The sequence below is a fragment of the Mesoplodon densirostris genome, chromosome 19 (genome assembly GCF_025265405.1).
Source record: "Mesoplodon densirostris isolate mMesDen1 chromosome 19, mMesDen1 primary haplotype, whole genome shotgun sequence".
NCBI classification, from domain to species: domain Eukaryota; kingdom Metazoa; phylum Chordata; class Mammalia; order Artiodactyla; family Ziphiidae; genus Mesoplodon; species Mesoplodon densirostris.
Window position 1 is genome coordinate 38,859,341 of NC_082679.1, and position 125,625 is coordinate 38,984,965.

The 125,625-nt window shown below is 51.4% G+C and overlaps 4 protein-coding genes and 1 pseudogene across 8 annotated transcripts; 3 read left to right on the forward strand and 2 right to left on the reverse strand.

Moving 5' to 3' along the window:
* Positions 1–3,889: 3,889 nt before the first annotated feature.
* CNGB1 (cyclic nucleotide gated channel subunit beta 1) lies at positions 3,890–70,963 on the reverse strand (the record flags this gene model as incomplete). Its single annotated transcript, XM_060083160.1, is given in 35 exon segments — positions 3,890–4,186; positions 4,188–4,313; positions 6,938–7,154; positions 13,649–13,795; positions 14,077–14,195; positions 17,125–17,208; positions 17,305–17,402; positions 19,213–19,372; positions 20,163–20,304; positions 26,033–26,155; positions 27,042–27,106; positions 29,047–29,133; positions 29,391–29,441; positions 30,472–30,680; positions 31,812–31,967; positions 33,439–33,596; positions 36,001–36,108; positions 39,191–39,353; positions 45,318–45,560; positions 47,456–47,492; positions 48,159–48,252; positions 52,320–52,352; positions 54,691–54,759; positions 55,733–55,895; positions 61,568–61,604; positions 62,876–62,951; positions 64,055–64,214; positions 64,590–64,629; positions 64,829–64,904; positions 66,519–66,555; positions 66,751–66,796; positions 66,898–67,018; positions 67,805–67,877; positions 68,186–68,243; positions 70,802–70,963. Coding segments are annotated over 35 exon segments (4,032 nt in total), but the record flags the coding sequence as incomplete, so codon positions are not given.
* Positions 70,964–77,369: 6,406 nt separating this feature from the next.
* On the forward strand, positions 77,370–84,577 carry SPMIP8 (sperm microtubule inner protein 8). The gene is made up of 8 exons (XM_060085064.1): positions 77,370–77,511; positions 78,278–78,521; positions 81,828–81,889; positions 82,111–82,285; positions 82,704–82,765; positions 82,978–83,042; positions 83,395–83,427; positions 84,547–84,577. Exons 2-8 carry the CDS (start codon positions 78,299–78,301, stop codon positions 84,575–84,577), a joined length of 651 nt encoding a protein of 216 aa, XP_059941047.1. The 5' UTR covers positions 77,370–77,511; positions 78,278–78,298.
* A 6,801-nt stretch (positions 84,578–91,378) lies between these two features.
* On the reverse strand, positions 91,379–97,911 carry ZNF319 (zinc finger protein 319). 3 transcript variants are annotated; one of them, XM_060083057.1, is made up of 2 exons: positions 97,827–97,911; positions 91,379–95,189 (listed from the first exon to the last, which is right to left on the reverse strand). In XM_060083057.1, the coding sequence occupies exon 2, from the start codon at positions 94,937–94,939 to the stop codon at positions 93,197–93,199; it is 1,743 nt and encodes a 580-aa protein (XP_059939040.1). In that variant the 5' UTR covers positions 94,940–95,189; positions 97,827–97,911; the 3' UTR covers positions 91,379–93,196. The 3 variants fall into 3 exon arrangements, with proteins under 3 accessions (XP_059939040.1, XP_059939038.1, XP_059939039.1); XM_060083055.1 differs by lacking the exon at positions 97,827–97,911 and adding an exon at positions 97,229–97,519; XM_060083056.1 differs by lacking the exon at positions 97,827–97,911 and adding an exon at positions 96,926–97,220.
* A 311-nt stretch (positions 97,912–98,222) lies between these two features.
* Positions 98,223–118,808, forward strand: USB1 (U6 snRNA biogenesis phosphodiesterase 1). Of its 3 annotated transcripts, none has more exons than XM_060083058.1 (7): positions 98,223–98,418; positions 99,287–99,453; positions 101,218–101,401; positions 112,220–112,273; positions 114,648–114,753; positions 116,552–116,635; positions 117,124–117,679. In XM_060083058.1, the coding sequence occupies exons 1-7, from the start codon at positions 98,321–98,323 to the stop codon at positions 117,286–117,288; spliced, it is 858 nt and encodes a 285-aa protein (XP_059939041.1). In that variant the 5' UTR covers positions 98,223–98,320; the 3' UTR covers positions 117,289–117,679. The 3 variants fall into 3 exon arrangements, with proteins under 3 accessions (XP_059939041.1, XP_059939042.1, XP_059939044.1); XM_060083061.1 differs by lacking the exon at positions 117,124–117,679 and adding an exon at positions 117,691–118,808 and having other exon boundaries at positions 98,225–98,418; XM_060083059.1 differs by lacking the exons at positions 116,552–116,635; positions 117,124–117,679 and adding an exon at positions 115,285–115,723.
* LOC132480525 (tigger transposable element-derived protein 1-like) lies at positions 101,494–108,187 on the forward strand (annotated as a pseudogene).
* Positions 118,809–125,625: the final 6,817 nt, after the last annotated feature.

Consider the following 125,625-nt stretch of genomic DNA (forward strand, 5'->3'; position numbering starts at 1 on the left):
TGCTCTAGAGCCCGTGAGCCACAACTACTGAGCCCACGTGCCACAACTACTGAAGCCCGGGTGCCTAGAGCCTGCGTTCCGCAACAAGAGAAGCCATTGCAACCAGAAGTCTGCGCACTGTAACGAAGAGTAGCCCCCACTCGCCACAACTAGAGAAAGCCCGTGCACAGCAGTGAAGACCCAACACAGCCAAAAATAAATCAATAAAAATAAACAAATAAATTCATTTTAAGATAAATAAATAAATAAAGATGGTGACTAGCATGGGGCCATGTGTGACTGCATGGGTCACACACCCATGAAGGCCCTGGGCCTGGCTCAGAACGGAGTGACCATTTCAGGAGAGTCAGCCTTGGGTGGGTGTTTCAGGGTCTGTTTTTGTATGAAATTGGATTAAAGACATTCATGAATGGTGCGGAAAGTTGTGATTTATATTGTTATAATTCACATATGTCCAGGCTTTTATACAAACTATTAGTTAAAGAGCAGCGAAAGAGGTGATCACACCCCATCTTTGTGTATAACCCCAGGCAGAGGCAGAATTCAGAGAAGACAGAGTTCTGAGGGGGCTTCTACTCTATCCCAGGCAGACTAAGCGGGATGGCACATCGGCTTTATTTCTTGTGCCCATTCAGAGTTGGCCGTGCCAGTCTATTATTTAATCATCTCAGTGGCCCTGTACGGTGCAATGTATTATCTCCATGAGGTCACTGAGGCTCAGAGAGGTCATGGTTATCCGCGGTACATGGTCAAGCTGGGATTGGAAGCTAGGCAGTCTGAATCCAGAGCTCATGTATGTCAGCACTCTGAACTGGCAGCATTAGAACAAGTCTAATGAGATTGAGGAAACTGTAAGCTGTGGGCTTGGTAAGACCAGACATTAAAGGGCTGTTTTTGAGGGACTTAGACTCCTAGGGATGGTTTGATAAGGGATATCACTCTAGCAACAGAAATGCAGGATGGATTATAGCCCCAAGGATGTCAATAGGAGATCAGTTAGGGAGGCTGAGCCAGAAAATAAACTTAATTTTTCTCACAAAAGTGTCTGTCATACTTGGTCAGTTTCTGAAATTAATCCACTAGCCAGGAACATTTGTCTAAATACTTTTAATTAAAATGCATTATAATAGGATGAAAGCCAGAGTACAAATACAGTATTCATGTTTACTAAGAAAACGGCTGAAAATATTCCAGATCGCTGAATACATTTGGATAATGAAATTGTAAACAGCTTCTTGGTTTTAATTTTATTCAAAATATTTATATAGTTAAAAAAATAACTTGCTGTTCACTTTCTACCAAAATGCAGGAAATGTTCAGACATTTTAAATTAGTAGAGATTCAACACACATAAATAAAAGTCCTGTTTCAACTGCAGAATGATAATATTCCTGACCTGTACCACCCATATCTTGGTGATCAACCAGTCCCATTCCATTTGGAGAATAATGTCAGCCTCAAATTCAATTTATCTAATGTCCAAAGTTTGTGAAAGTGTCAAGTTTTATGAGATTTCTCAGTGAAATTAAGACACTGTTAAGCTCATTTCAAAATCAATTTTCTTTCCAGGACAATTCTTAGGAACCTCAAGAATCTCTCACTTTATATAATAAGCAGTATACATTCAAGGGTTGATATCTAAAAGAATAAGTACCTTTACATAAAAAAGTTTCCTTATTAAGTAGGAGCTCACAGTGAAGGTATCTTTGAAATATTTTGCCATCTACTAAAGGACAATAAGTTTACTTTATTGATATATCTGAACTACTTGCTAAAGATGGAAGCATTCTCTATGCTTGGGTCATAGAACACATAGTACAAATATGAAAATGAGGAATGGGGATGGTAAAGAAAAAAACTAGCCAAAACCTCCATACTTCTCTTATCTAAAAAGTGTTTACCAGTGAAATTATGTCTGTACAATATTTTTTAATTACAGCATTATTTTTAACAGCATAAGATTGGAAACAATGCCAATGGCCATCGATGGGACAGTGGTTATATGTTACGGTACATCCATACAATGGACTAGATTGCAGTCCTGAAAAAATAAGCACACCCTTTATGTTCTGATAGGGAACAATCTCCAATATAAATCAAGTGAAAAATAACAGCAGCTCTAGTATGTTACCATTTGTGGGGGGAAAAAAAGGAAGGAAACAAGAATGAAATTACATATTTCCTTGTGCAAGCTTAAAAATATCTGAAACAATAAACAAGAAACTGATAATAGTGGTTGCTTCCAGGAAGGGGACCAGGGAGGTTGGGCGTCTGGAGTAGGAGGGAGAATTTTTACTGGACATCCTTTTGTACACATGTAAATATGTTATTACATGTAAAAATAAATACAAGCTTTTTAAAAGGTCAACTAATAACATTGCTCATCACTATATTCAATACAATGATTACTCCCATCACATGATATGTCATGGACTAGATGAATCTGCTTGTTACCCTGGGATTTGAAAATGCTTAGACCAGTCTGGGAATTCCCATATTGTTTACTTCTTTTCACAGAGGAAATGAAAGTTCTGCTTTAGTTGAATGGATAAAAACACAACTTTGCCAGCCTTCAAAGGCCCCTTCAGTAGTTCACAAGGTTCCTGAGATTTTATATGAAATGGGCAGGACTGGAATGCCAGGTCTTTTGTATTCATTGTTGCTGATGGAAACAAATGGCCTAATACTAGTTTTTGTTTTTAATCACTGAAGAGCCATTCAGTATGCAAATATAGTCCTCTCAATAAATATTCATTTGACTGAATGACTCTTTTTCCTTTTTTTTTTTTTTAATTATAAAAGCAACACGACTTGATCTGAAGAAACCTCAGAAACTTCAGTGATGTCGGCCATGAGACTCCACCTTCTAGACTTAAAGGAAGTTACTACCATCCTCTCTAGAGCAAGGGTGTAAAAAGCAAGTAATAGATTAATCCCCGCTGAGGAGGCTTGGGTAACTGGAAGAGCAGATGCTCAGAAGCACTCAGACCCCTTACCAGTAAGCCATTTCCGTTGTATCTGTTCTAACATAACAGCATCACTGAGAAGGGAATATAGTCTGGGGAAGGTTAAGTACTAACTGTCCTAAGGAGCATCGCGTTCCTTATGTGACCGCCCAGCAAACAAAAACAGCATCGGACCATGGGTCACATGTGCCAGAATTCCCACTTAGTCAATAAAATAGCCTAGCTGCCCTCCCTTCTGCCGGAAAGGTTTTCTATTCTTGAAATGTGGGAGACAAATTCCTTAGGGGAAAACCCAAACATTCAACAACCGTTTGCTTCTCCAACAAGGCTTCCCATATGTTGAAGCCCCACAGAAAAGTATTTTGTTCTTAAAAATAGTGACAGGCCGGGGGGAGGTAGGGTTCTCTAGTGAGGGTGGGAACTTCGGGGCACAAACACTGTGAAGTTTGTTAATTTCAAGACCAGCCCTGGGAGACAGAGAAGCTGACATCAGGGCAGGATCGCTGGCCGAGCCGCTAACTGAGAGCAACTGAGGCCACTACTGCAGACCAGCGTCTTGGCCTTCTTGCGGTGCAGGGACTCAGGGCTCATGGGGAGCAGGGGAGCAGCGGAGCGGGGGAGCGGGCCGGGGGGGGGCGCACCTGCCAGGTTGTGGCGCACTAGCTGCCGCCTCCCTATTCCTCCTCCTTCTCCCCCTTCCCCTCTCCCTCCTCCCCCTTCTCCCCCTTCTCCTCCTCCCCCTCCCCCTCCTTCTCTCCCTCCTCCCCCTTCTCCTCCTCCTCCTCCCCCTCCTCCTCCCCCTCCTCCTCCTCTTCCTCCTCCTCCTCCTCCTCCTCCTTCTCCTCTCCCTCCCCCTCCTCCTCCTCCTCCCCCTCCCCCTCCTCCTTCTCCTCCCCCTCCTCCTCCTCCCCCTCCTCCTCTTCCTCCTTCTCCCCCTCCTCCTGCCCCTCCTCTTCCTCCTCCTCTCCCTCCCCCTCCTCCTCCCCATCCCCCTCATCCTTCTCCTCCCCCTCCTCCTTCTCCTCCCCCTCCTCCTTCTCCTCCCCCTCCCCCTCCTCCTCCCCCTCCTCCTCTTCCTCCTCCTCCTCCTTCTCCTTCTCCTTCTCCTCCTCCTTCTCCTCCTTCTCGGGGATCTCCACCAACAGGGTCTGTTCGCCGGGATCCGGGCCTGGGCTCATGTGGATCCGCACCGAGTGCTCCTCGGGCCAGGCCGCACCCCCCCTCTTCTCCCTCAGACCTCCCCTGGGATGCAGGTAGCAGAGAGCCTGGGGCCGGGGTCTCCGGGGCCACGGGCTGTTTTGGGGTAGCTGATCCCATCTCTCCCACTGCGTCTTCCGAGCTCTTGCCCTGGAATCCAGAAAAAGTGACTCGTGAGGCAGAGGGGTCTTGGACACTTCCCAGTTCCCTCCTTCTCGGACCCCTGGGACCCCTGAGGAGGAAGACAGTGCTCCAAAATCTAATAGCTGGAAGGTTGGGCGGAGCTGCATCGGGGTTATGTGGTAGAATCAATATATTATGGGGAAGTTTAAGGACTAAAAGTCCCGGTAGGATGTGGTGAAGCTCTTTGGGATATTTTAGGTCTCTGTGGAGTTGCAGGGCTGGAAGCCGGAGTGAACTTGTGAGTTCAAGGGCAGAGCCCCATCAACAGTCACTGAGCTATTGAGGGAAGAGAGGCTGTGACCAGGAGGGAGCGCCACCAAAGCCTCTGCAGAGCTCAGCCGGCCTGCCCTGCCCGGTCAGCCGGGATGTGTACTCCCTGGTGAATGAGAAAAGCTCTAAGCAAATCCTAAGGTAAAGGCTGATGAAGGCAGGAGCAGCTGTGGCCTGGCCCCGGAAGGTCTCAAAGGTTGAGACACCGCCCCCCTCCCCACCGGCAGAAGAATGGGCTGGGTACCACTGGCATAAGGCTGGGCTGAGCCCCTGTGTCTGGAGACTTGGTGGGTACCTCCAACCTCCAGCCTGCGGGTTTCCCATGGATGGGGTTCCTGTGGGTAGAATTAGGGAATTGGGTGAAAACCCAAGCCTTTGTGGATACCCATGGCCCCTCCTGCTCTGACGCCATCTCTGCATGGGAGGAAACTGGGGAGGGAGCAGCCCCCAGAGCAGGAGGCCCAGTGGTCTGTAGGGAGTTTAAAGTGAGAGCAGTCAGCGTGCTTATGAGGAATAGAGAAGTCAGAGGGCGCTGGAGGAGGGGAATTGGGCGGGGTGGGGGGAGCCAAGACACTCCTAGATCCCGCGGCAGCTCTGGGGACCTGCCGCTCCCTCTGTCTCCAGGCGCTTCTGCATGTTTCGGTGCACCTGTTCCCCCCACCCCCGCCCCGCCCATCCACTGTCAACTCTGACAACACACTTCCAGGGCAGGATGCCCAGATGGTGCCCATTATGGGATCTTCTTGAAGCATCCTGCTGTGAATGGAGCCAGAAGGATCATGGGAAGTTTGATCAAGTGCTTCACCGTGTTTAACATGCTTTTATAAAAGTATCCAAGGTAACCTGCTTCAGCTCTGCTACCCCATGTGACAGCCAGGAGTAATCTGGGTCCCAGAAGGTCCTGGAGGAGATTCCCCAGGACACAGGGCTGGCAGTGACAGAGTCAGGATTTGGACCTGTGTCTATAGGCTGCTATTTAAGAGCTCCACGCACTCTGCCTTTCTGCCCTGGTTGTTCTAAAATTGCCTTTTATGAGAACACACATGCAAATTTAATTCACATCTCCAAGCTGCCTGGGTGAAGAGCTAACACTTAGAAGCAACAAATCCCATTTCAGATAAAACCTTTCACGGTACTGAAAACATTCTCGGAGGTCATGTTCACTCAGCCCCACACACCAGCCAGCACGAAAGACCCCAACTTTCCAGCTCGACCCTGCCCTTGACAGTTTGTGAACCAGACAATCACATCTGTCCTCAACTTGGGGCCATCGGTGGATGTATCTGGAGAATGTATTGGAACCCTGGGTGACTTTGGTGTCATTCCCCAACTCCTGCTGTCAAATGACCTCTGGATGGGTCTCCTGGACCAGCCTGGATTGAGACTGAGTTCACCAGGCTCCTTTGATTTCTGTCATGTAGACTGCTGTCCCCTCCCTGCCACTGAGCTTCTGCCTAACCCTGCCCCCACTTTCCCAGCAGCCTCCCTAAAAGACAGTCATGAACAACCATAATTAGTGCAATCATTCTAATTGGCATTCTTGGCATTAGTCACAGAAAAAAGTCCCATACTTAAGTTAAAAATTCCCTTTAGATTTAGGGGGTGGGGACAGTTGGCACCATGCCTGTCACCTTGGATTTTCCTTTCAGATCTTTTAAATTGTCACAGACACAACATTAAATAGGAGAACATCACTGTGGTCTGGGGAGGGACATTCCCTGCCCAAACCCACTGCTCCTACCTCTGCAGCAGCAGCCGGACGTCCATCTGGGGGAATGCGCCCACCCCAATCCCCACTCTCAGTCCAGGGATGGGCATATGAGCCAGTCCTCCCCAGAGCACCACACTGAATGGGTCAGGAACTGACATGTGACCCAATTCTGTCCAGTGACTATGAGCCCTGGGACTTTTTGCTGGAGCTACTGAGAAAGAGGTACTTTCTTTCTGTAAGAGTCCCTTAACCAGGAGGATGTGATCTTGGGGGATGTCCTCTTAAGCTCTTGGGGGACTGCCTGGAAATGGAGCCATCCCCAAGGGAAGCAAAGGTGATAGAATGGCAGAACTCATCCTACTGGCATCATTTGAACTTTTAGATCCAGCCTTGCCTGAACTTTTCAATGACTTGCTCCTATAAATTCCCTGATTTTTCAAGCTAATTTGAGCTTGCACTGTCACTTACATTTCTGTCACTTGCAACCAAATGAATCCTGACTGATAGGAAGAAGGGAAAATAGTCCCTAAAATGGAATGCGTGGGTCCCTAGGCCTTCTCCTGGCACGTGGTTGAAATGGACCGGGTGGCTGTGTCTCCAACTGCATTACCTGTTCCAGCACCTGCTGCTGTCTTGCAGCCGCCTCCAGCGCAGCCAGCTCCTTGAGTCGCGCCCTGAGGTGGGCACGCTTGCCATCTTTGTCCCCCTTGGCACCCATCTTTCCTGCTGCAGCCAGGGTGGCACTGAAGAGCTTGGGGGTGCCTGCCCGTGGAGGAAGGATGAGTACACTCTGCTCCTTGGGCTTGTTGTTATTTCTCAGCATCCTCCTGAAAGAGAGCAGCGTCCGCTAACATCACCAGCAAGCTCTGGGAGAGAATGAAGCCTCGTTGGTTCGGGCAGAGCCCTTTAGTGGAGTTGTGTGATGGCGTTTGTTTTGCCTAACAGTTTTTGAGCTCCTTTTCTGAGCCCAGCACAGTGCTGTCTGAGGCATCACATCTCACTGAACGATCAGAACAACCATAACGATGTGGGTCTTATTGCCTGTACGTTATAGGTGAGGCTCAGAGGGGTTGAGTGGCTTTTCTGAGGTCACACAGGAAATGATGCAGGATACTTTAGTATATGGAATCAGAAATAGGATGCCCAGATGAAAAAGAGCCCGAGCTTTCTGCTTCTCTTTCTTTTGCTTCATTGTCATTTCACTATCATCACCATCACCAACGTGGACACAAGTATCTGTATGTGTCAGGCTCTGTGCTCAGACCTTTACAGGCAGGCATTCTTTGGTGACCCCTGCGATGCCCCTTCCTGGTGTTCACACCTCTGTGTGACCCCCTCACCTTGAGGGTAGTGGGACATGTGACTTGCTTTCAACCAGTGGAATACAGCAAGGGAGATCAAATGTCATTTTTGTGAATGTGTCACATAGGATTGTGGTCTCTGTCTTACAAGGAGACTCTCCCTTGCTGGCTGTGATGAAGCAAGTGGCCATGTTGGGAGAGGCCTACATGGCGAGAGCCTGAGGGCAGCCACTGGCCAATGACTAGCTAGGAACCGAAGCCCCCAGTCCCACAACCACAAGGAACTGAATTCAGTCAACAACTATGGGACCTTGGAAGCAAATCCTTCCCCAGTCGAGACTTGAGATGAGACCCAGCTCTGGTCCACATCCTGATTACTGCCTTGTAGTGGATGCATCTAAGCTGTCCCCAGACTTCTGACATGTAGTAACTTAGAGATAATAAAATATGTGTGGTTTTAAGCCACTCACTGTGTGGTAACATTGTTACGCAGCAATAGATACCTGATACGCACTTTAAGTCTCACAGTAATCCTTACAGGTAGGTCCTATTATTCTCCCTCATTTCAAATGAGGAGGTGGATGTCCAGAGGGGCTGAGTAACTTTTCCAAGGCCACACAGCTAGGAAGTGGCAGAGCTGGAATTCAAACCCAGGCCTTTGACCCCAGCACCCCAGGTCTTAAGGATTACTAAGCAGTATCATGGTCATTATCTTCTTGGACGCTGACAATACTCCATGACCTGGAAAGGGCTGGGATTACTGTACCTAGAAGGGTTGGGGAAACTGAGGCTCAGAATGGGAGGAGTGACACGCCCAAGGTTACAGGAAGTGGCAGAGACAGAATTACAACCCGGATCCAATGCAATATACCACCCTGCTTCTCTAAATAAGGAGAGAATTTTCCATCAAAGAGAGCCCCAGCCTTTAATAAGGAATTCTTCGCACTACAAATACATGATGAGTGGTTTGGCTCAGGAACAAATGAGTTTCGCCTGCAGTCTAGCAGGTCTAGACGACTAATTGGCAAATTCATTCATCAGGGTTCCGGCCAAACTTGTTTGTTTAAAAATGAGGCCATTACTGGCTGCTTATCTAATCCGAGGCAATGGATTTAAATTGTGCATATTGATATTAATTGCCCAAGACTTACATTTTCGAGCTGGAGCTCCCCCAGGAGACCACAAACATGATAATTATCAGAGGCCTCTTCCAAGCCCAGCACTGTCACCTGTGTTATTTGAGTCCATAATTCACAGCACGGCAGTCCGTGGGAAGGCTCAGCGTGGTACTCAAATGACATGAAAGAACCATCTACAGGGCCTTTGCCGATCGCTAATGGCTATCTCTGTTTTGAAACACTGAGCTGACTTCTGGGACATTTCCAGATTAAGGAAATGTATCCTCATTTTCAGATGACATGAGTTTCACTCTAATTACTGTATAATTCACCCCCGGAGACAGTGGCATGCATGCGATCTTTTTGCCCCATTTCTTGGAGTGGCCAAGTCAGAGAGTGAAGTGTCTCACTTCTTTGGGGCCGCAGGTCCCCCATCTGTAAAGTGGGGAGATTGGACAGAATCTCAGCAACGCAGACATCCTCAGGTCCTGTGGTTCTCAGACCTGTATCTCCTTGGATGGGCAGAGCTCACCTGTGATGCCCTGCCCCTCTCCTCAAGCTTGCCTGTCCAGAGAAGCAGCCTCTGATGAACCATGCCACGGCCCACTGTGTGCAACCCGGCCCGCCAGCCCCTCCTCCTTCCTCTGGCTGCCTCACCCCAGCACACCGCAGGCAGGGCCAGGAGCAAGGCTTCTGCAGGATCCCGGCTGACTTGCTAAACCCACACCTAACCCAGCTGGAGGAATAGGATGACAGCGATGAGCATGGCTTTTCTGAGCCATGTTCCTCTTGCAGGGGGCAGGAAGGCAGGGGGAGGGGAACCCAGTGCCTATTCTCAGACATAAGCAGTCAGTTCTCATTATCCGCGGTAGTTAAGTTCTGTAAAGTGTCTGCAGACATGGAATTAGTGACTACTGAGCCATGGCTTCTGGGGGAAATACAGGATTCGTTTACGGTGGGCCCCTCCACACAACGTTTTCATCAACTGTTCATTACATAATCTTGTCTTGAGTGTGTTTCTGTTTAAAGACATCTTATTTAATATACATCATTGATTTGTTTACAATGAATGCACGGCTCTCTAACTCAGGCCTGCGTGGGGCGACACGAGATGGTACTTCAGCACTACACCTGGGGCCATTTCAACAGCAAAATCACCAACAAAAATCACAAAAATGTGAAAAAAAATGCTACATAATTGAGCACACAAAGACACTTGTTTACAATATGAGCCGAAACAAGAAGGCAGACCGTCACCTTCTTCAACTTTAGCTGGGAATGTGCACTTTAGGTGACTCAAATTTTCACCTCTGGGCACACGTCTGCGAGTGTCTGCGTAAGCCTTCGAGTATTGATTTGGGGATTACAAATAAATTTAGTGAGTAGGCGAATTGCAAGTATGGAATCTGTGAATAATGAGGATTGACCGTGCATCCTTGTCCCTCGGGACAGTAGGGGGAAGTGGACAGACTTGGGGGAAAGATCAGGTAGACCAGCCATTGGAAGGGCCCCACGGCTTCTCTGAGAACAGCCAGGTGAGATGAATTACAGGGCTGCTTGCTTCCCTGGGAGACCCCAACGCCTTGTCTATATTATGCTCTAAGGTCAACACTGCATCCACTCACCTGGGAGCTGCTAAAGGGATTCTGTAAAAACTTAAGTAACAGTAAGTCACTCCTCAGTGTAAAACACTGCATACCTCCCATCTCCCTCAGAGTAAAAGCTAAAGCCATTGTGAGGCTTCCCTTACAAGGCCCTACCCAATCTCACGCCCTACACTGCTCCCATCCCATATCTAGCTACATTCATTTTCTTGTGGTCTCCATGTAACACTGAGTCTGTGCCTCCTTGGGACCTTTGCACATGCTGTTCCTTCTGCCTGGAATGCTTTTCCCTGCAGGCAGTTCCCCAGCTCACTCCTTCACTCTGGCAGGTCTCAGTTGAAGTGCCACATCCTGAGAATAACTTTTCCTGACCAACTTATCTCACATGGCTCCCTCCATCACCTCTATCTCTTCATGTGGCTTTATGTTTCCTTATGGCCTTTATCCCCAGCTGACACATCACATAGTCATTCCTTTCTCCATTGTTGGCTTCCCCGACTAGAATGTAAGCTTTGTTTGCTCCTTCCTGTGTCCCCAGGGCCTCGAACTATCAGCTCAATAAATTATTGTGCTGTATGAATGGACATGGTGAGTTTGTTCCCTTTATCATGACCACTCTCTGTACAGCTTATTTATGGTGACTCAAGTGGAAAATATGAATATGTGATAAAAGGCAAGGGAGGAAATACCAGATAGGTGGATTAAAAAGGCTTTATCCCATGGGAAAATTATAGAGAGAATTTAATGGATAAAGAGGAACAATTATTATTATTAACAGGTATTGAGCTCTGCTGTGTGCCAGGCCCCCTGCTAGAGACATTCACATACACTATTTTATTTAATCGTCTCCACAACAAAGTGATTACCCTTATTCTACAGTGGAGAAACTGAGACCAGAAAAGTAAAGTAACTTTTCCAAGGTCACACAGCCAGTACTGCACATGGACAGGACTTGAGCCCTAACAGCCTCCCAAGCCTATTGTGCATTTTCTACCACATTGTGCTGCTTCCATCACTCAATTTAAAACCTGATCTTAAGTGTTTGAAAGCAAAAAACTGCTTTTCTTAAAAATTACCTATTCCAGGGAATTCCCTAGTGGTCCAGTGGTTAGGATTCCAGGCTTTCACTGCTGGGGACCCAAGTTCAATCCTTGGTTGGGGAACTAAGATCCCACAAACTGCGTGGCATGGCCAAAAAAAGAAAAAAATTTACCTATTCCCCAACAATACAAAATACAGATGCACAAGGTTATTCGTTGCAGTACTATTTATAATTGCAAAATATTGGAAATAGCCTAAATGTCCATTCATAGGAATGCTTTGCAGTTGTCAAAAGGAATGAGGAAGCTGTCTGTGGACTCAGTGAATGTGTTCTGGGATTTCTCGTCACATGAAAAAAAGTCAAGTGCAAAAGAGAATCTGCAGTGTGCTACCCTTTGTGTAAGACAGAAAGGGAAATAAGCAAATATTCACATATCTGCCTATTTTTGCAAAAGGAAACACAAGAAGAAAAAAGCAGAAACTAAGGAGATTAGATTCCTGTGAGGGGTGGGTGGCAACAGGTGCAGGGAGTTGGGACTCTGAATGCACTGTTTTGTACCCTTCCTTCCATGTTCATGTTCTACATATTCAAAACACAAAAAATCAACAAGGGTCAGTGTGGGGGAACCCTGAAATGGAATGCAAACTGAAACACGTGAGCCTAGCTGTATTTCAAATGAACGGAACAATCACAGTAAAGGGAGGAAGACAGAGAACCGATCCAGATAACCTTGAACACAACACCTACATCATGGGTCCTCAGGCTAAAGACAGAAAGAACTGCTCTCTGCTTAGAAGGTTTTCGTCTTTCCAGTAGTATGAAATAGGAATTCTGGTGCTACTTTCTCTACATTGTGGGACTGAACAAATGAATCAATGTAATGAGGATAAAGGGAGTCAAATTTCCCAGTGTTGGAGAAGGAATTTACAAATATGGAAAAGGAGATTAGAATGAACTCTGTGATGATGGATCGAAATTGTTAGATAGGTGGAAATAGAGACAGAGATATACAGAGATATAGATAGACACAGACAAAAAAATAGATGTTGATATATATGTATATGTATGTGCATATATGTATGTGTGTATATATATATATATATATATTTGCATTTATACATACAGGTGTATATGTGGATGTATTTCCCAGCTCTGTCCACTGTGGAGGCCTAGTAACACCCCAGTAGCAATGAGAGCACTTAGTACTTATATCTTGGTTTCTAAAAACCATTCCCCTCTAAAAGGAATCAAGCCTCCTTGGGGAAATGGCCATTTCCAGGGATGCAGCAGGGAAAGTATAAGATGAGTCTACGGCATCTTATTGTGCCTATAAGCAAAAGAGTGCTAAAATATAACAGGAATGTAACAAAAGTTCACTATATCCAGCCTAAAGAGGTGCCCAGTGGCCAATGTGGAACAATTTCAGCATGAAAATGATGATTGTAACAGGATATTCATGGAATACAGCAAATCCATACCATTATAAATAGATAAATGAAAAATCAAATAAATGGGAAAGAAAAGAAAGTTCTTCCTTACAGTACATTGCTAGCTAATAAATGTAAAAAGCATGACAGGGTTAGAAGATCACCATTTTGCAACCATCATGGCAATCATTGCAAGGAACCTTCAGTGGAGGCTGAAAGTAGTGAGGTAAAGTGAGATAAGGAACAGGAAATCTACATCATCTCAAGGTGACTCGCCACTCATTACTTATTAATTTCAAAGGGAAAAATAGGAACTTGAGAGTGTGGAAACTTTAACCAAGTGATCAGAGTAAAAACTCATCAGAATAGGGAGAAAGCAGCCTCTCAATACACTGTACTGAGAAGGACACAACATCACTTCTGAGTAATTCCTGCCCAAAATGCAGAACCTGAAGGTAATGATGAGAAAACATATAAACTTAAATGGAGGAACATTCTATAGAATAACTGGCCTGTCCTCTTCAGAGAAATCAAAATCATTGAAGATAGGAAAAGGTGAGGAACTTTGATCCCAGATCAAAAGACTAAAATAGCAACATCATGCAGTGGGGGATCCAGGAATGGAAAAGAAGAAAAGAAAAGCTATAAAAGACACTATTGGGACGATTAACAAAATTTGACTATGGATTAGGGATGAGATAAGTATCGCTTCAATATTGAATTTCGTGATTTTGAGAAAGGTACTACAGTTATGTAAGAGAAAGTCTGAGTCCTTAAGAAATACACACTAAAGTATATATGGATTTCTTTTATTAAAAATAAAATGTACCTGGCCTTCTTCCGGAGCAACTTCTGAGACTCAGGATAATGCACCAAAATTTCATTCAGGTCCTTCTTATCCAGAATGAAGAGGTTGGCAAACCCGTGGGCTATCACGTTAGCCGTGCGCCGGTTCCCGCCTCCAACAGCCAGCAAGCTGGGGCAGAGAAGGGAGGGAGGTGAGACCCTTAGGAGGCTGCAGTTTTGATCACACTAGCATCTTCATTTTCACCCCTGCCTGGAGCATCACGATGGCCTCACACGGGTGAGAGCCGGGCCCACCTTGCATATGTCAGCAGGTGCCAGTGCTGCATGCATAGCGGTTTCCTCAGACCCACCGAAGGGCCCTTGAGGACATGGTCCCACCCACTGGCCATCCCTCCCTTCCCCAGCCTTTGCCGAGGTCCCCTTCTGACCTTATTTTCACCCCATTCTGACCTTATTTCTCCAAACACAGATCCAGTTTTCAGCGTCACCAGTACGGACTTCCCATCCGGGCCACCCAAAACCTGCACCTGCCCTGCTTGGATGATGTACATCTCCCGGCCTATCTCCCCCTGAAACAGAGAAGGGGGCGAGTCCCTCTGTCATCACCAAAAGCAACCACAGAAGCAGCAGGGCTGGGCCCAGGTGCCGGTGGCACAGTGCAGAGGAACCTGGGCTGGGATCGAGCCCTCCTACCGACTTGGTATGTGGTGTAGAGATAGTCACTTCCCCTCCGGGGTCTCAGTCTCCCCACGTGTAGATCGCAGGATTACGGTGGGGAGTTAGTGGTGTGATGGAAAATGCTAGATAACGAGGCCCAGGTGTAGTGGTACGTACCCATGGAGGGCCCAGAGGCATGGAAAAGCTCACAGAGGTTCATACAATCAGCTGATACCTGCGCCTCCCCCATATCCTATCAGGAGCTTGGGTGGCATTTGCTTACTGAATAGGAATGATAACAGCGTTAATAGGAATGTCCAGCATTACCGAACGCTTTTCTGGGCCAGGCGCTGCTCTAAGTGCTTTATGTGACTGAGCCTGCTTAGTCCTCAACAGCCCCTTGCCCCTTGCGGTAGGAACTCTGCCCAAGGTCACACAGTTAAGCAAAGCCGAGCTGGGATTTGAAAACAGGCAGTCTGGTTCCATGAACCCAGAGTTCATGGTTGTTATGAACCCTCATTCATATGTTGAAATCCTAACCCCCGGCTCCTCAGAATGTAACCTTATTTGGAAATAGGGTCATTACAGATGTAATTAGTTAAAAGAAGATGAGGTCATACCGCAGTTGGGTGAGCCCCTAATCCAATAGGATTGGTGTCCTTATAAAGGGACATTTGGGCACAGAGACAGGCGTAGAGGGAAGACAATGTGAAGAGGCACAGGGAGAAGGCAGTCATCTACAAGCCAGGAGAGAAGCCTGGAGCAGATCCTTTGCTCACTGTCCTCAGAAGGAACCTACCCCACTGACACCTGGATCTCGGACTTCTAGCCTCCAGAATTGTGAGACAATACAGTTCTGTCATTTAAGCCATTCCATTTGTGGTACTTTGCTATGGCAGCCCTAGCAGACTGATACAATGGTCTTAGTCACAAATTAAACCAAATGAACGAATGAATGAATAGCTTTGCTTCAGACTAGAATCAGAAATACCCAGTCTGCCAGCACCTTCCAATCCTCATGCCTTCACAGACCGGTGCCCTGGCTTGATACCTATCAGCCACACCTGGTGTGTGTAAAGGGAGAGAGACCAAAGACTGGTAAGTGGCTTATGCTTTTGATTTGGCTTACGCTTTTGATTCATTTGACAAATATTCCCTGGGCATCTCACACATGCATGGCCTTCTTAACAAAAAGGAAGAAAGTCTCGTTCCCCTGTTTCAGTGTCCAACTTGACATGGGGCTGAAGTGTGAGGGGCTGCAGAGCTCACCCTCATCTCACTGACCCGCCCAGGGGTGGTCCTGGGGTGGCCTCGGGTTGTCTCAGCGAGATTGTCACAGCGCCAAACCTGTCAGCAGAGGGCGCCATTTACACATGTTCACCAAGTGTTCACTACGGCTTCCACGGCAAACTTCCCAACAATCTGATTCATTTTTCCTCATCAGAGGTAAAGACTACATCACCCACAAGGATATTAGCAGCAGCAATGGCACCGACTCTGTGCCAGCCATGGTGCCAAACTCCCTATGCGTATCTTCTTCAATTCTCACAATCACCCCATGAGGGAGATACTATCAATATCCCTACTTACCCATGAAAAGAGTCAGGCTCGGAGAGGGCAAGCCACTTCCCCAAGGCTGCACAGCTAGGAAGTGGCTCCAATGTCAGACAAATCATTCTATTGTTCCCAAACTTCTCTTGGCCGCTAAGGCTGCAGCTTTAAATTCTCAGCCATACCCTTGTCCCCATTCCCCCAGCTCTTTGCTTCCAGAAACTTCACTGTTATGCAGCATATAACTTGGAGATGGGGCCCTTCTGGGGCTAGGGGTTCCTGAGTCTCACAGGGGGTTCTTGGGAAATATTTTCACCCCTGTATATACATTAAGCTCCTCCACCCTGACCACTCGCTCACCAAGTGACCTCGGTCTCACCTCGAATCCCAAAAAATGGGAGCACAAGGGGCCTTAGACACTGTCTAGCCCTGGCATTCAAACCCAAATGAGTCCCAGGATCAGGTGGGTGATGTAAAGGAGAGAAGGGAGCCTGTGGGGCAGTGGAGAGTGGTGGGACCTGTGACATCAGGAGAGGACGACATCCCCTTCTCCACTCCACATGACTCTGGCTATTTGGGAAAGTGGGGCTCAATGCTAGCCATTTTCTGTTTTCAGCTGGAAATCTGGATTTTTATGTAAAACCTTCCAGGTTTTTTTGGCAATGCTGCGCAGTTTGCAGGATCCTGGTTCCCTAACCAAGGACTGAACCCAGGTCACGGCAGTGAAAGCACCAAGTCCTAACCACTGGACCTCCAAGGAATTCTCGAAACCTTCCAACTTTTAAAGGTTGGAGACTAATTCAAACTTTTATTTTTAGATTAGGGCCAAGAAAAAGAAGGAAAAAAAACCCCCATGAAACATCTGTGAGCTGGCTCCTATGCAAGGACCATTAGTTTGCAACCTCTGACCTATCCTACCCCTCCTCCAGCCCCATTTTCCTGACAGGAAGACCAAGACCCTGGAAGCAGGTCCGTCTACACAGTCAAGACCCTGCCCCTCCTTATGCTCCTCACTTTCCTCTTCTATAAAGTGGGGCTCCTCATCCTGGCCCCCATGGTCCCAGGAAGAGGGAGCAAGGCCTGAGGCACATCTGAGTTCAGTGCCCAGAGCTGGACAGAGCCTGCTCGTGCCAAACAAGCCAGGAGCCCTAGGGTCAGCTCACCACCCTCCTCCGCTCCTGGCAATTCCGCTCCCCCCGCTGTGCCTTCATAGGCCCCCACTCCAGCCCAGCTGCGACAGGCGATGGCTGTGAATCCCAGACCGCCTTGAGGTTGCCCTGGGCCACTCACCTTCTTGCACACGTAGTCGTTGGGCAGGTAGACAACAGAGCGAAGCTTCTTCAGCATGTCAAAGATCATCTGCCGGTCACAGCCCTGGCCCCGAGAGGAGGGGAAAGGAGCCGTTTAGAGGAAGGTGTGGGCTCTGGACCTTCCAGAGTCCTGAGGGTGGGGACACTGGGTGGGCCATACCTGGAAGAGCGCCACTTTGCTGACGATGTCATAGTTCACATCGATGGCGAGGTCCAGCTGCATCTTATCTGGAAGCTGCACCATCAGCTCTGACTCGTCTGCAAATGAGACCCTGCAAGGTTCAGAGGCACAGCCGGGCCCCTCCTTCACACACACAGGGCCCGTCCACACCACAGTGGCGGGGACCCCAGGCACACCATTCCTCTACCACCTGGAACCACTCTAGATTGGGAGGTTACCCTCTCTGCCTCTAGGCCTTTGCCAATGCTGTTCCCTCTACTGGGAACAACCCCCTTCACCTTCCTGGCTAACCCTACTCATTCTGCAGAACCCAGCACTCATGTCACCTCCTCCAGGAAGCCTTCCCTTGACGTCCTCCCACCTAGCTATTATGTTATCAGTCCCTGTGCCATAGCACATATCACACCCTTTACTGCAATTGTTTGCCAATGATCTGTCTTCTCCACTCACATTATAAGAACAACATTAGCAAGAAATAAAGTATATGGAGCACTTACTATGTGCCAGGCAGTTTTACAGAGTGCTTTACCAAGATGATTTCATTAAATCCTCCCAGCATCTCAAGAAGTGCCCACTATAACCCACTTTACAGACAAGGACAGGGAGACTCCGGAGGGCAGTGACTTGTCCATGTCCATGCAGCCCAGGGGAATGGAATCAGGACCACACCCAGGTCCTGTGACTTCAGAACCTATCCTGGGAGAGCAGTATGTCTGCCCACCATGGGGTCTATGGTGCGCAGCTGAGAGCCTGGAACAGAGTGAAGGTCGGTAACTGGAGACAGAAATGTACCACGGGGCCCCAGCCCCATGCTCTGTCCACTGCACCACAATTAGCTTAGGGCTAAAGTGCTGGGTCTGTGCAACCCTGGGCAGGTCAGAGCCCTCTCTGGTCCTTAACATGTGCCCCTGTGAAAAGTCACAAGGCTGTCACTAGAACAGAATGAGGCAGTGGAAATGAACATGGCTTGGAAACTGTAGTCATGTGCTTTGTCCACAGACTTGCCAACACCCCCCAACTCAGGAGACCGTGGGCCTCAAGTGTGGCTTCTTTGAGACCAGAGTGAACCCCACAGAAGCCTTGGGGGGCCCTTTCATTTTTCTGAGGGCCTTGGGAGACTCTAGGCACAGTGCCAGTGGTCCATAAGCTTTTCAGAGCCCTCCAAAACGATGTCTAGGCTCTGAAAACAAAATTACTAGCTCCCCCAAATAAAAAGGAAACAGGAAAAAAATAAAGTCAATTAACATGTAATTAACCTATTCAAATTTCACTAAGGATTCCATTTAGAATCTGTGAAAACTTCACTGTATTTGGAAACAGTTTACAGTTAAGATTCTCCCACTTTGCAAGAATAACGGAGCACACCTCATCATTGACAAGAAAGCAGAAACAGCAGTGAATGAAAATGCATTGTTTTAGCCAATTTCAGAAGTATAACATCAAAAAATTAAAAAATATATATTATAATAAACTCTAATGGAAAATAATCTGAAAAAGAATTTTTTTAAATTTACAAAATATGTATTATATGTATGGATGTATATGAAGAGAAAGAAAGGAGAGAGAAACAGAGACAGAGTCTTCCTTCCCTCCTGGTTCCAACTGTACTTCCATCTTCGAATGGAGATGCATTTCAAGGTGGGGGGTGGCATTCGGAAGACAAGCCCTTCAAGTCTTCAGGGGTCTCCTGATGGCTTAACTTGGGCACCGCCCAAGGCCTCCCCAGGCCGCTCTCACTTAAATGTTGGGGCCAAGAGAGGCCCCCATGCTTGGGGCCTCAGGGACACGGGATGAGGCCAGGGCCCAGGAAGGCAGGGGTCGGGCTGGGGGAGCTGGTGACAGCTGGGTTGGGGCGGAGAGGGGAGTGGGGAGGGGGCGTGGTCTTACCCAGCATGCCTTGGGAGTGCCAGGTGTACTCATACCAGGTCTTGACCCGGTTCTGCACGGACCTGGGGATCTTGTATAAGTTCATGTACTTCACTGTGCTGTCCATACAGCTGCGGTAGTAGGTCTCTCCCGCAGTAGCGGCCCCCACCACGTCTCTCATCTGGGGGTAAGGAGGGTGGTCAGGGGAGCCGCTGGGTCAGAGCGGGGCCGGGCTCTGGGGACGTGTGTTGTGGGCACATTTACTTAACACAGGCCAGGGGTATGTGCCTGCGGGGCTGGGGGGTGATCAGGAGAGAGGGAATCCCATGTCCACACACAGGTTTTCCGACGATGCTGCACGTGGAGGAGCGAGGCTGCTGGCCCCCTCCCGTGGCCTCAGGTCTCTGGGGCCACACAAGGAGGGAAGGCCCTCCTGGGCTGGGCTGATTCTGGTACAACGTGGCCCCTTGGTGCCAGAGGTCACTTTGACACCACGCGCCACCCTCCCGCCCCGCCCCGCCCCGCCCCGAGGAAATATGAACCAGGAGTGCTGCTCCTTAGAGCAGAGCCCCTCAAAGGTAACTCTGAGGACCCCTGGTGGTTGCCTCAGGCACTGACTACAGTATGAGCCTCACCCCCAGTACATTAGAATCCACCGGGGGCTTCTCTCCAAGGGAACAGCCCAAATCCTCAGCCCCTGCAGAAAGCCATTCAGCCCAACTCTCCAGCTGTCCCAAAGGACTGACATTTCAAATGGGAAGCAACCTCAGAGAGGAAATGGGACCTACACCTCCATCACCACCCCTTCACTCAGCGGGTCCCAGAGCTCCAGGCTCCTAACTCTCGGCCCACTGCTGTTTCCTGGGCCTAGTCTGAAAGGAACGGGCACAGATGGTGATGCTTCTGGCAGCAGCAAGAGGGCAAAGGGCCGTTCAGGCAGGTGGTTTGGAACAGACTAGTGACCCAGCTACCTGTCCGATCATCACGGAGAAAGCGAAGACACCTGTGAAATAGTTCAGACCCTGGAAGACAATTTCAAAGAGCGTCTTGGGGTCGGGCAGGCCGCCGATGGTGATGAGGGTCTTCACAGCCCAGTAGTAACAGCGAATGTAACTAGGGAGAGAAGAGGAAGGGGACCTCAGTCATCACAGGCCCCACCCTGTCGATCCTGGGCAGCCTGGCTTGGATATGTGTACACTGTACAAAAGAGAAAAAGCTTTACAGCTCATAAGTGCAAACAAACAAAAAAAACCGAAAAAAAAAAAAAGGAAAAAGAAAAAACCCTCTCCCAGCTTCAGAGCCCTGTGCCGCTTGTAGAGCATATGCTCAGGTACTGTGTGGTTTTGGTGTGGCTCTGCCCCAACCCTGCAGAGACATGTTGTCATCCCCATTTATGGATGTGGAAACTGAGGCTTCCGGAGATTGCTTAGAAGACTTGGCAGGAGGATAAACCAGGGTTTTCTGGCTCCTGATGCCTGGGATCCCTCAGTTTCCCTCAATATGTTTTCAATGTCCAGAGTCTTTCCTTTGCTATCCCATCATGAGGTTTAAGAACAAGCTCAAAAGTGGAAGATATCTGGAGGATCACCTTTTCTGACCCTCCCCCTTGCCTGTCCAGTAACCAGATAGTGAAATTGAGGGCTGCAGAGGGAAAGGGAACACCCATGGTCACCAGCTGGCAAGTTCCAGAGCTCAGACTGGAAACCAGATGTCACCTGCTTCTCTGAGCTAGCGCCCACCATCAGTAAGCCTTTGACACAAGCTCATGAATCATCGGAAAGGGAGGTATGGGTGATGGGGCCCTACTGTGTGGTAAAAGGCATAGGAAATGCCTGCGCTTGTGTAATTATCACAAAGCAGTGAGAGTCCCTCCCTTTTTTTTGTTTTGTTTTAAAGTTTTGCATGTTTATTTATAATTACAAGTGTACATTACTCCAACAGAGCAGCCCCATTGCTATGTTCTAATTTTTAGCCATTAAGTCCTACAAAAATAAACTTAAGCTTTTACAATATCTTAAACAACACAGAACTAAAATCTTTATAGCTATTTAAAGGGATTTAGTTACCAAGGTGCTTATGTTCATACCTTCAGACCGTGCCCTCCCGTCAGCAAGGTTGAGGTCAGCAGGGCCTAAAGCCAGGGCAGTCTCAGCAGGCTTTCCTGTGCTTCCTGTCCTCCCACCAGGGCACAGGAATTGCCCAGAGCCTGCCCTGGCTCCAGTGTCCTGATACACCCATGTTTCCAGGGTCCCTGCTCTACTGGGAAATGGAGAACATCATCCAGCTGGCCAATCATCTGGTCCAAGAATGACCCCACGTTTGTCCTCCCCTGGGCTCTGTTCACCAGCTATTTATACAGCACCATGCTTTGAGCATGGGCTCTGGAGCTGGACCGCCTGGGCTCAAACCCAGCTCTGCTACTTTCTAGCTGCATAACCTGGACAAGTTACTCATCTAGCCAAGCCTCACTGTCCTTCCCCTGAAAGGGACATGGCAATAGAGCATCCTTCACAGGGCGATCAAGAGGTGCAAAAGAGCGCCTGGCACACAGTGGGCTCTCAGTAAATGTCAGCTATCAGAGCCTTCACTGTTACTGGTGCCAGCAGTGGGGAACAATAGACTCACCTATGTCCTCAAGAAGTTCACTGTCTAGTGGGGACAGGCAAGTCAACGTGCAATCAGCACTGGGGGGTGGGGAAGCAGAGGTCGCTGGGGAGTTGGGGCAGTGGGGGGGCTCTACCTCTGAATAGCTGCGAGGCCTGGGGCAGGGCTCTGGGCCTCCTGTCCCCTCATTACCACCTGGTGCAAGAAAAATCTCAGAATCATGAGACAGGCCTGCCCTGTCAATCCCCATCATACCAGTCCTGGCCACCAGAGGGCGTGCTGAACAGCCTTTAGGAGGACTGAGCTGGGCGCTGCCTGGGTGCTTCCTGGGCACTGCCTGGGCTCTGGGTGCCACTGGGCCACCAGTAGAAGATGAGTGATATCCACACAGCTCCTGCTTTCCCCTAAACCCTTACTGGCTGCAGAAGTCAGCCACTGGCATGGATGGCACATCTTAAGGGCCTCCCAAGTCTTCCATGCCACTGGGTCTGTAGGGACCCCTGCATGCTGCCCCAGACCAGGCCAAAGCAGAGCAGGATGAAGAAACCAAATATTAATATATAGGAACTTAGGTCCTTAAGCTCCCTGGCCTATAGCAGGTACTCAAGAAATGGTCACTATTTTGAAAGTTATTATTATGGATGATGTTCGATTTCTACAGGAATTCTCCTTCACTACTTGTACTTTTGCATATCCTGGGGTTCCCTACAGGATTCCATTTCGAAAAGGGTAATGCTGCCAGAAAAGTGTGCCTCTCCACTACGGAGCAGTGAGAACTCCCCAGGGCCATGCAGAGGGAAGTCCCGGATGGTTGGCCCTGTCCTCCCCTGCCCTGCCTGCCATTCCTCCCAGGCCTACCTGTGATGGATGCCAGGCCCAGCTCCAGGACGTGGGTTTTTAGCCTGTTGGGACACAAACCCCTTTGAAAAGCTAACAAAAGTTATTAGGAAGCTTCTCCTTAGAAAAGCCAGCATGTTCCCAAAATTTAGTTCCAATTTCAGGGGGTGGTTGTGACCCCCTTAAGTCTCTGGACCCCTGGTTAGGAACCCTTTCCTGGTGTGCCGGCTTCCCCATAAGAATGGCCATAGCTAGGAAGTGAGGTCACTGACTCCTGTCCAGGCACAGGCTGGACATGTTATATACTTGTTTATTTATTCCTCACGAGAAATCTGAGTGTAATCCTACCCCCATTTTATAGATGAGAAAATTGAGTCTCAGAAAGGGTAAGGGCCTTACCCAAGGCCACAGAGCAAGATTTAATGAATAGCTTCTGTTCCTCCCTTTGCATAGAATGTCTTCGAGTCCTCCCTATGCCCCCTTGTGAGGGGATGAATGAATGAATAAATGAGTGAATGAATGGTCTAGTCATGGGCTCAGGAGCAGGGCTATGGGTGGGTTCAGCCACGGGGAAGAGGGAGCGGGGCCAGTGGTGATGTAGGCATGCTGGGCCCCGACCCCATCCCCGACACACTCCACCCCACAGCAGATGTCAGGTTTCCCCCCACCTGCCTGGTTGCCCTGGACCCTGTGAGTCCCTAGGTGAGCTCCCCTCAGGCCACAGGCCCATCGCAGAGGGCGACAGCTGTGGCCACTGGGGCCAAGGTTGGGGCATCTGTACTGAGAAGGGACTTTCTGGACCAACAATCACTCTAGAGAGAAGCCACCTTGGACACAAGTGGCCTGTTCTAGCGCCAACTGGAAACAAGCACGTGGAGGAGGTGAAAGTGTTGACAGCTGGACTGAGCATTTTGTGTCACTAGTGGGCACAGCCCACGGCGAGGCAGGGCCTGCCTGAGGGGACTCACTGACCCCCTGGGCCTGAACCCTTCCTCCGCCTCTTTGTCACCACAGCTGACCGAGTGCCGGCTGTGACCTGGCACGGGATCGGTGACTGAGAGGCACCCAGTACTCACAGTTACCTCTTCAAGGTGTGGGGCTCCTATTATCAGACCCATTGGGCAGATCAGGAAACAGGCTCAGAGAAACGAAGTGACCTGCCCACTGCTAGCAGGTGGCAGCACCAGGAGGGACCTCCGGATTCCTGTTTCTAAATCTCCAGGCTCATCCCTGACCTTGACCCTAAGTGCTTCTGTCTCCTTCCCACACTGCCCTCCATCCTCGTTATCACACAAACCCTCTCTTGACCTTTTCTTTTTTTTTCTTTTTTTTTTTTTTTTTGCCCTCAAGGACAGGGCCCTAACCCCTAACCAGTTCATCTGTCTGCTTCCTGCCTGTCCTCCCCATCCATCCTCCCATCAGCCATCATTGGGAAAATCATCTTTCTGGGATTCCCCTGGGTCCTGTCATTCTCCTGCTTAAAAGGCTTTGAAAGGCAAGTGGTGAGAGTGTAAATGGGCAGCTTTCGATAACCAACCAAGCCTCAGAAATGAGGTGGCATACGGGAACTCTCTGTACTCTCCCATCCACTTTTCTGTAAACCTAAAACTGCTCTAAAAAAATAGTCTATTAATAAAAATAATAATTTTTTTAAACACTTCATAAAATGTTCATACCCTTGGTCCTGCCATCCCTCTGTAGGAATTTATTATGAGGAAACTGTCAGACCAGAAGACAAAGATTCCTAAACACAGACACTCCCTGCAGCATCACGTGTCATTATGAAAAAACTGGAGACAACTTAAGTAGCCAATGACAAGGAAATGGCTAAATAAATGGTGGTATCTCGGTGTGGGGGGGCATTAGTATCATGGTTTTTAAAAATTTACTGATGGAAAAATATGTACAATATTATCTTATTCTATTTCCTTGTTGGTGACAATTCTTCTCACATTTTCACATTTCTAATATAAGGATTATCTTATAATCCATATATACGTTTAGTGTAATATTTCCTTTTTCCCCAAAAAGCTATATTGACTCAATAATGTATCATAATTAACTGCATCTTAGACTCAAAGAAATAGAGTATGTTCCTGATCTTTCTTTTATAATCAGAATATATATATGTATATGAACAGCAAAAAAGAGACTTTTGCTGGTTTTGCCTAGGGCAGCTCTATCCAATAAAAATATGATGTGATCCACATATGTAATTTAAAATTTTGAGCAACCACATTTTTGAAAAGTAAAAAGAGGTGAAATTAATTTCAATAATGTATTTCAGTTAACCCAAAATATCAAAATTAAATATCATATCCACATGTAACCAATATTTTAAAAATTAGTAATAAGACACTAATCCAAAACCTGTGTGTTCTCTACAGCTGCAGGGTATCTCAGTGGCCCTTGCACTTCAAGTACTGTACTCGGCAGCCCGGGGCAGCCAGTGGCTTCTGTATTGGCTCAGGTGGGAGGCTGCTTGGCAACCCGGCCCCGCCTCCCTCTCTGGATCCTTCCACACACCCTGCCCCCTCCAGCGACAGAGGACCGCTGGCTCCTTGACTCCACTATTTCGCAAGTCCACACCTTTCTTCCTGCTGTTCCCTCCCCCCGGGATTCTCTGCCCCTTCCCTCCACCTACCCAGGCCAAGCTCAAACTTAACTTTTCATCCTATGCCTCCCTCCCCCAACCCAGGGCACTGGACAGATGGTACCACAGGTAAGACTCTGTAGCCGTGCTGTCTGGATTCAAATCCCAGCTCTCTGTGTGATCTGGGGAAGTCACTTCACGTCTGTTACCTCATCTGTAAAATGGGGATGCTGATGGTTCCTGTCTTGTGATTGTTGGGAGAATTAAGTGAGATACTATGTGAAGTGCTTAGAACAGGGCTGGTCTGTATAAGCCTTCTCCAATGCCTGATATTATTTGTATTACTATCATTGTCACCATCATCAACATTTGAGCATGGACCTCTATGTGTGGCAGCTCTCTGGACCAGCAAGTAGATTCCTCCTTGTTTGCCAGCTCCTCCACGGCTAGCAATGCCCAGGGAGCATGTTGAGCAGTATTTCCTGGCCTTCTTCCTGCACAGCCGTGCCCACAGGGTGGAGGAGTGGACACTCACGTGCTGTGAATTGGCCAACTCAGTAGACTTTGGGATGCTGAAAGGATCTTTCTAGCAGGTCTTGTTCATGTCTGCCCCCTTTTGCCTGGCACATGGCAGGCGCTCAGAAAATGTTAGATTAGTGAAGACGTGGAGACTTGGCCCTTGAACCTTATCATGACAATGATTCTTTGGGAGCAAGGTGGCCTCGGCAACATGGCGGCAGTGGGACTCCTTTCTGGGAGTCTCGGTACCGTGAATTATTAAGACCCAGGAGGAAGACTGCGGCTCACCTGTTTCCCATGCCATCGTAAACCCAGTGAGTGGAGCCAAGGCCCTCATAGGCTGAAGCCCAGTAATACAGACATGAGTTCACATGTAAAGTGTAGAGCAGGTAGGCTGTGGTCCTGATAACCCTGCAAAAGAAGGAAAGGCATGAACACGGTAGCAGAAAGGGTGGCAATGACATATCACCCCGGGGGTCAGAACTGCAGGGAACAAGCTAGTCTTCACCCTTCCCAAAGCCCACCTCAGAGCCCTCCCTGTCGGAGCTGCACGGCCCTGCCCAGCTGTCTGGTGCGACGGACATTTGACCGATGGGAACCAGTGGCTGGACTGGGCCAACTGGCTGCTCTGTTGAGACTGTGCTGGTTAGGAATGGTGATACTTGAACAGAAAGTTGTCAAGACTGGGGGCTGGAATAGGCACAGAGCTACATGTGCGGACAATTCCAGGAAAAGCTGAGTAGGGGATGCATCGGGGTGGGGGGCAAAGAAGGGACACATGCATACAGAGGAGATGGACACCCTCCATGAGAGGTGGGGAGAGGAGCCCCGTCCCCAAGCGTGGCCTGGCTGGGCCTGGGTCCCAAGCTTGGACATCTGCAAGATGGCCCACTGTATCCATACAGCCACTACCCCTGTGTTTGAGCAGTTAGGGGGGTCAGTTTCCTGAGCTGAGACTAAACTGAGGCCCAGCTCCCTGGAAATGCAGGGGAGCCGTGCATGTCAACCTACGTGAGCCCTCCTCACAATTGGGGGAAACGGGACATTACTGGTTCTCTAAAAAACAAACATCCCTTCACAGAAGGTCCAGGAAGAGGCCTGGCTTCCGGTGAGAGTACAGTGGCGAGGGGACCTGGGGGCCAGGGGAGCCGAAAGGGGAAGTGATGGGGGTAGAGAATGCCTTGCTCCATTCTTGCTGCAAATGTCCTGGGGCATGTATGTACGTGCATGTGTGTGCACGTGTGCCCTTGTGTGTGTGTGTGTGTGTGTGTGTGTGTGTGTGTGTAGGGGGTCTCACCTGTAAATGTAGGCTTTGCTGAGGATGGATTCCAGGCGGTCGTTAAACTCGAAGAAGGCCATGTACTGGGAGAAAGAGCAAGGCATCAGGGGCGGCCCGCTGCCCTCACCTCCTGGACCATTCCCCACAGCTGCCAAGACTGAGGGTTCTTTCTGCAGACCCCCGGTGGGAGGGGGTTGGAGAGTGAACATTCAAAATCAGAGGTCCTTAGCCCTTTGAGGAATGGGGGGCCAGAAACTCCATTTCTGAATCTGATGGAAACCCTGGGCCCTCTTCCTTGGAAATTACATATAATCCTGTTGTCACAGTTTGTGTATAACTTCAGGGGACTCCTAGACCTTCCAAATCGTATCATGAAACTTTTAAGGTACATGCATCCCAGGTTAAGGACCCTGTTTTCAAGGTTTACTTATAAAGACAACAATTAAATAAAGAAACAGCTGCTCGCTGATCTCCTCGAAAGGCTTATTTATAATAATAAAAGTGTAAGATAACTGCCCATTACTGAGACCCTTGTATGACTGCACTTTATACTTTACCTTAGCACTTATTTACATGTATTATCCTTCTCCTTTCACAGAGAGGAAACCGGCATGCAGGGGAGTTCAGGAATTTGCCCAAAACACACAGCTGGTAAGTGACAGAGCCAGGGTTCGAAGCCAGATCACACTCAGAACTGCAAGCTCTTTCCACAATGTTACACTTGCCTCTAGATCTCTGCACACATGTTGTTTGACCTTTGAAAATAACACTGATGAAGATTCCCTGTGGGCCATGCTAGCTATCATCCAGGTGTTCATTCTAATTTCCACCTGGAGTTTGCATTGGATGAAGAAGGACCATGGACTTGGATCCTCACCTTGGACCCAAAGAGTTGCATCCTCTGAGTCCTGCTAGATGTTAGGTGCTTGAGTTACGTTCACTACAACCACGTGGACCAAGATATGGAGCCAGCCTCTGTATTTGGGGTAAAACTTGGGCTGTGGATCTAACCCTCCTCACTCTGACGTATGGCTCTAAAGCAACCTCTGCCGCCCCTGGAAGGCTGGCATGTGTCAAATAAGACTGGTGCCACTTCCAGTTTCCCTCTTCCTCTGGGCAGCCAGGAAGCTCGGAAGCAGCTTTCATGCTCAATTCCAGATATGCTTTCTTTTCATCGAGGTACTTGCATTCTTCCAGCTTTTCTCTGCCCTATTTCTCCAAGTTATTAAGGTTACTGTGTTTGCCTCTTTTGTCAATTCCCTCATTACCATTTTGGGGAAGAAGCATCAGGTATTATGTAAGGAGAAAGATGAATTTACTTGGTCTGCCAGAAAAATCCATTTGGGGGATCCTGAGTGCTCTGACTAGCTGTCCACTCTGGTCACATTAAAGGACGTTGCCAGGTCTCCACTCTACACTGTGTCACGCTCACTGAGACACTGGCTCTGCCCCGGTGACAGGAGGAATGGTTGTAGCGACACTATAATGACAACAACTAATGATGAAACAGGTGTCGGGCTGCATGTTCAAATCCATCCTGGGCACTTCCTGGCTCCTGTGACCTTGGGCAAGTCACCCAAGCTTTCCAAGCCTCTGTTCCTCCATCTTTTAGGTGAAGACCATCATAAAGCAGAAGTCTCTCTGTTGAATCTCTATAGTAACTGAAAGCAGAGACAGTGGAAACAGGCTGCCTGGGTTCAAATCCAGACGCTACTCCTTCCTACCTGTGTGACCTTGGGCAAGTTACGTAACCTCTCTGTGCCTCAGGCATCTCATTTGTGAAATTCTGGTACTAACAACACTCATCTCATGCTGTTGAGGAGTAGGCACTTGTAAAGCCTCCAGAACAATATCTAACACACAGCACAACTAAGAAGTGCTAACAATTGTAAGGAATTTCCCATCTCCCCTTGGGGCCACCCTTCCCAGATGCCTCCTGCTCCCCAGTGCTGCTCAGGCCAGACATTAAGATGCCACTGCAGGTGCAGAGCACGGAGGAGCTGAAGGCCTTGGATGGTCTTACCTTCAAACAGCGGGGCAAGCGCAGCAGGGGCTTCACACCGAATTTCAAGTAGAGAAAGTCCAAGGGCAAGAGGCAGAGCATATCCATCTGAAACCCCAGCAGGACACCACAGTACAGAAAGCAGCATGTAACTCCCAGGGGTGTGGGAGGGGGTGAGCGGCAGGGGTCTCCGCCTTCAATGGAAAGGTGAGGTCAGAATGCCCCTGGAGGGGCTAAACTTAGGGCAGGAGGCATCCTACCAACGAGCTCCAGCCCGTGCTGGTCCTGGCAGGAACCACGCCACATCGGCCCCAAAGCACCCAGGGACCCCAGAGGCACCACCTCCCAAGATCCCTGGCACACACCTTAAAGCGCTGAGATTTCAGATAATTGTTGCGCATCTCCTTTTTGTCTGTCTGGAATAAAATGGAATACTGACTGTGAAATGGCCTGAGAGCTTAACCCCTGACCCCACAGGAGCAGCGATGGAAATCCCCGCACAACCTCCACCTTCCTATTGAAGTAACAGCCCCATGGATGTGTAGCAGAATGGACCAGCAGAGCTTCAATGAAAGCCTCACAGTCTACAGATAGGGAGGGTCAAGCTCCTGGGGGTGGCATGGTGGGGGAGGGGGGAGGTTGTCCAAGGTCACTCAGCTCAATTCCGACCTCTTGGATGGAAAGCAGGGACATTGAGCTTATTCTCTCTTACCTGGACCATTTGCAACCTTATTCACTGAGGAGCTGGCCACTGCTCTGATCAGACCAGGGAAGACGTTGCTTAGGGAATTCTTTTTCCTCTAAATTGTTTTAGAGGCTCAAACTCAACTTGTCTGCACACAGTGGAGCAGGCTCTGCCAGCATTGGATTTTGAAAAGTGACATGCACAGGGAGATGGGAACTCTGCCAAGTCACAATCAGGACTTAGGTTTTCTCCCTAATAAGTGCACTAGAACACAGGGTCCCAAACTGGTCTGGGTAGTGTTTCAGGAAATGTTGTCAGCAGATACCTGTGCTGAGCATTCTGCATACATCACCTCCATAGATCCTCACAGCAATGGTATGAGGTGGGAGTGATTACTATCCCCATTTTACAGATGAGGAAACTGAGGCTCCAAGAGGTGACACAGTTGTCCTGGTTGAGCCGAGATTTGAACCAGGTCTGCCTGTTCTAAAGGCCATTCTCTAGGCCACTTCTTCATCTCTCATTCCATCAGGTGGTCCAGGAACCATTTCACCCATGAGCAAGACTTGATGTGTGTAATTTGAATGTATCAAAGATGTGTGAAACAAGCAATGATGCTGTTGAATAAGCATGGGTGGACGCCCTGAGACTTCCTTGTTCATTTAGCTTCTGGTCCGTCCCAGCATCAGGGGTCAGCCCCATGAATGCTCTGGCTGCAGGGTCTGCTCCCAGCCACCCCCCGCAACCTGTCTGTGACTCACAATGATGTCCCCGCCTCTGACAAACTGCAGACGAAGCTGGAACAGGGTGATGTCCAGGAGGTAGATGAGGTCACACAGGTAATCCATCAGCAGCCAGAGATGGATGTTGTCCGGCATCTGGTAGGGGAAAGCCCAGCGCACGGGAATCAGCCAACAGTTCCAGTTCCAGGCCAGCACCACGAAGAACAGCCACAGGATGTACGTCAGGTCTGCAGGGGTGGGAGGGGGCAGGAATATGCTAGAACGTCAGCCAGAGAAGGGCTCCTCGCCATGGGATGAGGGTGGGGCTTTCTTCTTCCCACTTGTCTGTCTGCACTTTCCTACAAGCACTATATGCAGCCTTTCTGTAATTGGGGGGGGGGGCATGTAAAACTATCTTTGATATAAAAATAAATCACGGCTAGGCCCTAACAAATTGAGTACTCTGAGTAGGGGATATGGGATATGGGGTCATTACTAGTTAATAGACAGCTAACCAGAAAACACTTGTGCTCTCATTCTTGTTGAAATTTTTCCAAAAATGTATTTCCTGCCTTTGTAAATACACAATAGTAAATAATGCATAGAAGATGGACAGATACACAGATGGACAAGTGCATGGATGGATGGATACTGTAGGTCACCTGGGCATTTTACCACTTTTTTTTTTTTTTTTAATTTTTTTGACCGCACTGGGCAGCTTGTGGGATCTTAGTTCCCCGACCGGCGATCAAACCCATGCCCCCTGTAGTAGAAGCGCAGAGTCGTAACCACTGGACCTCCAGTCCTAACCACCCCCACCTGGGCATTTTAAAGGACCAATGGACACCAGGGTTGAAGTCCTGCCCCACAAATGACTTGTTGTGTGTCCTTAGGAAAGTCCCTCTCTGGCACCTGTCCTGTCCTCCTCAGAGAAGTCATAAGGAGAAGTCAGATAAAAAAGGCAGGGAGATCCTTTGTAAACTGTGAAGTGTGGTGCACATATGAAACGTTGTTATTCCTGAAGAATACAAAATGGGCTAAAAGGCAAGTGAGAGGGACTTCACTTTAGATGTTGGAAGAACTTTCCCCCTTTTCTGCTCAGAGCAGCAGCTCTGGGAAGGAGCCAGGAAGAGCAGAGTAGAAAAAAGACTTGGCCAAGAGTCAGGAGTCCCGAGTCTGCCACTGACTAGTTGTGTCTTTAGGCCAGTTAACTTCTCCGTACCTTAGTTTGCTTGTCTGTTAAGATGGGTATGATCTTATGTTCCTAGTTCAGGGACTTTGTTTGTTTGGGGCCCGCCCTTGCAGTGCCCCCACCCCCTCCCATTCTCCTGCCCTCTCATGTGACATGTGGCAATGCCCACCGCCTTCCCAGGACTCACTGGTCAGCGGGTCGATGCTCTGAGGAAACTGGTACTTCTTCCAGGGGCGGCGTTTGAACTTGCAGCAGAGCATTTCACAATAGTGTTCCTCCTCCACCTGCCCCGCTTCAGCTGGCTTCACATCCAGGGCCGGTTCTGGGGCTTTCTTGGCTGGGGCTATGGGATGACACTGTGACCCTCTCACCCAGCCCTGAGGCTTGGGTAGAGGATGCAAAGAGAAGGCTCGCAGGACTCCCCTGGTGGTGCAGTGGTTAAGAATCCACCTGCTAGTGCAGGGGACACGGGTTCGAGCCCCAGTCCGGAAAGATCCCACAGACTGCAGAGCAACTAAGCCTGTGCGCCACAACTACTGAGCCTGCACTCTAGAGCCTGCGAACCACAACTACTGAAGCCCGTGCGCCACAACTACTGAAACCCATACACCTGGAGCCCGTGCTCTGCAACAAGAGAAGTCACCGTAATGAGAAGCCCACGCACTGCAACGGAGGGTAGCCCCTGCTCGCCACAACTAGAGAAAGCCCGCACGCAGCAACAAAGACCCAATGCAGCCAAAAATTAATTAATTAATTAATTAATTAAAACAAAAAAAAGGGAAGGCTCCCAACTGCAGACTCTGGAACTGAAGCTGAGGGGACCCTGGCACCACCCCATAACCTGCTACAAGCTCTGTATGCTCTCCTGCAGCAAACCACAGACATCCTCCTTAACAGCGACCTGGGCACCTGCCCAGAACTCTTACAGCTACCAGTCTGGGACTGCTTCTCAGGAACTCCCTAAAATGAGGTGTTTCTGGGCAAGTTGGATGTTTCCGTTGAGTGTGTGCTTGTGTGTCTGTGCCTGGACCCCTTGGTTTCTCTGGAGGGTTAGGGGCATTGGTACCCAGAACTTCCACCACCCAGGGCCAGAAGTCAGGAAAACATTGTTCTAGGTTTTTCAGAGCAGAAATCTCAGCCATCTCATCTCTAAAACAAGACACCAAATGGGATCACAGTTTTCCTGTGCATCTATGGTGATGTTGTTGGTGACCTAGAAATTGGCTGTTACAGGTTTAATATGGCTATGTTTCCAGCTTTAGGAGTGTGAAGTCAGGCTCTGCTAGGTCCACTGTTGGCACCATGAGTTCTAAGGCACAACCCTCCTTTGAAAAGACCTAGAAAACCTCCCTGGCGAGAGAGCATGGTTCTTATTTCCTCCTGGCACTTTGAAAGCAGGAAACTTTCAGGTAACCCCATAAGAATATTGCAATGGAGGCCTTTGAAAAATAAGACTGTGTAGTTCCAGAGTGGGTTATGGACACCATCTAAGTGCAAGGCCATGAGCTACATCCCAGGGTGGACCACCTGCCCGCCAGTGGGAAAGGGGCAGAAGGTCAACAGGGAACTTGCCCCGTGGGAGGGAGAGCCAAGTACAACTGGGCCACTGGTCAGAACCTTGACATTCTTTCCTCCCCTGGACACGTAGCTAAACTTGTACATAAAGGACCTCAAATTCCAGAGAATGGAGATCTGGGCTTCTCTCAAGCTCCCCAACCGTTTCCTTGGGGCCACCCTCCCCAAGAATTGACAGGGGCCTTAAGGGGCCCCACCCCACCCCTGGTCAGGTGGCCCAGCCCCAGCTCTGGACTCACAGGGCGTGGGGCTCTCTTCATCAGAGCTGACATCAGGGTCGATGAGCTTCTCCTTCACCTTCTCCGTCCGCTCCCTGAAAAGCTTCACCAGCTCCTGGAGCCGGTCGTTGATGAGGGCACCGGTTGGGCTGGCTGTGGAGGCTGTGCGGTCCTGGTCACTGAGGGAACACCACCCAGAGCTGAATGGGCTGCGTGGGGAGGGACCCCTGCCCCCCCGGGCAGGAGCTGAATCTGTATCCCACCTGGCCTCAGGGGGTAAATCCTGCCCCAGTCTTCTTCTGACATCAAAACATCAAACCCACCTTAATATCTCCTGGGAGGAAACTCAGTCTGGGATTAACACCCGGGTGCCCAGCTTTCAGAAAATGTACCACGAATGCTCTGATTCAGATGGGCAATTCCAAAAAAACTGGATTCCACTTGTGATTCAGGGGGAAACTCTGGAACTCAGTTCAGGGCTGTTAGTCTCAGTTTAGGGTTCACATGAGATACAGGACAGATCAGAGAGGGGACAGGGGCTACTTTTTTAGGCTTAGGAAATAACTGATGGAAAAAACAGTGCAGGGAATTCCCTGGCGGTCTGGTGGTTAGGACTCTGCACTCTCACTGCCGAGGTCCCAGGTTCGATCCCTGGTCGGGGAACTAAGATCCTAGAAGCTGCACAGTGCAGCATGCATGCATGCATAAATAAATAGATAGATAGATAGATAGATAGATAGATAAATAGATAGATAGATAAACAAATAGATAAGTAGATAAATAAATAGATAGATAGATAGATAGATAAATAAATAAAACAGTGCAGATACATTACATATCCTTTTAATTTATAGGAATTTAAACTGCATGTACTTGCAGCAAGGGAGAGACAGACACAGGCAGAGAGAATGAATGAGAGTCTTCCGCTCAGTGTGGGTCAAGAGCCCTGGGTGAGTTGAGATGGGCGGCCGTGTGAACCAGCCTATGTTCTATGTTCTCCTCTGAGTAGCCTGTGATCTTCTTGCTGAGCTGAGGATAACACTAATGTTTACAGATCTACTGTTTTTCTTCATACACTGAGGCACTGAAACTGAAGCCAGCTACTCTTTTTTTTTTTTTTTTTTTTTTTTGCGGTGTGCGGGTCTCTCACTGTTGTGGCCTCTCCCGTTGCGGAGCACAGGCTCCGGACGCGCAGGCTCAGTGGCCATGGCTCACGGGCCCAGCCACTCCACGGCATGTGGGATCTTCCCGGACCGGGGCACGAACCCGTGTCCCCTGCATCAGCAGACGGACTCTCAACCACTGCGCCACCAGGGAAGCCCAAGCCAGCTACTCTTCTTGTGCTCAGTTGAGGGAGCTAGCTGGAGAAAAGCAGTGGGGGGGTCATAATGAGCGATGGCGCTGGGGGGCAGAGGAGGCACGAGCTGCTCCCCCACACCCACTCCCTCCTGCAGGGAGGGGCCACCACGCAGCCAGGGACTACGTTGCCCAGGTGTGGCCGTGCGAGCTCTCACGGGTGGACATGCTAGTACAATTCCGGGCCTCCCTGTGGAAGAGCGGCCTGGCACTCCCCCTTTCTAGTGGTGACCAGCAGGGTCTTGAAAGCCACACAAAGGTGGCAGAGCCACTGTTGGCTGGGGCCCTAAATGACTGCAGGGGGCGGAGCCTTCCACTGACCTGAAACACACCACCGGTGACACAACTGTGACATATGAGACATCTTGTTCCTTAAGCCACTGAATCATTGAGGTCTATTTGTTATAGCATCTTAACCTACTGAGGTAATACATGGGGTTCCATGCTGACCACCTTAAGAGTTTTCAAAGGTAATTTTTATTATTATACCTGATTTCTGGCTTATTTTCTGATATTAAACCCTGCCCCTACCCCTACCCTACTGCATAAGATGTGACTCCGCTGTATGCTAAAATGGATCACTGAACTATACGTGAGGTTTGGGTTTTTTCTGCTTCTTTTGCTTTTCTGAACTTTCCACAATACTGTTAAGCATAAACTCCATAAATTTATGGACAGAAAAAAAGACTGGAAGGAAAGTATATTGTCTCCTAAGGTCACTCCAGAAGCTATGGCTGGAGAGGAGGTGAGGATCCCAGGCCAGAGCCCAGGGCTGGTGTATTCACTGTCACCAGCCTACGTAGACCCTTCAGGAAAACACCTCCCACAGGCCCAGCCCTTGTGACACTTCGATGTCAGAGACACAGGTCCCGATGCCCTCATAGTGGCCTCTAAACGTGGTTCCACAGACCAGTTGCATCAGAATCACCTGGGGAGCTTATAAAGATGTGGATTCCCCAGGGCCCACACTCTGTGGTTCTGGACACAGCTGGGCCCAGAGTTTGAGCCCATTCTGCAGACCAGATTTTTCAGAATTTCTGGGCTGGTCAGAAGCAGCCTGGGCAGGAGACCCGGCCCTCTCTTACTGCCAGGAAGCCACTGGCACAGTCTGCCTTGGGGTGGAAGGTTCTAAAAACATCCATTCTCCCCCCAGCTCACCTCCCTTTGCTTGCCCATCCCCACCCAGACTTCTGATTCCCTGAGACCCCAGAAGTGGCCCCCACTTACTCAGTGCCCTGCGGGCTGGTGGGGTCCGACCAAGCGACCACGGGGGATACAGCCGGTGACAGCATCTTGAGCTCTTCAGCCTCATCATCTTGGGAGCACAGCGTCTTCCTGCAAGAGCACAGACATGGAAGGGAGGGGCCTTCAGGGAGGCAGGGGCCGCGAGGGGGTGAACCAACTTTGAGCCCTGCAGATCACCCAGAGTGAATCCTTGGGGGGAGGTGGGGACAGAGGATGGTGCTGCCAAAGGGTCCTCGCTTGTCTGCAGGGAAACAAAAAAGGAGAAGGGGGGACACATCCAACCTCTGGATCTTGGTCTCTGCATCCATTCAATGGCCTAGCATAGAAGTAACAGCACTGACTTGGGATCGGGCAAACCCGAATTTGCACCCCAGCCCTGCTTCTTCCCAGTGTGTGACCTTGGCAAGTTACTCAAACCCGCTGAGCTGCCTCAGTTTTCCCCCTCTATAAAATGGGGGGCTTCCCTGGTGGCGCAGCGGTTGAGAGTCTGCCTGCCGATGCAGGGGACACGGGTTCCTGCCCCAGTCCGGGAGGATCCCACATGCCGCAGAGCGGCTGGGCTCGTGAGCCATGGCCGCTGGGCCTGTGCTCCGCAACGGGAGAGGCCACAGCAGTGAGAGGCCCGCGTACTGCAAAAAAGAAAAAAAAAAAAAAATGGGACTAAATCTACCCAGTTCAGTGAGGTGCTTATCACTCAGTTGGGTCTCAATTTAAATATCCTTCTCCCTTCCACCTCCCAGTCTGAGGGCACTGCCCTGCCCAGTCCACCCCGTCCCCTTCTCCATCACACCACCCTTCCAGCTACTGAGAAGGTGTGAGGGCTCACATTCCATCTTATTAACTCTCCTGGAAGCTCAGCTTCTCTCCCTTTGCAGATGTGCCCATGGGCCATGAAGTCTGTTTTCCAGCTCATGGTGTGACCTGGGGAAAGCCCATCGCCTCCTGGAGTTCCCGCTTCCCTATCTGAAGAATGAAGACTAAATTATGCCCAGGTCCCCATCATTCAGTCCAAGTCTGCCACAGAGTGCTGCATTTGCAATCACTGGTGTCTCAGCTGCTGGTGTCTAGATTTGAATCCACTTGGTACTCTTCCCATACTCAACCACCGTGACTCAGGATTCCATCATTAGGGCTTGTAAAGGGATACAGTCAGAGGGATGTGTAGCATTTGCTTTATTCCAGAAGGCTCTGAAACCACCCTATTACCTTCTGCCAACTCGCCTAGAATGGCAAAACTCGTGGGTTCACCTCTTTTACGCTCTAATTAAAAGGATGCCTGCGAACAAGAAGACTGGGGCAAAAATCTCACAACTGGGACTTAAACTCAGGCCTCCTGCTCCCAGCCCAGTGCCCTCTCCGGGCCTGGAGAGAATCCAGAGTGTGGAACTAAATCAGCAGCTATGCTCCTCCAGCACTGCCCAGTGCCTGGCCCTGTGCTGAGCACCTCACATACAGTAGCTTGTTGAATTTTCATAATCCTAGTAGACAGGGGGTGTTTGGGATTCACTCCAGACCACAGCATTGCACTGTGAGAAGGGCCTTGCCCGTGTGCCCCTCTGTTTTGGTGGCTTTTCTGCTCCCATCAGTTGCCCCCAGTGCTCATTCCATCCCGGACCACAGGCAGCCTCAATGGCCTCTCATGTCAGGCATCAGAATTCCTTCTTGGCGCCAAGCTCAGGCTGAGGCTTCCCAGTTTCTCACAGTCACATTCTCCTTAGCACTCTCTGGAAAAATCCTGTGTGATTACTTGTTCATCGTCTATCTCGGCCCCACTGGAATGTCAGCTCCATGAGGGCCCCCACTCAGGCTTCTCCCTGATGCAACCACAGCACCTAGAGCAGAGCCTGGCACATAAAGATGTTCAGTAAATGTTTGCAAATGAATGAATGAATGAATGATAATAAGAGAAGCCTCACAGACCCAGCTCATAAGCAAAAGGCAGGAAGCTTTGATTCTTGTCCCAAGTGATCTTAGTCCCCTCCCTCCTCCCGAATAACTCAGCCTGTACAGTCTCCCTACCCTTATAAAGGGAACAGAGGGAGGTAGACCAGATGTCTACAATTATGGTGGTGCCCTGTCTTCTGCTCTCTGTACTCTGTACATGATTCAGTGAATTAAACGTGAGGACAGATGTGCCTGTGAGCTGTGTTCCAAGGCTGGGTGAGATTATGACTCTTTATTCCGTATCAGAATCTGGGAGCCTTCTGTTTGCTACATCCAACCATCTCTGTTTTGGCAGTCTTCTGACCTCAGCTGAGAAATTACTCAAGGGTTCATGGATAAAAGCAAGAATTAATCAAGAAAAAAGAACCATCCCTCGATCTAGCCAGCAAAGGAGATGCACTGGCAGCTCCCCTTTAGCTTAATTAACCATTCACAAAGCACTGCACTGCACTTCACAGACTGCCTACAGCTCTATGCAGGCCCTCTCTCAGTTACCTGGCTCAGGTTGTCCAAAACCAACTCTAACCATGCAGCAACTAACTTATCTCGAGAGGCACAAAAACGCATGCAACCCTGACCAGGAAGCCCACTCTCGAGAAAGGAGCCCAAGGACAGAGGGCAGAAGACCAAAGAGATATTTGTAGCACCACTGTGGACAGTATTCAACAACAGAGAATTGTTATGTCTATCCTGGCACATGGAGCTGGAAGATGTCAACACAGCATCACAACGAGTGTTAAGGAGACAGACTAGCAATACGGAAAAGGGCTCAATAAATAAGATGTGGTCTCAAATGAGATATGATCCAATCACTCCTTCAACTAAAACCACTCAAAAGCATGGGCCCACGAACAAGGTGTGGAAGAGAAGGCAGGAAAATAAAACTACTCCCTAGAGTGGTGGGATTAGGGGTGGTTATTATATCTAGTGTTCTTTGGTATGTCCATCGTATTATTTAACAATAAAATTAGCCCTGTCACATTTATTACCCCCTTCAAACGTACAATTGAGGGTATTCTGGACAGGGCTTCCTCAGAGAGCTCTTTCTAGAGCCTGAAGCCAGGAATTAGGAGAACTGAAAATGGTGGGGCCATAGTACCAGCGCTGACAGCAACTCGCTGAGTGACTTGGGCCAGCTTCTTCTCCTCTCTGGCCCCCGTGTCCTCAAATGCCAAATGCACAGGTGGCACAGTGCTATGAAAAGCCCAAGAGAAGCATAAAAGGTGACCTGAGGCTCTCTGTGGCTGATCCTGGGACCCCAAGTGTGTCGGATTTGGCAGGAGATGGGGGCAGCGGCACAGGAGAGGGTGGATTCTCCTCCTCGTTGAGGGGCTGGCTGTCAGCATCAGCGTCTTCCACCTGCACTTCCGGGTGCTCTTCCGTGGCAGGTACTGGGGAGAGGAAGGAGGGCACAGCGTCAGAGAGAAGCCAGGTCCCAGGGCCTTGCTGTGTTCTACAGGGAAGCCACAGAAAGCGTGTGTGGAGCGGCCTCTGGAAGCCTTGCCTCCCAACAGGGCCCACAGGAGAGATCCATGCAGGGGGCACAACGATGCAGAGCCCAGGGCCCTCTGAAAGCCACGCCCATGCCAGCCACTAACCCAGGAGCCACAGAAGAAGCCACGACGCCACAGAAGCCACAGGAGCTCCTGGACACAGCCTGGAGCCCAGCTCTCCAAAACCCAGCCTGGTTTCCCTGGGCCTGGAGAAGCATCAAGGCCCTGGGGTGGGTGATGGGGATGCCCCACTCAGATAGGGCATGGGGAGCCTGGGGGTACCAAGTCCTAGGGCCTGGCCTGGTGCAGCCTGGCTCAGCTGCTTCCCCTCTCTGGGCCTCAGTTTCCCCATCCCAAGGTAGGAGTGACAAGGCTTTCCCAGGCCTGTGGGGGCATGAGACACGGGGCTAAAGGGCCTCACACTCTTTTTATATTTGATTTACCATGTTGTGTCAATCTCTGCTGTACAGCAAAGTGACTCAGTTATACACATATCAACATTCCTTTTTTTAATATTCTTTTCTATTATGGTTTGTCACAGGATATTGAATATAGTTCCCTGTGCTCTACAGTAGGACCTTGTTGTTTATCCATCCTATGTATAATAGTTTACCTCTGCTAATCCCAAACTCCCAGTCCTTCCCTCCCCACCCCCCTCCCCTTTGGCAACCACCAGTCTGCTCTCTATGTCTGTGAGTCTATTTCTGTCTTGTAGATAGGTTCATTTGTGCCATATTTAGATTCCACATGTAAGTGGTATCATATGGTATTTGTCTTTCTCTTTCTGACTTACTTCACTTGGTCTGATAATCTCTAGGTGCATCCATGTTGCTGCAAATGGCCTTATTTCATTCTTTTTTATGGCTGAGTAGTATTCCATTGTATATATTCACCACATCTTCTTTATCTATTCTTCTGTCAATGGACATGTAGGTTGCTTTCACATCTTGGCTATTGTGAATAGTGCTGCTATGAACATAGGGGTGCATGCATCTTTTTGAATTACAGTTTTGTCTGGGTATATGCCCAGGAGTGGGATTGCTGGATCATATGGCAACTCTAGTTTTAGTTTTCTGAGGAACCTCCATACTGTTCTCCATAGTGGCTGCACCAATTTACATTGCCACCAACAGTATAGGAGGGTTCCTTTTCTCCACACCCTCTCCAGCATTTGTTATTTGTAGACTTTTTAATGATAGCCATTCTGACCAGTGTGAGGTGGTACCTCACTGCAGTTTTGATGTGCATTTCTCTAATAATTAGTGACATTGAGAATCTTTTCATGTGTCTATTGGCCATCTCTATGCCTTCTTTGGAGAAATGTCTATTAACGTCTTCTGCCCATTTTTCAATTGGGTTGTTTTGTTGCTGTTGTTGAGTTGTATGAGCTGCTTGTGTATTTTGGAGATTAAGCCCTTGTCTGTCACATCATTTGCAAATATTTTCTCCCATTCCCTAGGTTGTCTTTTTGTGTTTTTTGTTTTTTGTTTTTGTTTTTAATGGTTTCCTTTGCTGTGCAAAAGCTTGTAAGTTTGATTAGGTCCCATTTGTTGATTTTTGCTTTTATTTCTATTGCCTTGGGAGACTGACCTAAGAAAACACTGATACTATTTATGTCAGAGAATGTTTTGCCTGTGCTCTCTTCTTGGAGTTTTATGGTGTCATGTGTTATGTTTGAGTCTTTAAGCCGTTTTGAGTTTATTGTTGTGTATGCTGTGAGGGTGTGTTCTACTTCACTGATTTACATGCAGCTGTCCAACTTTCCCAGCACCACTTTCTGAAGAGACTGTCTTTTCCCCATTTTATATTCTTGCCTCCTTTGTCAAAGATTAATTGACTGTAGGTGTGTGGGTTTATTTCTGGGCTCTCTATTCTGTTCCATTGATCCGTATGTATGCTTTTGTACCAATACGATGTTGTTTTGATTACGGTAGCTTTGTAGTATTGTCTGAAGTCTGGGAGAGTTATGCCTCCTGCTTTGTTTTTTTTCCTCAGGATCGCTTTGGCAATTCTGGGTCTTTTATGGTTCCATATAAATTTTTTGATTATTTGTTCTAGTTCTGTGAAAAATGTCTTGGGTATTCTGATAGGGATCATATTAAATCTGTAGATTGCTTTGGGTAGTATTGTCGTTTTAACAATATTAATTCTTCCAATCCAAGAGCATGGGATATCTTTCCATTTCTTTGAATCCTCTTTAATTTCCTTTATTAACGTTTCATAGTTTTCAGTGTATAAGTCTTTCACCTCCTTGGTCAGGTTCATTCCTAGGTATTTTATTTTTTCTGGTGCTGTTTTAAAAGGTATTCTTTTTTTACATTCCCTTTCTGATATATCATTGTTAGTGTAAAGAAATGCAACCGATTCTTGAATGTTTATCCTGTATCCTGCTACTTTGCTGAACTCATTTATTAGATCTAGTAGTTTTTGTGTGGAGTCCTTAGGATTTTCTATATATAGTATCACGTTTTTGCATATAGTGACAAGTTTACCTCTTCAGGGGCTCACACTCTTGAAGGGCCTCCAATGGAGACATTTGGAAGTTTCCTGCAATCAAGGGTAACAGGTTGTTTTTGTATTGTGTGTTATCCCTGTTTGGGTACACGTTTGGTATTTCCTTATTTTTGTACATGCCAAGAGCCCCTGAAATTCATCAGCCCAACCCCTCTCCTGACCTCTGAGAGACCTCGCATCCTGAGAACTGGGTCCTCCCTGGGGAGCCTGGGTGTGGCCCTACCTCAGTCCTTGTTACCCACCCCAGGGACTGTGGGGACAGGTCTGCCCCAAGGCAGAGCTCAGAGGATGCTGAGGGGCTGGAATGGTGTCCCCACTCCCCACCATGCCTGGGCAGGACCACCCGATAGCAGCCAGGCACAGACCTGGGTGCCAGCAAGGCAGGGGCACACCCCCAAAATGGGGAGGGGAGCATTTTGAAACACTTGGATATGTGAGCTTCTTCTAATGGCCACCATGGGAAAAGCCAGCACTTTATGAAGTTTGGTGGAGGGAACGTAAGCAGACCTCAAGACTTTGGGGCATTTGTTTTACTAACCCTAAGCTCTCAGGGGAAGAGGATGAGCGGGACTCAAGAAGCTTAAGAAGTTTTGCTAGACTCACCAGAGATGCCCCAGGCTGTGGAAAACAGGAGAGAGCCACGGGGCGGCGGGGACGTCCCCCTGCTTCCCTGCAGACCTCGGGAGAGGTGAGCTGGAGGTGGGCCAGGGGCGTGGAGGCAGCCAGGACAAGGGCAGCTTCTCAAAAATGCTCAGAGCCCTGGGGTGCCCCCAGCATGGCTCCCAAGCAGCAAAAACAAACCCTGGTCTCAGCATCCATGAGGCTGTCTCACGGAACATGGGAAGGAGAAGGTGGTCCCCTTACCCCCTGCCTAGTCCTGCACAAGACCCTATGAACTCAGTCACTCCCAGGGGAGGGCGGGGAACTCCTAAGCCTGATGTTTCCTTTCGTGCCAGCTTGGGAGAGTAGAAACTCAAAGTAGAAATTATATTTGTTTATATTATACTGATTTATAGAATAAGAATACTATAATTCCGAATATAAAGAATATTTTATGCTTAAATTGGTTTAGAGAATAATAATATTTACTGTTAAGCACTTCCTATATGCCTGCCAGGCATTAGTTTCACTAAACTCTAAGTGCTTTATATATATAAACTCCTTCATCATTCCCGGCCACTCTGTGAGGTTCCTGTTATCATTGTCCCCATTTTGTGGAGAAGGAAACCGAAGCACAGAGAGATTAAGAAACTGTCAGCAGAGCCCAGATTTGGACCCAGGCAGCCTGGCTCCAGAGCTGAAACTCTTATCCCATCCTGAGGTTGGTGACCAGCATATGTAGAGGCCTCTGTCAAAATGAAACCTCGGCTGAGAGGTGCCAAGCAGCACCATTGAAATGGGAATAATGTTCTCACTACATGCTGTCACCGCCTTGCCTGCTGCATCTAAAATCATCGTGTGTCCTACTGTTTAGATTGGGCATAGGTAGAAACCATATATAAGACCCGCAAAGTATCACCGAAGGACCTTGCTCTTGATCTTAGATAGGAAATGTTTTAGAACCAAGTCTGAGAAAGAAGGCCTTGATTTACATCTCTCTATTAATCTGTGTTGTAAATTCAACCACTACCGTGACCAATCCTAAGCCTTATATAAATCCCTGTTTTTTAAATCTTTTAATTATTTGAAAGATTTTTTTGACTGACAATATTTTCTATTTCTCTACTTGTTTTACTTTTAATGGCTAATATAGGCATTTTATAAATAGTCTGTATTAATGAATATTTAACCAGTGCTGCAGTAAACATCCTTGCCTATTCATCAGTAAATAAAATAAAATCATCATGTGTCAATGACAGCTGGTTCAACCCACTGTCCCAATGTGTCACGGGGACTATTTCTCAAAGTGTGGGGCTCCCAGGGACCAGAGAAGGCACACGATGATTTCAGATGGCACAGCCAAGGCAAAGGATGGCAGAACGGAACCATTCCTCCCTGCCCGGTTCTGTCTGGATCCTGAGAAGGCAGAGAGAAAGCCTCAGGTTAGTGCTGCTACGGCCTTAACGCCTCTCTGACACGTCTGAATCCCCCTTTGCAGCTGGGAGAGCAGACTCAGCTATGAGCCTTCAGCAGGCCACGTACCTCACTAGAAACTACCAACTCTACATTGTTCTCCATAACTTTGTGGTTATTTCTATGTATGCCTTCTCTATATTTATGGCAGGCCATGCTGGTTTTCCATTTGAATTATAATGTAAAGCTTCCTGTTTAAATACACTGAATTAAATGAAAAAGTGAATCCACTGAAAGAAAGATGGTAAGCAAAAAAACGCAGAGTTGGTACAGAATGCACAAAAATCGAGCCGCAATATAAGGGTAGAGGACGTGGAAGACCCTTTGGAGTGAGGAGATTTAGGCCTTGCCCGGAACACTGAGCCTGGCGTGTCATCCCGTCATGGGGTTGATCACGTGCCACCCTGCCCCAACTCTGTGCCCACCCCAAGCCAGGAGGAGGGAGAGGACGAGAGTGGATCTCTTCTTGTGAAATGTTCAGCTCAACCTGCCTGTGAATCTCAGAGGCAACCTTGCTCAGTGTAATCCAAAAACAAACAAACAAATTAAAGGGAAAATGGCAGGTCTTGTTTGAGTCAAGGCAGAAGGTGACAGGGGTTAGCCCAGAGGCACCAGTATGTCCCCCAGTACTTTGTCATCAGGCAGCAAACAGCAGGAGCCTGAAGGCAACTGCGGGGATCTTGTCACAATTAAATGGATCCAGACAGGCTCTCTCTCTGCACTGGCCCCTGAGGACGCCTCCTCTGGGTCTGCCTGTCAGCACCTGGGGGCCTCCCCTTTCCTGAAAGGGAATTTGCTGAGCTGATAACAACAGTCCTCAGAAAGTCTAGCTCCCAGCCAACTCTCAAGGTCGGTAGATTCTGTCTGCAACGGACCTCCACATTCCTCTCCTGGTTCATTCCCCTCCGATTATTATCTCCCCCTACCCAGCTCCCTGCCCCAAGCCTCTTGGCCTGGAGATCTGAGTGACTTGTTTAAACTCGGGTATGAGTGACTACCTGTATAAAAATTGATGATCTGCAAAAAGCCATGTTTAACCCAAAGAAGTGAATTGCTAATTGTGGAATTTTAGGCACAGAGAGAAGGGGACTAATACCCTTCAAGTCACCACAAAGCAAGATGAAGGCACTGGTCAGCAGAGGAAGAAGGGGTGGTGTTCCATGAGCCCAAATAGTGGTCCCACGCCAAGACCATGGCACCCATGCAGGAAACAGCCCAAGCCATGCAGAAGCACACCACAGACACCAGCGTGCTGGGTGGTCAATTTCACGCTACCTAGGCGACGGATGGAGCTCCTGGTCTCCTTGGCGAAGCTGGAGTTGGACAAGGCTGTCCTCCGGGAGATGAGGACAGGGATGCGGGTGATCAGGGGGTGGTAGCTGGGCACATTGGGGAGGTGCTCCACCAGGTTTGGGGGAGCAAGCCCGGGGGTCACTTGGCCAGGTGGCTGGTCCTGGACCAGGCGATTCAGCTCCATGTCCCGGCCTGGTTTAGCCATGGTGCTGGGGGCAGGGGAATCTCAGGCAGAGGCGGGACCCTGGGGACTGCAATGAGGAGCACAGAGTTGGGAGAGGCAGGGTAGGCGGGGCTCTTCCCCACCAGCGCCAACACAGACCAGCCCGGTGCCCACCTGCGCTTGCAGCAGCTGCACCCAAAGTCGAGCATCACTCTTGTCCCCGGAGTTCAGTGTCAAGAGCATCACCAGTCATGTGGCTCGTCCACCCAACAGCTCTGAGAGACAGCCCTGAGCACCCCAGTTCTGGAGCTTTCTCTGCTAACCAACTATTGTAGCATTTCATACTTTAGACTCAAAGAAATTAGAATCAAAGAACCCAGAAGCCCTCTGGCTTAGGCTCACAGACTCAAACGTTCTTAGCCTGGCAGGATTTTCCATCCCAAAGAAATCCTGGAGCTCAATTAATTTCACTTCCAACCAGAAGCAATAACTTTTCCTAGGTCCCTGTTTCCCCAAATGGGCTGCATATTGGAATCGCCTGGGGAGGTATGGAAATGCCTGATGCGTGGGCCCATCCCCAGAGATTCTGATTTAATGGTCTGGGGTGAGGACTGGCACCAAGATTTTTAAATCTCCCCAAATGATTCCAATGTGCAGTCATGATTGAGAACATGGGCTCAAGGCCATTGCCTCTCAAAGACAAATGTGCAGAGAAATCACCAGGGATCTTGTTAACAATGCAGATTCTGGTTCAGCAGGTCTGGGCTGGGGCCTGGGATTCTGCATCTCTAACCAGCTCCCAGGTGACACCAAAGCTGCTGGTTCAAGATCCACACTTTCGAGTGGTGGCAGACAAAGGGCTGTGTTTCAGTGTTTCTCAAAGTGTGGTTCCCAGGCCACCTGCTTCCAAATGACCTGGGGAAGGGGGTGGAACCAGCCCCACGGAACCTGAGTCTGCAACTGGGCGATCCTGGTCTTGTTCATCCATGTGGGGTGCAGACTTTGTAGGTTTCTGGCAGATTTGGGTTAAAATTAACAGAGGATGTTTTTCAAAGATCAGGTCGGGAGCAGGATCAGGACACCTGGGGTTAAGACACCCAGGTCCAGTCCCATTTCCATCAATGGCTGCCTGGGACACAAACATCATTGTCATGGGCCCCATTATGGTCTCTTCTTTCAGTTCCAGTGAGGCATTGTCACCCCCACGCTGCCCAACAACCCAGTGAGGTAGGTACTATTATAGCCCCCTCTTTCTTGATTTGGGAGCCACAGTTAAGGGAGGTCACAGAACTGGCTCCAGGTCACAGAGCGAGGAAGAGGGAGGAGCCAATAGTGAAATGTAGGTCTGTGACCTTGACCACTGAGCCAAATGCTGCCCATATGGAGCCTCAGTTTTCTCATCTGTAAAATGGTCTGTCTGCCTCAAAGGGCAGGTGGAGCACCACCAGTGTCTTGAGGCCTATGGAAGTTTGCAAGTCCAGGGCTCAGTGTCCAGACATCCTCACTGCCCTAGACTCTGTCCCCATCATCCCTGAAGTTCTCAGGATTAGGGGTGGGAGTGATAAATAATCAAAAGAGTCTAGGACACACCCTTAGCGAGCTCTGGCCCCAGTTTTCACTCAGGTACGTTACATTTGAGCCAAATCCTCACTAGGCAGTAACCTAGAGAGCTGTGTTCCCAGTGAGGGGGTTGGCAGGAGAGGTTGGCTGGGAGTACATTTTCCCCAGGCCTCTTGGGGTCCTGGGGGCCTCAGTGCTATTCCCCTGAGGCCTTTGAAATACATCATCAGGCTCTGACCAAGTGGCCCTAAGATGCACAGAATGGGTTTTGCCTGAGGATGGGACGGGGCAGGGGGACGAGTTGAGAGGGAGAGGAGGAGGGTTTGCCCCTGTGCCCTGGCCGCCCCCAGCCTGAAAGCATCCTGGACATTCTTAGGCAACCCCACCACACACCTACCTCCTGAGCTGGCGGCCACGGCCTCCTCCTGCAGCTCCTGCAAAAGATAAAGAGGAAACCGAAGCTGTGACCATCAAGCCCTGTCCTAGCCCTAGTCCAGCCCAGCCCCTGTGGGGGGAATCTACCCTCAGGATGGGCCCCAAGACTAGTCCTGGCCCTGCCCGTTTGGTCATATCCTCCAGCTCACCTTCTGGGGCATCCAGTGCACACAGGAGCCCCAGGCCCCAACACCTGGACCTGTCAGATGTAATGAGGGGAAATTCTCGGGCAGCCCTCTATGTGTGGGGACAAAGCAACTAAAGCAGCCACCACAGCACTCTCCATCCGGCACCACACTTCACAGCATAGAACTATATACAATACTCCAGGGAAGGGTTTTTAGCCCCATCTTACAGAGGTGGCCACTGAGGCCCAGAGTGGGGAGGTGACTTGCCCAGGGTCACACAGCCACGTGAGGACTGGAGTCTAAGCCCACTGCTCCCCACCCATGGCCATACCACCCGGGGCCCTTCCTGACACCATCTGACCCCTGCTACAAGCAGGGCCTCACAGCACGCACCACCCTGCTCACCTCTGTCCTGTGGGCATCTCATCAGCCAAACCCCACCCCTGTAAGCAAAGGGGACAAGACCCAGCCCCTTCCGCCGACTCCAGTCCAGGCCTCCGAGGTAGCTCGGGCGCCAGGCCTGGTGCTGCTCCATACCTGGTGTGAAGCGCTCTGGTGCTCAGTTTCGCCTACTTCACTCTGGTCCTCGCCACCCTGCGCCTCCAGACAGCTATCCAGCAGGACACTGTGACTGCGAGGGGGCAGGAGGGAAGGGCCAGGGTTAGGGGTGTTAAATGTTTCCTGAACTGTGCTGAGTGCCAGGCTCTGTGCCAGGAGCTGGGGCACAAAGACGCCTAAGGATAGGTCCTCGCCCTCTTGAAGCTCCCAGCACAGGGCAGGTGGCAGATCTCACATCCTGCTAACAAGTTCCCAGTCCGAGTCACACTCTGGAGCAAGTAGCTATGAAGGGCACAGCACAATTCTGCCTAGGAAGGAGGGCTTCCCAGAGGATGTGGCCTGCGAGCTGGGAATAGGTAGGGAATAGTGTCCAGGAAAGGGGAACAGCAAGTGCAAAGAAAATCACGGAGGACGGTTTTGAGGAACTGTCCTTTGGGGGCTGACCAAAGCGCACTGTAGAGTGTTCAAAATCTATGCCCAGCATTTTCCCCTCTGAGAGTCTCCAGGCAACCTTGGGGATATAGGCAGAGCAGGAAGTATGAGAAAAGTGAGTCACAGAGAGGTCAAGTGGCCCGGCCAAAATCACACAGCAAATTGTCCCATATCACACAAACCACGGACACAGACCCTGTTTTTTTTCCATGCCATGAGATCAGAGCCACATTGCAACTGCTGAATGTTTCAGGGGTCCCTGGCCCAGGCAGAGGCATACATGAGTGATGGGGGCTGGGGTGAGACTGTAGGAAGGAGAGAAGAACCTGTGCCCATCTGAGTCAGCAACCCCACTCCGCTTGGAATGGGAGTCCCGTGGCCAGATCTTCTGATTTTCAAGAGGAGCCTGAACTACACATTTTAAAGGTGGGATCTCCCCATCTCTAGACGCAGACAGTTAATCCAAATGAATAGATCTATATTAACATCTGTATTATCTATATTAATATCTATATTAATACATGAATATCCAAAAGAGCCTGTCTCCAGACTAAATTGGGCCCTGAGATGCCTGTGTGCAATCTCTGGGTTAAAATGATGACTTGGGAACAAGGGCTAATGTGATTTTTGTGGTTAGAATTAGATTCTGCTTCCTAACAGCCTCACCCCATGCCATGGACCACTGTCGCCAAGGGGCTCACGGAGGATGCTCTTTGGCATCTGCTGCCCAGAAAACCTGAATTCCCCATCCTTTACCCAGAGGGCCAAGTCTCAGCCCTCCTGAGGTGGGTGAGGAGATGGGGATGGAATTACAGCCCAGTCAGTTTGGAGCTGCTGCCTGGGAGCAGGAATCAGCCAGCAATCATACTGTCACAGCAGCTCCCAAGGGCTGTGTGCCAGGCACCGGGCCAAGCACATGGCACGCACAGTGTCTCACCAAATCCTCACCCAAATAAACCCGAGAGCCCAGCTATGACTGATCCTATTTGAGCTTAGAAATCGGAAGCTCAGAGAGGTCAGATGGCCTGTCCAAGGTCACACAGCCTGTACCAGGTGAACCCGGATAAAAGATGGGTGTCTCTGACCCCAGCACCAAGTCTTTAATACTCCACTGCCTGCCTCTGAGTGTCTGCACAGCCCCAGGTGACGTGGAGGATTGAGGCGAGTGTCTGGAGGATTCAAGCACCTAACTCACTTTATTTCTCTTCACTGCATACGCACTTCCATTGTGAGGGGCCTGAATTGTCAGTCACACTCTCCACCCTGCCCAGGAAGAAACAGCTTTTCTTAAAGAAAAGGGCATATTATGACTTTCATAGGGTCTGGGCACTTCAGCCTTCACAGGCCCCTTCCTCCATAAATATATTTTAAAAATTCCATTTTGTGACTGCATTCATATGAAGATTAATATGTTAACATTATATATTAAAATATTCTCTTCCATCTAAAAGTTCATTTTTTGGTCTGATTTTGAAAGAAATTAAAATGTTCTTGGGGGCCTCTAAAAGTATTATGGGAACTGTGCCTTCCACACCTGACAGAGGAGTCGGCCCTTCCCGGAAGCGTGGGATGGGCTTGTGCTGCGAGGGGCAGACTGGATTCTCCTTCCCTGGAACAGATGCAGGGGCCTCCTCGGTTCTCAGAGCACAAAGGCCCAGGAAATGAACTTCCCACAGTCCCAGTCAGAGGCTTCCTGGGGTCTTGCTCATTCCAGAATCTGGCCTGGAAAGCAAGTCCCCGGGAAGCCTCCGTTTGCTTATCTGTCAAATGGGTAGGACTCATCCAATCTGTACTGTACAGACTGGCTTATTTGAATGAGGTCAGAAGGGCCAGTGAGAAGCTCATGGAAAAGTCAAAAAACCTCCCCATGTCCGGTGTCATCTGGATTCTCCATCTCTAAACACTGGTAAGCAGCTTTCCTTGTCTGTGGTACTAGGTGTCCACTTAGGAGCCCAGCCTGACCTGGGACAGAATCCCAGCTCTGCGCTTGCTGGCAGGGCACCCGTGGATGTGTGGGCTGTTATCTCTGAGCCTCAGTTCTCTCATCTGTGAAATGGGATTACCAGTAGGAGCCTTAGCACAACGTCTGGCATGGAAAACAAGTGCTAATCAGGTGACAGCTGTTATTATGACCGTTCTTGTCATTATTATTATAAATCCCAGAGGAGGCAGCCTTCTGCAGGTCTGTGAATCACCCACATAGATTGCACAACATTTTGCACAAACATCTCCAGCTACAGAGACACATAACAAGCCTTACAGTGGCTCTGTCAGCCCCACCAGGGGCTGTTTGGGGACCCATGTACCCCCAAATCATGTTGCCCCTGGTTGGCAGTATGCCTGGTGCCTGCTGAGGCGCCCTCTTGACCAGCCCAGATGCAGCAGGCCATCAACTTCTGGAAAGTTCCCAAGTTCCAGGGATTTCCAAGTAGAGGATCAGACAGACTGGCTGAGGTGGGCATCCCAGAGGTCCTGGCTCTCCGAGTTAAAGGTGTGGGGACTAGCAGCAACAGCCAGCTGGCAAGAGTTTACCAGCCCACTGTCCTCCCCCAAGTCACAAAACAGGCTGAGCCCCCAAGTTAAGGTCCTCACTGTTGCCTTCAGCAGACTCTTCACCCGGTACCCCAGCCCCGAAAGAAGGAAGGAGGGGAGCCCTTAGGGAGAAGCAGCCACCTACTTGGGTCTCTCTGTCTTTGCTGACAAGGACGCCCGTGGTGCAGGAGTTCAGCTGGGGGCAATGACATTCATTCCAAGCCCCAGGTCGGTGCATGCCAGTGGAGGATTGGGGGAGCCCGAGCCCAGCCCCGAGCCTGTGAGGCCAGCTCTGGAGCCAGTGTGGCTCGGGTGTTAGATGAGCCACCAATCCTTCCTGCTTCTAATCAGATTGAGGGGATGTGGCCCCAGGGAGGCCAGGTGGGGACCAAAAGGCTTCCGTTGCTATGAAAAGCTGAGCTGTTGCCAGCAGAGACCAGGTCGCTAGGCGACCATCTGCCTGTTACCAGGGCTTGTGCGTCGTTGTCAGTAACCCCTGTGCCTCCGCAAAGCTGGCAAAAGCATCCTTCCCCAGCCAGTGACAGCCCAGCCCACCTGTCCCACGCCTGACACCCTCTGGCCTTGGCCCTAGGATCACTGGCTCTGTCACCACAGGGCCCTCGTCCCTACCTGGGGCCCCAGGCCCCAAACTGCCCTGAGTTTGAAGCTCTGGGTGAACATCTGTATGAGCCTGTGTGTGCCTGCTGTGTTTGTAGGTAACTGTATGTATGCACTTGTGTCTAGTGTGGATATGTGCAAGTGTGTACACATGTGCCCGTGTGTGTTTGTGCATGTATGCAGGCTGTGTAAGTGCCCTGCCTACACATAAGTGTGCACATAACCCAACATGTGTGGCTGTGTCTGTGTGCAGGTGTGTATGTGCGGTGCAGATACGTGTGTGTGTCTGTGTGTACTGTGCAGAGAACACGTGTGTAGTTAGTGCGTGTGCCTGTGTGTGTGAACATTGGCTCACTGGCTTTCAAGCGGTGTTTTAGCTCAGGAGCTGTGACATATAAAGGGATTTGCAGACCTATGTGTTGGGCATACGGGTTTGGTGGCGGAACAGCTCAGAGTTCTGCAGTCTACACAGAGGCAGGTGAAAGCAGGGGGCAAACAGAACTGTACTAATGCAGCCAGGCAGCATCTAAGGTCTTCATTTAGGGGAGGGGCAGTTACCTGTTAATGAGAACATCCTGGCTCTGGAGAGGCCTGGAGGGTAGAATTAGGACCGGGTTACAGAAGCCATAGTTTTGGCAGAAGAAATAATTTCCTAAGTCAGAGGTGCATATGGATGGAATGGACAGCCTTTGAGAGGTTGTGAGCTCCCTGTCATTGGAGGCAATCAAGTAGCTGTGTGGCCTCCTGCTGAGGATGGAAAGATTATAGGTGAACTGGGCAAGCGCAGACTCAAAGTAGATGACACTAAGCAGGCTTCTAGCCCCCAAATCCTGTGTGTCCTCATGGTTTAACTCTTTCCTGACTGGGACTAAAAGTGACCCTCAGTAGGGATGAGAAGATGGGTGACTTTTGATGGAGCACTTACTCCACACCAGGTCCTACCGCATCCATTCTCACAGCCAGCCCTCTGACCACTCCGGGGGGGCTGTTATCAACCCCTCCCCCCGTTTTAGAGATGTGGAGGCAGAAGCTGTGTGCCCATCTGCCACTTGCCCAGGTCACTCTGCTGAGAGGAGAAAAGCTTGTGCTCCTAACACTTGTGATGCCACCTCGCCTCAGGCCATGGCCAAAGGGACAGGGAGGAAGTATATGGGCCGGGGGTACCACAGAGGGCAGAGGGACAGGGACAGGGAAAAATACAAGGGGGATGGAGCAAGGGGACAGGTTAAACCATCTGGCCTGATCTGTGGTGCAACAGCCACCACGCTGCTCCTCCTGCCTCAGTCTCTGCACGATGCAGCCACCAGCCTGTGTCACTTCCCTGCTCATAAACCTTCCATGGCTCCCCATTGCTCCCAGGAAATCAAGTTCAAGGCCTTCACAATCTGGCCCCACCACCTCTGAAGGATCATCTCCCACCCCTTCCACGAGCTACACTGTCACTCTTCCCGGGACATGCGGGCTGCTCACGAGGCAGCCGTTCACTCCCTCCTCCTTGAGACACTTTCCAACTGGGCCTCCAGGCCTCACACCCTTCTCATTTCCCTTACCCCCCATGGGTGCCTCCCCCTCCTTGGTCCTTTCTGGTTCCTCCTCATCTCCCTGGCCTCTGATCTGGCATTTTGGCCTCTCCTCCATCTACACTCACTCCCCGGGCATCTCCTCCAACCCCACTTTCATTCCATCTATGAGCTCAGACGCCCATCTTTACATCTCTGGTCCAGCCTCTCATCCCCTAACTCCACTCAGGCATCCAGCCATCTGCTCATCACCTCCACGTGCATCCACCTCTCCATCTGCCCTTCTGTCCAGCCCACGTTGCTCAGAATCATCTCCCTCTTAGTGGTTTCTTTTCTTATTATTCAAATATATTTGATATATAACATTTTATAAGGTGTACAACATGATGATACATTTGTATATTATGATACGGTTGCCATTGTAGCGGTAATGAGCACTCTATCACATCACCTAATTATCACTTCTTTTTAGTGGTGGGAATAATTAAGATCTAGTCTCTTGGCAAGCTTGATTGGAACTTTTAGCGGTTTCTGAGTTTCATTTTTAAGCTCTTACTGGAACTGAATTCTTGTGTGTGTTTTGATGTTGAAATTTTTATGGATGTGGATACAGAATCAACCATTATGGACGATAGAGCAGAATCCAGGGCAGCCTTAAGAGGCATCAAAGGCAACCACTGGGGACCGACTGTTGGGGAGGGTGTGAGGGACAGAGACAGCTCTGCGCCTTGGCTTTGTTAATCACACGGGAGAGCTGGGCGCCCACTGCATGGGTCCGTGCATGCTTCCATGCATTCAAGCAGCACTGATTTGGTGTCTACTGTGCTAGGCACTGTTCTAGGCTCTGGAGACATGGCAGTGAAGGCAACAGACAAAAGTCCCCACCCCGGGGCTTCCCTGGTGGCGCAGTGGTTGAGAGTCCGCCTGCCGATGCAGGGGACGCGGATTCGTGCCCCAGTCGAGGAAGACCCCACATACCGTGGAGCGGCTGGGCCCGTGAGCCATGGCCGCTGAGCCTGCGCGTCCAGAGCCTGTGCTCTGCAACGGGAGAGGCCACAAAAGTGAGAGGCCTGCGTACCACCCCCCCAAAAAAAAATCCCCACCCCGTGGAGGTGCATTCTACATCTGTATGTGTGACTGTGGGTGGCGTGGACGTGGTCGCTGAGTATTACGTACTATGAATCCCAAGGTCATTATGAGCACAGTGGGGTCCCCCAGTACCGCCTCAGCCTTTCTGGTCAGTGCCCAGTGGAACTGGGCACGGAACAAAGGGAGGAGCTCCCGTAAGTGGCAAAAAGCACCCTCACCCCAGAAGCCCTGGCAGCCCCTCCCTGGGCCACCCCTCAGCCAGGGGCACGGGTCCTTACTCAGGTTCCTCCTCCTCTCTGTCCTCCTCCTCTCCTTCCTCCTCTCCGTCCTCCTCCTCTCCATCTTCCTCCTCCTCGTCTTCTTTCTCCTCTTGAATCTGAGGCAGCTCCCTGAGTTGAGGTCAAAGGCAGGAGGTGAGGTCGCCTGTAGCTGTACCCTGAATCCACCTCCTGACCCCCATTTTCAGTACGATGGACTGTGACCTCCCCCCCAGAGACCAGACCTTAATTTTCCACCCAAGACTTTACCTGGGGAGCCCTGCCTGAGCAGCCCCAGCTTCTCTCTAGCAACAGGGCTCCCTCAGTGCATCAGGGGCTGGTCCAGGCCCCCAACTGTCCTGGTGCTGACCCTAGGTCAGCCCCTGATCCTCCCTGGACCTGAGTTTCCCCATCTTTGCAATGGAGGTCATGGGCCTGAGGACCTGAGGCCTCCTGGCTTGAGCAGCTATCACCCAGCTCACAGGTGGGAACTAAGATGGTTCAGCCCCTGTGGAGGGTGACCCAGACGTCACAACCACGGTGACACATTCCCTTCCCCGAGGACCTTGCCACTCCCTTCTGGAAATGTGTCCTGCAGGGGGTACACACATGCACATGCAAGGACATGTGGACAAGAGTGCTTGTTGCAGAACTGTTTATAATAATAAAATTTTGGAATCAACCTAAATGGCCATCAAGAATGGACAGGTGAAATACATTCTGGCATATCCATATGATGGAATACTATGCAGTTGTAAAAAAAAGAGGATGATCTCCACGTACTAAATGTGGAAAGATCTTAAGGTACGTTGTTGAATGAATGTAGCAAGGTGCGGATAGGTCAGTGCCTGTGATAGGCTATCTTTTGTACAAAAAATGAAAGGAATCCATGCTCATATATGCTCAGATGGGCCCTGGCAAGGTACAGGAGATGCTGGCAGCCACTGTGCCTGTGGGGAGAGGGATGGGTGTCTGGTGGGAGGGAAAGAGAGGAAGAGGCAGACTTGGTGCCCGCTCTATGCCCTTTTATACCTTTGGGATTCTGTACCATGTGCCCGTTATCTCCCCAAGCACTGCTGTTTTCAGGGCTTTCTCTGGCTCCCACCTGGGCATCTGCTCCACCACCGCGCTCTCCTCTTCATCAGCTGGAGCTGCCTCTGAGCCCTGCGGGCTGCTGCTGACCTCCTGGTGCTCATCCTCCTCCCAGTGAGGGCCAACATCTTCTAGGATGAGACTGGGCTCCTCTTGCTCTTCCGGGAGGATGCTGACTACAGGGGACACAGGGTGTTGGGGAGTGGGCCTGGGCCTCTGAGTCCCCGGGACCACACAGGGAGCCTTGGTCATCACCAGCTACACCCCAGCTCTCAGCCAAGCAGCAGAAAGGGCACCGCTATCAGTGGGACCACTGACAACCAGGTCAGTGCTAAAGTGATGGGCTGAAGCCCACGATCACTCATCCTGTCTCCCTCCGTGAGTTTTCCCTCTCTTTTTCCCCTCGAGACACAGCTTCAGTTACAGTTAGGCTTGTTTCTCACCGGAGCCTCCTTCTTGGAGGTTTGTGCAGAAGCAGAAACTATGCTTCCACCACAGTATTGCAGGTGATGCCAAGAGACCCAGGCTCAAAGTCCACCCTGCCACATCCAGGTGCAGTGGCCTGGAATGTCCCGAGGGATGCAGACAAAGCTTGCCCACCACCTGTTCTCTAGATGCCACCCCCTGGTGACAGCGTACTACATGCCCATAATCTCAGAACCTCCTTCTGGGAGTCTAGGAAGACTTCCTCCTGGAATAGAGGCTCCAACCTCCAAGGGAACTGAACTTGACTTTCTCGTGGAGGTGGTCTCACTTTCAACATTTCTCCACGTACCCTGGTCCCTGGCAATGAAAACACTGTGGGGCTGTGACCTTGGCAGAAGTGGGTGCAGGGGAGTCTCCTCAGGAGCCTAAGCCCACCCCAAGACAGGAGAAAGGTGGAGATTGCCTGGTAGCAGGGGTTCCCAAAAAGCTCCAGCAGTCCTGGTGGCCTTCAGGCCAGGCATGAATTACTAATGGCGACTTTAAATGGAAGCTAGCCTCAAGTCTTATCCTTTGACTTTGGAAGTTATTGTTCATGGTGTAGACTAATAATATTAATAATAGTAATGGTAATAATAACAGCACCAGCTACATTTATTGAGCATTTACTATATGCCAGGCCCTGTGCTAAGTGATTTACATGGACTAACTCAATCAGTCCTCACATCAACATTTTGAAGTGGGAATAACTATTACCCTCATTTTATTTTCCCTCTTTTATATCTTATTCCCCATTTTACAGGTGAGCACGCTGAGATGCAGGTTAATACCTTCTTTTACGGGGTGCTCCCCACGTGCCAGGCATGGGGCTGTCTGCTTTCGAAGAGTCACCTCACTCCCCACTCCTGCCTCCTGGCTTCCAGGTACCGATGTCATCCGGCCTCACAGAGGAGGCTACTGCCTGCCCTCCAGGGAAGCCTCCCACATGTTTCCTGAACTACGGTCCTGGCTCCCCCATCCCTACAAGCAGTCCTGGGGTTTGACCAGGGAGGATCCTCCAACTGTGGCCCTGAATCCATTGGTGGGACATACATGTCATAGGTATGTGTCGTTCTATGTTGCCCCCCAGTAATGTTGCAGTGTCTTCATCCTGATCAGCCCGTGAGGGTTCGAGTTCCTGCCTGACATCCAGGTGACATCCAGGGGACAGAATATCCCCTGGCCTGTGAGCTCATGAGCTTTCACGGCAACCCTGCCGGGTAAGAACACTACTGTCCTCCATTTTATCGACCAGAGAGGATGAGTGACTTGTCCAAGGCCACACAGGATGCTGGAAGCAGTGACAGGTCCCCTGACTCATTTCCCTGGTGCTATCCCAAGTGACAAACATGCCCCAGGAGCGCCTCCCTGCCATCGGTGGCCATTCCATAATGGGCGCTGGAGGCTGTCCTTGCTTGCATCCTTGCTTCCCCTTCCATTAACCCTGTCTTTTTAGGTACTAATTAGTGAGTAGGCATTTTATAAACACTTCCTCCTTTCATCTTTGTGCCAGGCCTGTCCCCATTTTACAGCCAGAGAAGAGGAGGGTGCCGGAGGGTACCAGCCAGGAAGGGCAGGCAGGGGATACCAATTCCTGGGCAGGGCCCTTCCTCCCGTGGAGCTCCCAGCCCTCTCTGCAGGCATCTGATTCACAGCTCTCCCGGCTTCTCCAGGGTCCACCCAGGTCACAGATGGGGCTACGACGCACCACAGGTGCTCAAACTCACATGGAAACTGCTGCTCCACCCAGGGCTTAAACTTCACCCTGGAGTCCCTCACGGGCACACCAGCTCCTGCGCAGCATCCTCTCTGCCAGCCTAGGATGGCCCTCAGGGCAGCTGAATAGAGTTCTGGCCCCGGCAGTGCAGATCAATTGCCCCATATGGAGAGGGAGCTGCTGTTTCTGGGAGCAGCAGGCAGGAAACCCAGGAGCATGGATTCTAGGCCAAGGCTCCCGCCCGGTCCCTGGGTTGCTGGCAAAGCCCAGGCCTTGACTCGAAACCCCCATCCTCCCTGGCAGACCTGGGTCATGATACCAACTCCCTCTGCCTCTCCCCGGTCCAGACCCACATCTTCTCCCATCTGGCCCCCGAAACACTAACCTCTCACTAACTGGTATTTCTCAAAGCACGGTCCTGGCCACCACCCCATCACCAGAATCATCTGGGGAGGTGGGTGCTTCTTGAAAATGCAGATTATCAGGCCCCACACTCTTCAAACGGAAAGGTCTGGGCATGGGACATCCTTCGTAGCTCCTCCCAGATGGGGCCTGAAGTTCAAGAACCCTTGTGTCCATTGCTTTCTCTGCCTCCAATGCTTGCTTAGCCTCAGAGCAATCTTTGTGAAGTCACTGCCCTGCTCAACCACCTTCACTGGCTCCCCATTGCCTACAGCCTCGTCCCCTAACATCAGGCCCCAGCTCTTCTAGTTTTACCTTCTGCCTCAAGGACTCTGGGCTCCAGATTAGCTGAAGTGCCCACCTCTCTCCCTGTACACTCTCACCTCCAGGCATATGTTCATTTTATTACGTCTATCAGCTTGCCCTCCCCTCGCTGCCAGTTTGAGACCTCAGGAGTCTCAAACTCCAAGGCCTATGTAGCCAGGGAGATGGTGGATATGGGTAAAGCGGAGGGTGCCACCAGCCCTCAGGTGGCAGCTGCCACTCAGACTGTCCTCACAAGCACAGTGTGGGACCATTACAGCTCAATCTTCCCAGTTTTCAAGAGAAGCCAGATTTTTCTATGCAAAGCCACCTGATTTTTAAATGTTGACAACTAATTCTAATTTTTAAAGCACGCCTTTCCCCAAATGAAGACATCTGTGGAGGCAGCTGGGACCCAGGGCAACTGGCTCAGGACCCCTGGCTAACTCCTTCCAGCAACCCCAATACCACAGGCCATATTAATCCACCCACTTCTCAAACCTAGGTACTCACTTTAGCCTTATCTGAAGCAATAATATCATGCGATCACAGGTTTGATGTGCTACCGTATGCTTTTTAATGTCAATTAAAGCACGTGCTGCTGTCCACTGGTAGTCCCCAACTCTTTGAGGGGGAGAACATAGCCAAGCCTAAGGAGATCCTCTTCGGGGAAAAACTGTGTCCCGGGGGGCCGCTGAGTGTGCCAGGCACCATGCTGAGGGCTGTGCCAGCATCTTCTCAAAGACAGTGCCCGCGGGCTTTCCCGCAGCCTCTGGTGGGAAGTCCTCCTGCTGTCTAGCCTAAATCCCACAGGCTGCCCTTGGTTGGCCTTCCCCTTGCTCTGGTGGAAAGGGGCCAACCTTGGTCTCCGAGAGGCAGTTCTGGGACTGGATCCCCCTCACCCTGCCTGGGATTGGGGGCGGGAAGCAGGGGGTTCAAGGAGGGTAGGGGGGTCAATGGCCACCTCATCCCCCTGCCCTGCAGGTCTTCTCTTCAGGGAACCCTTTTTCCTTCCATCCGTCTGTCCATTTGTCCATCTGCGCTCTCCCAGGCTCCCCTCCCTTTTGTTTCAGAGGCCTCCAGCTGCCGCCACCGCTGAAACAAAGGAGAAGAGAGAAGGGTGGGTGGCGGGGTGGACAGGCGGAGGGAATGAATGAGCGAAAGGATGGGGAGACTGGGGGACGGAGTGGGGGCGGGATACTCATCCCTCACCCCTCAGGGTCACCCTGTGGTGGGTTGAATAGTGTCCCCCCAAAAACGTATATCCAAGTCCTATCCTCTGTTACCTGTGTGACCTTATTTGGAAATAGGGTCTTTGCAGATGTCACTAGTTAAAGATCTCAAGATGAGATCATGTTGGATTTAGGTTGGGCCCTAATCCAATGACTGGTGTCCTTACAGAAGACAGGAGAGGGAGATTTGGCAGACACAGAGGAAAAGGCAGAGATTGGAGGGCAGCTAGATGCCACAGGGCACTAAGGATGGCCAGCAGCCACCAAAGCCAGAAGAGAGGCCTGGCACGGTTTCCCACGCAGAGCCCCAGAAAGAAACAACCCTGCCAACACTTCGATTTGGGGCTCCTGGCCTCCTGAACCGCGAGAGAATACATTTCTGCTATTTGAAGGCACCCTGCGTGGTCCTTTGTTACGGCACCCCCAGGAAACTGACACACCCCGGGGCTGAGTCCACCCCATGGCTGCCCCAGGCCCCACCATGACCCGGACGCTCCAGGCACGCAGGGAGGCCCTGCTACAGCTGGCTGAGACCTGCCTCCTTCCAGAGCAGGGAAAAGGGTAAGAGGGCTGGGGGCTCCATCCTTAGAGCTCTCAGCGGCCCCTGGTAGGAGGGGGCGCGTGGGTGGCTCTCTGTTCCAGGGAAGGTTTTCCACTCCTCTAACCTTGGCCTGGCTGAGCAGCTGCTTAGCCCAGGGGACTCTAGTCACTGCTCCATGACAACTTGCTTTGTGACCTTGGACACGTCTCTGCCCCTCTGCCTTCCCCAACGGCCATAGGCGGCCCACGCTGTGCCCTCCAGGGTGGCCACGAGCTTGAGACTGAGCGAGCCCTGCTCTGAGCCTCCCCTTCACGACGCTGTCACGATTATACAAACCCCATGACACCCACACCCGAGCTCCATAGCTGGCCAGCCTGTGATGGCCGCCCATGTCAGAGTGCTCATAAAGGCCACCATTGGCCCAGCGGGCCTGGGGCTGGCAGCCCTGGGACGCCTGAGGCCCACGGTCCAAGGGCCTGTGTCCAGGGTGGAATGGTGCCACTGCTCCCAGGCGTTAACTCTGCCCTGCTCACCTCCAGCACTCATCACTGGCCTGGCACATAGCAGCCCTCCATGAGCATTTGTGAATGGGTGAATGAATGAATGCCCCATATACCACATGCCTTTCCAGAGGCCATGAAATGCAGGATTTGGGGCCCTAGCCCTCCCCTCCTGGCCTCAGTCTGGGCCCCAGTCCTGGTGCAGAGCTGGGATAAAAGGCAGCACACATACCCCACAAGGGAGGGGATGCCCTCCCAGCTCAAGGGGTCCAGTTCCCCCAGAGAAAGCTCATCTCCCTCCTTTCACCCCACAATCAGGGACTCTGCTTAGCCAAACCCACTGGCCCAGGGGGCTGTGGGGAGTTCTCACCAGGGGCTCCCAGCAGGAAAGGGGGGCCCATCCAACTTGACCTCAGAATTATTTTTTCTGGATAGAAGCTGGAAGGCAAGCCAGGTTCCTGCCTATGTGTGCATCCACCCACCCCCGGCTCCCAGGAGGGGCCTCCAGCCACCATCTGGCTCTGGGCCGGGCTCTGGCGACCTGGCCAGGCTGACCTGAGGTAGGGCCTACAGAACATGGGGCTCTCCCAGCTCCAGGTCCGGAGGCTCTGCCTGCCCCACGACCCATGCACGCTCAGACCAAGCAACCCCCATGGAGACAAACACAAGGACCCACTGACGTGTCACTTACTGCTTTGTACGTCACATGTCACAGGGGAGTCAGGCTCCTGTATGGGGAGAAAAGGAGAAAAAAACTGCTGTGGACTCCTCACCGGCCTCCCTGCTTCCATCAGCCCTCCCGGCACACGCGGGAGCAAGGGGGTTTCCTCACGGCTCCCGGGACACTGCAGAGGATCCCGTCCCGCTTCCTCCCTCCCGCCTCAGAGGTCGCCCGCTCCTCCAGTCACTCCCCCACCAGGGTCACCACCTGCCTCGTCCCACCTCAGCTCCTTTGCCCAGGCTGCGCCCCTGCCTGGAACGCCCTCTCTCTGGTTCTCCATGTATGAAAAACCTCTCCCATCCTTCCCTGGAGCGTTGTCTCAAAGTTCCATCTGCACGAAGGCCTCTCCCCGCCAGCACCACACCATCCCCCCGCAGCCCCATACTCAGGGATCCCCCCCTCAGTGAGCACATCTTCATCCACTGATCGCTCCTGCCCCTGGACACCCCGCTTTCCTCCTGTTGGGGAGCTCCAAAGCTGAGCTTCCTCTGCCACCCACAGAGGCCATGAACGTGGAGCCTGAAGGCTCAGCCCACGGGGAAGGGACCCTGAAGCTTCCTGTCCACCTCCTACTGCAGGGGGACTGCGATCCAGCCTCCTGCCCCCTAGTTCCAGGTGCTTCTATGAACATGTCCAATTGTCCCCAAGAGAGAAGGGCCAGGTGGGAGGTTCTGGGAGAGGGAGAGGTGGGGGAGGCCCTGCTCCCCCCACCCACCCATGTGGGAGCCCTAGGTCGTCAGAAATGCACACAGGGCCCACTGGCTTCCTGAGAGCCCCACTTCTTACCAGAACATTCCAGGCCTCTCCTGTCTCTGGGCCTTTACACATACGGATCCTCTGCCTGCAGGGCCCTTCCTACACCACCCCCTTCACTTTCACCCACCCTCTTCCTCTTCCTCCTCCCCCTTCAGTTCTCAGCTTGCAGGCCACTTCCACTAGGAAGTCTTCCTTGATGCTCCTGGGAGGCTTCTCCTCTGCACCCCACATCCTCTCTACCCACCCCCCCGGGAAGCACCTCCCCTACTGACTGTGACCACCTGGCAGGAGGGGCTGGGCCAGCACTTCTCAGCCCTGTGGCCACAGTGACCAGAGAGTGTGTGTGGAAGGAGTGTGAGCCATGCAGACAGGCGGGCTGGGTGGGCTGAGCTCCAGCTGCAGGCTCCCTTCTTCCTTCTGTGCCCTCCCCTCCTGCCCAGGGACCATTCCACCCTTGCCTGAGCTCCCAAGACACCTCCCACCACCACTCAAGGCCCCCACTCCCCCTAGCCCAGCACCAACCTGCTCCCCAGCCTTCCCACGGATCACTGGCTGTGGCAGGGCCATCTCCAGCCTGTGCAGGAGCCATGCCATCAACCTGCAAGGGGGAGAGAGAGAGTCAGATCTCTCCCAAGGCAGGTAGCAAGCCCGCCCAAAGGTGGACTGGAACCCAAGCCCCTGGCCCTGAAAACCACTGCCCCGTCCCTGGCCTCCCCAGGAAAGCCTCTGGCTACTGTTCTGACCCCAGTCCCCCCTACCCTCCCTGCCACCCCCAAGGTGCATTTCAGGCCCCTCACACACTGCCAGGGTGGGAGCACCTATCAGTACCTATCCTGATTTTTTTTTCATTTTTATTTTTTTAATAAATTTATTTATTTTTGGGTGCATTGGGTCTTTGTTGCTGTGCACGGGTTTTCTCTAGTTGTGGCAAGCGGGGGCTACTCTTCGTTGCGGTGCGCGGGCTTCTCATTGCGGTGGCTTCTCTTGTGGAGCACGGGCTCTAGGCGCCAAGAGCTTCAGTAGTTGTGGCTTGAGGGCTCTAGAGCGCAGGCTCAGTAGTTGTGGCACGCGGGCTTAGTTGCTCCGCAGCATGTGGGATCTTCCCAGACCAGGGCTTGAACCCATGTCCCCTGCATTGGCAGGCGGATTCTTAACCACTGCGCCACCGGGGAAGTCCCTATCCTGATTTTAAATGCATGTACCACTTGGACCAACAACTCCATTTCCTCCAATTTACTTGCACATGAACGCAATGATGCCTGTACAAGGCTATTAACTGCAGCAAAAGTGGAAACAAACCTGAATGTCCACTGAATGCTTAAATAAAAGCTGGTACATCCGTATAACATACTATGCAGCCGTTGAAAGAATGGAGCAGACCTCTGTGCATAAAACCACCTCTGAGTTACGTCTTTAGGTGAAAAAAGTGAGATGAGGAACAGTATCTAGAGTTTGCTGCTGCCGGGTACGTGAGTTTAAAGGAGAAATGTGCTCAGAGCTTGTCTACGTGTAGGAAACGCACGGAAGCAGGAGAAGCTGCTGATACGAATGCCCGGGGAGGGGGCGCTGCAAACCCCTTTGAAGTTTCTCTCAGGTGCATGTGTTACTTTTCTAATTTAAAAGACTCATTTGGTGGATGTTGGGCTGGGGTCACGCACTGAGTCTGCTGCTTGTGGGAGGAGAGGCATTTGGGAGGCTCACCTGGCAGAGTCCTGGCGGGGCGGCAGGGAGGAGGCCTGGATGCCGGGCTGGGGCTCTGGAGTCGGCTCCTCCTCAGGCTTCGCGGGGGCAGAAGCAGGCAGGGAGGGGCTCTCCTGGGCCTGCGGCACGGGCTCCATCTCCAAGGGGGGTCCTGGGGGCTCTATGCAGCAGGGAGGGCAGGAGACTAAGGATGACATGGTGGGGCTCCATGCAACCCCTAGGGCACGGAGTCTAGATTCAAGGTGCCAACGTGACTGAGTGGGGAGCCCCTTGGGACCACCCCAACTCCCCTCATCATCAGACAAACACAGAGCTGAGGAGCAGGGAGGGGAAGGGACTTGTTCAGGACCTCACAACGCTGTCCCAGGCTACTGGCTTCCCAGCCTGGGCCAGGGAGGGGGGTTTAGGACTCTCACAACAGCCTGCTCCCTGCAAGCCCTGAACCCCTCCCCGAGCATCCTTCAGGCCCCAGTTGTACCCCCAGCCCAGTCTGTGACCATCCCAGGTAGCCCCTTCCCAGGTCCCCTCCCTGTACCTGGACCCAAGGCAGCATCTGCAGGCTCATCTCTCCAGCCCTGGGGCGTAAACAGGAAGTGACGTCAGGAAAGAAGGTCAGGTGGATTTCCTGCCCCGGCCAGCCCCGCCCACCCTTCCCCTGCATGCCCTGCCCCTCTTGCAGTCACGCTGTGGGTCTCAGGGGTGAGGACGGCCTGCTGGAGTAGGTAGGCACTTCCTGGGTGGTCAGCTGCCTGCTCCCCCTTTTCCTCGACTTACCTCGGAGGTTTTCGGAGGCTGAGGCAGCATATTCTCCAGATTCTGCTCAAGCCACCTGAGCAGCCAGGGCCCGGGCCTGAAGAGGGGCCAGAGGTCAGCCGAGCGGCCTCAAGGAGTGCCCAGCCACGCTGTCGTGACCACCTGCTGGGGTCCCAGGCCTCGACCAGCCCTTCCTCAGCTCCCATTCTGCACACTGGGGACCTTGGACTGGATACTCTTAAAGGGCCTCCGGGGTGGGGGACTTCCACCAACCTGAAATTCTGACCCAGGGCTGGACCAGGTTCTGGAACAACAGGCCTAGCCTTGGCCTCCTGGGCACAGATGAGAACAGGGGCTGCCTGGGGACCTGAATGCAGGCTGGGGGCCTCCCTGTGACTGGGACTGAGAGGTCTGGCTTCATGGGTATGTGAGCAGTGTGGTCACACAGGGCCCCATACTTAAAGGGCCCATTTTTGGTTTAATGCTCTATCGTCACTGTCTTAAACTCTTAATAATTTTTTTAAAGGAGTCCTACATTTTCATTTTGCACTGGGCCCCACTAATTATGTAGCTGGCCCTGGGACAAACGTTGGGTCCCCAGATCCATCTGACCTCCAGGCAGCCCTGTCCTCTTCAGGGAAGCTCCATGCTCCCAGGGGAACCCATCCCCCAGATACAGCCCCCCAAAAAGCTGGCAAGTCCTTTGGGTGCTTTCATCCTAAATCATTTTACTGGTCTCACAAGTCAGCGGAGTGGCCCTGGGGACCCATGACCAGGGCAGCCTCCAGGGGACAAAAGAAATAGACAGCAAACTGGAGCAATGGATGAATGAATGGAGTGTGTGATTGTACATATTCATTCATTCATTCATTCATTCATATGTTCATTCATCCCTTCTGTGCTGAGTCCCTTTAGTATGGCAGGCACTGTGCTGGGCACCAGGGCATTCAGCAGTGACTGAGACAAAAGCCCCCGTGCTCAAGGACCCGACAGTCTAATGAATGAATGAGGGAAGGAATGAATGGGTGGGGTGAATGGAGATGAAGGCATGACTCTGAATTTCCAGCAGAGACAGCAAACTGGAGGCTTCAGGTTTATTGGGGGAGCTCACAGTGTTTTTGAAAACTTTTCAATTAGTTGGCAACATCTAAAAATTAAGGACTATGTAAAAGCCTAAATTTCTAGCTTCTCTTGAAAAACTAGAGGATCTGGCCACACCGGGTCAGCACTCCTGCAGGGCAGAGGGAAGTGGAGTTCAGTGGGGCCCCTCCCTGGAGAGAGACATGGGCTCCCCCGTTTGCCACAGTTCCCATCCAGCCTGCCACCCACCTCGGTCAGCTCTGAGAAGTCTGAAGCTGTTGCCAACCGTGAGACCAACCTGGGGACCCCAATGTCCCCCACGGTAGCCCAGGCCCTGCTTCCGGGCTTCACACGGCAACCACCTATTCGAGGCCCATCTCTGAGGACCTCATCCATGCCTTCTCCCCATCCTCAGAAGGTGGCCCCCTCCCCGGGGATCTCTCAGTAATCAGCACAAAAAACCATGAGCAGCACTGGACCCATCGTTCCAGTTTTGTGGATGAGAAAAGTGAGGCTCAGAAGAGATGAGAGGCATGTCCAAGGTCACACACAGGTGGTGGGGGACGCTGGGCTCCGGGCATGCTGAGCCCACCACACACACTACAGATGGGGCTCGAGGATGGGGACTCACCCGGTGTCTTGGGCCCTGGGGGCCTCACAGTGTCCATCTGCAGAAGAAAGGAAGCCGGTCAGCAGCAAGAGGCCTGGCCAGAGCTCCCTGGTTATAGCCCAACTCAAACCCAGCTTCGAACCCGGGCCGAGTCCGATGAGAAGCTTTGGCCCCATGGACTCACCCCAGGGAGCAGGGCCCAATGTAACAGTCCCTGAGCCCACCCCTAAGCCATCCTGCTTCCTGGCCTTACCTGAGCCCCCAGTGCTGCAGTGCCCAAGGATCTGTCCTCCTGCCTGCTGGGACGGACAGACAGACGTGGGCAGAGAGTCCAGGGCCATCAGCCTTCCTCCCCACCCTTCCCCACCCGGTTTGCCTCAGCCCCCGGCCCCAGTAGTACCTGAGCTGGACCCTCCAAGCCACCAGCGGTGCTCTGGGCAGGCCTGCCACTGTGGACAGGCTGCGGGACGACCTTCTCCACACCCTTTCTGAGCCAGGTCAGGACCCGGCTGCTGGGAACACTGAGAGACAGAGATACCGGCCTGCCCTCAATGTCCCCAGCTCCTCTCTGGTCGGCATGGCAGTGCACAGCATCCTAAAGAACTTGGTTTGAACCCCAAACCTCTATCTCCCCACTGTGACACTTCAGACACATCACCTCCCTCCTGGAACCTCGTGTCCCTCTCTGGAAAATGGGGGATGCCAACCCTTGGTGCCATTCCAAGCCCACCGCCATCAGCTACTCAGTAAAAGCATCACTGTGTCACCCTGCTGCCCCATTAGCCTGGCTCCAGGGGGTCCCTCCTGCACTCAGCACATGTCTTGTGCTCTGAAAGGGTTGAGAGTTTCCTGTGAGGTGTTTCCTTGTGATGGAGGCTAGTCAGCCTAAACATGAGGGTCACAGACTCACCGTCTGAGGCCAACCCTCCACACCCTCTGCAGACACGCTTACTTGGATAAGTACCAAGGGTCTAAAATGTCTGAGCTATCTGGGAGATTTCATGGAAAAGTCTGGATTTCTGTCTTCATTGGGAAAATCAGAAGCTCTGGCCACACTAAACCTGCGTTTCACCCAAGCACTGAGAAACCTCTGGTCCCCCCGCTCCATTTCTCTTGGTCACATGGTCCATTTGGCCCAGGAGACCCCCACCTCTGCCTGAGCCTCCCTCAGCCAGTTCCTAAGATGTTCTGCACCTTTGCTTGGGAGTGACTGTAGACCTGAGAGCAGTGCCCATCCCCACCCTCTCAATGGCTCCCTAGCTTGGGTGGGGGGCTGGCCCTGAGGAGAGGGGAGGGTGGTGCAGTACCTGTTCGCTTCTGGAACCACAGCGACCTGAGCCTGGAGGGATGTGGGTGGAGAAGGGGCAGCCTCCTGGGTTTCTGGAAAGGAGTCCCTCATACTTTAGAACTGGAGCCTCAGAGAGACCTGTTTCTACCCTGCTGGGGAGGTCAAGTCAGAGGCAGAGGAGAGGGGAGAACCCTGAGGGAGTCAGAAGCCCAGGGTTCCAGCTCAGCTCAGCTAAAAGGTCCCCAGGAGCCCACCCTTAGCTTCTCTGAGCCTCAGTTTCTTCATCTGTGAAATGGGTCTGCCAACCTCGTGGGCTGCTGCAAGAAGGCTCCGAGCAGTGGAGAACACAGCCCTTTCCCCGCCTCCAGCCACCCTGCCAGCCTGGGCTTCCAGCACTCACCCTGAGGGCCCGGATCAGCCTCAGCCACTTCCTTCCCCACGCAGGCCTCCTCAGGTGGCTGGAGGGTTCAAACAGGACCATGTAAACCCTCAGAGAGACTAGCCTAAGGCAGGAGCAGCCCCTGATCCCCCCTCACAACTGACCCCCCACAGGATCAAACAGCTCTATTCTCACAGTGGTCTCTGTAAATCCTGGTGGCCTCACCTTCCACCTGGGACACTCCCTTCTTCCCAGCCCCAGGGGCCCCTCATCCAGGGCTGGGCCCTCACCACGCCCTCCCCCCAAGGTGCCCCCCAGGCCTATCACATCCCCCAGGAAGCTGCCCCACTCAAGTGGCCTGAAAAGAAAGAGGAAGAGAGTTACAAGGCCTTGGGGCAACTGAGGGGAGGAGGAGGCGGGAAGAGCCCAGCCCTCGGCCAGCCCCCAGCCAGCCGCTCCCTCTCATTCTGCGCCAAAACTTCCATTGCCCCCCTAGTAGCTGGGAGGCCTTCAGCTTCTGCCCTCTGCCTCTCATCTGCCTCTGCAGCTGCACCTCTGCTGCTTTGTGCGCATGTGTGCAGGTACAGACAAGCATGCACATGCATACAGACACACTAACGTGTGCACACATACACTAATACACTCACTCTCATATACTTCACACACATACACAGACACACACAAGCACATGTGTATACAGAAAGTGACACACAGACACATGGGTATACACATGCATACACACACGAGCTGACACAAAAATAAGTCCATCTGCTCACACATAGATGTGCACATGCAAGACACAAAGCACATGTGCATATACATTTGCATGTGCATGCATGCCCCAACACACGCACATGTGCATATAGGCACATGCCCACTTGTGCATATACACATGTGCATGCATGCAGATGCACACACGTGCAAATATCTACAAGTGTACAGACACAGACATACAAACATGCATATGCACACAATACATTTGCATATATACACAGACACAGATATCTGTGTATACACACATGTACATATACATGCTCAGTCACATAAACAGGCATATACACACATACACATATGTACCTGCACTGACACACGAACATGATGTGTTCATGCACTCATGAACACATTATTTCATATGTGTATTAACACACAAATACACACATAGATGTGCATACATGCACAGGTGCACAAAATATGCATATATACAAACATGCAGGCACATACCAATATGTCTATCCATACAAGCACAGATACGCAAACGAGCATACATGTACACACACATGAATAGATTCACAGACTCAGAAACACACACTTATACACACTAGCATGCCCCACATGCACATGGAACTACAGGCACACGAATGCGTGTGCACATACACATATATGTGCTTACATGTATGTGTGTACACACACCTGTGAATCGGCATGCATGTGTTCATGGGCACACAGTTTGCTAAGACACATGCATACCCAAACATACCACTAAGAACACAAGGCACACATGTATGTACATACACATGTGTGCACATGCAAACACATATGCACAGCAACCCTATACCTGGATAGCTCACTGTTTCCTAAACACACCCTGCATTACCCAGTAATAGCCTTTCCTCTGCCAGGAAGGCCCCACCTCTTCATCTCCTCCAGTTACGATTTGGCCCAGCCCACTGTGGCTAGGAAGCACTCCTCCACCAGCTTCCAATCTCCAAAATTAAAATGACTCTCTCCTCTGAGCTCCCAGAGTTTCCAGTCTGATACACTTATTTGGTCCTCCCAGAAGGGTAAGCTGAGGATGCTGTTGAAGCTCCCCACCTTCTCTCATCACCTCTGTCTCCTAGAAGAATAACCTGGTTGGGTTCTCATCTGCTGACCCCCAGGGACAATGCTTTATTCATCACTGTGCTCCTGGCACTGCACACAGGCCTGGCATCAATTAGAAGCAAAATCAAATCTGTCTGAGTTTCTGAACTGGTTGTCATCAGGTTCCGGAATGAATGGGATACAGAGCTGGCAAGTTTGATGTGCTTGACTGAAAGTTCTAGAGCAGTGCTGCTCAAAATGTGGTCCAGGAACCAGTGTCAGTCTGCAAACTGTTACTGGTCCATAGTGATTAAGCAGTTTGCAGCAGATTGTATAGCAACACACTGCTTCCCTCATGCAGAAAGTCTTACTGCAAAACAAATACAACTGAACAAAGCAGTGTGCTTACGTATATAGTAAATTTACATCTGGCAAGCTTCTGATCACCTCCTGGACTGGTAACAAACAGTTCATGGATTGGCTACTTTGAGTAGCTCTAGAGGTTGGTAAACAATGGTCAGTGGGCCAAATCCAGCTCATTGCTTGTTTTTGTAAATAAAGTTTTATTGGAACACAACCAGCTACACTCATTCATTTACGTATTGTCTATGGCTGTTTTCACACTATGGCGGCAGAGTTGAATAATTAACAGAGATGGCATGACCTACAAAGCCTGAAATATTTACTATCTGGCTGTTTACAGAACCAAGTGACCGCCACGTTTCCTTCTGGCTCCAATTTTCTCTGTTGTGGAAGGTCGCTGGGGGCAGCTGACCTGAGCTGGGGATTCTCCGAGCAGTGAGGCCAGTGTGCCCTTCCTCACCATTCAGTTCTTACCAGGGACTCTTCCTCTAGCTCAGTCTCCTCAGGGGCTGTTTCAGGCTCCGGCTCCAACTCTGGCTCTGGTTCCGGTTCTGTCCCCTCCTCCTCCTCTCTCTTGGTCTTCACTGGTGTCCCTGGGGGCTGAGGCAGCACCCTCTGGACCCAGCCCAGCATCCTGACACCTGTAGGGGACCGAGTCCTTAGGCGTCTCCAGAATGCTCACAGTTGCTCCCACCATTCGTGGGCTCCTTTTGTGAGTTATATATTTCCCTTTTCCTTCATCATCTTTAAAACTATTTTTGCAGTGATACCTCCAGGTATTTTCCTGATAGAAATACTCAAGCCCACAGACATATGTGTGTAAAGAGGTCGGTCACAACAGTGTTAGAGCAAAAGATGAAAAACATCCAAATATCCATCAGTAGGAGACTGGTTACTGGGAAGTACCTAATTGGTCTTCCGTAAGAGGGGCACAGATTAAATAAATTATAGTACATCCAATAATGGAATATTATGGAGCCATTTTTTAAAGTAGATCAATTTGAACTAACATGGAAAGATCTACACTCTTTGGACTCCAGTCATGAGCAAATCAGTTAAATGCTCCATGCCTCAGTTTGCTTGTCTGTAAAATGGGGATGTTAATAGTAGCTATCTTGTGGAGGTTAATGTGAGGATAAAATAAACTGATGAGAACAGTGACTGGCACACACTGAGAGCTTAATAAATGTTGGCTGTGATTATCATTGGATGTTAAGCAAAAATGCCAATGATAGACTATCATGTTCAGCAAAATCCCATTATAAATTTTTAAAAATACATTATGAGCAGCATATGAATGGAAAATATTTTTTGTTTAATATAAGATAAAAATCAACCTATTTTCATGATTTAGAAATTTTTAAGATAAAATAACAAGCCCCTTTTTTCATGGTTTACTGCAATAGTTCAGCCCTACCTTACACGGGCTCAGTTTCTGGCATCATTTACTTTCAGGGAATGGGCAACCCTGCCCTTATGACTAAATCCCTGCAGGATGGCCTGGCCCAGCGGGCGCCACACAGGTCAATATATGCAAACTCCCAGCCTTGAAGGGCCCTTCCGAGGCCGTGCCCCGCATGGTGTATCCTGCCTCCCCCCAGCCATGGGCAGCCAAGGTATTCTCTGTCCCTTGTCCGTCAGGGACCCTGGCCACAGGCTGCAAAGGGCAGGCACAGGGCCCAGGACCCCTGCCCCAGTGCCCATCTCCCTGCAGCCCCGGCCATGCTGCCTGCCCTACTACTCACAGCCCTGATTTCTGTCCCTGCTCTGGCCTCAGCAGCCCAGCTTCTCCTAAGCGAAGCTGTGCTGAAGGACACAGCTCTGAGTGGGGGGTCAGATCCCTGGCTCAGCCACCAAAAATGTGACTTGGGCCAGACCCGACACCTCTGGTCTTCCATTTCCTTGTTGGGTATGGGGGTAAAAACACTGATTTCCAAGGTTGGTAGAGCCCAAGATTGCATGTTTAGGATGGCAGATTCCACCGATCCCAGCCAGCCCAGGCAGCCCCATAAGCCATGATCACCTCATCCTCACCTCCTCCCACTCAGCCTCAGTAAATAAGCGTTTTCATCACCACTTTATAGCCAAGGAAATGGAGGTACAGAGAGGTCAGCAGACTTGCCCAAAGTGACACAGCCAGTAAGTGGCCCAGCTGAGTTTACGCTCAGGTCTGCCTGGCTCCAGGTGTCCCACATCTACCCCGGAGGTACTGACGTTTGCCCAGGATCGGCTGCTTCTGCAGGCCAGTCCTGCAAGCCATTTCCCAGCAGGCAGTAATGCTGGCTTGCGCTTCTGAACCTTCTGGAAATGACTAGGGAAGCCTTCCCCACTCCCAGTTTCCCTTCTTCCCCCAGACCCAGCCATTTCCTCCTGCACAGAAACACGTGAGGCCCCTCCCATCTTTTTGCCCTGTTGCTGCTGATTCCACGTTGATGAGGGAGGCGCAAGCGGGAACGGGGGCCTGGGAGTGGTACCCAGAACAGCAACAGTGCTTGGACCACCAGCCTTTCAGAGTCTTCTGGGGAGCTGTGGAAGATACAGATTCCTAGGCCCCTCTACTGGATCTGGAATCCGTATTTCACAAGCTGCCTTGGAGAGTCACTAAGGCTTGAACCTCACAGGGGAAGACAGAAGCCTCAGGTTTCCAGCCTTGCCGGGTTCTCCATGTCTAAATGACTTGATGGGAGGAGAGCGTGGAGGGAGCCTCATCAGGGGTCCCACGGAGCCGCCCCCTCACCCTGAGTTACCTGCTCAGATGCCGTCCACCAGCCAGGAATTGCCTTCTTCCTGCCTCTATCAGCTGGCCTCTCAGACACAGAGGGGATTAATTGGCAGCAGCCGGCCCCGGCCAGTATGCAAAGGATTAGGAGGTGCTAAAGGGGGTGGGGAGGTGGCTGTGGAAGAGAAGAGATTGATGCGGGAGGGAGCCGGCAGCAAACCCCAGGGGCCACCAGGAATCGGCCCCGGGGAAGGACCCCTACATGGCCCTGGTTTGGGGCACCATGAGCTGCCAGGGTACCTGGTTCCCTGTAAACCCTGGCCAACCCACAGAGCGGCTGGTGGGAGGATAAGAGCTTGGAGTCCCCAGGTGATTCTGGGAGACTCCTCAAGGTAGCAGGGGCCTGTCAACTCTCAGTCAGCAGTGGCGGGAGGCACATTCCAGCTCTCCAGCCCCCATGCAGGGACTCAAGCAGAGTCCCTGTCTCAGAATCTTCTGCAGCTTGGGCAGGGCCTCAGCACCCCCTGCCTTGGGATCCACCAGAATGGCTGTGGTCCCAGGGCTGGGCCTTTAGGGAGGATCCAAGGACGGATAGATGACTGACTGCGTCCAAGCCGGCCTCCTGAACTGAGGTCGAGCCCTAGAGAGGGATGGCGATCTCAGGGGAGAGCGGAAGAGGGACAGAGGCCCAGCACAAAGGGGCTCAGTGAGGTGACAGGACCTGGGTGGGGGGCAGGGCAGTGGGCTGTTTAGCAAAGAGGCAGGGGACTTGACTTTATCATCTACAACATTTCTCGACCTTGCCTATGTGCCAGGCAGCCTGCCAGCCTTGGCACATTGAGAAGGACAGAAACAGGACCTGCCCTCATGGAGCTTACATTCCAATGCAAGATTCAGAAGTAAAAAAGATTAACGATGAACTTAAAAATATTGCAGATATGCTGAGTGCCATGAAAGAAACACACAGAGACATGTGTGAGGTGGTGGGGAGTGGGAGTGGGCATAGGTGCCTCTATGAAGAGGGACATATTTGAGCTGAGACATAGGATCTGAGTGAATCGTGTTCCAGGCAAGGGTAAATAAAGGTCCTGAGGCTGGAATGAGCTTGGATGCACCTGAGGAACAGAGAGGGGGCCAGGGGCTTAGTGGGTGTAGGGGAGAGTGGTGGGAGATGAGGTCCAGGGCAGATCAGGTAGGGCCTGTAAGCCACGGTCGGAAGATTGGGTTTTAGCTGATGGCCCATGGAAGCCCATGATGGTTTAGAACAGGGGCCGGACACCACCTGTGCAGCTGTTTTGTAGTGGGCAGGTGTGGAAGCAAGGCACTAGTCAGGAGGTAGCGGTGGAACAAACCAGTTTCTGACTGGACGACCCCTGTCCTCTCCTTCCTGTGCAGAAGCTCTGATATGCAACCACCCCCAAGGCAACTGGTATGGGAGAATGTTCTTTCTGCCGTGCTCTGTCAATACGCCAGGCTGCTGGGGATCAAAGCTCCTCCCCATGGCACCTCCAGCCGGAGAGGACAGTGAGCTCTACTGCTCTGCCTGGGTGTGCAAGTGACGACCAGCGTCGTCGGTGATGCTCACCCTTGCCTCTAGCTCGACGGAGGCCAGTGCAGAGATGATGAGGCTTGGACTGAGCAGGTGGCAGGAGAGAGAAAAGGGGAGGGGAGGGAAAAGGGAGGTGTTGAGGGCGCTCAGCTTAGGCAACTGGCAGGTGGTGCCATTTACTGAAAAGAGGGAGCCTGGGGCTGTGGTGTGGAAGAGTTTTGGGGGGAAATCATGAGCTCTACTTCGTTGTCTGAGAGACATCTGAGTGGAAATGTGCACCAGGTGGTGAGAGGTGTGTTTTGGGGGGTAGGGGGTGTCTGGAGTCTGGGAGAGGTGGACGACTGGAGATGGAAATTTTGGAGGCATCAGCTCAGCTTGTAGATGATACTTAAAGCCACAGGACTGATTGAATCAAAAGTAGAGAAGAGAAGGACCAGAGATGATGCCTGGAGCACACTGGCACATTTCGAAGTTGGGAAAAGAAGGAGAAGCTAGGAAAGGAGACTGAAAGAGCTGCTGGTGGGGTAGGGGAAGAGCCAGGAAGCCGGGTTTGCTGCAGCCAAGACGGCTGAGTGTGTTGGGGGAGGATTGGCCACATGGGACCCCCGTGTGAGCGGAGGCTGACCTGTGCCCCAAGGCTCGGCAACCTGGGGGCATGGAGCCCAGCCAGTGTTCAGAATCAGGTGGGCCTGGCTGAAGAGTAACAAGCTCTAGGGTGAGGCAAATGAATGAACCTCAGCTACACCCCAGTTGGATGACTCTCGTGTGCATATATACGGAGGGAAAGAAGCCAGACTCAAAGGACCCCAATGGCCCATGCATACAAAGCTCAAATAGGGCACAATTAGCCTGTCTTGTCTATGGCTGCAAACATAGGTAGTAAAATTATAAAGAAAAGCAGTGGTTATACTACTCAGCCTGGAGAGTGGTTACCTCTTGCAGGAGGTGGGACTGGGAAGGGGTATGCGGAAGCTTCTAGGGGCTGGCGGGGTCCTAACTTGCTTTCTTTAGCTGACATCAATTTTTTAAAACAACGTTATTGTCGTATAATTTGTATGCCTTAAAATTCACCAGTTTTAAGGGTACAACTCAATTATTTTTAGTAAATTTACTGAGCTATGCAACATCTAGTTTTAGAACATTTCCATCAGCCCAGTAAGATCCCTCATGCTGGTTAGAATCACTCCCCATTCCCCCTGCCAGCCTCAGGCAACCACTAATCTGCTTTCTGTCTCTAAATATGTGCCTTTTCTAGGCATTCTATATAAATGGAGCATATAATATGTGGAGTGTTTCTGTGTCTGGTTTCTTTCATTTAGCATAATGTTTTGATGATCATCTACATTGTAGCACATATCCATAATTCATTTCTTTTTTAATTCCCAAGAGTATTGCATGGCATTCAGTCTGTTTCCATGGCATAGATATATTAGTCTGTTTACCTATCCGCTAGTCAATGGACACTTAATTTGTTTCCACCTTTTGGCTATTATAAATAATGCTGCTGTGAACATCTGCATGCAAGTCTTTGTGTGGACATATATCTTCATGTCTCTTGGGACGATTCCTAGAGGTAGAATTGCTGGGTCATATGGTAAATTTATGTTCCACTTTTTAAGAAACTGCTACACTGTTTTGCAAAGTAGTACCCATGTCTTGACCTGACTGGTAGTTACACAGGGTCTCACTTTATAAATTATGAGTTACATTATATATTTATGCACTTTCTAGATTTTGTTATATTTTTAACTTTAAAAGAGTTAAAAAAAATTGCGATGGGGTGGTGAACGAAGTCCAGGGAAAGTTTTCTTTAAGGGGTGGGACTTGGGGACACTGCCCTGGGGCTGGATGGAGCACTGGAGGAGAAGCAACTAGGGAGCCAAATCCTACTTGAATCTCACAGTAGGGGTGCCAGGGCCCATCAGGCTCAGCACTTGGGCAGATGTATGCAAAAGCACGTGCCAAGATATGCAAATAAGTTAAGAGTCTCCCCAGGGTTTCCTCACGAGGATGGGGGGGCAGGGTCCACCTCCAGTGGTTCTTTTTTTTTTTTTTTTGGCCTCCCTTCGAGCCTAGTGGGATCTTAGTCCCCTGACCAGGGATTAAACCCCAGACCACGGCCGTGAAAGCGCTTAGTCCTAACCACTGGACCGCCAGGGAACTCCCCCAGTGGTTCTGACCTTGATGGTGGTCAGGCCCCAGGGCTTCAGGGTGCCGGGCTTAGGACCTCATGACCTCGCTTTTTTGGGAAGGTGGGAGGGAGGCTGCAAGCCTGCAGGGAGAGTATCACCTGCTAATCCCTGTCCTGCTGAGGCCGCCACTCTCCCTGATCCCCTTATGCTGACCCTGGATCCTGGAAGCCACTAATCTCCACCTCTGGAGACTCAAGGACTGGCAGGCAGGGCAGTGTCCTCTTCCGTGAGGCTTGTAAGGAGGGGAGCAAGTGTCCGTGAGCCCTGCCAGCTCACAGGCACTCCTCCCGGCAGGGCCCGGGGGCCCTTGCCTAAGGCAGATGGGAGCTTTGAGGCCCAGAGACAGACAGTAAGTAGTCTAGAGTCACACAGCCTGCCCTGGCATGGCCACCCCCAGGGAGGCCCAGCTCCTTGTCTGACTTTCCCAACGTGCCCAGCCGGTGTGAGGCCTGGGAGACAGCATCCTTCAGGAAGGCTGAAAGAGGGGGGCCAGTGCGAGGACCCCCGGCAGCAGGCTCTTCTCCTCGGAGCCTCCGGTTGTCATGGTGGCCGAGGAGCTGGTGCCCTCACAATCGGGCTGCGATGGGCATTGTCTCTGCAGAATGTCCCTTTATTCTCCTACTGCCTTATAAGGCACTGGGCCTCGGCCCATCTCCCTGCCTCTTTTCCCCACTGAGCAGTCGGAAGAGCGGAAAATCCCTGTGAGCCTGTGCACCTGGGGCCCGTGGCCTGCAGGTGAGGTACCACTGGGGTGGACCAGGAGCAGGGAGTCCTCCCTCCCCTCTACCCTCACTTCCCCACTTCCCTGTCCCTTCCCCACGAAGGGCCAGCCTTCGAGGCGGCTTCCCCGTCTGGTCGCCATGCCCTCTCCGTGCTCCTCCAGGGCCCAAGGTCCTCTCTCCTCCTGCCCACCTCCCTACCGCCCACCTCCATTTCTCACCTCCAACCGGGGTCAGGAAGAAAGCAACGGGACTCAACAAATTCTCACTAAAGTTTAAATGACTCAAGGGCTCTGGGAATATCCACTTTTTAAAACGAAGCACTGGGGAACCAGCCGTATTTTTTCTAGTTCCTGTCTATCACGTCTCTCCCCTTATTTAAAACCTTTCTATGTCTCCCTGTAGAATGTTGAGTAAATGCCAGGTACCTTAGCTAAGGCCGGAAGCCCATAATTAATTACCCAGAGGCAGACTGGGCTCAATTGTGAATCCACTTGCTGCTGCTGTTGCTTCCTGCTCATTATTGAAGAACAGACACAAACGGCATCTCTTTTTAGACCATTCGCTGAATCCTCCAGCCTCCCCAGACACACACCCCCTGTACTGACCTCTGCCGGGGCCCTCAGCACATCCTCTGTGTGTGTGTGTATTTGAGCGACCCTGACCCCACCAGAGCTCCTGGCACACAGTAGGTGGTCAGTACCTGTTGGACGAGTAGACAAATCGGCACTGGCCAAGGTTGTGTTCCCACACAGAAGGGTGTCTGGTTAGGGTGTCTCTGCCCCCGCAGCCATGGCCCGCATCATCAACCTGGTGCCCTGGGAGGACGGCTCCACCCACGTGTACGCATCCCCGGCCATCCTGCGGCCCGTGGCACCGCGGCGCAACAAGCTGGCCAGCGTGAAGCAGCAGCTCTACCACCCAGCCCCGCCCAGCCTGCGCCGCATGGACATGGACTCCGTCAGGGCCTGCCTTTCCGACGAGCACTGCCAGTCCACCACCTACTGCCGCAAAGGTCAGGCCACCTGGCCACCACCAGCCCCTTTGGGCCTTCGGGGAAATCGTGGGTGGTTTGGAGGAGAGAGATCTCGGAGGGAGAAACCATGAGTGGCAGGTGAAAGGGTTAAAGGGAGTCGCCCCAGCTCTGCGCCTGGGTATCCTCCAGGTCTGAGCCTCTGTTTCCTTATCAGTAAAATGGGGATGCTGACAGTGCCGGCTTGTCAGGGCTATTTTGAGATTAAGATGAGATAAGGCACGACAAGCACTTGGAGTTGTGTCTGGCACATAATATGTGCTCAACAATATGTTATTATTATTAATGGAGTGGGAACTGCGCAGAGCCCAGCAGTGGCAGGAGGAGGAGGAATAATAATAGCAGTAATAACAACTTCTGCCTGATCATCGCTCCCTTTGAAAGACGGAGAGAAAGACACCTGTCATGAAAGAGAGGTGGACATGGGAGCCTTTGGGGTAAAGGGCCACACGGGGCTAAGGAAGAACCCTTCATCGATTGAGAAGCTTGGGTATGGAGATAGCGGTGCCACACAGACACCCACACTCATGCATTCCAGCACATTTATTAATTGCCTGCTTTGTGCCTGACACTGTGCCTGGAACAGAGGCGCTCCAGCTAGCGGGAACAGCACATGCAGAGGCCTGGAGGGGAAAAGCTGCGTGAGGTGTTGGTGAACTTGAGGGGCGTGCTTAGGTGGGAGGCTAAGGAGTGCGGGGGCAGCAGGAGCTGTGGCTGCGGATGAGGACACAGCCCAGGGAGGGCTAAGCTCAGGGGTCTGGGGTTCCTGGGGAGGTAGATAAGAATCTCTGAAGACTTTAAGAAGGAAAGAGGTCCGAGCGCTGGGGCCGTGGGGAGTGGGTGACCCAGAGAGACGAGAAGCAGATGATGGGGGGGAGGGGGAGTGATTAGGACACTGGGAGGGACCACAGTCTCCAGGAAGTAGTGATAGTGTCTGGCCACAGGGGAGGGATTTGGAAGGTATTTAGGAGATAAAGTAACATGATTTGTACCAGTGTGGGTAGAAGGGCAAGAGTGAGGAGTCCAGGGCGATACCCAGGTTCAAACCCCGGTGGCGGGTGGAGGGAGGGTGTCAGAGACTATAGGGAGATCTCCAGAGGCCCCACAGAGACCCCTGTGGGGCCAGGATGGGAAACACAAATACGGGAAGTGGGCGGGGACGCAGTGGGGGGAAGGGGTGAAAGGTGAGGTGGAGTCCCGACACCCGCCTCCAAAGGGGAGCAGCTCTGAGGTCCTGCTGATACCGTGTGGGAAAGGTCAGCACAGTTCTACGAATTTCCTGGCTTCCGGGAGAGGCCAGGAGTCTAGATTTTTAGGGAGAGCTCTTGATTATTGCAGGTACGTTTTTAATAAAAGCAATGGAGTCACAGTTTCAAAATTCAAAATGCTGTAACAATGTACATTTAAAAAATTCTCACTCCTCCCCTGCTACCCCCACTTACAGGTAACCACTCTGACTGAGCTCCTGCTGAATCCTTCCATTGTTTACTACTGTAAATACAAACCTATTCTCTTCCTCCCCAACTTTTTTTATTAGGAACATATTCAAACATAGAGGAAGGCTGAAAGACTAATACTATGAACATTCATTACCTTCCACCTGCTTCAATTAATGTTTTGACATATTTGTTTTCATTCTCTCTCTCTCTCTCTCTCTCTCTCTCACACACACACACACACACACACACACTTTAGCAAGCAGTTCCCAATGACAGAAACAATCTCAATACCATTATCACATCTAGGAAAGTTAAAAATAATTCCCTAACATCTAATATTCAGTCCATATTAAAACATCCCCAATTATTGCCAAAGATGTCCTTTATAGCTGTCAAAAAAATTTTGGAACCAGGATTCAATCTAGGATTGTACCTTGTAATTTGTTGTCATGTCTCTTGGGTCTTAGTCTAAAACAGTCTACCCACTTTCCATTTTTCCCTCATAATATTGACTTTTTAAAGAGTCCAAAACAGTTTTATTGTAGACGAGTCCTACATTGTGAATTTGAGTGATTGTTTCCTTATGGTGTTGATTACCTTGAGAGTCTATTTTCTGTCAACTAGAAGATAGGTGTAGAAGCTTGATTGTAGAAGCTTTCACAGGTGTTGGATGCCATATTTGCCATGATGGCTCAGCAGGAGGCACATAATGTCATTATCCCACTATTCGTGATGCTAAGTTCAATGACTTGGCTGGGTGATGACCTGAATCTATATTCTTCTTTGCCTCCAATCGTCTCAGTTTTAGGCTTTAAAGCCATATAAAGGCATATACTCTTCTGCACCTTGGAAGAATTTCCTCTACTGATTTTTAATCAAGGCATAGTGAGGATGTATCATAGTTTATTTAACCAGTCCTTTAAAGACAGACACTTGAGTTATTTCCAATCATTTTCTATTACAAACTATGCTGAAATGGGCAAACTTTCTACCCACATCATTTCCCAGTTGTGCAACTATAAAGTAGGATAAATTCCCAGAAGTGGGACTATAGGGTCAAAAGGCATGGGTATTTATAATTCCAATAGATAATGTCAATTTCTTTCCATAGGCTCAAATCAATTTATACACCCTGCTGGCAACATATGGCAATGGCCCTGTTTCTGACAACTGCACTAACTTTTGGATTGTTTCCAATCTCATATGAAAAATTGGTATCAATGTAGTTTGAATATGCATGCATCTTATTATGAATGAAGCTGAGTGTCTTTTCATAGTTTAGGGACCATTTGTATTTCTTGTGTTTGTGTGTGAACTACCTGTGCAGACTGTTTACCTATTTTTCTTTTTTTCTCTTTTTCTTCTATTTTGTTTTGTTTTATTTTATTTTGTCTTGATTTATAGGAATTCTTTCAATATTAGGGAAATTGCACCTTATCTACAAAATAAGTGGAAATATTCTTTTCCCATTTGTCTTTTGACTGTCCTTATGTTTCCTTATGTTGCCATGCAGAAGTTTATTTCTATGTAGTCCAAGTTATCAACATTTTCTTTAGGCTACCTGATTTTGAATTAGAGTTGGTAAGGCCTCCTCCACCCCAAGGTTATAAAGAAATTTATCCATGTTTTCTTCTAGTACGTCTATGGTTTCATTACTTTACATTGAAATTTTTTATCTATTTGGAGTTTGTTTTGTTGAATGGGGTGTGTTAAGTAAGAATCCACTTGATCTTAGATTTTTTTTAAGTTGTCAAGTATTTCAAAAACCTTTTAAAGCAGTGTGGACCAAACCTCTCCTGTGTGGGCCTGTGACCACTGGTGGACTCCTCCTTTTCTCTTTCTCCTTCAGATGACTTTGACAATGCCTACTTCACACCCCTCGGTGTCCCCAAAAAACCCCTGCAATGCTTGGTGAGTGTCCTTTGCCCCTGACCCTGGGTTTGCTCTGGGGACCTGAAGGTCCCACGTGCACCCAGCCCCAAGCACCTCGAGTGCTGGGTTCTACTCCGCGCACTTCCTCAGCTACCAGCTTGGGACCCTACCCCCTTCACATCTCCTTCAGGGGCTTCAGGAACCCCCTGGGTCAGTTGGTTCAAGTGCCCCCCGCGCCCTGACTCCCTTCGTCCTGGCAGGACATCACGGCGACCGGCCAGAGGCTCCGAAATAGGTGCCGCGAGGGAAAGCTGGCGCCCATCGCACCGGGCATCAACAGGGTCGACTGGCCCAACTTCACGCGCGCCATCGAGGACTGGTCCCGCTTCGTGTCCTCTGCCGGCGAATTCAAGCTGCCCTGCCCGAGCAAGAAGGGTCAGTCTACCGGCGGGGAGGATGCCTTAGTGTGGGAGAGACAACTGGGTCCCTAGAGCCCTGACCCCGAGCGCTGACCGCGGGCGGGGGGCTTCGGGGGTGGGCTCTGACAAAGACAGGTCTAGGAGATAGGAGCAGCTGGGGCACTCAGAGCGGGCTGGACCCAGACAGACTGAGGCTCACAGAGACAGGGCTTGTCCTGGGGAGGGGGCGGGGCCAGGTCCGAGCCAGTGGGAGCCAGTGTGGCGGAGGTGGAGGGCAGGTTGGTTCTGGGACTGACGGAGCTTAGTCCGGAGGGGTGACTGGTTCTACGAGCAGGCGTGGGCGTGGCTTGATCTAGGGGCGGGGCTCAGGTAAGAGTAGGGGCGGGGCTTGCTCTGGGCTGGCGGGGGGCCAGAGATGGGCGCTCTCTCCGCAGTCGAGAGTTTCAGTGGCTACGCGGTGCGGTACTTGAAGCCGGAGGTGACCCAGAACTGCCGGGTAGGTAGGCGCGCTGCTCCGTCCCTGGCGGGGCGGGGGTGGGAGAGAAGCGGCTAACACGGGGGTCGGGGAGGGAGAGAGGAGACCGAGAGTAAGGTCTCCCAGTGCCCAGGGCCAAGATCCCCGGCAGAGAGTGCTGTGCGGGGCCTCGGCGGGGGAGTCTGTGTCCCCTCTACTCAGTGGACCCCCCCCATTCCTCTGGCCCGCCCCAGTTCTGTCTTAACCAGAATCCCAGCCTGGATCGCTATGGACAGAAGCCCCTGCCTTTCGACTCCCTGTAAGTGACCCTACAGACGCCGGGGCCCCATACCTGGCGGAAGGAGAGTGGGGTCTTGGCTGCTTTCACCAACGCATACCTAGTGCCCCTTGAAAATGTGAGACCTAGGAAGAATTGATTGGCTCCGAAACACCACACGAAAATTGCAATTTCAAAATGACTAAATGTTTAATTCCTACCAAACGGAACATCCTGTCATCCAGTCCCTGGCAACTCCACCTTTCAGAGTGGAGGAGTTAAGGTGGGGCGAAGGTGCAGTGTAATCTTGGTGGGATGGCCCCTGCCGGTGTGTTTGTTCCCAGAGAGGGTCACCCTTCCTCACCTCGGCCTCACCCTCCTCTCTCTTTTGCAGGAATGCTTTCCGACGCTTCGGCTCGATCTACAGGTAGGGCTCCAACTGCAGTGGGGGGTGGGGGGGAATGACCCCGCCCCCGCCCCACATTTGGCCACGCCCCCCAGTCGGGCAGCGCGCGGGCCCTCGTGAGGGAGGCGCCAGAGGATTGGTACCCTCCTGGATACTGTCAGGGGGGCGCGAAGGTCTTCCCCTGGAGAGATCTTCGCCAGGCAAAAGTGCAGCCCACTGGGAGGTGGAGGGAATAGAGTGCCTTTCCCTCCCGATCCGGCCCAGAGGAGACCAAAAGGCAAAGACGGGGGTTAGGGGGATTGGGGGGGCGGGGTTACCTAGGAGAAGAGCAGGGACTGGAAGAGTAAACAGACATATAAGAAATATAATGGAAGGAGCCAAGAATTTGCCTTCCAGGAAGAAGGTGAAGTGGTAAGGGCTGGGACAAGTGTTCCCAGGAGAAGAATGCAAGATATTCAAGCACCTTCATAATTTGGCCATCTCCCACCTCTCCAGCCCCCTTTCCTACACTTTAGCAGTACCAGACTCCTGCGTGCAACCCAAACCAAGCAATCAAACACTCCATATCTTTGCTTGTGCTGTTTCAGCACCTAGATGATCTTTCTACCTCTGCCTGGAAAACTCCTCCTTACACTTTAAAGCCCAGCCCAGATGTCCCATCCTCCTTGAAGTCTCCTCTGACCTTCTGCCTTTCCCCTCCAGCTCAAACCCCCCTCCAGTTGGTCTTCGTATGCGCATCCCTCTCCATCTTAGAGCACACAGGCTATTGCATTATAATTATTGATGAAAGTTTGCCTTCTCTCACACACCCTGTGCACACACAAGGGAAAGCTCTTTTTTTTTTTTTACTACTATATAATGCCTGCCAGAGTAGGCTCACTAAATGACTGAAAAGTGAGTAAAGCTCACGGGAGATAAAGATGAGGCAAACCAGAAGTGGGGCTTGAAAGTCAAACAGACCAGGCAAAAATATATTAAAGGTAATAGGGAGCCATCGAAGGCTCTTGAGCCATAGAGAGACAGGACAGAAGCTGTGTTTTCAGAGCCTCGAGGGCAGGAAGGTGGGTTTGGTGGGGAAGGCCTAGAGATTTTTCCCCAGGACATCCTAGAGGCCCCCACCTCACCTGTTTCTTTCCACAGTCGTGTCAACTACCTGACCCCCTGGCGTTAATCTGTGAAAAGGAGGCCGATCCCCAGGCTGCCAAACCATGCCACCTCAGGTTCCCCAGCAGGACAGAGGGTGTATGGTGGCAGCACCCATCTCCCTAAGAGTTTAGCCTGACTGGAAATAAACCTTATACTCCATAAGGAGGCACCACACGGGTGTGGGGTGTGTGTGTGTATGTGTGTGTGTGTGGTGCAGGGGCTGGGGGAGGGTCAGGACCTCAGGACCTCAGGATGTCTTGCCCTTACCTGCCTCCTGCCAACTCCTGGAGGACTGGTGGCGGTGGGGGGAGTTGGGAAAGATGTCTGGTGACCCCAGGTAGAGAATCATGGTCTAGGCCCCAGGGCCCAGCCAGGGATGAGGTACAGAGGCAGGCCTGTCTGAGAATCAGGTTTTCTTTGTGTCCCCGTTCCCCTGCTCATAACCCTACCACCAAGCCCCTTCCACCTCAGACTCTGAACTTGAGCCCTAAAGAGAAAAGAGGGGGCTCGAAAGGGATTTTAGACACCTCTCTCAGAAGCCCTTGCCATCCCAGTGTGTGCTGGGGGCCTCCCTGGGCCCAGGGTTCCCCTGAAGAAGTGGAATCAGGCCCTGGAGGGTTGGCCTATGGTCTCTATTCCCTGTGAAGCAGCTGAGTGTGGAAGTAAGATGAGGTGCCCAAGCCCACTCAGAGAAGAAAGTTTCCTCTCCCCAAAGCACCGCCAATGAACATACCATGTAAGCAAAAAGTTACCTGCTCTATCCACATAGCTTCAGGACTAGCCCTCATCTGCCTACCAACCTACAGAAAGGAGGCCTGATGGGCTGGGGACAGCCATGGGGCTCCAGGGCCAGGTCCAGAATAACCCTGCTCAAAGTTTTGGGCTAAAGAAGAGCGTCTCGGCGTGGCTGGGTGTTAGAGCAGCCAGCATCAGCACTTAGCTCCAGGACCTTCCAAATACGATTCCACCTGTGGCCAGTCTGCAAGGACAGACCCAGATCAGGGTAAATAGCCACCAAGCTCAAGAACCGTTTGAACAGGACTTCTGGTGCTAGGATCTGAGGCCTCAGGGATCCATGAACCTTCTGAAATCATGTGCAAAACCGTGGGTCCACCCACATGTGCATTTTCCATGGAAAGTCTTCTTGTTTTCATCTGATTCTCAGGAGAGTCAGTGCCCACAAAGGTTAGGAAACCCTGACTTACATCCTCCTCATCCCCTTCCACTAATATTTACTGAGCACCTAGTGGATGCAAGCCTGGTCTCAGGTGGAAGGAGTTTAAAACAATAATACCAGCCCCTCACCTCTGGACCCTGTGTTATACTGTTTAGAACACATCATCTCCTCCAGGCCTCATACTCCATAAGCACCCAGGAGAGTGAGCAGAACCAAAGCTACTCTATTCCACAGATGGGAAAACTGAGGCCCAGATCAGGGAAAGGCTCCAGCCAAAACCAGAACCCAGGACTCGAAGTCAGTCCCAGCGCTTGTCACAGTACTCACATATAGTTTGTGCTCAATATTCATAGAATAAGTTATTTCCCAGAATGGGGGTCTTTTGTTCAACTTTGGGTAATAAACAAGGAAATGAGTTGTTTTGTTGTCTGATATGCAGACAGAGCCTGCCTTACAAATTCGAGGCTGATTTTAATTTCTTTTGGGGGTGGTGTTGGAGATCATCACCCTTATACTGAGGTGAGGGAAGAAGTCTGTCTCTCTGTCCTGAAGTATGGGGCTCTGCTGACAACAGGGCAGGAGACAGGAGCATGGGGAGGAGGGGATGGGAAGTGGTAAGCAGATCAGAGCCCTTTCCTCCTTGGGGGCCTGTCAAGGAGGTATCCAGCTTCCTGCCATTTCATGCAGGAAGAAGCACTTTCCTCCAAGCCCAGGGGCAGTCCACCTGGATTGAACCTTGGGAAGCCATTGGCGAAGGTCCCTGAGGTGTGAGAGCCACATTCTTCAGCCCTGAGTGTCCCCTCCAACATGACAGCTCAGAGAGAAATAGATTTGCCCAAGGCTCATAGCAGAGATGCTGGAGTCCTGGCCTGTGTAAGACTGGGGGCAGTCAGGGAGCTCCAGAGAGCGTGCTGAGATACCAGAGGGAATCAAGTGCCTGTGTGTCTTCTCGTGGCCCTGCTTCCTTGACACTGAATGACTGGACAAGTCCCTCTGGGAATTTGGCCCAGCAGACATTCAAGGCCTCACCAGACCCCATGCTGGGTGCTGGGACACAGACCAGAAGACTTGCCTGCCTTAGAGGTACTTCTATACCAGTAGGAGAGAGGTAAACCCAGCTGATTCAAACCTGAAAGCAGAAGGTGAGAATGTGAGCACACCTAGACCATGTTCCTCAAGCCTAGGAATTTGATTAGGTCCTTCCTCACCAGTTGTACACTGAATCCTAATTTCGTAGATATAAAAATATGTGCCCAAGAATAAAGGAAATACAGAGTAGATGCACATTAACAAGTCTGATTTAGTATGCACTTGCTATTTTTTACGTGCAAGGCAATGTATCAATATTAAGCACTTTGCAGTGCCCAGGAGGTGGGCAGTTTTAGACCCATTTTACAGATGATGAAATGAACTCAGAAAGGCTAAGTGACTGGCCCATGGTCACACAGCTGGTGATTGGCAGAGCTGGGAATTGAAGCCAGCCTGCCTGACCCCCTGAGCCTGTGGCCACCATACTCTACTGCCTTCCTGCTATGAGAGAGATGCACGCCAAGAGTCGGGGGGAAACCAGTGGGGACATTCGACCTGAGCTTAGAGAGAGGAGAAGATGTTCCACCAGAAAGTTCTCTTGGAGTTACTGGCAGTGGCAGAATCTGCAGGTTGAAAATCCCAAGAGATGGAGAGAAGCCACCCAGCCTGGGCCACTGTCTCCTGGCCTGGAAGTTCCCTCAGCCTCAGGGGGCTCTTTGCTCCTCATAGAGAGATCACAGTAGAAATCCTCCCTGTGGCCATTGCCTTGGGGACAGCCCAGCCCCCGTGGCCCCACCTCCAGGACTTCCTGGCCTGATACCAATCCAGTACCCAGGCCCTGGGCCTCCATGCGCTACCCCGACCCCCAGCGGCATCACCAGTGTCCTTGCTGTTCCTCTGGCCCACAGTAGGCTCTTAGGAAATACTGCACTCGGGCCCCTCTTATCTCTCTAACAGGATCTGGGACTCAGGAATGGGGCCTAGGGCCTCCCAGAACCAACACACGGATGTGGACTAAGTGAAACAACTACTACAAAGTAATAGTTGTGTTTATTACAAAGTAACACGCAAAACACATACCCTCACCCTGGGGCTGGCAATGGGGAGGATCAGGGATGGAGTAAGGGTCCTAGCTCAGGGAGAATGGGGTGAGGGTCGGGGAGGACTCTCACAGGTAATATTTTGTACTGAATACCAGCATCTTTGACATTTTTGACCCTACCTTTTGATACATGAAAACCTCAAAACTCTCTCATCTCAAGTTCTACCTTCTTGCCACGCAGCGCCAGCTCAGTGTCTGGCAAACAGCAGGTGCTCAGTGATGCTTATGGATGAACAAAGGCAGGAATGCAGACCCAGAGTGGGGATGGACACACATGCATAGTGAGGAGGGAGACCCCACGGGCCGCAGCCCACCTCCGCCCCTACCCTCGACCTCCTTTTCAGGGCCCTGAAGGAGGACTGGGCATTCCTGCCAGAATCTGCAAAAATCAATAGCGGCCAAGGCTTTTCCTGGAGGCATGACCTTCAAGGAACAAAGAAAGCACCGTCTTGAGGATGGGATGCGGAGCTTATCACAGGCGAGCCTGGCCCAGGCGCAGAGGCCTTGGGCAAATTTCCAAGGCCTGAGCAGTCCATGGTCCTGTCTGGGGCCTGCTCTGGAGGAGGGATGAGGCTGGGGACTGGGAGGTCAGGTGGAGGCTCTCTATGGAGCTGCCTCTGCACAGATGGCAGGACAGAAAACGGAGGCTCCAGTCCCTCAAGGAGCTAAGAGTAGGCCAGAGGGCTGGCTGCCCCCTCTGCCTGCTGGTGAAGAGCTTTCCTGCTCCCAAGGCCAACCCTGGTGCCAGCACCAGTCCCGGCCATTGTTCCCAGCTTCCTGGCCCGCAAACAGTGGGTTGGAGCTAGAGCCCCGGGCTTCAGAGGCTGCAGCTGGAGGTCTGTGGGTTCAGAGCCCCGGCGGTCCCACCCCGCCGCCTATCCCCCCACCTAGCCAGACCCCACAATGCCAGGCCTCTCTCATCACTAAGCGTACGGCTTTGGGAAGCCCCTGGACTTCTCAAGGATCAGCACAAAACACATCCTCAGGTCTGCCCTGCCCATCTCATGGAGGTGGTATGAGGCTCAGACCAGCTGGTGGATGGGAAAGGTCTTGTATAGCAGGGTGGGCGTGGGAGAGCCGTGACGCTCAGGTAGGAGAGCTAGGCTGGCTCCCTTCTGCCTCTGACCTCCCAGTGCTTTGCTTTCTTGAGTGGCCACTATGCGGCAAACACTCCACTCAGGTCATTTCACAGGACCCTCACCCTAAGCCCAGAAGAGAGCATTAATGGCTCCATTTCACAGATGAGGAAAATGAGGCCCAGAGAGGTCCAAAAACCTTCCCAAAGCTTCGGTGCTGATGAGTGGCAGAGGCAGGAGTCCAGCCAGGCCTGACTGTGGTGCTCTTAACTACGGCAGCACAGCACTGCCACAGTGGTTCACGAGCACAGGCTCCACGCCTGGAGAGCAGGGTCCTCTCCCACTGCCCCCTGGGGGGCCGAGCACAGACCCAGCCACACAGTGGGAGTCTGACAGAGCTGTCAAGATGATGCGCTCCCTAGAAAGTTGTCTTCGGTGGCCCAGCTTGCCCTGGCAATGACTTCGAGGACTCAGGAAAAGGGACCCCCACCCCATCCAGCAGTGCCTCTTTCCCCAGGAAGGGGAAATTTTTAACTCCAGAGTGTGAATTTATGTCAGCCTCTCGCTCTCGCTCCTCTGGCCCTCATCCACATGTCACCCCTCACCCCAAGGTACCACCCTCTTCCCATCCTGTCAGTGGTTGGGGCAAAGGGGATGATTACCCAGAGATTAAAGATGATAGTGCTAGTTTGTACCCCTAGCCATAGCACCTGAAGTTCCCCCATGAAAATTCCATGCTCTAAGAGATGGAGCCTCACATCAGCTATGGGACACAGGAAGCAGTGGGGGTTCTGGGCAGGTAGGTGGGAGAGGTACCTGTGTGTGTGGCCAGGTACAGCGTGTGGCTGCTTAAGCCAGTTTGCGCTGTTTCTGTCACTTACAATCAAGAGAGACCAGAATGAGACAGGTGGGGAGCAGACTGGAGGCCGAGAGAGGCAGCAAGGGGAATAGGGCCCACGGGTTGATCCGGTTACCTTCCCAGAATCAGAGCGACAGGTCTCTAAGGACCCTTAGAGATCAGAGGTCAAGACCTCTGCTTCAGATGGAATCAAGGCCCCGAGAGGAACAGAGCCTGCCTGGGATCACTTATTATCAAAGGTCTAAGACCTGAGCCTGAACATGCAGGCCCCCAGGCCAGGGCTCCATTCACGGCCCTGGTTTTGGCCCAGGTGGGAGCCCCACTGCTTTGTGAGGGGAGGCAAGGTGGGGACAAAGGAAGAAAAAGTCACTGCACCCTCCATGTGGGCCCATCCAGGGCTCCTCTGGCCCCTGGCACACGCAGAACACCATCTGTTCAGGAAGAGCAGCCTGAAGCTATAAAGCACCCAACAGAGGCCAGTGCTTTCCAGGAGGCTCTGCGAGGTGGGCGGGTTTTGCCTAAGGTCACTGAACTAGAAGGGAAGCCAGGATTCAAGCCGGGCACAGGGACAAGGGGCCCTGGGCGTCCTCGCTGAGAGGTGGACGCTTGCACACGGCTTCTCAAGGGCAGAGTCCTCCTGTGGCCACACGCAGAGGGAGTAAGAGGACCATGGGGTCCTGGTCACATCTGGGGTCCCCCCTGGCCTCTCCACTAAGACTTCTGCAGCCAGTTTTGAGCTCTCTGCGGCGTGGGTAGCTCCTTGTCCTCTTTCTACCCTCACCTCCACCCCTACCTTCAGGGCAGGGGTCCCTCCTGAGCACCCTCGACTGGCTCTCAGACCTGGGGGGAGTTGCTTCTACCTTCCTCTCCCCACCTCCACCCTTGCCTTTGAGAAGCAGAAGGAGCCTGAGTTGCAGTTGGCCCACTGTGGGACAGGATAGGGGACAGAAGAGGGGTGCAGGAAGGCTGAGATGGAGGCGGCTGGGTTGGACACGCAGATGGATCACCGTGCGACAGGATGAGCAGGAGTGGGGTGACGGCGTGTGATCCTCGGGGGCGGCGCCTGTAGGCTGCTCCAGGCAGACCCTGATTTTCCACTGGGGCTAAGCAAGCTCTCCTGCTTACCAGGCCCAGTGCCCAGCTTCTGACCATCCGTGAGCTGCCGGTCCCTCACAGATCAGCTCCCTTTACAGGGGCTGCAGTTAAACCCCAAGGATGTCAAGAGGTCACAGCCCAAGGATCCCAAGTGTCCTGCGGTTGGTACCGTCAGCATCGTCACAGGTTCCCCACCAGGGCCGCCGTATGCGATTCCACTTAATTCTCACAAGAACCAAGCAAGGCAAGGGTTAACCTCCCCATTTTCTAGATGAGGCGACTGAGTCCCAAAGTGACTTGCCCAAAGTCACACAACCAGAATGTTCAAAACATCCGAACCCAGCCTTATGTCCCAATCCCAAGCCTGCCACCCTGGCCTGCACACCTCACTCCCTCTCCACGTCCCAACAGTCCCCTCTGAAGAATGACCAGAACAAACTGTGCTTTGGTCTGTGAAGGTCAATGTCTTTACTTCTAAAGCATACATTGGACTCACTATATATTAACATCAAAAGGGCTATCTAAAATGGAGTCATTCTTTTTAAAAATCCAAATTCTCACATTTTTATATAAGATCCAAAATGACATGAAATTAAACTATACAATGTTGTGAACGGTATAACAACTGCTTTTAGAAAGCAAAATGAAAGAAAAACCTTAGCAGTTGGGACTGTTGTCGGCCTGGGTTCCACGTCTTTTGAGGCATTGTGACTAAAGCCAGCACCGAGGGGAAGGACCAGCCCCTCTCTGCGGGCGCAGGAAGGGAACCTAGGCAGCGGAGGGGGATGAGGGCTTTTCAGACTTCTGATGGTGAGAGTGGGACAAGACAGGTCTCCCTGCTCCTCTGGGATCTTGGGGTGGGCACTGATTAAAGTCTCCTTTTAAGACCCAGGGAAGGGGGCTGGGAGAGGGCGGGGCAGAGCTGGGTTCAAAAGAATCATTTTGATAGTAAAGGTCTTCTGGCCTTCCGGAGGAGAGTCCCGGCCGCCAAGCAATACCAGTCGACTCCACCCACCTACCGGTTTCCTTAACAACCCTCTTCCCCTGCCCACTCCTCATCCTGGACACCCTCGGCTCCATGAGCCCAGTGGGCAGCCAGAGACCTAGGGGGACCCTAGGAGGACCCGAAGGAGAACACTCTGGCCTTGGAAGTAGCTGGATGTTGTCCAGAGCATCTTGGTAGAGCAAGACCCCTGAAGTACAGGCCAGCAACCAGACTGATGGGGGAGGGTGTGCATGGGCTGGGAGGGCACTGTGGGGTCAGAGGCGTTCCTATGGTCCTTTCACCTCCCCTACCCTGGGTACCCAGGCATGGTCTTGGCCCTGAAGCAGGGCTGGGGCGAGCTGATTAGGGCCACGCCCTTGAGGCTTTGGTTCACACAATTCAAAAGGGTGACACTTGTTCCCATCCACTGGGAGGATCACGGGCTTGGCCCTGCTTCCTCCCAGGCACCAGGTGATCTAACAATCCCCTCTTTCACATCAGTAGTTCTGTTGGGCTGAGGGCACATTCCCCACCAGTGCTTGGAACCATGCCGCAAAGGTGGGAGGGGCACTTCCAAAACAGTGGGATTAGCCCTGGGTGCAAAGGCTGCCTTTCCTCCTTTCCCTGTGGACAGCACTGTCCCTGGCTGAGTGAGTCACAGGAGAACTTCTCTGCCTCCTCCCTTCTGGCTGGGCCAATTGTTCTCCAAGCAGACTGAGCCCACAGGTGTGCAGCACCCCTGTATGTCTCGCCTGCCAGAAACCTGGAGGATGCATCGCCCCTGGCTGAAGCTGACGGAGAGGCCGGTGGCTCACAGTTTGCCCTCCTGGTTCCAGGACTACATCACGGAGCTGGCTTCTCCCTCAGACAGCAACCTGAAGGGGGGTGCCCTACACCCAGGCTACCTCTAGAGTCCAGCCCTTCTCCCAGACCCTACCGTGACCCTCCTCTTTCCTAACCTATCCGATTTCTAATTAGGCTGAAAGGTCTGGGAAGGTTGGGCTAGCACCACCCCTTCGTTGGGGTGGAGAGAGGCCATTTGACTTCCAGCCTGGTTCCAGGCCCCCAGAGACAAGGGAGGCTGAGGTCTCTCAAGAAAGCGAATCCTGTAATGGGAAAGAGGTCTGTGGGGTCAGGACCAGCCACAGCAATCTGCCGCCCCCCAACCCAGGCCTGTACCGGGAGTGCCAGGCACCCACACCCTCCACCTGCCCAGTGCCCTTCTGTCCTCATGCCCAGGGCCTCCCTCAGAACACCGAGCCGAGTGCAGGGATGGGTGCGAGGAGGCCGGGCCGGGCCTGGTGGGGGCCGCGGCGGGGACTCAGGGCAGGCAGGCGGCTACCTGGTAGGCGCCCTCGGCCGCAGCGGCGGCGGCGCTGTGCTGCGCGCTGTGCTCCTGCAGCAGGGCCACGTCCAGGAAGCGCTCGCCGCACCACACGCACTTGAACTGCTGCTCCCGGGCGTGCACGCCCTGGTGCTTGTTGAGGTGCTCACGCTGCTTGAAGGCCTTGTCGCAGTTGGGGCACTTGTAGGGTTTCTCGCCCGTGTGCACCCTCCGGTGCCGCTGCAGGTCGGAGGCGTACTTGAAGCGCTTCTCGCAGTCCGGGCACTTGAGCGGCTTCTCGCGGGCCGGGTCGCAGCGGTGCTGCACGAACTCGGAGGACGAGAAGAAGCGGCGCTCACACAGGGTGCAGCGCAGAGGCTTCTCGGCGGCCGAGCAGTGGGCCAGCTGGTGCTTCTGCAGAGCCGACGCCCGCTTGTAGGCCTTGTTGCACACCGGGCACTTGAAGGGCCGCTCGGCCGCGCCCGGCAGGCACTTGTGCCGCAGCAGCTCGGCCGACTGGTCGAAGCCCTTCTGGCACACGGGGCACTTGAAGAGGGTCTCGAGGGTGTGCACGTGCTGGTGGTAAAGCAGGTGGCTGGGCTGCCCGAAGCCCTTCTCGCACAGGCCGCACTTGAAGGGCTCCTCGGTCTTGTGCGTGCGCCGGTGCCGCATCAGCGCGTACTGTTGCTTGAAGCCCATGGGGCACAGGTCGCACTTGAAGGGCCGCTCGGCGCTGTGCGTGCGCTCGTGCTGCCGCAGGTCCGACGGCCGCTTGAAGGCCTTCTGGCACTCGCCACAGCGGAAGGGCCGCTCGCCGCTGGGCGTGCACGGGTGCTGCAGCAGCTCGGATGACTCCTTGAAGTGCAGCTCGCACACGTTGCAGCGGAACAGGTGGTGCTCGCCCGAGTGCGCGTACATATGGCGCACCAGGTGCGAGCGGTGCTTGAAGGTCTTCTCGCAAACCGCGCACTTGTACGGCCGCTCCGAGCTGTGCGTGCGCTTGTGGTGCACCAGGTGGGACGACTGGCTGAAGCTCTTGTCGCACAGCGTGCACTTGTAGGGCTTCTCGCCCGTGTGGATGCGCTCGTGCCGCGAGAGCTCCGACAGGTGCTTGAAGGGCTTCTGGCAGATGGGGCAGCTGTAGGGCTTGTCAGCCTGTTCTGCAGGGGCTACGGCAGGCGGAGGGGGTGCCGGGGGCAGCGAAGGGGCGGCCGTGGCCGCGGGCTCAGCCGCCTCGGCGGGCTTGTAGGTCTTCTCGCAGATGGAACATTTCACGAGGCCCCCAGTGCCGCTGTGCGCGCTGTGGTGCTGCGCCAGCGACGTAAGCAGCGAGAAGCCCATCTTGCAGACGCCACAGACAAAAGGCTTCTGTTCGGCCTGCACGCACTGGTGCTCCAGCAGGTCGGTAGCCTGATGGAAGATCTTGAGACACTGCGTGCACTGGAACGAGCGGTCGTGGCCCGCCAGGCACTGGTGCTCATGCGGGCTGGACAGGTGCGCCAGGTCGTGACCGCACACGCCGCACTTGGGGCCCGGCTCGCCTGCTGGCTGCAGGGGCGCGTGCTGCGGGGGCTGCAAGCCCGGATCAGGCTGCAGAAGGATGCCATAGACGGCACAGCCCAGGGGGTTCTCGGCTGTGCCTGGGGTCAGTGTGTGCTCGGCCAGGGCCGGCGGTGGTTCTGCGTGGTGTTGAGGCTGCTGCGGCTGCGTCTGCGGCGGCTGCTGCCAGCTTTCCGACATGCTTGGGAAGATGAAACAGGGTTTGGAGAGTAATGGCTTCAGTTTCCCCGCTTAAGGTGACCCACACCAGAGAGAGAAGCTGCCCAGGATCAGGTATGGATGAGGACCTCAGACAAGGCACAGAGAGGGGCTAGTCAGGCGGCCCAAGTCATTAACCAAGACAGACTACAAGGCTCTGCCTACAGGACGGGGTCTTCGAGGCAGGGTGCCAGCAATGGCAGGGAAACTCTGCCTTCCCTGATGATTGGTTCTGTAGAGAAGAAAGAAATCGTGAGCTTGAAGCAGGGACATGCAGCTGTTCCCGGGGCCTCTCCCTGATCTGCCTGCACTCACCACATTGACATAAACCACATCAGGGAAGCGAGAGGGGCTCAGGGCTGGGAGATCTGCTCCCTTCACATGCTACCAAACAAGTCTGCTGGCGGCTCAGCTCCTCCAGCAAAGGGGACAGTGGCTGTCTCCATGCCCAACCCACCCTCAGTTCCCCATCCCTGGGCCAGGCATCCCAACCTCCCAGCTTAGTGTCAACCCTCTCCAATGAGCTGTCTCACGGGTGACAGTCTGGAGTGACCTGTCCACAATACAAAGAAGTCACAAGTTCTGCTCTTGCTCCAAAGAAAAAAGGAGGTGACCAGATAGGGCCCTGGCATCCAAAACAAGAATTTTAGTAACATAACTTTTTTTTTTTTTTTGCAAAACACTTCTTACTTGGAAGCCCAGTACCTAAGATAGATAAAAGCAGAAAGGCTCTGGTTGAGGCCTCCCTGTAGGCCTGCCAGCTTCTCTCCTGTTGCTGAATCTCAACCCAGGACACAACTGCTCATAAGAACAGACTGTGGGTCAAAGAGGCCAGGCCTCCCAGACCTGAGGGTCCCACAGCAAACGGCCTCAGTCAGTCAATATCTAAAACAACTGCATGAAACTGAGGACCATCTCAGAAACCTTCTCCCATCAGGGGCTGGCCCATACCCCTCTCAACTACCCCCCAGGCCCTCCCCCTGACCATGTGCCTGTTCTCTCTTCACGTAAGTGGGATGGATGGCTTTGCAGGGACCTGAGCCAGTGCATGATGGGGGTTAGATGGCGGCTCCACAGACCCACGCTGCCTAGATGTCTACATAGCAGAAGTTCCCTAGTCTAGTCATCTCCCAGAGCACCAAAACAAGTCCTAAATCCTCTTCATCTGACAGTGTCAAGGCCTGTAGGAAAATGTAAGCAATTTCGAGTTTGCCCCTGCAATGTGGGAAGTGGCATGCTAACCATAGAGCGTTCGTCCCTATCACCTTTCCGGAGAGAACCCTGTTCCCTTTCTCCAAGTCTGTAACATTTTGGATAATCAATGGAAGGTAACACCACCCAGCTCAGGCAAATCTCTAACTCACCACTTTGTGGCAGCATAAGGTAATGACAGGGAGAGGAAAGAACTTTTAGAATCAGACGCAACCCACTTTCAGGTTCCCAGCTCTTCTGCCTCTAACATTGAAAAGTTTCTAAGTTTTCTCCCGATGAAAAGAGAAGGAAGGGGATGCCTTTACAGGCCAGCCTGGCCTCTAACTGCCAAAGAAACATAAGAGTCAGGCTAAAAGCTGTCAACCTCAGCATCTTTCTGGGAAGAGAAGAAGTAAAGAAGCCGCTGCTCTGGGTGGAGGCAGCAGGTTGCATGAGTGAGCAGGTACTGAAGCCTCCCCAGGAAAGAGGGAAGCAGAACTACTCTGAGCGAGGTCTAGGTCAGGCTCCGCCAACCCAACTGTTTTGTTTTTGTTTTTTTTTTTCCGGCATGAATGGTTGCCACACAGGGTCCACGGTCCTAGGCCCCCAGCTCAGCTGCCCACCCTGGCCCCCCTCCAGGAAGGTGCGGCCAGAGGCCTCTCTGATCACTCAGCAAAGAGGATGAGAGACTAGGGTGAGGGAAGCAAGCGGAGGCCCCCACCTGAGCCCCACCCCAGCCCTTCCTCTTCCCTGGGAAACCGAATGAAAGCCGATCACCTCCCTGCCGGCACTGCCCGCCGGCCCAGCTGGGCTGCCTCCTGTCAGCCCTCGCCGGGAATGGACAGGCCGCTGCGGCCCGAGGGCCGGCCCCGCGGACGATTGGGCCCGAAAAAGGCCCCAGGGCTGCAGGCTTGGCCCGGGAGTCAGCTGCGCGTCGAGGTCGGCCTGGGCCGCCCAGGAGCTCAGGAGGCCGCCGGGTCGGGCTGGAGGGAGTGGAGGGGCGGCCGGGCCGGCTGGGGAAGGGGTGCGGCGGGCGCGGGAGTGGCGCCCAGCCGCGGCCCCGGGCGCCCAGCCGCTCACCTGCTCCAGGCCGCCCGCGGGGTCAGGCTCAGGGCGAGTGGCGACCAGCTGCTCTCTCAGCCGCCCCTTTATTCCGACTCCATCCGCGGCAGCGCGGCCTACGCGCTCTGCCAATCCCCGGCCTCGCGTAGCGGCGGCGTCCGGCTCGGGGGCGGGAACGGGCTAGCGGCGGCCGGAACCGAGGAAGCGACGTGCGCGGCCGGGATAGCGGGGCCGGGGCGGAGGAGCGCTGGGAGGGCGGGCGGACGGACCGATGGCCTTGCAGAGACCGGCGGACAGGCGGGCGGCGCGGGGGCCAGGGAGGCGGGGCCGGGGGGAGGAGCGGCAGCCTGGGTGGCGGCGGCAGCGGGAGGAGCGGGCGGCGTGGAGCGAGGCCGCCCCCTGCCGGGGACCCCGCGGCCGGGCCAGGTCGGACAGCCGGGCGCTCCGGGCCGGCTCTCCAGTCGCCCGGCCGGCACGCCTCAGCTGCCCCAGGGAGGGCGCTCTGTTTCCGACCACCCTACTCGGCCTTAAGGGAGGGGGCTCCCAGGACCCGGCCCCCGGTCCGACCCCTGAACCTGAGAGGAGGGGCCTCCTAGACTGAACTTCTGGAACTGACCCGCCTCTGACTGTTCAGCTCGCTCTTAGGGGAGGGGACCTCGGAGCTCGGACTTCGGGCCGGCTTGAGGAAGAGGCCCCGGGACCTCTGACCCCGTCCGGACGGCGAGGGCAAGGGCGAGGGCACTAGACTCCGATAGGTCTAGTGCGCTGACCTCTGACCCAGGGACCATCTCCTGCCGGGAGGTCCCGAGCTGCTGCAGACCGAGCAGCGGACAGAGAGGTCAGGGCTGAGAGCGATCTGTTTAACGGGCACACGGAGGATGGCGGTTCCGGGAGGCTCCAGATAGTGGTCAAAGCGCGGCGAGCCAGCAAGCAGCGTGGTCTAGGTGGGTAGGCTCTTTGCTCGAGTCCTGCCGGGCCCCGCCCCAGACCCCGCCCCTAGGCGGTGCTAATTCGGGCCCCGCCCCCGGGAGAGCACTTCCGGCGCAGAGGAATTCCGGGTGTGGTTCGACTGCTGGCGGGCCGGCTGTGCCGTAGCGGAGGGGGTCCCCCATGAGTGCGGCGCCCCTGGTGGGCTACAGCAGCAGCGGCTCCGAGGATGAGGCTGAGGCCGGGGCCCGGGTCCGGCCGGGGACTGGAGGCTGCAGTCGGTGAGGAGCGAGGAAGACTTTCTGGGGAGGTTGCGGGTTGGCACCCGGACCGGACCCGAGCTTTGGGGTGGTTGGGGAGGGTGCCGGGCTGCTCGCGAGGGAAGGAAAAGGGGCACCGGGGGAAAGGAGGATCCGGAGGACAGCCTTGGACAAAGCCCCGGAGTGCCCCCACCGGCTGGGCCAAGGTTAGGAGGCAGGAAACGTGGGTTCGGGTCCAGCTTCTGCCGCTGGCCCACTCGTCTCCCGGCGCGCACCGCTGTACCACCCCAGGTCTGCTTCCTCATTTGGAGAGTGTTTTCCTTTATCCAGTATATATTCATTGAGCACGCTCTCTGCGCCAGGCTCGGGACTGGGGACTCAGCAGTGAGCAGAACCATCCAAGTCTCCTACTTTGTGGAGCTTCAGTTCTTAATTGCCAAGCCTGGTGCATTCTGAGTGCTTTTCAAGCAGTCTCCCGGTTCATCTCACAATAGCCCTATCAGGTTGCAGTGCACTGTGCAGATGAGGAAACTGAGGCCCACAGAGGGCACATGACTTGCCCAAGTCCGCGGAGCTAGGAAGTGTCACTCCAGCTGAGGCCTGTCCAGTTAGGGCATGTGACCTCTGAACCACATATTGCCACTTGCCCCGTTGTTTTCCATGGGGACCACGTTCCCTGCTAAAGTCTGCCCCCGCGAGCCGTTGGGAGACTCCAATGAGACAGTGTTGGGGAAAGAGCTTTGTGGTTATCTAGAAGCTGCTTACAGCACCTGGTGAGAAATAGACACGCAGACTCGCCTGGTACAAGGGGTTACAACTTTCATCGTGTGTACAGAGGTAGAGAATGCTAAGAGGCTAAATGTGCTTGATTTCTTCTTTTCTCTTGCAGGGGCCAGAGCCCCCTTCCCAGCCAGAAGCTGCCAGTACCCGACAGTGTGCTGGACATGTTCCCAGGCACCGAGGAGAGGCCTGCAGATGATAGCGCAAAACATGGGGGGCGGGTGCGCACCTTTCCCCACGAGAGGGGCAACTGGGCCACCCACGTCTACGTACCATGTGAGTAATGCGTGAGAGGCACGTGGCTGACACTGACAGGTGCCCCTTATGGGAGGAAGCTGGCCCCAACCAGGAGGAAGAAGCCAGAAACCTCTGACACTGGTGGTGGGAAAGAGATTAACTCAACAGAGAGAGAACACGTTTCAAAAACTAGGGAATTTTTCTGTTAACTTGGTTTCAGGTTTTCTGGTCTTTGTTTTTATATTGGGATGTAGTTGATTAACAGTGTTGTGATAGTTTCAGGTGTACAGCAAAGTGGTTCAGTTATACATATACATGTATCTATTCTTTTTCAAATTCTTTTCCCATTTAGGTTGTTACATAATATTGAGCAGAGTTCCCTGTGCTGTACAGTTCAGTTTTGAATCCATTGCCTGAAATATTTTTTACTAACCCTGTGTATACTGTTCTCCCTGCTCATGAGGATGTGACCAAGGGAGGGTCTGGGGCAGAGTGTCAAGGCCATCCCAGACTGCAGCTGTAGCTGGTACTTTATTTCGAAGAGGGCTGTAGGTGTGCTGGCCTCCGTCCCACCCCACCCTAGCCCTAATGAGTGAGTGGCAGGCAGAAAATGCCCAGGGTTCAGAGTCTGACCTCACTCCACTACCCACTATTCTGTGTGCCCTTTAGTAAGTTGCTGACTTCTCAGAGCCTCAGTTTCCTCATCTCTAAAATGGGGATAGTAGTAATACCTATCCTCTAGGACTTTTGTGAAGATTAAATCAGATAATCGATGTCAAGTTCTTAGCACGATACACGGAGAATGTGGTGGCTCTTATTACATTGTATTAGATCAGGTAAACTCTTGGAACCTCCATTTCCCCATCCACAGAATGAGAATGATTCTCTATACTGCCTACTCCATGGGGCACTTAGGCAAATCGAGTAACTTATTAGTTGTGAGCAGACTGTTAACCATGCAGCTCTAGTCACATGTTTGGTTAAAAAAAATGAATAATCTGTGAAAATACAGTGGTGGTCCTTGTTGCATTCTTTGTCTTTGTGTACAATCAGGAGATTCTAAATGTCTGATTAAAAAAATGAACTGTTTCTGATTATGGGTTACTGTGGAGCTGTAATTATGAGCTTGATTTATGTAATGAGAGGAAGGCTGTCCAACATGTAGTGTTATATGGAGAAAGTCAATGGAAGAACTGGTATGCCCTCATCTTTTTTAACAAATAAGATATATACATTAGTACACGCGCTGAGAAAAGGTTGGGGAAATAGGCATCACATTTGACAGCCTTTATCTCTAGGGTAGTATCTTGAAAGTGGGCTGTATGTGCCTGGGGAAGGGATCAAGATGATCCATTAGAGAGAAAAGTATTAAAACCTTTTTATGTATTTCTCTTTATCTCATCTTTTAAAATTTCTGTTGTTCCAAGTGTACATTTTATAACACACATAATTTTGCAGTGTAGCACGTTTGTAATTTATAAATAAATACACATTTATTGAGGGTATGTGTGCAAGCTTGTTTGACTAATGGCCTGTGCAATCACAGTAGTTTGGAGACCACTGCTGTAGGTGATAGGATATCAGGGGCCCCTACTTTCTCTGTCACATATTTCTTTTCTCACTTGAATTCTTTTCAAAGAGCATGTATGTGTTACTTCTATAGCCATAAATGCATATTAAAGTATTATTCGAAATACATAGACATAGGCTGCTCTCAAAAGCCTTTTTCTGCCTTCTGGGCTTCCTCCAGCCATGCCGCCCTGGCTAAGAGGATGGCCCACCCTCTCCACTCCTCCCCTCCAGATGAGGCCAGGGAGGAGTTCCTGGACCTGCTTGACATGCTGCTGCTCCACGCACAGACATACGTCCCCCGGCTGGTACGGATGGAGGCCTTCCACCTCAGCCTGTCCCAGAGCGTGGTTCTGCGCCATCACTGGATCCTCCCCTTCGTGCAGGCTCTGAAAGACCGCGTGGCCTCCTTCCAGAGGTGAGTGCCCAGTGCTTCCCTCTGCCCCTCATCTCCCTCCCCTTCAAGGCTCCTCTTCCTGTCCTGAGCTCTTGTGGGGATGGACCTGTGGGATGCACTACCCCTTCAAGCAGGCACGCCTAAAGGTTAGCACACCGAACACCTCCCAGAGCCGCCTGCTGTGCGCTTCATCCCATGTGCCCTTGGGCGTGCCACGTAAGCTCTGGAAGCCTCCGAGCCTTACCTATGTGCGGGTCAGGGGAGTGGTGGCTCCCTCAGAGGGGACTTGTGAGAGTGAATGAGATCACGCATACCCTCAACGTGGCACTTGGCGAACGATCAGAGCTCACCCCCACTCTGGTTTTATCTGCCAGCCTAGGCTTTTTTTCCCTTGACTATTTCGCACCTCTTCTTTCTACTAGAAATGCCTCTCCTTCGAGACTTGGCCAGATCAAAGCACTGCTCCTTCACTGAGGCTGTCCCAATTGGTATCTCCTCCAGAATTCTTCAGTCCCAGGGACCCTGCTGTCCTGTGCTTGTCTACACCCCAGTGCTCGTTCCACTCATCCTCATATCCATATTCAGTCACCCCCATGTCCCATCTCCCACTTGGAGCCCAAGTTCCTGCAGGCCAGGAATGCGGCTGCTCTCTGAATTACCCCACAGCTTTTTTCCAGGTGCTTTGCTCACTATAGGCATCAAATGGGTGTTTGTTGAATGACTGAGCAGGAGAGAGAGAGCCCAGAAATCCTCCTCTGGATCCTCTGAATGTTGGTTCTAGTAGGAGCCTAAGAAGCCATCCAGGTGGTGGTTTTGTCCTCCTGGTCTTATCTGCAGAGTCCTTTCTTCTGATGAGGTGTTACACAGATCCCTGGTGTGTAGCTGAGTAAGAGAGAGAAAAACAGAAGTCTTTTAGCCAAAGCCCCACCCTCGCAGTTCAGGAGGCCCGAGGCCCAGGAATTCCATAGAACTACTCTGCCCCATTGGAGGACTGCCCACTTTGTGTAGCCCCTACTCAGGGCCAGAGGAGGAAGGGATTTGCTCCAATTCAGTCAGTTAGCCAGAGACTCGGGACTAAAACTCATCTCTCCACCTCATCCAGCCCCCATCCCTCTTTTTATTGAGTCATGTATGTTAGTCAGGGCCCTCTTGATCGCAGGTGCCAGAAATCCAACCAAAAGTGGCTTAAACGGGGAATCTGTAGGCTGGTGTAACTAAAATGTTTAGAGGTAGCACTGGCTTCATACGTGGGACCGGGAGACGTCAGATGGCACCAAGTCCTTCCCCTTCTCGGGCCATGTCACTTATGGTAAAAATGACTTTTGAGCACATCGTGTCTGGGCTGGGAAGACTGTGAGTGAACTAAGCCCCTCCTGGGAAACCATGGCTTGGGCCTCCCTGCATGCGGTGGTTCTCTACCTGGGCAAGTCCCTTGCTGGGACCTCTGGAAACTTTGCACAAGGGCTATTACAAGAGGTATTGCTCCCAGGGTGGCTGGGGTGGGTGGATATAGCTTGTTCTCTTGCTCATTTAGGGAACAGCCCCTGGACCACTGGGTTGGCCCTCCCTGGTGCTGCCCTGCTGGTGCAGTGTTTCCTAGCCTGTGTCCTGAAGGAAGCTGGGCCAGGTGGCCTCTTCAGGTTTGACTGGTTGAGCCTAAGATGACCAAGAGTGGGTAGTGCACCTTTGATTCTATGGCTGTGACGGAGGGAATGCTATGCTCTGATTGTCCAGGCCTGTCAAGTACACACCCCTGGGTGGGGGCAGGTTGACCACTCTACCAGCACAAAATGAGAGAGCAGTCCTCATATATAAGATCACCAGGAGAAAGGGTGTTGGTTGATGTATTAGTCAGGGTTCTCCAGAGAAACAGAATCAATAAGATGTATACAGATATACATAAGAGGAGATTTGTTATAGGTATTGGCTTATGTGGTTATGGAGGCCAAGAAGTCCACTATCTGCCATCTGCAAGGAGAGAACCAGGAAAGCCGGTGGTGTAATTCAGTTTGATTCCAAAGTCCTAAAAATCAGGGGGCTGATGGTGTAAGTCCTGGTGTGAGCCTGAAAGCCTGAGTACCAGCAGCGCCAGTGTCGGAGGGCAGGGGAAGATGGACGTCTCAGCTCAAGCAGAGAGGGGGCGTTTGTCCTTCCTCTGCCTTTTTGTTCTATTCAGGCCCTCAACAGATTGGATGATGCCCACCCACCCACATTGGGGAGGGCCGTTTGCTTTACTCTGTTCACCAATTCAAATGCTAATCTTTCCAGAAACACCCTCACAGACAAACCCAAACATAATGTTTCACCAGCTATCTGGGCATCCCTTAGCCCAGTCAAGCTGACACATAAAATTAACCATCTCAAGTCCACCCCTTATCAACTTGACACTTATATGCATCTTCTTAAACCATACTTAATCTCTAAATTAAGACCACAACAAGGTCATAATTCTGCCTAACATGATACAACATCCAGTGTACATCTGAAAATGCATTAATCCCTTCCCCAGAAGAGGAGGTAATCTTCTTGAGCGATACTTTTTACTCTTCTAAAAGCCCATAACTTGAATACTATGATGTAAAATTAACAATACTTGAATACTAGTATAAAGTCACTACATGTTATGTTACATGATAAGGGAATAAGAGAAGAAAACAAAGATATTTGCTCAACATAGGTACAGGCAAACCTTGTTTTATCGTGCTTCACATATACTGCATTTTTTACAAACTGAAGGTTTGTGGCAACTCTGCATTGAGCAAATCCGTCAGTGCCATTTTTCCAACAACAGTTGCTCACTTCGTGTCTGTCACATTTTGGTAATTCTTGCAATATTTCAAGCTTTTTTGTTATTGTTATATTTGTTGTAGTGATCTGTGATCAGTGATCTTTGATGTTACTATTGTAATGGTTTTGGGGCGCTGGGAGCCACGCCCATATACGAGGGCAAACTTAATTGATAAATGTGTGTGTTCTGACTGCTCCACCAACCTCCCATTCCCCCACATCTCTCTCCCTCCCCTTGGGCCTCCCTATTCCCTGAGATACAACAATGTTGAAGTTAATAACCCTACAGCAGCCACTAAGTATTCAGGTGAAAGAAAGAGTCACACATCTCTCACTTGAAATCAAAAGCCAAAAATGATTAAGCCTAGTGAGGAAAGGCATGTCAAAAGCAGAGGTAGGCTGAAAGCTGCTAGGTCTCTTGTCCCAGTTAGCCAGGTTGTGAATGCAAAGGAAAAGTTCTCGAACAAAATCGAAAGTGCTACTCCAGTAAACACAAGAATGATAAGAAAGCGTTTTGCTGGTTTGGGGAAAGTTTTAGTGGTCTGGATAGATGATCAAACCAGCCACAACATTCCCTTAGGGCAAAGCCTAATTCAGAGCAAGGCCCTAACCCTCTTCAATTCTCTGAAGGATGAGAGAAGTGAGGAAGCTACAGAAGAAAAGTTTGAAGCTAGCAGAGGTTGGTTCATGAGGTACAAGGAAAGAAGCCATTTCTATAACATAAAAGTGTGAGGTGAAGCAGCAAGTGCTGATGTAGATGCTGCAGCAACTTATCCAGAAGATCTAGCTGAGATAATTCATGAAGGTGGCTACACTAAACAATTGATTTTCAATATATGAAACAGCCTTCTATTGGAAGAAGATGCCATCTAGGACTTTCATAGCCAGAGAGGAGTCAGTGTCTGGCTTCACAGCTTCAAAGGACTGGCTGACTCTCTCGTTAGGGGCTAATACAGCTGGTGACTTTAAATTGAAGCCAATGCTCACTAGCTATTTTAAAAATCCTAGGGCCCTTAAGAATTATGTTAGGTCTACTCTGTTTGTGCTCTATAAATGGAACAACAAAGCCTGGATGACAGCACATCTGTTGACAGCATGGTTTACTGACTATTTTAAGCCCACTGTTGAGACCTACTGCTTAGAAAAAAAAAGATTCTTTTCAAAATATTACTGCTCATTGACAGTGCACCTGGTAACCCAAGAGCTCTGATGGAGATGTACAGTGAGATCAATGTTGTTTTCATGCTGCTAACACAACATCAGTTCTGCAGCCCATGGATCAAGGAGTGATTTCACCTTTCAAGTCTTCTTATTTATAAGTCTTATTATTTAAGAAATACATTTCATCAGGCTGTAGCTGCCATAGATAGTTATTCCTCTGATGGATCTGGGCAAAGTCATTTGAAAACCTTCTGGAAAGGATTCACCATTCTAGATGCCATTAAGAACATCTGTGATTCATGGGAAGAGGTCAAAATATCAACATACACAGGAGTTTGGAAGAAGTTGATTCCAACCCTCATGGATGACTTTGAAGGGCTCAGGACTTCACTGGAGGAAGTAACTGCAGATGTAATGGAAACAGCAAGAGAGCTAGAATTAGAAGTGAAGACTCAAGATGTGACTGAATTGCTGCCATCTCATGATAGAACTTTAACGGATGAGGAGTTGCTTCTTATGGATGAGCAAAAGAGTGACTTCTTGAGATGGACTCTACTCCTGGTAAAGATGTTGTGAAGATTGTTGAAATGACAACAAAAGATTTAGAATATTCCATCAACTTAGTTGATAAAGCAGTGGCAGGGTTTGAGAGGATTGACTCCAATTTTGAAAGAAGTTCTGTGGGTAAAATGCTATCCAACAGCATTGCATTGCATGCTACAGAGAAATTATTCATAAAAGGAAGAATTGATGGATGCGGCAAACTTCATCGTTTGCCTTCCTGTCGTCTCATTTTAAGAAATTGCCATCACCACCCAGTCTTCAGCAACCACCACCTTGATCAGTCAGCAGCCACCTACATCGAGGCAAGACCCTCCACCGGCAAAGAGATTATGACTCACTGAAGGCTCAAATGATGGTTAGCATTTTTTAGCAATAAAGTATTTTAAAAATAAGGTATGTACATTGTTTCTTAGACATAATGCCTTTGTTTAATAGACTACAGTGTAGTATAAACGTAATTTTTATATGCACTGGGAAGCCAGAAAATTGTGTGACTCACTTTATTGTAGGATCCAAATCTGCAATGTCCCTGAGGTATCCTGTATATATACTCGCAGACGTATTCATAACAAAATAAGGAGGAAATACTCGTGACGATTATAGTCCTCATTTTTGTAACTGGTCACATGGTCGTAGCTGATATTTACAACTACCTTCCACTACCTAGCTCTCTGTTCCCTTTGCCTTCAGCAAGCACCTCAGATGGTTGTGGTTCTTTACCTGGGGTAGTGACCCAAACCTTCATTCCCGAAGGGTCTGGGCCATTACTAATCCTGCCTGGATTAGGTTGTTGTAGTTTTCCATTGGCCTGAAATCAGTAGGCATGGTAATACTAAAAGATGCCCTAACAGATCTCCTGTATTCCAGATATCCTCTTCCATATCTCCATTGTGGAGTAGTAGTCCAGTTTCCCCTCGGTAGTCAGGATCAATGACCCCAGCCGACACTGTAACTCTTTTGTCTGTTGACTCAAAGGTACAGGAGCCCAGAGTGGCAAGGTGGCAAGTCTCAACTTCCAGTTCAGTGGAAGCACTAGGCCTCCTGGTGGAAGCATTCCTCCCTTGGAACTAAGACCTCTGGGCTAGCAGAGCATGAAGTTGTGGGAACCGGAAGCAAACATTTTGCTAATGCATCACTAGGGCAATGGTGAGTGGTACCACTCCCATTTCTACCCCTTGATTCCTGGCCCCGTGAATCCTGGCTACAAGAGAAACAGCACCATATGTGGCTGCTGATTCAGAGCAGATACAGATATTGTGGGTTCTGTTCCCGAATAAAATAGAGTGAATGACATGGAGTTTTTGGTTTCCCAATGCACATAAAAGTTATGTCTATAAAGTGTGCAATAGCATGTTTTAAAAAAAAAGGTACATACCTTATTTCAAAACTACTTTATCCTTCATCTCAAAGGGGATATCTCGATATGCCCCACACCATTGGACCTCTAGACATTTCACTGAGGTAGAAGGCCCTGAATCTTAGTTGGATTTATTTCCCACCCTCTGACACACAAATGTCTTAGCAATAAGTCTAGAGTAGTTGCCACTTCCTGCTCATTAGGTCCAGTCAACATAATGTCATCCATGTACGGGAGCAGTGTGATATCTAGTGGAAGGGAAAGGTGAGCAAACCCTCTACAGTAAATTAGGACGTGGGGCTGGAGGATGCTGTAGCCCTGAGGTAGGACAGTGAAGCGAAGGTGCATTGCTGGCCTGAAAGTAAACTGCTTCTGGTCCTTATGGACAGGGATGGAGGGAAATGTATTTGCCAAATCAATAGCTGCAAACCAGGAACCAGGGGATGTGTTAATTTGCTCAGGTAATGAAACCACATCTGGAAGAGCAGCTGCAATTGGAGCCACCACCTCCAGTCATCAGTTTATGATCATCCACTGTCATCTTCCACGATCCATCTGTCTTCTGCCCAGACAGAGTGGGAGTTGAATGGAGATGTGGGAGTCACCACCCCTGCATCTCTCAAGTCCTTGATGGTGGCACTGATCTCTGCAGTCCCTCCAGGGATGCGGTATTGCTTTTCATTTACCATTTTTCTGGGTAGAGGCAGCCCTAACAGCTTGCACTTGGCCTTTCCTACTGTAATAGCCCTCACTCCACAGGTGAGAGAATCAGTGTGGGGATTCTGCCTGTTGCTGAGTATGTCTATTCCAATTATACATTCTGGAACTGCAGAAATAACCACAAGATGGGTTTGGGGACCCACTGGGCCCACTGTGAGGTGGACCTGAGCTACAACTCCATTGACCACCTGACCTCCATTAACCCCTACTCGGAGTGATGAGCCACAGTGACATTTTGGGTCTCCAGGAATTCGTGTCATTTCAGAGCCAATGTCCAGTCGTTCCCAAAAGGCTCGTTATTTCCTTTTCCCCAGTGCACAGTTACCCTGGTAAAAAGGCATAGGTCCCTTTGGGGAAGGCTGGGAGAAAGATTAACAGTATAAATTTGTAGTCATGTACCAGGGTCCTTCCTCAAGGGGACCTGACTTCCCCTTCATTCAAGCGGCTCTGGGTCTGTGAACTGGCTCCATTCTGGGAATTGAGGGGCCATGACTCTGCCTTTATGATTCAAGTTAGACTTTGGCTCACCTGGCCTAGAACTTTTCTGCCTATACAGATGAAGGAAGAATTTAGTAGGCTTCCTATCTATGTCACTTCTAGAAACAGCCAACGCCCTTTGTCTGCACAAGTCAGACTTCTGATTGCTGCTTCGACTCCGCTGTCCTTTACAGTAACTACGCCCACCTTGCGGGCCAGGTATTTCCAGTTCACTCACTGTGGGCCACCTTTTGGTCCGTGTTTCAGCCATCTAGACAAACCAGACCCGTTTCCAACTCCCGGAGCTGCAGCATTACATGCCGAATCTCTGCTCAGCAAGCCCATATCCGTAAATTCAGCCTGATCCCACTTTTGATCCCTCTGTCATTGCCCCACACCTTTTTTTTTTTTTTTTTAAGTATTCACTTATCTTTATTTTTGGCCATGTCGGGTCTTAGTCGTGGCATGCAGGATCTTTCATTGTGGCGCACGGGCTTCTCTCTCGTTGTGGCGCGCAGGTTCCAGAGCATGTGGGCTCTGTAGTTGCGGCACACAGGCTCTCTAGTTGTGGCGTGCGGGTTCAGTAGCCCTGCGGCATGTGGGATCCTAGTTTCCCGACCAGGGATTGAACCCGCGTCCCCTGCATTGGAAGGCGGATTCTTAACCACTGGACCACCAGGGAAGTCCCACCCCACACCTTTAATATCCATTCCCACACACGTTCCCTGGATTTCTGCTTGTGTATATTAGGAAACTCAAATAGTTCTGGAGTGTAGCACATCTCCTCGTGGGCCACACATGGTACCTCACCTTTAGGGGGTCTGCTGGGACTTGAGTCTAGTTATAGGTCTAGAAGCAAAGAGGGGTGTTGGAGGTGGGTCCTGAGGGGACTCAGCATTTTCTTGGCATCTGCCTCAGGGGAGGCCATTACCATTTCCTCAGGCAATGCAGGGTTAATCCCCTCAGATAGAGGTGGGAAGGTCCATAACACTAGGTGGGGGAGGACCCTTCCACTGCATCCAAGAAGACTCATCAGAATTTAAGGGCTCGGGCTTCCCTGGTGGTGCAGTGGTTAAGAATCCACCTGCAAATGCAGGGGACACGGGTTCGAGCCCTGGTCCGGGAAGATCCCACATGCCGCGGAGCAACTAAGCCCGTGTGCCACAACTACTGAGCCTGTGCTCTAGAGCCCGCGAGCCACAACTACTGAGCCCACGAGTCACAACTACTGAAGCCTGCGCACCTAGAGCCCATGCTCCGCAACAGGAGAGGCCACTGCAATGAGAAGCCCGCGCACCGCAAGGAAGAGTAGCCCCCGCTCGCCGCAACTAGAGAAAGCCTGCGCGCAGCAACAAAGACCCAACGCAGCCAAAAATAAAATAAAGTAAGTAAATTTAAAAAAAAGAATTTAAGGGCTCAATACGCCCAGCTTCATCAGAGTTTCCCACAAGTCCCCATACTTTCCCAATCAGTGCCCTCACTTTAACTGTAAAATCCTGCTTGTTCGAGGAGTTCAACTTGTGTTATAATTCAGCAAATGGCAGGATAAGTTTCCAGATTTGATTTTCAGCAATTTCAGCCCTGCAGCTACAGGGAATCAAGGTCTCCTTTAGGGCACACCGAGAAGCTCTTAGGTCCTTTATGCTTGAGTTGGGAATTCAATACCCTGAGCTCATCTTTTTATTTCACCACTTTGTCCAGCAACATTAGGAGCAGCCAACCAACATCATTATATTCCTTAGTTTTCCAAAAACGTTCGCAAGTATCATATAGGGTCACTCAGCTTCTTGCTTCTAATAAATGGCTGATGAGGGGTATCAAGGAAGACATTTTCACATCTCTAAACAGTCCGTGCGTGGACGATCAGTGCTCTCTTTACTACTGAAGATAGAGCCATTAGCGCCTTTGAATCTAATCAGATTAGAGAGCGAATTCCAGAAACCCCAGAACCAATTCAGAAAACTCATTCTTAAAATTCTGTTCCTCTAGAACCATTCTCAGTGCCAAAATCTGTATTAGGGTTACCCAGAAAAACAGAACCAATAGCGTAGAGAGAGAAATAGAGATATGAGGAAATGCATTGTAGGAATTGGTTCACGCAGTTATGAAGGTCAGGTCCCAAATCTGCCAACAGCAAGCTGGGGAACCAGGAAAGACAGTTGTGTCATTCAGCATGAGTCCAAAGGCCTGAGCACCAGCGAGGGGTGGGGGGACTGGTGGCGTAATGACTGATATGAGCCTGAAAGCCTAAGAACCAAGGACCCCAACGTCCAAGGGCGAGAAGCTGGACGTCTCAGTTCCAGCAGAGACAGCGTGCATTTGCCCTTCCTCTGCCTTTTTGTTCTACTCTGAAAATTTGGATGATGCCCACCCACACTGGAGAGGGCAATTTGCTCTACTCAGTTCACCAATTCAAATGCCAATCTTTCTGGAAACACCCTCACAGCCACCCCAGAAATAATGTTTTACCAGCTATCTGGGCAACCCTTAGTCCAGTCAAGTCAATGCATAAAATTACCCTTTATAGTTGGGTGCAAACGCCCCATGTCCACTCTAGGACGTCTGGCAGGTACTCTAAACTTAACCGAGCCCCTGCTGGTTCTATCACCCCTTACATTTTCCCCAGAAGGGATGTACTAGGAGGCTGAAGGCTGACAGGGAAGCCAAAAGTTAACTGACTTTGTGCCCTTGGACAAGTGAGATTCTAACCGGCAAGCTGGGTTGTTATGTTCCCTCAGACGAGGGTGAGAACTTGGCCTGGAGCCTGTAAAATGAGTGTTTCCTGTAATGGGATTTGCCAAGTTGGTCCAGGAAGGGCAGGAAGCCAGTTTGTCCCTCTGAGATCACCTAGTGTCCCAGAGAACACAGGCGGAACCAGCCAGAGTCAGAGCACTTACCTGGAAGAATTTGATGGTCCCCGTGTAACTGATCTGAGAGGTGGGTGACGGTATTTCTGCCGCGATCTCACACCAACAGAGACCCCTCCCTAAAGCATCAGGTGAGAGCAAGGGCTCTGGAATCAGGCAGATTGAAGTTCAAATTGTGACTCACCAAATTCAGCCTCACCAGGCTTCAGTTTCTGTGTCTGTAAAATGGGTGTCATTATAGCACCTGCCTCACAGAGTTGTATGAGGATCCCCAAGCTCAGCCCAGGCACATGGAAGTGTTCTTGCTTGGACTGGATCAGAATTGTCTTTTGTTAACCTGCAAAGAAAAAAATTGCCTCTTAAGTGATCTATTATCACCGACCTCTCAGTTCCCATCAGTAAAGCTGGGGTAGTCTCAAATTGCTTATTGGAATCAACTGCTTTTAATAAAGTAAAACTTTTGCTAGCATCTGAGTGAAGCTATGTGTTACCTGGACTGGGTGATTATTTAAGGTCTTGCCCAGCTCTAATATTTTAGGGTTCAGTTTACCACCTGTATAATAGGGTGACAATACTAAATGTGAAATGAGTTAACTGTATTTTCAAAGTGATTTTTTTTTTTTTTTTTTGCGGTGCACGGGCCTCTCACTGTTGTGGCCTCTCCCGTTGCGGAGCACAGGCTCCAGACGCGCAGGCTCAGCGGTCATGGCTCACGGGCCCAGCCACCCCGCGGCATGTGGGACCTTCCCGGACCACGGCACGAACCTGTGTGCCCTGCATCGGCAGGCGGACTCCCAACCACTGCGCCACCAGGGAAGCCCCAAAGTGATGTTTCTTAATATACACTATTCTCTCTGATTTTTTTCCTTATTATTCTTCCTGAAATGTGGTCCTTCTAAATTTCAGATTCTGCTTTACTGCCGACCGGGTAAAGATTTACACCAATCAAGAGAAGACCAGGTGGGTCTCCCGACTCTGCCCCCAGTTGTTTCCAGAAGAGGATTCTTTGGAGTAAAGACTTGAGGGGGCCTTGGCTCTCTCAGTTTTTTGTTTGTTTGTGTTTTAACCGGCCCTATGACTACAAGGGCAGCTGTTCCCAAATCTGAACGTTTCATTAAGAAAAATAACTCAGGGAGCATGGGAGGAGGGGCAGAGGTAGAGAACAACATCTTGGTTTAGTGGGAAAAGCCTGAGACTCAAAGAAAACCTGGGTGCCTGCCCAGCTCTGTCTGCAATTTAACGTTGAGCTCATACCTTCAACCTCTGTGACCTGCCATTTCCAAGCTGTCACATCATCCACATCCTGTCACATTTCCAAGCATCCATCATTGGGCAGTTGTGAAGCTCAGATGAACGAAACAAGTTTTATAAAAGCATTCAAGGATGAGATGAACATAAGAAGAAACTGTTGCTATCAAGGCTTCAAAGCAAGCCTCCCTGTCAGATCCACTCACTGGATCTGAGCTGCCTTCTGCTCTCAGCACCTCTAAGAAGAGTACTCATTCACTCATTCATTCATTCATTCTATGCTGCACACATTTGTTAAACACCTCCTGGTGCCAGGCACTTGCTGCACACTACAGATCAGCAGTGAAAAGGCCGGCATAGTCCCTGCTCTGTGGGATCTCACATTCTGCAGGGGAGACAGACAATAAACAAGGAAATGAGATCGTTAATAACTATCGTGTGAAATGATAGTCTGGAGCAAGTGGCCAAGGGGGGCGCTAGCAAGGTGGCATTTGCTGGCGACATGAGGACAAGAAGGAATCAGCCTTGGGAAGAGCTGCCCCAGGAGCCTCCAAGCAGAGGACACAGCCAAGGAGGTGACTGAGGAGGAAAGAGCCTGGCATGTTTGAGGAGGCCAGTGAAGCAGAACGTGGGGAGCACGTGGGAGAGTGTGAGGAGATGAGTCAGGCAGGGTTAACTCCTGCAGGGCCTTCAAGGTCAAGGTCAGGAGTTTGGATTTTCAGTGTCACAGAAGCCATTGGAGGGATCTAAGCAGAGACGTGATCCAATTTACGTTTGTAAATGTCAGTCCGGCCCTATGGTGTCTGTGTCTGTGGCTCCTGAGCGGAGAAAAGATCTAAAAGAGCGAGGTTGGATGCAGGGAGAGCAGACAGGGGACAGGTGAGGCGCCAGTGGTGGCCTGGCTTAGGGCGATGGCAGTGGAAGAGCCAAGAAGCAGACACATTCCCGATATACTGGAGGTAGAATCAACTGGAATTACCAGTGGGTTGGGTCTGTGCACAGTAAGGGGAAGAATCAAAGTAGATTCCTGGCTTTGGGGTTTGAACAGCTAGGTAAATATAGATAAATGGCCCCATTGTCCGTGATGGGAAACACCTGTGGGAGGAAGATCAGAAGCTCTGCTTTGTACCTGGTGGATTTTGCCGCCTGTGAGACCCCTGGGTGGAAGAGTCGCATACACAATTGGGTATACAGGAGAGGTGCCAGCCGGAGATAGAAATGTAGGAGCCATCGGGCTGTGTGATATTGCAAGCAGGGCTGGGTGAGATCAGCCTGCGGGGGAGGGCAGGCGATGCCGGCTCTGCAGCCCCTGACCATTTAGAGGCCAGAAAGAAGAGAGGGCAGCAGAGGAGACTGAACAGGAGGCCAGAGGTGGGGTCACAGCAGGACGGTGTGGTGGGTGGTCTCTTGGAAGCCAAGAGAAAAAAGGGCTTCAGGGAGGGAGGAGTCAGCTGTGTTAGAGCCTGCGGAGCGACCAAGGTGAGGACAGAGAAGTATCTGAGTTCAGGAACACAGGTGGTTGGCAGCTTTGACGGGAGTGGTTCCTGGCCCAGTGGACTGAAGATGGGTGGGGAGGCGTGAGACAGCCGAGGGAGACAAATCATCGGAACGCACGTCTTACCGGGAATGGGGTGGGGGCTGGCTGAGGGTGTGGGTTCAAGGGAGGGGTTTTAGAGATGAGAGGGTGCTGACGGGAGGGAGCCGGTGCCAGAGAGGGAAGCCCTGGAGAAAGAGTCCGACATGGGAGCGACGCCGGGGAGCCTGGGCGCCGCAGCCTGGGGGTCCGTAGCCTTGGCAGCAGCGGATGAAGACAGCCCTGCTAGGGTTCTTATACCCCGGGGAAGGAGGGGAGATGTGCGATTAGAGCCGGGGAAGGATGGAGAGCCAGCTCAGAGAGCGGGGAAACGAACTGAACTCACGGCCCAGACCTCCCTCCCGGCTTCAGAGAGCGGGGAAACGAACTGAACTCACGGCCCAGACCTCCCTCCCGGCTTTCCTCTGTCGCATCTTCTGCCCCCTTGAGGATGGTTTCTGTTCTCAGGCTGCGTCTCATGCCCGTGTGGTCTCCACCTCTGTCTCCCCCCAGGACCTTTGTTGGACTTGAGGTCACCTCGGGACACAGCCAGTTCCTGGACCTGGTTTCAGAGGTGGACAGGGTCCTGGAGGAGTTTGACCTCACCACTTTCTACCAGGTAATCAGCAGCGTCTTTTTCTCTCCACTGACCCATCTCTAATAGGAATAAAATCAGCCTTAAAGAAACCCTTGTTAGAGGCAAACCGAAGAGCCCTCCAGAACTTGCCCGTGGGAAGTGTCCATTCGGCCAGCCCTCAGAGGACACACAACCCTGGGGAGTTGAGGGTCTGAGGTGTAGTCGGTTGCAGCCCAGCGGAGGTCCAACATTTCTTACAAATCTTCTGTTATCTTTTCAATATACATGAGATTTATGTCTTCTACTCTATAATGTATCCATGTTTATTTTTATATTTTTTAGGAAATAGTTTTCCCCAATACTTTTTAGTCACATTGACACTCCAGGTAGAGTTGCAGCTTCGCCTGCCTTCCTGTGCCTTGCCCTGTGCCCTCCAGGGGAACTTGAACTCCAAGTCGAATATCAAGGCTTTAAAGGGCCAGTGGTTTTGCTTGATATATTCTTTTAAAATCATGCTGAGAGCTATAAGTATGAATTTGAGTGGAGATTTTTTTTTTTTTTTTTTTTTTTTAGGTACGCGGGCCTCTCACTGTTGTGGCCTCTCCCGTTGCGGAGCACAGGCTCCAGACGCGCAGGCTCAGCGACCATGGCTCACAGGCCCAGCGACCATGGCTCACAGGCCCAGCCGCTCCGCGGCATGTGGGATCTTCCCGGACCGGGACACGAACCCGTGTCCCCTGCATCGGCAGGCGGACTCTCAACCACTGCGCCACCAGGGAAGCCTGAGTGGAGATAATTTATAGTTTTATAATTTTAGACATTTGGGTTTTTGTTCATCTTAAAAAGTCTGTCATCTCTTGAAATGTTTTTGATCAGAAAACATTAAATCTGGGACATGTGTTCTCTTCCACATCCCAGAGGTAATGACTCTCTATGATACGTAAAGGAGAGCCTCTGAGAACAGGACTGTCTTAGCTCAGGCTGCCATAACCAGATACCATAGACTGGATGACTTACACAATAGAAATTTACTTTCTCGGGCTTCCCTGGTGGCGCAGTGGTTAAGAACCCACCTGCCAATGCAGGGGACACGGGTTCAAGCCCTGGTCCGGGAAGCTCCCACATGCTGCGGAGCAACAAAGCCCGAGCGCCACAACCATTGAAGCCCACGCGCTTAGAGCTTGTGCTCCGCAACAAGAGAAGCCACCGCGATGAGAAGCCCGCGCACTGCAACGAAGGGTAGCCCCCACTTGCTGCAACTAGAGAAAGCCCACGCACAGCAACAAAGACCCAATGCAACCAAAACTAACTAACTAACTAACTAAATAATTTTAAAAAAGAAATTTACTTTCTCACAGTTCTGGAGGCTAGACGTCCAAAACCAAGGTGCCATCACAGTCAGTTTCTGTTGAGGCCTCTCTTCCTGGCTTGTAGATGGCCATCTTCTCACTGTGTCCTCACATGATGGAAAGAGAGAGGAAGCAGCTCTCTGCTGTCTCTTATATGGGCACTAATTCCATCATGAGGACCCCACCTTTAGGACCTCAACTAAACCTAATTACCTCCCAAAGGCCCCTTCTCCAAATACCATCACACTGGGGGTTAAAGCTTCAATATATGAATTTGGGGGACACAATTCAGTCCATAGCAGGGACCAACCCAGGGCTATTTTTTCTGTCTATGGAGGGTGCTTGGGATCAACACTGAGGACCTAGTCTCCCATGAATCAGGTCAGGGATGCAGCAGGGATACCGTGACAACTCTGTCACAGAGCTGCTGTGATGTCTGAGCCTGCCACGACATCCAGGTGATTGCCTGTCTCCCCGCCGTTCCTCTGCAGGACCCCTCATTCCACATCAGTCTGGCCTGGTGCGTGGGTGATGCACATCTCCAGCTGGAAGGGCAGTGCCTGCGGGAACTACAGGTGAATTCCCAGGGCAGGAGCATGGAAAGTGCTGAACTTCAGAAGCTGGGGGGTGGAGGGGAGCTGACAGGCGCTGAGGATTAGGCATGCAAACCTGAATCCTGGCATAGGAAACAACCGGCATAGCCAGAGACCCCAGCACCTTACCCTGCTCCTCACAGTGCAGTCCCAGACCACCTGGGAACTTATTAGCAACATGCACTCTCAAGCCCCAATCCAGATCTAAGAAATCAGAATTTAACAAGATCTCTAGGGATTTGTGTGCACGTTAAAATTTGAGAAGCCCTGCCCTAGAACACTAATCTGAGAGGATGCTGCGGGCCTCCCCTGAAGTCCTAGACCCTCACCCAGAGGTCAAAGGCTCCGGTGCTCCCAGGGGCCTGGCAGACGCTGGAAATGAGTGAAACGCACCAGGTCTAAAGAATGTCCACCCTCACAGCCTTTCTCGTATTGTGATAAGTAGGGGATATCTTTCACTTTCCCGTCAGTGCCCTCAGAGGAGCCGGTACTCACCCCTGGTGCAGGCAGTTGCCGTGCAGGAATGTGGACCTCGTGTTGCAAGCACTTCTGTTTCTCAAGAGAAGCCAGAAATCTTACTTTTTGTGGGTAATCCCTCTATTTTCAAATGTTGGCAACCAATACGTATTTTTTAAGAAAACATTTTGCGAGCCAAACAACACATGTGCAGACGGGACACAGCCCGTGGGCCATCATCAAGTAGCCACATCTGTTCTTGGTCTAATCATTCTGGAGACAGCAAGGAGCTCCGGTCTCAGGCTCCAGTAGACCCAGGTCCCAAGCCTGGTTTTATTGGATTCTGTGGTCCAGGGCTCTGAGCATCCATTTCCTTATCTGCAAAGTTGGGATGATAGGACTGACCTCACAAGACTGCAGAGCTGATTAGACAAGGTAACCTGGAGAGCCTGGCACCTGCATGGCCCTCAGCCTCCCCTGAGCAGGCCTAACCTCTAAAGGATTTCAGTAGGCTAGCTTTGTTTGCAGTGCCCTCTGGGTCCCTGATTCCCCTTAATGTGATGGTCCTCTCCTGGTTTAAGGAAATCGTGGGTGAGTTTGAAGACTCTGAGACGTTGCTGCGTGCATACGCCGAGCAGATCCGCTGCAAGTCTGGGAACAAATTCTTCTCGATGCCTCTGAAGTGAGCACCAGAGGCCCTTGTTGTCCTGGGCCCCTCCCTCTGCAGCCAGGAAGAGATGGAGGAACCCACTCAGACTGATGGGGATGCTGCCAGTCCCACCAATGGGAGGCCCGGCCAAATGTGCAGCCGCTCCTGGTCCTCCCCGGGAGCTGGTTCTCTTTTGGCCCTTTTGGGTTGCAGGTTGAGTGCTGCTGCGTTGCGATCATTCCCAGAAATCACCAGTAGAGGGCAGCCAGGGCTTCCTAGTTCTAGGTCTGTGGTGGTTATGCCAAAAACAAGACACAACAAAAGATGGGGGGGGTCACCTGGTGAGCCCACCCAGACTCAGCCTGAATCCCCACTGTAGTCCCTCCAACAAATGGCCCCTTCCCCACAGCCCCGTGGGCTGTCTGCATTTTGATGCCATTGGCCCCAGACGAGGAGTTTTGTAAGCCATCATGCCCTGGCTCATCTCTGCTCAAGCCTGACATAGTGTGCTTCCACGGGCCTGTCATCCTCCCTCCTTGACACGGTGTCGCTTTTATTTATTTGTTTTTAGTCTCACCCCCTCCTATGCCAGCAGAGGCCATTTCAGGGCCAAGGCCCAAGGTGCTAATTTGTGGTTTAGCATCAGTTTTCTCCATTCCTTCCTCCCACTCACCCCCCAGCCAGGTGCCTGGGGAGACTTGAGCAGATGTTTCATCTTGGCCTGACTGGTGGCTTTAAGCCAGGCCTCCAACGCTCTGTGACCTCTGGCTTCCCATCAGCTTCCCAAAGAAGCAGAGAGGAGCCTTCACCAGGCACAGTTCTCTTTCTGCTGCCTCTAGCTGCCTGCTGTGGCCTGCGGGCATCCCCAGGGGACGCAGAGGAAAGGCCGGGGGCTGCACAGGGGTTTTTGTTTTTCTTCGAGCCCTCGCGGGAGCAAAGAACCAGTCCTCTCCAGCTGCCATCTGATTTCTAGTGATGGAGGAAGAGACACTTTGATGTTTTAGTTTTAAATTAGGTTCAGCAAATAAAAATTGCAATTTTTATTTTGGATTTTGTTTTGGACCACTTCTCTTCAACTAGGTGCAAAGATGACTTTCCTCTGCCCCCGTCTTCCCCAGCCTGCTTCGCAGTTTGGCAGTGCTCTCGGGAGTCTCTGTTACGACGTCTAAGGTGGCTGGGAGAGGCCTTAACGATGCCTCAGTACAGTGTGGGGTCACCTGGCCTGCCAGGCCTGCTGGCCAGAGGGTTGCACACACCGCACCTAGACCAGGGTGTAAGCACAGACATTTAGACGCGATCCTGCTGTAACACTTTTGAGTCCTTTCTAGGACCCTCTCAGCTGTTCCTCCCAAGAACCCCATGAAAAGTAAACTGGGTTGGAATGATTATTCTGCTTTTCCAGAAAAGCAGGTTCCACTTGCCTGGGGTCACATGAGAAATCAGGTAAGGCCCTAACCTCCATGCTGCCCTTTGCAGCCTGCCAGGCCTGCTCTCCCCTACTCCACCCCGAGCCCCCACGGGAAAGATGTGGGGAAAGGGGGCCTGTGGCTCTGGCCCCCACTGTGCCTCCCGTCTGTGCTTCCTAAGGCCAGCTCCCAATCGCCATGCCAAAAGACCCAGGAAATCACAGTCTGTGCCTTCTTCCCCAAGCCCTCTGCATTGAGCTGCTGATTCAACTAGGACTGGCCAGTCAGTTCTTCTGGCTTTTGAGGTCACGCGGGCTGGAGAGGGAGAAGCCAGCCATCCTTCCTGGCAAATCTCCTGTGCAGCCAGCACTTACTGACACCTGCTCTGTGCCAGTCCCTGACCTGGGCAGTTGGGTGAATCAGACTCCTCCGGCCCTCTGGATACTGGCAATGATGCGGGGGGATGGTGGTAGCAGACAGGGTGCGGAGAAGAATCCCCATCCCCAACCTTTGCACTTCTCAGACTGGGAGATACGAGCAAAGCCACCCAAATTCCTACAGGTTCCAACCTCAGGATGGAGGCAAGCCTCCAACAAGGCAGGTTCTGTGGGCACAGACCACCTAATCTTCCTCATCAGGGGCATGGAGCCTCCATCTCGGGCACTCGCTCTTCCTGGGAGGGGGCCCCATGTCATGTAGCATCACCATTAACAAACCTAATAGGACAGACTGACCGGCCGGTCCCCTGGGGGAAGATGTGGCACGGATGGAATTAGAGTGCAGCGGCTTTGAGAAATGGGCCAAGATCAATAACCGGCTCTTCAAGAGAGGATGGAAGGTGGTGATAGAGGAAGGAAGCAGGAGATCCACCAAGCGGGGAGGGGCAGCAGGCGGCAGGGCTTGGCGGGCGCCCAGACACTGAGAGTGCAGCTGGAGAGGGTGCGTTCACGGGCGCCGCGCTGACAGTGCAAGAGCAGCTGGGGCTCTTCCATAAGAGGAGATGTGCTCCGGAGACAGGAGGCAAGACCAGAGCAGGCTGGGGTCCACCCCTCGGCAGGCTGGCTCGGAATAAAGACACGCTCTCCAGGGGGATTTTATCACACCAGGGAGGGTGCAAAATCAACACATCTGGCCTCGGTGTCCTCAGATGTTCCCCGCAGGGCAGAGAAATCATCTCTTGGCCTGTTTGGCCCTTTTCCACCTGGCACTCTCCCTTCTCTCCACACGCCTCTCCAGACCACCCCAGCTTTGTTTCCAAGGAAGCGGGAAATTACCTCGGCTTGTTTGTTTATTCCCTGTCTTGGTACCAGAAGCCCAGGGGGCCCGCAGGGGGCGCCAGGGGTGGGGGTGGGGTCTCTGGGCCTGGCTCCAGCCCACAGTGCCTTTCCTGAGCGAGGGATCTCAGTCTCTACCTGAGCCAGAATATGCCTTTAACAGATGAGGAGGCTAACCCAAAGAAGGGAGATAACTTGCTCAAGATTGCCCAGTAAGTACATTCGTGCTGGGCAGGAACCCCTGGCCTGGCTTCGGACCCAGAGCTGTTTGTATAACCTCTCACACCACATCAGGGTCTCAGAATGAAACTGTGCTGTGAAATGAGGTGTCTGGGCTTTAATTCAAAAGACTCCAGGAAAAAAAGGGGGGAGGTTAGGGGCTAGATGAAAAGATAGAGGCGAGATGGGGGTGGTGTTTTAAAGCTGGGTGACTGAGAATAGATACAGTCAGTTAGAGATACATATATATGACTGAATCACTCTCCCCTTATTGCAGTAGCCTTTCTGGATAAAATTTCTCTTTACTACTTTAACCTCTGTCCAGCTCTAGTTCTCTTGAACAGTTTTTGGTGCCATGATTCAGATCTGGATCAGAACCACCACTGAATCCTCAGATGCAACAGCCAGGCCTCACAGGACACACCTACCTACACTTTTTGTCTCCGGGCTGCTTGCTGGTTTGGGGATCCAGTGGTGAAGCCGACTCCAAAACCCAGTGCTCTGGATAAATGTCCATTGACGCGGAATGAGGACAGATCTTGATTCTTAGGACTCAGAGTATACTCTAGAAGCTGGGTTAGAGCCCTAGACAAGCCAAAGCCAGGTTAGAGTCCTGGGTTTCTCTGTAAAAAGCTAGGTCAGAGTTCTAGGCTTTTCTGTTGGTACGAGGCTGGTCCCTGTAAGGGACAGGCTGGGTTAGAATCCCACGTTTTTCTGTTCGTACATGTAAAGGCACTGTTAGTCAAGAACATGGGGGCTTCTTTTTTTTTTTTTTTTTTCTTTTTGCGGTATGTGGGCCTCTCACTGTTGTGGCCTCTCCCGTTGCGGAGCACAGGCTCCGGATGCGCAGGCCCAGCGGCCATGACGGGCCCAGCCGCCCCGCGGCATATGGGATCCTCCCAGACCGGGGCACGAACCCGTATCCCCTGCATCGGCAGGCGGACTCTCAACCACTGCGCCACCAGGGAGGCCCCATGGGGGCTTCTTAACCACCGGGAACTCTCCTCAGACTCCTGCTGGCTACATGCTTCTACGGCCCTAGTATTGTCTGCTTTTGTTGGCAAAACTTGACCACAAACTCTCTTAAGCTAACACAGCCCCTCTGGGTCTCCTGGGATCTGCTCAAATTAGTCCACCTAAGGGGAAGCCCTAGGGCAAAAGGGAACTAAAACTTCTGATGCACAATGGTCCACTTTCTTCACTCGGTATGAAGAAGCCGAAAACAGCTAACTGATTCAAACCTCATTCAAACTATTGACGTTCTTAAATAATGTCTTCAGAAAATGTTTTCTGGGACTTCCCTGGTGGCATGGTGGTGAAGACTCTGCGCTCCCAATGCAGGGGGCCCCGGTTCGATCCCTGGTAGGGGAACTAGATCCCACATGCATGCCTCAACTAAGAGTTTACATGCCACAACTAAGGAGCCCGCCTGCCTGCCACAACTAAGGAGCCTGCAAGCCACAACTAAAGAAGCCCGCCTGCCGCAACTAAGACCCAGCGCAACCAAATAAATATTAAAAAAAAAAAAAAGAAAATGTTTTCTGACCCAGGAAACCCCGTAGACACCTTCCCGGTGCCCCGGAGTTCCCCGCCCAGCTCTCCATGATATCTGTCCCTCTCTCCCAGAACGTCCTTCACCAGTGGCACCCCAGCCCCTCAACTCCCTGAAACTGTAAGGTTCTCCAGATCCCCACCTCTTGTAGATGAAGCTCAGGGTGTGGCTGTTACCCATTGTCAAGGGAGGCAAACAGAAAAGAGAACATTTAAACCTTGGTCTCTCTCAGAATTACATGCCATCATCAAGAAATTTCCTGGACTTCCCTGGTGGTCCAGTGGTTAAGAATCCACCTTCCACGGGCTTCCCTGGTGGTGCAGTGGTTGAGAGTCCTCCTGCCGATGCAGGGACATGGGTTCGTGCCCCGGTCTGGGAAGATCCCGCATGCTGCGGAGTGGCTAGACCCGTGAGCCATGGCTGCTGAGCCTGTGCATCCGGAGCCTGTGCGCTGAAGCGGGAGAGGCCACAACAGTGAGAGGCCCGCGTACCGCAAAAAAAAAAAAAAAAAAAAAAGAATCCACCTTCCAATGCAGGGGACGTGGGTTTGATCCCTGGTTGGGGAACTAAGATCCCACATGCTGCAGGACAACTAAGCCCGTGTGCTCTAGAGCCTGCGTGCCACAACTAGAGAGCCTGTGTGCTGCAACTACCGAGCCCACGTGTTCTGAAGCCCGTGCGCTGCAACTACTGAACCTGTAGAGAGAAGCCCACAACTAGAGAGAAGCCGGGGCGCCACCACGAAGAACCCGCATATGTCAAGGAATGATCCTGCATGCCACAACTAAGACCCGATGCAGCCAAATTAATTAATTAATTAGTTAATTTAAAAAAGAAAAGAATTTTCCTGACTCCCGAATGAAAAAGGAAAGATTTGTTGAAGATTTATTGAGTCTTCAATTGAAGATTGTTCTGGGAGCATACTCTCCAGATTCCCCAATTTATGTCAACTTATCCACCTATTGGCTGGCCCTGGGGATACCTCCCTTTGGCTTGGAAAGGCCAAATGGAGCACCATCCCTGAAGACCCTCAAGGGTCTCAGATGACCCTGATTCTCATTGGAGAACGAGGGAAGTAAGAGGAAAGTTACCAGGAGCCATCCCTCGGGTCCCTCTCACCAAAACTAGCCGGTTGTGTATTCAAAATTGTAAACAGCAAAGAGATGAACGGTGGCTGACCATCACCATCAATTAGAAACAACAGGAAAGAGCATCTGCGGCTGGACCTGACCTCCCTAACAGCCTCTGCTCTGGCCACAAGCTTTGTACATGGCCCCAGACCAGAGCTCCGTGACACATTACAGAGAAATAATATTAACTGGCAAAATGCAAACATGTCTGAGCTCCAGACATTAGCCCAGCATTATGAAGATGTTATTTCCAGAAAATTGGAAAATACACAACACAAGCTTATGGCATTGCAGTTAAAAGAGCTAGAAGGACCTGAAAATTTTAATCTATGGCAAGCTCCAAAATCAGAGTCTCCTATGGATCAAGACCCTTGCTGAAATTGTAAGAAAAAAAGACATGGGTCTGGGAGTGGCCAGACCTCGAGAGGAGGGGGAAGCCTACCGCTTAAGATATAAGTCGATCTTTCCATGCCCCTCCACAGGATTCCCCAATAGCACTGAAGGCCAGAAGGCCTTGAGAGGCTCTGCCCGATAATCCAAGATTAATCAGACAGGAAACGTCGAGCTCCCACTTGTAGTCCATGCACAACTCCCATTTGGATCATCAAAGCCCCCAATGGGCAAGGATGTTCGTTAGTCCAGATCTGAGATTTATCAAAATCGTGAAACACAGATTTGCCCTGGTGCCCAATCCTGGCACTATCCTGTCTGCTATTCCTCCCAACACCCAATATTTCCCAGCCCTCAATTTGTGTTGCGCGTTGTTTAGGATTCCCCTTTATAAGGAATCCAGTACTTGTTTGCCTTCTCCTGGGATAACCAGTAATATACCTGGACTGTTATGCCCCAGGGTTTTACTGAGGCTCCTACTTCCTTCTCACACACCCTGAATGCCAGTTCAAGGGACTTAAATTCCCAGGAGACTTCACTTTAATCCCATATGCAGATGACCCCCTTCTATGTTCTGGCAGTTAGGACAACTCCTTTTGGACGCTGAATACCTTTTTAAGGCATTCGCAAGAAAGAGCCGTGAGGTGGCTAGAGATGAAATTCAGATATGCTCTCTGTGTGTCTGATATCTGGGTCATGATATTTCAGCTGCAGGGAAAATGATCACAGACTGAGTCTCTGCTATTCAACATTTTCCTCTCCCTGAAAGAGAAGGGCAATGGACAGGGTTTTGGGGTCTTGTGGTATATTGTAGGCCGTGGATACCTAATTCTCTGATTGCCTTACCCCTCTATGCCATGACTGGGGAGGCACCCCACAGACCCAGTAGTCCGGAACCCCCTATCCAAAGATGCTATCAAGAACCTTAAGGGCTCTCTGCTTTCACCTCCCACCCTTGAACTTTCCAACGACTCCCTGTCTTTTTCCTTGTTTGTGCACGAATGAGAGGGTCATGCCCTCAGTGTTATCCTAGAAGCATAATGGACACCAAAGACCTCTGGGATATTATAGTTTGGCCTTTGACCCAGCAGCTAAGGCATATCCCCCTTGCCTGTGAGCCATGGCTACAACCACCAAACTTGTCCAAGCTACCTCTGACTGAGTATTAGGTCATTTGCTTAATATACATGACCCTCATGCTGCACAGACCCTATTGCCTAATGAAAACACACAGTACTTTTCTGCATTTCGACTTACCTCTTACGAAATCTTACCACTCTTTCCCTCTCACATCACAATACGTCACTGTCAAAACCTTAACCCTGCTACCTTGCTTCCTTTACCCACTGATGGGACGTCCCATGACTGTGTCATTAACACTAGATCATTATCCTGTCTTAGGCTAGATTTAGCAGAAAAACCCCTCCCCCAAGTTGACCTCACTCTTCATGTTAAAAGCTCCTACCTCCGGAAGGAAGATGGGGCCTTCCAGGCTGCATATGCCATCACTGATCAATATAAACCTCTAGAATATCGAGCCTTGCCAAATGTCAGATCAGCCCACGTAGCCCAATTAATTGCTCTTACTTGGGCTTGCCTAAGAGCATAAGGAATGAAGGTGAACATCTATGCTGATAGCTGCTACGCCTTTGGGTTAGTACATGATTTTTGGTACATGATAGAAACACAGAGGATTCATGACAGCAGCTGGTACCCCAGTCAAAAATGGGCCCCAAACAGCAGAACTTCTAGAGGCATTGTTATTGTCCCAGCAGATCATGACAGCTAAAACTGAAGGACATAGAACAAAAACATTCAGATGAAGCCCAACAAATATGATACACTAGCAGGGTCTTCCCCAACCACCCAAGAAATCCAAGCAGTTTCTAAGCCTTG

Bases quoted from the DNA above. Each gene is read 5' to 3' on its own strand.
- ZNF319 (XM_060083057.1), bottom strand. From the start codon at position 94,939: ATGTCGGAAAGCTGGCAGCAGCCGCCGCAGACGCAGCCGCAGCAGCCT.
- SPMIP8 (XM_060085064.1), top strand. From the start codon at position 78,299: ATGGCCCGCATCATCAACCTGGTGCCCTGGGAGGACGGCTCCACCCAC. The intron at 81,890-82,110 runs GTGAGTGTCCTT...TCGTCCTGGCAG, and splicing joins AAAAACCCCTGCAATGCTTG to GACATCACGGCGACCGGCCA. The intron at 83,428-84,546 runs GTAGGGCTCCAA...TTCTTTCCACAG, and splicing joins CGCTTCGGCTCGATCTACAG to TCGTGTCAACTACCTGACCC.
- USB1 (XM_060083058.1), top strand. From the start codon at position 98,321: ATGAGTGCGGCGCCCCTGGTGGGCTACAGCAGCAGCGGCTCCGAGGAT. The intron at 99,454-101,217 runs GTGAGTAATGCG...CCTCCCCTCCAG, and splicing joins CACCCACGTCTACGTACCAT to ATGAGGCCAGGGAGGAGTTC. The intron at 116,636-117,123 runs GTGAATTCCCAG...CTTTCCCGTCAG, and splicing joins AGTGCCTGCGGGAACTACAG to TGCCCTCAGAGGAGCCGGTA.